The sequence below is a fragment of the Pinus tabuliformis genome, chromosome 4_2 (genome assembly GCF_031772625.1).
Source record: "Pinus tabuliformis cultivar Carrire ecotype Pingquan chromosome 4_2, CPIR1, whole genome shotgun sequence".
In the NCBI taxonomy this organism is placed as follows: Eukaryota; Viridiplantae; Streptophyta; class Pinopsida; order Pinales; family Pinaceae; genus Pinus; species Pinus tabuliformis.
The window spans coordinates 552,077,947-552,222,125 of record NC_142304.1 but is presented as its reverse complement, the minus strand read 5'-3'; the positions used below and the strand labels follow the sequence as shown (position 1 = coordinate 552,222,125).

General features: G+C 38.5%; 1 protein-coding gene across 1 annotated transcript; it reads left to right on the top strand.

Moving 5' to 3' along the window:
- The first annotated feature begins 49,125 nt into the window (after positions 1–49,125).
- LOC149170464 (RNA recognition motif (RRM)-containing protein) lies at positions 49,126–134,715 on the top strand. Its single transcript, XM_089429022.1, has 5 exons — positions 49,126–49,558; positions 51,245–51,565; positions 101,169–102,469; positions 104,243–105,668; positions 134,381–134,715. The coding sequence occupies exons 1-4, from the start codon at positions 49,511–49,513 to the stop codon at positions 105,630–105,632; spliced, it is 3,060 nt and encodes a 1,019-aa protein (XP_089285148.1). The 5' UTR covers positions 49,126–49,510; the 3' UTR covers positions 105,633–105,668; positions 134,381–134,715.
- Positions 134,716–144,179: the final 9,464 nt, after the last annotated feature.

Below are 144,179 nucleotides of genomic sequence, written 5' to 3'. Positions count from 1 at the left end.
CTGAAGTCTTTAATGAATCTCCTATAATACCCCGCTAATCCTAAGAAACTTCGAACATCTGTTACCTTTTGAGGAGGTGGAACCTTCTTGATGAGAGCAATTTTGTTAGGATCCACTCGTAACCCCTGGCAAGAAATGCACGGTCCCTTCAGTCATCAAGAATTCACACTTTTCAGGACTAAGGGACAGATTCATCTCAATGCACTTGGCTAGGACTTTTCCCAGATTGGACAATGCTTCCTGGAAGTTGGACCCATAAGGAGTGAAATCATCCATATAGATTTCCACCGCATCATGGACCAGCTCAGAAAAGATGCTCAAGACGGCTCTCTAGAAAGTGGCAGGAGCATTGCATAGTCCAAAGGGAAGAACTCGGTAAGCAAAGGTACCCCAAGGACAAGTGAAGGTGGTCTTATCTTGGTCTTCCAGGCTGATTTGGATCTGGTTATACCCGCTAAACCCATCCAGGAAAGAGAAAAACTTCTTTCCTGCCAGTCCATCCAACACTTGATCTATGAAAGGTAGAGGAAAATGGTCTTTCTTGGTAGCTTTGTTCAGTTCTCGGTAGTCCACACAGATTCTCCACTTCCCGTTTTTCTTGGGAACCAACACCAAAGGGGACACCCATTCGCTATCCGAGATGGGGTAAATGAATCCGGCATCTAACAGTTTTTGTAATTCCTCCTTAACGATGTCCTTAAGGGCTGGATTCATTCTCCTTTGGGGTTGCCTAACCGGTTTACAGCCTTCTTTGATGTAGATGTGATGGGTACAGACCGAAGGATGGACTCCTTTCATCTCCTTATAGCTCCAAGCAAAAGCATCTAGATGACTGGCCAACAGACTACACAGCTCCTTTTCCTGGGAAGGAGATAGGGAGGAGCTGATCTTTAACGTTCTCTCAGGGCCGAACTCCACATTTTTTACTCTGGGAGTGACAGGGTCGGTCACACAAAGGTCCACTAAGGTGCTGGCTTGGGCATCCTCGACCAATTCTTCTAAGGACAATGCACTGGGAGGTGGAGTCTGGATCAAGGTCTCAATCAAATCATCCTCGGTTGGGAGGCCTCCCCTAGTGGTGTCTAAGGTGCACAAAGGTGCTACGTACACCTCATCCTCTTCTCCTTCCTCCAACCAAAGTGGTAAGTCATGCTCTAATGAGGGTTGGGCAGGAGGGTACAGGACTAGCTACTTGGACATAGGACCATTTTTGATGGTCATGTTTCCTGCACGGTAGCTTATGTAAGCATCTGCAGTGGCTAACCAAGGCCTTCCCAAAATAAGAGGGTATCCAGTAAGCTTTGCCTTTGGTTGCAGAACCAAAAAGTCAGCAGGGTACTTCCAAGAGTCAACGGAGACCAAGACATCCTCTACGATCCCTTCGGGAGTCACGGTGGAGCGATCTGTTAGTTGCAGGACTGTCGAGGTCTTTCTCAAGGAACCCTGAAGGTTGAGTTTGAGCATGGTATCCCTGGTCATCACATTAATGGCAGCCCCCAGATCAATCAATGTGTGAGGTATGATGGTGCCATTGATGTGGACATCCACTACAGGACTCCCAGGATCCAAATACTTTGGGCAGATGACTTGTCCCAACATAAGATCAGACAGTTGTCCTATGACATTGATGGTTGAAGCATCTCTTTTTCGCCTGCCTGGATGTCTGAAACACTTTTCCTTAACCAGTTTGTTGTATATCGGTACATCTTTGATGGCTTGGAGAAGTGGTATTCTCACACACAACTGTTTGAGCTCTCCCAGAAGCTCATCCTCCTCTAGGTTGGGTTGTGTGGTGGCTGTTAGTCTCTCAGGAAATGGTGGAATGGCCTTTGGTTCACTTTCCTGTTTATCTTCCTCGTCCTCTGGGGGAGGAGGTTGGCGATCCGGAAGAGTCTTTCCAGATCGCAGATTGATCTCCTGGATCTCCACAGCATAGGTAGGGCATGATGTTTCCCCAGTATATACCTGCTGGGCCTGTCTGTTGTTGGGGTTCGGGTTCGGTTGAGCAGGCATTTGGGGTTGCCTTGGAGGAGCAGGAGGTAATGGTTGTGGTTGAGCCGGTGGTGGAGGCAAAATGGCGGGAGGAGTGTTGTACTGGGGCCTCCACCCCGGTTGAGGTGCATTCCACTGAGGCTGTGGCTGGGCATGTGAGTGAAACAGAGGAGTAGTGGGCTGAGTATGGTACTGAGGTGGGTAAGACCATGGAGGAGGTATAGACCAGGAAGGATGAACAGGAGGTCCCCAGGAAGGCATAGGAGCAGATTGGTTGGGGCTGTAATAGGTTTGGGGTGTCCCTTGCATCCCCTGTTGGTAAGGTCTAGGTCCATGTGGCCTTCTTTGGTTGAGGAAATAGAGAGGTTCAGTGGGCGCTTCTGTCCCTTGATACATGGCTTTAAGCCCAGGTAAGGTTGGACATTGGTTTGTGGGGTGGTCCTCCTCACAGACAAAACATACCTCAATCGAATGTAATGGGCACTCGTTTTTAGGGTGTTTCCTTGTACACCTAGGGCAGAAGATAGCCAAAGCCCTCTCAACTTCCTCTTTCTTCTGCTGGATTCGGAATGTATTCGGTTGCATGGCGATGGTTTGTCTCACCTCACTCTTGAGATCCTCTAATTGATTTGCAAACTCATGTTTGGAGAAAGGAATACTAGCTGAGAGGGGGTTTCCTCTACCTCTTTTTCGGGCTGTCCTAGAGTGGTTTCTAAACACAGTCTTTATGTCCTCATAAGGCAGTTGGTAAATATCTCCTCCAGCTAGCATGTGAAGGGTATCTAAGAGGTCTTCAGGGACTCCTCGGAGCAGGACCAACTTAAGAGATTCAGGGTCAAGTGTGCACCTGGCCCGTTTATAGCTAAGCTGGAACCTTTCCTCGTAATCTTCTAAGGACTCATCATTCCCCATGGTCATCCGAAATATTTCTCCCTTGGTTTCCTTGGACCTACAGTAGTCCCGGTATTTGGTATTGAAAGCTTGCTGCATCTGGGCCCAAGTGGTGATACTGTTCCCAGGTAAGCCCATGAACAAGCGTAGTGCTGCATCCTTAAGGGTTGAGGGGAAGAGTTTCAGTTTCTGCTCATCTTCAGTATAGTCATAGGTTCGACAAAGGATAGCAAACTCAAATAGGAAGGTATCAGGGTCTTCAGTATTCAGTCCATGGAAGTGAGGTAAAGCGGAGGCACTGATGTTCTTCATTTTCATGTCTCCATTGGTCTCTCGGATGGGGAAGGCACCTTCAATTCTCTCATCTTCTCCCCTATTGTCAGCCATAGCTTCAGTTGGAGTGGTCTCTAACTCTTCTTCTGCTATAGGATCTTCGTATGTCTCAGGAGGTTCACCTATAGGTTCTTCTGGATCACTGTCACCAAAGAAGAGAGAAGGGTGACTCAATGATGTGGTGGGGGTGTTGGGTAAGAATTTGCCTGTTTTATCTCGGTTTCTACGAGGCATGAAATGAAAAGACTTATGATTGCTTTTGTTTTTTTCTGGTACCTGCAAAACTAAAACAGATTGAACTGCAACTAACTATCTTGCTGAAATGGAAATGCGGAATTGAAATGAAAGCATGAAAGAACTACTCTATTTTGCTCAAATGAAATTGCAGAAATGAAATGCTAAGCTACGCTTGCAGAATTGAAATGCTAGTCTACGCTTGCAGAATTGAAATGCTAACCTACGCTTGCAGGAATTGAAATTGAGGAATTGAAATGTTAATCTATGAAAGCAGGAAATGTCTATGCTACTTTTGCAGAATGGAAATGAAATAAACTACTTAGCAGAAGGCGTGAGTAGGAAAATAGAAGAAAAGCAACAATCACTAATACTCTGACGCTTCCCCGGCAACGCGCCAAAAAGGATGGTGGGCTCCAGTATTGTAGCAATAATGCTACAACTCCTGGAGCTTCCTTCTCTAATTTTATCAACCCGGTAGTTCGTAACAAACTTGGAAGCGACGGTGCTGTATGCACAAGTACTAGCTCTTGCCGCAGCTGTCACTTGGTCAGCTGGCACAAGTCCGCTAGGGCTCAAGTCAACTTCTATGAGCTCTTAGAAGAAGCTTTTTAACCGATGAACGAAAGCTAACTCAAAAGAAATTAACCTACTGCAGAAAGGAACTGAAAGCCAACAAGAAGCACAAACCCTAGCAAACCCTAATTCTACCAGCTAGTCCTACTGATGCAAAGATGGGAATGCGAACTACTGGAAGAGATGCCATTACTTCTGGGAAGGTGAGATGCATGTGTCTAGACTACTTTGATCTGACAGAACATATTTTTGTATTTTTGTTCAAGTTGTTGGAATTATTATGCATGTGCTTCTAACTGGATCTTTACTGTGCATGGGTAGATCAAGGAGGGAAATGCTTGGAAGAGGTCAGGAAGGCTCAGAGAGGGTCTAAGGAGTCCCTAACATCCTTTCAGAGAAGTTCACAAAGTTTAGATGCCAAGCAACCGTGTTTATGAGCTTCTACAGGAAGTCTGCAGGGGTTCTACAGGATGTTCAGAATTTCTACAAGAAGTTCAGTAATTCCTACAGGATGTTCTACAATCGGATTTTTGGGTGATGGGTGAGTGGAAGAGGCTGCATGGATGGATAGGGAGGTAGGAGGGGAGTTTGTAATGACTCAGTGACAGAGAGATGAGATGAAGAGGGGGTGTGCAAAGCTAGGTTGTCTTAAAGAGGGCAAAGGGAATGGAAGGCCGAAAAAGGTAGAATAACGAGGGTAATCGAATAGTTGAGAGACAATGTGTCTAATTGGGGAACGAGTAGTTGGCCTGGGCATGACTTAGAAAGACAAGAGAGTGAGAGAGTAGCGCTGCACAGTGTAAACGAAACAAATCATCCACGTCCTGCACACAACCGAAATATTATTAACCTATTCTAACTGTTTAACAAAACCAATGAACAGCAACATTATTCCTAAGGAGAATCATGCATGGTACTGAAACAAAGAAACATTCCAAGAGATCTGAACGCATGGACACTTCTACAAACAAGATATTGCATCAAAGATTGCATGAACATGTAAACCGATGTTTTTGGTGGGTGGCACTGTCTACAATTCCAGCCCCTAGAAAGAGGTGAAAATGAGTGTGCAAGCAACCCTTTTCTAGAACTTTTATCAACTCCAATCTTCTTCAATTTATTCTAAACAGCTAAAGCAACTCTGTCTTCTACCAATGTCCTACTTAACCACACCAAGAAATCTAACTCAACAAACTGTGTTTGAATGCATGTAAAGGAAAGAAAACATAATGCTGAAAGAAAGATAACAATACAAAGGAAGGAGGCCTTAGGCTCTCAGGTTGGGCCCAACCCCGAGAGCTATGGCTCCTTTAAGAACTCAGAACTGAACTCAAATCTGCCTGCTTTCCATTAAAATATAATAATCATAAGTCAAATAACATGCCAATAATGGCTACAAAAGAGCAAAACAGAGCTAGCAGCTCGTAATCCAGAATGTGCAACAAGGTTTCAAAAGTCCTTTTCGAAGGCTAAATCCCTATCATTTATACATCTCGAGGCCCCAAGCTGGCCTCCTAAATCAGTGGGGCTTGGCTGACCAAACTAAGAGTGAACTGTTGCTTCCTCAAAATCCGTTTGGCTGCCTGCTAGATCCGGCTGTGGTGGCTATCAGAGCTCGGAGTTGGGGGTGAAAATCCCGAGGAAGGTCATTTAATGATGTGGACAACCCTCCTACGAATCCTCAACCCCATCTTGGTTGTCTCCTAGCCCTCATCTGCGTGGTTTTGCTCCATTAAATGTCAAAAAACCTGAAATAAGCACGTGTTAGCCACCTAGGAATAGTGACTGCCCTCATTCGTACAAATGACATAAATACACTAAAAAATGATGCATAAGTTATGAAAAATGAAGGGTTGAGCAAGGGTAGTTAGGCCAAATGAGCCCAAAATGTTACCAAATTTGGGGCTCATCAGCTGTTCGCAGGCTGGATGGCCAGATATCCAAGTATTCAACCAAAAAACAAAAAGATCAGATCAACATGGAGAGCATTGCCAAAATTTACTAGTTGGCAGGTTTGGTTAGAAAGGAACAAGAGGATATTTCATAACAAAGCCCAGGATCATAGAATAGTAGCCAACTCAGTGAAATGCCAATTAAACGAGTGGTTGGAAGGCACAGGCGACGATTCAAATCTTAGCCAGCAAGACAGAGAACTGGGTACTTCCCTTAAGCTTAGCTTCCATAAATCAAGAAGCTCACCCCCAGCTCTTGAAGATTGGCAAATCAGGGAAAACGAGATTGACTTTTAGGACTGGCTGTCCAAGCAATCAATTCCATCTCTATTTTTTGATGGAGCAGCTAAAGGGAATCCAGGGAAGGTCGGGGCTGGAGGACACATTATTATGCCAGACAACACTTCTTCTCATAATTTGCCTGGGGTCTAGGCCACACATCTAGCATGCAAGCCGAGGCGCTGGCCCTCTTGCAAGGTGTAATCTTCCTCAAGGAGCTGGGAATACGGGAAGCAAATATCTTTGGAGACTCCTAAGTAATCATAAGAGCAGTGGCGACCAACTCCAACCCAGCAGATCTGTACCTAGCAAGGTTATTTACTAGAACCAAAAGCATTTCAAAGTCTCTACACTTGACATTTTTCATGTACTGAGAACAAATAATAAAGCAGCAGACACCCAAGCAAACACTGCAGTCCACTTAGATGTTGGAACTATTCTCAAAAATAAGGAATTTCTGTGGGCACCTATACTGTGAAAAGCCATTTTTACTGTTATCTTTTAAATCAGTTTGTCTGTATCTTTCACCTAGGACAATCAGCAACAAAAGAGCATTTTGAAAATTGTAAAAAGAGGAAGTGGATAAGAGCAAAAGCCAATTCCCTCCTGGTAGAAAGGCATGCTGGAAATTTCTCCTCATTTTGTAACCGATTGTGTGGCCATTTGCCAAGCAGATAATGAAATCCTATAATTGTTCTTGTAAAAAAAAAAACAAATTTACAACTTACCACACTACACATGGCATTTAGATGCAACATACTATTCCATATACGGCAAGGAAAAATGGTGTTGTTGAGATATTAAAGAATCACATATTAAAGGAAACAACAAATTGTATGATCAAATCTAAGGGATTAAGTCTTCTTTATTGGGTTGAAACTATTCATTATGCCAGTTACATAGCAAATGCACTCCCACAAAGGCTTTAAAAATAAAACATCAGACGAAGCATGAGTAAAATTAAACCAGATGCAAGCCACTTCTATATGTTTATTAGTAATGTGTGGGCTCACATTCCTAATGATAAAAGGAAAGCAATATAGCTTAAAAGTGAAGAGCGCATTTTTGTTGGATATTTTGAAGATGTTAAAGGTTATAGAATTCTATAGCTTCATTTTGTGAAATCATTATTAGGAGAGATGTTAAGTTTGATGAAAAATTCTTGGCCCACAAGCTTAATTCGACATTGTGTCATCTTCTCTTCCCAACATTTTTGTTTGTGATTCTATTATGGTTTCTTCTTTAGAGGATGACATTGCGGATGAAAATATACCTCTGCTGACTCACCTTCCTCTAATTAGGTTTGTTTGACAAATAATTCTCTTCTGCGGACAGAAGTGAACTCCCTAGGTCTAGTGGCTTGATCAGAAACAACAGGAACAAAAAGACTTATGCTTTCCTTGAAGAAATTAGAACATGGATAAGGGGCATACCTTGAATCCAATGCAAGTTCTCCTATTCTTCTTGCTTGTAGACTTCATCTCCAGCTCCAAATACTATAAATGGAACTTACAAAACAACTCAAACAAGCAAGAGAACTACAACATACAAATAACATATAATAATATCTCTAAACAATGAGTCAAGAAGGCATTGTAATACATATGCATCAATGAGACACAACTATAGGAAAATAAAGCACTTTTTGTATTAATGAATTTAGGGGAGATTACAACACTTTAGAGATACTTAACTTTGTAGATGTCTCCCAACTATCATGTCTTTCCCTTGTCATAAAGCAAGACTTCAATCATAACTCAAGTGCATGGATGGATAATGCATCCTTAAGAACAAAACAACAGTATGAGGGCATAACTAAGAGTCTCCAAAAGCCAACCCAGATTCCATGGGAGGTAGTAAATCTATAGGGTAAATGGGTTGGTTTGGGATTTACCAATCTATGACTTGGATCCACATATGAGGGAGCATAAGCCCTATGGATAAGAGATAAGATCTCAAGAGTGGGAGTTTAAGATATTAATCAATAGTAAATGGTCAAACCACCTTGAAAGCTTTTGGAAAGAGAAGATTTGAAATTAAATTTTATTTTTACTGAATTCTAGAGGTCATCACACTTGCAGCAAAGGAAACATGCATTGGTCATTGTAGTTGCTCGGTGTACAACCTGCAACCAGTGTAGGTTGCTCAAAGGGAGAGCACGACGGGGCTAAAAATTAAGACTTTGAGTTATTTTACCCAAAACTCTTAGACTTCAAGGATAAAGAATGTTTTAGGATTTGCAGGGGATGAATGCAAAGTGTTAATGGATGTTGATTGATCTGATTTCCAAGCCATTTGATTGGATGTGACAAAATGACCCGTAACAGATTTCCACCATAGTACGAAGTCAGAAGCAGTGTCTGAGGACTGAAGTGCTTTACCATGTGACAAGTCTAGATTAATAATAGATTGGTTAAGATCATCATCTGTTACACTACATAATCATCGTGATATCGTTGTTGAGGTAGGCGTACCCATACTCAACAAATAAGCCAATTTACATGTCCAATAATCAAAGTCACATCCACTAATGATAGATGGTGGACCCATGCTTGGATGAATTTCTAAATTATCATATCCATCATACTTTGTAATCTTGTATGAATCTTAACATCGTAGCCTAGATGAATGAAACTAGATTTGGGGTCTTCTACCTTGTCACTTGATAGTACGAGTCTAACCATGTGAATAAATGAGTTGAAGTTGAACATGATAGACACAACCTTATTACGGCCAATGATGTAAGTAGTTAACAAATGCAAGAGGAACCATTGATATGGACAATGGCCCTCAAGGTACTACAATAAAATCTATGTGATGTGGATGAATGAGCCAAATCCGAACACCACAAAATTTTATGGTCGAAGGACAATGATGAGAGCTTGTTGCTGAAGGCGAGGAAACTCACCATTAAGGAATGAAAGCTCCTAGGCACTGAACAAAGTTTCTAAGTCAACTTCCTGGATAACAAGTTGATATCGACAGGAAGTGACCCGTCGCAAGAGGGTCTAGATGTACCTCCCATCAATGACACAAAACAGGTATCAAGATTTGAGACAGAATGTTGATGATGCAGAGCTGGTTTAGGAGCAGAAAACATGAAGGAAGGCTTAAGGGTATTATAATAGATGTCAACTGAGGGTGGAATTTTCCTTGAACATATCGATGACATTTATATGGAGTTAGCAGCATTGACCCAAAGACCCATCATGAAGGCTTTCAATGAGATGTGATCGACAGAGAGGCAAGGAGATGTGATCGACAGAGAGGCAAGCAAATTCCCCAACCTAAAGCAGTCACAAAGATGAAGTGAAAGAGTGTCATGTTCAAGAGCGACTTGCTACCATTAATAGGTATGATGCCTTGTTTTCCCAATTTCCCAACAATTTTTGGCCAGTACCTCTTTATTTTTGACAAGCTTGAGGAGGATAACATATGCTTGATCTATAAGTTCATCCTTCGAATGAATCCTTCTGAGTATTTTTAACGAAACCTGAGAAGGAGTGGTTTGGTATGATCATGCTTGACAAGTCACACATTGTCTAATAGTTTTACGAGTCTAGAAAAGGCGTAACTTGACTTATTTTTCATGTTTAGTGAGTTTGAAAAAGAGGTGAAAATGAAAACTCCAACACGTTCCTTTCATAAATTTGTCCCTTAGGCCTAAAAAGGCATAAAACAATACCCAAGAGAACCTTTTATCCATGTTCGACTAAAGTATTCCTTTTTCATAAATAGTCTATCCTATCCAAATAAGGGTTAAACTTATACTAGGTAGACATCTTTTCATTCACTTTAACGAGTTCGAATAGACAAGTGCTTCACAATATTTTCATGTTTTGGGAGTCTGAAAAGGGCTTACACGTGACTCCAGGGGGTTCCTTTTTCGTAGGTTTTACGAGCCTGAAAAAAACAATAAAAGTATACTCTATCATGGTATAATTTTCTTTAGAGGGTGCCATTGCTACAACCCCAGCGGATAGCCCGTGAACTTTTTGGACCTATAGAATCTTGCATGAGGTAATGGATAAATTTGATGACACAACACAGAGGAGCACCTATGATGACATTCACTTGTGTTTTCTTTGATTGGTTGCAGGGGAAACTAATTATGATTGAGTACTACCCATATGTCGAGCTGATTTCTGTGGATACCTAAAGCTCGTTCTACCTTAAGGTGAGAAATGGAATGATACAGGTAAAAGCGAAGTCATTTTGGATTTTTATTTATTTTTAATGAGTATCAGAGACTAAAAATTGATTTTACATGCAGATATTGGACCTATGTGACCAATAGGAATGTCACCTATTCATCGACGGGCACAATCACATCATGTATAGGTGGACCTGCAAGAGTAGACTCTAGAGGAAGAGATGGTCGATCATAACACAACAAAGATACTTGCCTGAGTTTGAGCATCATGTCGAGGATTTGACCGGTAGTCTGCTAGAGACAAGGGTTGACGAGGTTCCTATGCATCTACAATGGTAAACTATAGGAGTGTCAACTCATATCAGTCAATTATTGCGCAAAGTTTCCCACGCAATGGTATGTTATCATGAGCGTCATTGGGACTAGTTGCCTAGGAGGTTTTTCAACCATATTTTGTCTACATGTATTTTTGATATTATAGCTCGTGGGCCATATGTGTCTCATACAATGTTTTTGTAAAACCAAACACTATATACAATTTTCTATCTATGGATGTTTTCTACTTATTCTACTCTCTTGCACAAAGTATGATGATGGTTGTATTTTTACATATGTCACAAATGTTTTTCTAATACATGATTAGCCAATGCATTTGTTAATGTATTTATATTCCTACAAACATGTTGATATTGAATGTAATCAAAATGTCACTCTAAGAGGTGAACCCTTAAAAACATTTGTAACATAGTTGGACTTCTTACTGAATAAACGTTACTTAGATGTAGCATCACGAGTTGTGAATCAAGTCTAACGACCAAATGACGAATACCACGAGAAATGGCATCAAACAAAAGTTCGATCACAACATTATACTTAGCGATGTTATTAATTGAGCGATTAATGCAAATTCCTTACAACCTCACTAACTCGTCATTCGGGGCATAGATTTCCCATGTTGCAGAAGAAATGTTTTGGGTACTACGACTAGCACCATCAACATAACCAACATATAATTGAGGGAATGTCGACATATGTAAATCAAATGTAATCCAAGATAAGCAAAGGCGGTATAAAACTCTCAAGAAAACACACTGCAAACACACTAATAAACCTATATAGTATGTACACAGTGACTATGTAGAAAAAATTCTAAGCATAATATCTTTTGAGGTACAACCCATTGTGAGTTTGTGCTACGAGAATTTTGTCAAAATCTACAAGTTCATAGACCCCTTTCATAAGAACATGTTTAACAATATATGGACCTAACCACATTGGTTCGAGTTTCTCAGCTCATAATTTATCAGCTTCCTAGTCATACAAGAGGACCAAATCACCCTCCAAAAAGGCATGAGGTTTAACATTTTCGTCATATTTCACTTTAATATGCTATTTGTGAGCCTCATTAGTCATTGCAGCATTGCGTCAAGTCTCATCTAGCCGAGCTAAGTGAAAAAAGTGTTCTTCTTTGACGGAGGTTGCAGGACGAAGCTCAACAGCAAGTTTCAATGACAAAATTTCACATTGACTTGGAAGAACAGCTTCCAAACCATACATCAACTGAAAAGGTGTGAATCTAGACACGGTTTAGACAAATATGCGGTATGTCCACAAGGCTAAAAAAAGAATAGTACGCTAATTCATTTTATGAATACCTACCATGCGTTGGAGCATTATTTTCATAACCATATAAATGCCTTCTACTTGACCGTTAGCTTGAGGGTAGTAGGGAGTTGAGTTATCATGTTGTAAGCCCAACTTGACAGTTATTTTAAACATAATGTAATTACAGAAATGTTTGCCATGGTCTGCAACTATGGCTTGTGGCATAGCAAATCTGGCAATAATGTGATTGAAAAGAAACAATGTAGTAGTTTTGTCGTTGATGTATGTAGGCATTGATTCGGCCCATTTAGTAAAATAATCTACAGCAACAATTATGTAATCATGCCCCCTCATCGAGCGAGGGTTATAGGTCATGAAGTTGATACCCCATTTGGAAAAGGGTCCAACAACGACAACTGGATGCATAGGAGTAGGTAGAGCACGAGCTTTTGGTTATGGATTTGACATGCATGACACTTTTGGACCATTAAAATGCAATTTCGGAATAAATTCGGCCAAAAGTAACTGACACGTAAGATTTTTTGGGTGGTAGCATAACTAGACATATGTTCGCCACGTGCTCTAGCATGACAATAATTCAAAGGTTTCTCAGCCTCTTCATGTGTAAGGCACCATCGAAAAATTGTATCAACACCACAATGGTAAAGAGTGTCACCAATTATGATGTATTGGCAAGCCTAATATTGAATTTGATGTTGACCATAATGAGTAGCATCAGGTTATAAAGTTTGAGTCTAGAGATAAATGATGATATCTCCATACCAGGTGTTAGGGTCCTATATTAATAGGATTCATAATTTTGAATTGACTGTGGTTGATCTTGTAATATTGTACATACCTTTGCTTTTCTGCAAAAGTTTTCCATATTAAAAAATGAAAAATGTAAAGAGGGTATGTCCTAAAAGAAATATCAAAGGACAAAAAGAATAAGAAAAGATAAAAAAGTGAAAAAATATGAACCCCAAACAAAAACAGATCATGAAATTGTGCAAGTCTAAGTGCCACTACTTTTTACTTTACTATACAAAATAATGGTTGTGTGCAGCTTGCCATAAATGCGTTGGGTCCCTATAATACTAGTGATTACCCCATTACTATTGTAGTTATACCCCTTATTTATATTGTTGTGCCCCTATTACCCCCATGTTGTTATTTCTGTGCCCCATAGAATCCCTTTATTGTTATTTTTGTGGCTTTATATTATTATTGTTAGGTCAGCTGGATTATGTTGTGACTCCTTAGACTCCTATATATAGAAAGGAGGTTTTGTCATTTGTGTCATCAAAGAATTGTTCATTTATGTAATGTAAAGGAGGTTGCCCCCTCGAAGAGGCTGAATTCTAAGGCGTTGATCTATCTTTTCTATCTTTTCTTGAGCTGGTTTCATAACATTTGGTATCAGAGCTTTGGATTCTAGGGTTTCGCTGCTCCAAACAGGTCATCGTGGCATTTTCGCTATAACTTTTTTCTGTGACGTTTCAGAAGTTGCAAAAAAACCCATTTGAGAAGAAATTGCGCTAAATCTTGGGTCCGAATTTCAGAGTTTTTCGCGCGATATTTGCGGAGATATCATCTGAGGAAGTTGGCCTTTTCGCAGACTCCTGAATTACATTCAAAACAGGTGACATGGGGAAAATCGTCATAAATTTCTCTCTGGGGATCGGATTGAAATTTCGTAAGAAGGTACAGAAAGAGGACGAACTGTAGTTTCTTGTATGCGTGTTTCAGATTCAAAGGTTGAAACAGTGACTCGTGGCACGTTGTACAAGTTCGCTCTACTGAACTAGTCTAAAAGCAAGTCACTGTGGGAGATTTCACATAACTCTTCCTTGGAGAATCCAATTTGGGTCAGACTTGTGGCATTGGAAAGAGGACACAAAAGGCTACTACAGGTCACAATTTCAGAACTGGATGATCCGAAATTACAGAGATACATCAGATTCAATATCAGGCTTCTATAAAGTGAAAAAAGGTGTGTAGTTTTTTTTTTTATTTTTGTGTAAGCTTGGTTTAACGGAATTCAAAGGGCATAGTAAAGCATTATTATCGGTAACTGATGCCCCGAGGAAAGAAAATGCAAACACCTAGTAAGGAACCTGAAAGCTCTAGCATGACTCATGAAGAAGAGGAAGAAATGCTACATGATATATCAAAATTACAAGAACAAGTGCAACAAATGTCACGCTCACAAAAGCTAACAGAAGCTAAGATAAGTGGCGTGGAATCTAAGATAAATGGCGTGGAATCTAAGATAAAGGGCATGGAAGCTAATATGGATGATTCGAAGACAGATTTGAAGAGACACATGGCAAATTTGAAGACAGATTTGAAGACAGACATGGCAGATTTGAAGACAGATTTGACAAATTTTCTACAAGAAATACTTACTAATGGTGAAAAGGTTGTAAAGGAAACTCATGATGTGAACAAAAGTAATGTTAATCATGATTCCATAGACGCTAATGTTGGATCGAAGACCACCATATTCCAAAAATCGATATGAGGAAGTTTGATGGCAAGGATCCCGCCACATGGATATTACAGATGGAGCAGTTCTTCGATCTCAATAATGTGCAAAACACACAAAAGGTACGTATGGCAACTGTATATTTGGAACCAAATCAGTTTGTATGGTATCAATGGCTTTGCTCTCGTAAAAAATTTATCACTTGGGCAATTTTTACGGAAGAATTGATAGCACATTATGAAGATACAAAAAGCAACACTTTTTTTAGCCAATTGATAAGTCTCAAACAAAAGGGTTCAGTAATGGAGCACATTGAGGAGTTCCAAAAATTGAACATAAGGGTAAAAGATATTCCAGAGGAGCATAGGATTGATGTGTTCATAGGGTCTTTAAAGGATAATATCCAACATGATGTTCGCCTTTGGGAACCTGATTCATTAGAGAAGGCATTCAGGTTAGCAAGAAAAATGGAAAGCAAAATTATGGCAACCAGGAAGCATACCACTCACAACTATAAAGACGGAAGTGTTGTTGCCCCTAGTCTTCCACAACCTATAAGGTTGACACCACAAAAATTGGAAGAAAAAGAGCAAAAGGGCTTTGTTACAGTTGTGATAGCAAATACACTAAAGGTCATAAGTGTGCTGAGAAGAAATTATTCTACATAGATTGTGAAGAGGAAGAAGAAAAGGAGCAAGAAAGGTCAAAAGAAGAAGATATACTCCAGGAACAAAGCCTAGATGAAGAACAAATAAATCCGACCATATCTTGTAATGCATTGGCGGGAATTACCACTCCTCAAACCATCAAGATAGAAGGACAAATCAAGAAGAAAAAGGTAATAGTGTTGATTGATTCAGGAAGCACCCACAATTTTATTCATTGTAGGGTAGCAAAAGAATTGAATTGCTTCCTATATCCAGCACCAGAGTGTCAAGTGATGATTGCAAATGGAGGAACAATAAATTGCTCTGGAAAGTGCCATAATATCAAGCTATCCATGGGAGAATATGTATTGACTAGCCCAATGCTTTCCATTCCAATGGGAGGTGTTGATGTTGTACTAGGAGTCCAATGGCTACAATCCTTGGGTACAATAGCTTTTAATTTTCAAGAACTTTTCATCAAATTTTCTACGGAAGGAAAGGAAGTTGAATTAAGGGTATTGCAGGGAAACCAGGAAAGATAATCAGCTCTAATGGTATGACAAAGCTTCTAAAAAAGGAGCAAAGAGGTGTAATTGCACAATTATGTTCGCTAGATGTTTCCACATCGGAATCATCTATTTCTCCAGATCTCCAAAAAGTCCTGGACAATCATTCCAAGGTATTTGAGACTCCCAAAGGTCTCCCACCTATGCGTGATCATGATCATGCTATTCATCTGATTCCAGGAAGTGTTCCTCCAAACATCAGGCCGTACAGATATCCCTATGTCCAAAAAAGTGAAATTGAACGTATGGTTGCAGAAATGCTAGAGGCTGGTATAATTCAACCAAGTCAAAGTTCTTTCTCTGCTCCAGTAGTATTGGTGCACAAGAAGGATGGATCATGGCGCATGTGTCCGGATTATAGGGAGCTCAACAAGCTCACTATTAAAGATAAGTTCCCCATTCCTGTCATTGATGAATTACTGGATGAATTGCATGGATCAATTTACTTCACCAAGTTGGATCTTCGTTCGGGATATCATCAAATCAGAATGAAGATTGAAGACATTCCGAAAACGGCATTTAGAACTCATGAGGGTCATTATGAATTTTTGGTCATGCCTTTTGGCCTTACCAATGCACCTTCAACATTTCAAGGTTTGATGAATTCAATTTTCAAACCATTCCTTAGAAAATTTGTGTTAGTATTTTTTGATGATATACTAATCTACAGCAAGTCTTGGAAGGATCATGTTGAACATGTTGACAGGGTGCTACAACTATTGGAGGAGAAACAATTATATGCAAAAAGATCCAAATGTTTCTTTGGAGTCCAGGAGGTGGAATATTTGGGTCATATTGTATCTCATGAAGGAGTTAAGGTAGACCCTAGCAAAATTAAAGCCATTAAGGAATGGAAAATCCCCACATCCATAAAGCATCTGCGAGGATTTCTTGGGTTGACAGGGTATTATCGCAAGTTTGTTAAGAATTATGGGAGAATAGCAGCACCTCTAACAACATTATTGAAGAAAGATGCATTTTCATGGACTCCGGAAGCAACAAAGGCCTTTGAACATCTTAAAGAGGCAATGTGCCAAGCACCGGTCTTAGCTACACCGGACTTCACAAAAACCTTTATTGTGGAATGTGATGCTTCAGGAAATGGAATTGGTGCTGTTCTAATGCAAGATGAAAGACCCATTGCTTTTGAAAGTCGTCCAATCAAGGGAAAGTTTTTAAGCAAAGCTATTTATGAGAAGGAAATGTTGGCAATACTCCATGCACTTAAGAAATGGCGACCCTACCTAATGGGAAGACACTTCAAGGTAAAAACGGATCATGATAGCCTTAAATACTTTTTAGAACAAAGATTATCCTCTGAAGAGCAACAAAAGTGGGTCACAAAGATGTTGGGTTATGACTTTGAAATCATCTACAAAAAAGGGAAGCAAAATGTGGTGGCAGATGCACTCTCAAGAAAGGATGAGGATGTGGAAGCATTGTTGTGCGCCATTTCTATTATCCAACCAGATTGGATAAACGAAGCAAGGGAGGAATGGAAGAATGACGAAGAAGTGTGGGCACTTATTCGAAAGCTACAACAAGATTCCAGTACGTTTGATACATTTAGCTGGAAAAATGATTCGTTATGGTACAAAGATCGCTTATACCTCTGTAAGAATTCCCAGCTAAAACAAAAGATTCTTATGGAATTGCACACTTCTCCCTTAGGAGGGCACTCAGGATTTTAAAAAACTTACCACAGGGTTAAGAAGGAATTTTTTTGGGATGGCCTTAAATCAGATATTCAAAAGTTTGTGGCGGAATGTTTGGTTTGCCAACAAAATAAAGTTGAAACAATTAAGACATCAGGTCTATTACAACCTTTATCCATTCCAAGCCAACGTTGGGAGGAGGTTTCAATGGATTTTATCACAGGTTTACCCAAGTCTGAGGGAAAGAGTGTCATCATGGTGGTAGTTGACAGACTTACCAAGTATGCACACTTTTGTGCATTATCACATCCATTTAAAGCCAGTACAGTTTCTACTGCATTTATGGAAACAATTCAAAAGCTACATGGAAACCCAAAGATTATTGTAAGTGACAGAGATCCCATTTTCACTGGAAATTTTTGGACAGAATTATTTTCTTGTCTTGGTACTCAGTTAGCTCATAGCTCATCTTATCATCCTCAATCTGATGGGCAAACTGAGATAGTAAACAAATGTTTGGAAGGATATCTTCGTTGCTTTGTATCTGATAAACAGACACAATGGGTCAAATGGTTGCCTCTGGCTGAATGGTGGTATAACACTTCCTTCCATACAGCAACAAAAATGACCCCATTTATGGCACTTTATGGGTATCAACCACCATCCATCACATCATATTTAAGAGAAAATTCTAAGGTTCAGGCAGTGGAACATCACATCGAACATCAACAACAAGTCCTCCAACTCTTAAAGGATAACCTCGTGTTGGCACAAAATAGAATGAAACAACAGGCAGATCAACATCGCAGTGAAAGAAGTTTTGATGTAGGTGATTGGGTATTCCTATGGCTACAACCATATAAGCAAATTCCCTAAAGCAAGCTAAGAAGGATAATAAATTATCACCAAAGTATTATGGTCCGTACAAGGTGTTGCAAAAGATTGGTACTATGGCATACAAATTGGAGCTTCCTGCAGCTTCTCGATTGCACCCAGTTTTCCATGTTTCATGTTTAAAGAAGGTTATAGGTGACAAGCTCCCAGTGCAAACAATATTGCCAGAACTTGATGAGGAAGGAAAAATTATATTGGAACCGGAAGCAGTCACAGAAACAAGAACTCGACAGCTACGAAATCGATCAATTTCAGAGTATCTTATCAAGTGGAAGAACTTATCCGCTGAAGATTCCACATGGGAGGATGAGAATTTTATGCAGAAGTATCCAAAACTACTCAAGCGTTGAGGACAACACTTTTTTGAAGGAGAGGGGCATGTTGGGTCCCTATAATACTAGTGATTACCCCATTACTATTGTAGTTATACCCCTTATTTATATTGTTGTGCCCCTATTACCCCCATGTTGTTATTTCTGTGCCCCATAGAATCCCTCTATTGTTATTTTTGTGGCTTTATATTATTATTGTTAGGTCGGCTGGATTATGTTGTGACTCCTTAGACTCCTATATATAGAAAGGAGGTTTTGTCATTTGTATCATCAAAGAATTGTTCATTTATGTAATGTAAAGGAGGTTGCCCCCTCGAAGAGGCTGAATTCTAAGGCGTTGATCTATCTTTTCTATCTTTTCTTGAGCTGGTTTCATAACAAATTGACTGTGGTTGATCTTGTAATATTGTACATACTTTTGCTTTTCTGCAAAAGTTTTCCATATTAAAAAATGAAAAATGTAAAGAGGGTATGTCCTAAAAGAAATATCAAAGGACAAAAAGAATAAGAAAAGATAAAAAAGTGAAAAAATATGAACCCCAAACAAAAACAGATCATGAAAGTGTGCAAGTCTAAGTGCCACTACTTTTTACTTTACTATACAAAATAATGGTTGTGTGCAGCTTGTCATAAATGCCACAAGCAATGATAGTCAAACTGATTAATCTTGACTAGTTCATGATTTAAATTTCATGTTTATAGATAGAGAATAAAGATCTAGCCAAATTGTTTAATATTGACAGATCAGTAGTTAGGTAGAGAAATAAAATGTGCTCATAAGCTTAACTTGAGCCATTGGAAGATATAAGGTTAGAATTAGATAGTTTACATTCCAAAAGAAAAAGGAAAGAAAGGGTCTGCTAGCTTAAATGCACCTAATAAAGTGAAGAAAAAAATGTTGGGGTAAGTAAAGGGTAAGTAGAAGAAAGGTTGTGAAAGTACAAAGTTGATTGAAGCCAAAGCACATTTATTATGCTTAATCATATATTTCAGTGTGCAGGAGCAGTTATGAAATTGAAAGGATGGTCACAAGTTGATTTGGCTAATTTCCCCTCATTCCATTTCACCCCCCACTACATACTTACTAATTCCCCATTATCCCATTATTTCCTAAGAAAATACCCGTTTCCATTCATTTTTGCCCTTGCCCCTTGGTTTCACACATTTCCCTAGCAATTTACCCTCCAAACTCATTCCCCTACCCAAAAACCCCTTTTCCCTAGTATGAAACCCACTCCCCTTTGAAGAAACCACTTTCCCCTTATTAATTTCCCTATTTTCCTTAAAAACCCTTATCCTAACTTTCAATTCCCCCCCCCCCATATTACTTTATTAACTCTCCCACTCCTATATTTCCCGACATAATTCCTTTTACCCCTTAAAACCCCTTTACTCTAAGTTTATTCGCCCCCCCACCCCCACATTATTTAACTAACTCCACAATTCACATTTCCCCCTGACTATAAACCTTTTAACCCACCACCCTCGTGCGGTTAACAAGTCCCCTGTTGTATTTTAACCCCGGTCCCACTACATTTAACCCATTCATTACATATTTGACCATGCTGATTCATTAATTAATTACAGTTTAGTGTAATTAATTCCCCTGGGCCCCGCAAATCTCCACCCCTGCTCCCGCCACGCAACTTCACCGCGCGACAGCCATTAGATCTGTCACCCCCAGATCTAACGGCGCGCATCCATATCACATTCATTCACCTCCCGACCTTTACCCGCCCGAGAGCACGCGAGATTTGTGGTTTTGCTCAGGCCCCTTTTGGCTACGTGGCATCTCCTCGTTAACTCGCGTGCTCTCAGGAAAATACCACCCCACTCCCAAAAGCGGTGCGATGAGCAATGAAACCGCCTCCCCACGTAAGCCCAAAACCATCACTATTCATTATGAAATTCCCCGCCAATTTCTAACCGTTGCTGGTTAAAAGGCGAAAGACGCCCATTTTCACCCTTTTTCGCTCATTTGCTCTGTGAAAGCCTCCTAAGATTTCCTGCGCCACCTTGAGCCTCTGCAACCATATTTGACCGCCAACTACCTCTCGAACATGCTCTGGAAGCCCAATTCAGCCCTCCAGTGCACAACTAAAGCCACAGTACCCTCTGCAGCCACCATTCACACTAGTTTGCAGCCTATACCACCATTTCCAGGTATTTTAACAAAAACCAGAACGACCCTCTCAGTTTAAAAACGTACAGTGAATTCAAGAAATAATTAATTGAATTTAATTGATTTCCCCTAAATTGAGAATATTTCCCCCCTGAAATACCCAAACCCCTATCCTGCAAACTGCCAATACCCTATCTTTGTATAGACCTATTCAAAGCTTCACTTATACAATCTGTACAAGCCTAATTCCCACATTTTATCCTCAAGATGGCTGCCCAAACCTCTCTAGATGTCAGACCAGTCTCAACCCCTCACCTGGACATTGACCATTTGGCCCTAGCAGATAGGGATTTCCAAATAAAAGACACTGCTACTCCAGGCCACCTTCTGAAGCTCCACTGTTGGAGTAAAGATAGGTTCCTAAACCATGCTAATGACATAAACCTTTGGGAATCCAATTTACCCAAATACACATTCCCAGAAGTTCACCATTTCCCAGATATTGTACATTTTTGTCATGCCTGCTATGTCCCTAGCCAAAGGGCTATTGTTGCCCTAGATCAGCAATTGTTATTCACCATTACACCTGAGTCAATCAACCAAATGCTACAAATCCAATCTACCCCTAACTAGACTCCTCTGTCCATTGGAAACCTGTTAGACTTATACATCACATTAGACCATGTGAAAATCAAGCAAATCTTCAAGAATTTTATAATTGAAGAACGCCATACTCCTACAAATACCCCACCCTATGCTGCCACCATTTTCTCAGAAATTGGTAGACACATAATCACCATGCTCTCATGCATCCTAGGATACACATCAGATGAGCATGTGGATGAAGTCATCATGGCCTTCCTGTCCATTTTCACTCCAGGCAAGCCTCCTCCTGTCATGTTTGGTTATGCTCAGTTCATTGCAGACGGAATGCATGAACAATTCACTAGACTGCCCACTAAAAGAGTTTTCAAATACTCTTCAGTGTTGTTTCATATGTTCTTGTATTACCAGACAGATAAGTTCCCTTTGAGCATCCAGAAGCTGGATACCAAGGGAAAGGAGAGATCAATCATCTACTGGACACCCTTGGTCCACAAGTTTTCCACAGCATTCACCTACAAAGACTTCATAGACTCCTTTGTATACCCTGTCATGAACATGTTGACTTCTAAGACTCAGCCTAGAATCAGCCCAGAGATCAAGAGAGTGCTACAATTGGCAAAGAACAACAAGGTGGGAGACTGGTACCTCTACCAGAACCACATTGAGATCAAAATCTATGGTTGCCAATTAGCCCCCTATAAGTTGCCCAAATACCTCCCTATGAGGATATTTGCTCTTGAATACTTTAGACAAATCATCAACTCTGATGAGGTCCACTTCCTAGCTTATAGGAAGAAAACCCAATTCAAAGTGAAAAACCAATTAGGCCCATTCATTTGCAACAATAGAGAGGCTGGACCAGAGGCTGACAGTTTACTACAAAAGATGAAGTTCAGAAACAACTTCATATAGCAGTATGACCCTTAGGGGGTTATAAATAAACTTAGACTCAGGCTCAAGTTGGGAGTATACATCCACCACCCAAGACCTGACATTGAACAGTTTGCTAACCAGGATGAGTGGGTGCAGAACACCTTGATTGACATGGAAAACACTGTTGTGGATGTAGAGAACATACTCAATGATCTTGAAAGACAATTTGATCACAACTCTTTCTTGCAAGTTCCAGAATAAGGGGAGCCAATGAATATTCCTTCTGTCCTTCAGACCCCAACCAATGAAGAGAAGAATCCTAAGAGGAACAGGGAGGAGGCATCTAGCTCTGCCATGGAGACTACTGATGAGTTGTTTGAGCCAAGAAAGAGGCCCAAGTTGAATCCTGTCTTTGAATAGCAGGAGAGCATTGAATCAGTGGAAATGACTGACACTGAGACAATGAGGCAGAGAAGTAAAAAAGCAGCTGCATCAAAGGAAACATAGCAGGCATCAACATCCAACACACAGATGATAGAAAGACAACAGAGTATGGAGGTTTCTTCCTTTTTCAGGCCAACTAACAAGGAAAAGGATATCAAAGACAGATTCAAAGAAATAAAGATGAGGAATGAAAAGTTGAAAGTAGAGACATATGCCCAATACCTCAAGCTTACACCACCAAACCAGACCAGACTAATGTCAGCCTTTGACATCAAAGCAAGGAAAATGAAGGTATCATTTTTGCAGCCCACTGTACAGCAACCAAAGACCTCAGCAGATTACAAGAAGACAAATTTTGAGGTGTTGGCTAGGGATGTTCATCCCATTGATCAGATAGAGTTCCACAAACAGGCTGGAGAAATGATTTACTCCACCCTCACAAGAAAGGCCATGGAAGCCTACAAGCTGTAGGAGTCATTGGGCAATGTGACAGCCCAGTACAAATTGGAGAAGGCCTCCTCACAGGCCAAAGACACCAGGATAAAATCCTTGGAGGACTTGATCATTGAACTAGGCCATGACCCAAGTGATATTAAGGCCATAGAGAAACTAATCAAAAAGAAGAATGATGACATAGCAGCCATCAAGAAACATATGAAGTTGCCTCATTCACAGCACCCACAGACAAAGGAGGTCCTAGAAAGTTAGAGCAATCATGAAGAGATGATGGACCTAGTGTTGCAACTGAATGATCAGTTGAAGGAGATGGAGAAAGAATTGGATAGCTTGATGTAGCTCAAACAAGCTAGTCTGGATGATGCTCTTGCAACTGCCATTCCAACAGTTACTACTGTTGTACCTTCTACATTGGTAGCATCCTTAGCTCCCACTGCTCCAATGGCCACTGCACTACCGGCATCTACACCAACTACATCAGCAACATAATCAACAGCAACAGGTTCCACAGGTGATGAAGCAAACAGGTTAGTCAAATCAATGGAAGAAATTTCCATTCAGACCAATGAGATGAACAGACTTAAGGAGAAAGTCACCAGCCTGGAAACAAATTACAAATTGGCCCAAATCATGCACATAGAAGAACAAGAGAAGGCCACAAGGATGACTGAAAGAATCAAAAGCCTAGAGAAAGAGCTGACACTGAATGAGGCTTCAGGTCAGTGTAAGGAACAATTGTGGGCCAATATCATTGACTCTATCAATGATATTTGGCCATCCAATCAGGTTATTTTTAAACAAATTGATTTGATAAAGCAGTCTACAAAATCCATTAAGAGAGTCAAAGAAGAACTTGGAGATATGCCAGAGGAGGCAGCAAGTATCATCCACTTCCTCAACTCCAAGAACAAGTATGAGCTGCAAGAACTAGAGATACCTGACATGACATGTACAATTTTGGAAGTTAGAAGAGTCCTCACTAAGAGGAATTTGATGTTGAACTTGGAGGATAAGTGTAAAACCATGCAACTGGCCATTGATAGGTTCATGGTTAAGTTCAAACTTTTGAGACAAAAGGGATTACCTAATCCCTTAGTTATAAATGATAAGCTAATGACACATGAGGATTACAATAAGAAGATCAGGGAAGTGGCCAAAGATCACGTAAACACTTCATCCATGAAGGGCATACCAACAGGCAAAGTATTGTATCAAACATTCGAAAACTCGTTTTACCTCCAGCATGAGGTAAAACACATTTTTATTAATAAGCCAACTTTTGTCAAGTATACAGAGGCAGATGAGATATATTGAAAAATGCTCAATAGCCAATTACCAGATGCTGATACATGGGAAAAACTCAATGATTTGTTGTAGTAAATACACAGTAAAAATATAAATGTACAGTAAAAAAGTAAAAGAGCATAGTAAAAGGATATTCACAAATCAAAAAGGTCAAAGAGTATCAGACGAAAGTGTATCAGATGAAAGGTCATAAGTAAATATGACATCCAGCATGAAGACCAAACAGCCAAGCAGCTTAAAGGGCAAAAGATCAAAGACCAAAAGACAATAGAACCTAAATAACGGGGACAACAAACAACAGTTCAATAGTTGTCTCTATCTTCTTGCATGAAGATATTTCCTTTTCCTAGATTAGTTCTCAATGTAGTTTGAGATATTTTGTAAATTCTTTTTGTATAAATACTTCATAGTTCAAAGTATTGATGTGGATTGCTATACATTTGTAGAGTTATTTTGATCTTAAACCTAAGGGTGATTGTACCACTTTTCAAGTCAACAGACTGGAGCAAGTAATAAAAAGATTGCACTAGAGGATTCATGAGATGAGCTATTGCAGTGAAGTATCTTCTTTGTCTGATTTTGTTACCTTCTTATGTGTTTCATAAACTTAATTGTGTTTCCAAATTTGAATGAATTAACTGGAAATATCACTTAGAATTCGTTAAGTACACTCTGTTTTGCACAGTTAGTCATTTATATGTTTTCCTCTGATACCCGGATTTGAGAACCCTTAATTGCTCTCCCATCCCAGTTGACCTCTTTCACTTCTCTTCATGATCTAGCCTAGGGAACCCTTAATTGCTCCCTGGATCTGATTGGAAACCATTTCACCTTCAAGCCTTTGAGATATGTTGTAACTCCTCTATCTTGCCCTCTAGACACTGTTTTTAGAACTTAATCTAGTCTTGTTTGTCTGACATTTGACCCCATAGCCCAATGGTAAAAGACAACCCTTTTCATCTAAGTAAGTGATCCCACCACCCAAATTCAAATAAAAAACCCAAGCGCAACCATAACTAGCCTAAAATTAATTAACTAAAACAAAGTTAAATCATAAAGAGAGAGCCCTCTCTGAGATTAGGAAGGCTAGGTCCTGATCTCCAAAAGTGGTTAGTGGTTACCTCTATCATTTATTTTTCTGACAACTTTGAAGAAATTTTGGAGTGATAACACCAGGGATCAGAAGAGTCGATCATAAACAACGTTTCATCGGGAATGAAATCATCAGTTGTTGATTTTGACATAGTAGAGGGAAGGTCACATATAAAATCAACAAAGTCTAAATATTTCTTAGACTTGGGTTTCACGAATTTCAAATCAAACTCTTGGAGGATAACGATCCAATTTGAATATTTCCCCCCAACAATTGACGTGATATGATATAGGTCATTGGGTTGCAATAAAAAACCACAAGAGTCTTGCGAAGCATAATATAGTGGCGAAATCTCTGAACAACTTGGGCAACTTCCAAAGCTAACTTTTCAACATGGGAATAGTTGGCTTCAGTATCGGTCATATTATGAATCAAGTAATAAATAGGGTGTTCATCTCCTAAATCATCTTCTTGCACCAATACCATAGCGATAATGGTAACAGTTGCAGAAATATACAAGAAATAGTCTCGATGATAATCAGGGGGATACAATAACGATGCTTGGCATAATACTCTTGAAGACATCAAAATCCTTTTGAGTGGTATCGTCCCAATGAAAGAGAACCCCCTTCTTCAATAAACGAGTAAAACCTTTGATAAGTTCTGCATAATTAGGGACGAAACATCGTAGAAAGTTAGCCTTCCCTTGAAGGCGTTGTAACTAAACAAGAGAAGACAGGGCTATCAAATTGAAGATTGCCTGGACTTTCAGGGGATCAATGCAGATTCCTTGTTCGGACATACCGAATCCTAAAAGTAGATAAAATTAAACGCAAAAGACACATTTATGCAGGTTTAATCATATATTATAGTGTCGACATTGTAGGAAGATGGCTTTGAGATACATTGGATGGTCTTGAAAACTTTTAGAGTGGGCATGCAAATCATCGAGGTATGGTTGCATGATATGCTTTATATCATGAAAAGCATAATTTATTGCCCAACGAAAAGTTTCTCCTACATTCTTAAGACCAAAAGAAAGTTTGCAATAAGCAAATGTACCATATGGACAAATGAATGCAATATTATGTTGGTCAAATGGAAGTATGTTGATATGATTGTAGCCGGAGAAGCCATCCATAAATGAAAAAAATTCACTCCCAGCGTAAGCATTAACAATTTGATCGATCAAAAGGGGTTGGGTAGTTGTCCTTAGGACAAGCTTTATTAGTATCTCGATAATTGACACATACACAGATCATACCATGTTTCTTCATTACAAGAACAATGTTCGAAACCCAATCAGTTAAAGGAACAAGATAAATAAAACCAGCACACAGAAGCTTTTCAACTTCTGCCTTAATTGCAACAGTTTTTTTAGAGTGAACCGAACACAAACGTTGTCTAACTGACTTGGCATCTGGATATGTTTTAATTTCGTGCACCACAATATTTGGATCAATGCCTAACATCTCTTCGTATGTCTAAGCAAATACATCATAGAATTCTTGAAAAATGTCCTTATCGATCTTAATCTCATGAGGAGAACAAGATACGCCAATATGGACATTATCAACAATCCCCAGCTTAACTAAAATGTCGAGGGGAATAATTTCCCCAATATTTGTCAGGTTTTGTGAGAATTCACCTCATAAATGGAGATGGGGTTCTAAGGTTCCTTAGTAAACTTGGGAGAGAAAAAATCTTCAAAATTATGCTCAAGATTTTCTGGTGGAGGTATGAAAGACGAACAATGTTGACTATTGTCCCAAGGTTTCTCATCTGACGTCATGATTTCCATGATGCTTTCGTTGGTGGGATAGGTGTTGTCGAAAGGATCATATTGCAAAACTAAACCTGAATCTTGACAATAATAATCAACTAGGTTTACTAAGTCATTGTTTTCAAGATTCGCTGAAAAGTCCAAGTGAATATCCTCATAAGCTAACTCAAGTGGGTTGAGCATCATACAATTGCCAAAAAAGTCAATGTTGGAACTGTTAGGCACTATCCAAGGATCATATGGAACAATTCTAGACAAAATCATGTTGATCAAAGCAAGTGTAGAGGGAAAGTCAGGAGGAGGAAGTGCAAAAGTTCCCATCAAGGATGAGTCTTTTAATAATCCTACTCCGACATTTTCAAAAGGTAGTGAGGTCTTGCCCACAAGAGGTATGTTTCCAATAGTCTGGGAATCAACAGTGAAAAAGGCAAGCTAATCAATGGCTATAATTTCCCCTTGGCGAGGGAAAGCAACCATCTGAAAATAGGATGAGACTACAACTTCCATAACATAAACCAAAGTGTGTCCCAGTAAGAGGTTGTAATCTAAGGGTCCATCAATAACTTCGACCTCTACTGAGATAGCTTTACCGCCTAATTCCACTGGTAAGGAATTAATAATTTTGTAAGGCTTAAATCCTCTTCCATCAAAGGCTTTGAGTGTCGTCGGTGACTAATTAAGGGAAGGAGAACCTAAAGCTTTCCAACATGACATCAACATGATGCAGGTAGAGGTGCCTTCGTGCACAATGGTGTGGAATACATTTTTGCCTCTAACTACAACGTGAATCATAAGTACAAGTTAGGGTGGAAGTTTAGGTGTATAATTATCGTGATTGAACATAACAATACCTGAATCTGAGGGATCTACTCAACTAATAGCTACTAATAACAACTTCTTCTGAGTGGGACAGTTCTACAAACCTCGAGAGTAGACATAACTAAAGGAGTTTGAGCTAAATCTTCAACTACATTATAATTTTGTGCAACTCCCACATGGGGGTTAAATGATAATTTATGAATCACCCCTTTGGGAGGTTTAATTGTCAGTTTAGAAGCAAGTTTCTCGATTTGGAGAGGACTAGAGGTGGGTGGAGTGGAACTGGAAGGTTGATCTGTAGCCTTTCTAGTTGAGGGATTCATATTACTAGAATCTTTATACCTAAGGGCCATCGAGACATCTTTTTGACACATGAAAATAGTGCTTTGAGAAGAGGGGTATGGATCTTGTGCAACCGTTTTTGCCTCTTGATTAGGGAAAGGATCAGTCAACATGATAGGCATAGTGGATGCAACTTTCAAAAATCAATTGATTTATGCCCGGTGTGCACAATCCTTAGCAAAATGCTCGTCATTACAGATAAGATAAGGGTAACGAGGCTTACGCTTCTCGTTAGGAGACTGACTCTTTAGCTTATCATGTGGAGGGTTTTATTGCTTATTCTTACCTTTACCATTTTTCTTACTTCCATATTGTTGAGGTTTGCCTTTTGTAGTATGAGCAATGTTAACCTCATAAGTACTCACGGGAGTAGGGTTGGAGGGGCTTTAATTGGTCATAGTTGGAGCAGATTTCAAATTAGTTTAAATAGAATATTTGCTCACTAATTGTTCACCAACAAAACCGATCACACCATCAGCGACTTCTGATTCCTTCGAGGGAGCAGGTGGAATAATATGTTGAGGTCAGGGAGCATTAGGTATTTTGTCATAGAGCGTGCCAGATTAGGTATAAATCAAATCCAGATATTGAGCACAAACAATGACATGCTCTTCAGTAACAACTCTGCCTTTGGAAACGTCTTCAATTATAGTGGACAGTAGGGATTTGACAAACCATTTTGCTAACAACTAATCAGGAATATAAGTTTTGAACAGATGACATTAACGCCTCCACTCATGTATATGATCGGATATATGAGTAGAGTCAAACTTCTTCAAGGAGGTCAAAAGCTCAGTTCCAGTTTCATAACAGATGGGTAATTGGAAATGGGTTAGAAATGTGGTTTCCAATGCACCAAAGTTGTTAAATGAAGCTCTGGGTAATTCAACATACCACTTAGTTGTCGAACCAGTAAGAGTTCTTTGGAAAAGTCATAAACGAATGGAGTCATCATTTAAGGAGTTCGATGAACACCATAAATGATAAGTCATGACATGATTTGATGGATCTTCTCCAGGGTTTCCGTTAAATTTCAGAATGTCACTCGACAATTTTGTAGGAATAGTTGACCACCAAGGAGAATGTTGAATTGGATCATTCATTAGTCGAGATAAATATGGTAACTCAAGTGTTGTAATGATTGCCTATTAAAGTCTTTTTGAGGAGGTTGACCTTGTGGATAAAGGTTAACCGGCGATGGAGGATATCCTAGATATGATGGAATGTGTTGGGTGACACGCATTTGCATCCCACCGGGATAAGGAGGATTTTGATAACCAAGATAACCGAAACTAGGTTGCACAATTCCATGAAAACCTTCGTAAGGATGGAAAGGCCAACTTTGAATATGTTGGCCTTGATAAGGCATTTGTGGTATGGTTGTTTTGCCAACATGCATATGTGAAATGCCTTGGAATGGTTGCCCATATGGAATTTGCATCATTCCAATACTAGGTTGATTGATTGGCACTTGTGGGATGCTTTAAACAGGTTGGTTAACTTGTATTTGTGGAATAGTCTAGCAAGCGGGTTATATGGAGTTTGTGATGTACCTTAAATAGGTTGGGCAGACGGAATTTGAGAAATTCCAGGTACAGTTTGAGTAATTCATATTTGAGATACAACCTGAACAGGTTGACTCACTTGAGGTGTAACTTGGGTAGGTTGAGGTATGGCTTGAGCAGATTGACAAGTAGGAACCTGAGGTGTAGCCGAAACAGGTTGAGAGTTTGAGATTTGAGTTAAGACCAAACTAGGTTGAGAAGGCAATGTAGGATTCCAAGAAGTAGTAATTGTTCCTAGAAATAAAGGACTCGTAGGAAGAAGACTTGAATAGGGTGGAGCATCGACTTGTGGAATTTGATCAACAAATGGGAACATTCCAGCAACAGGTTGCCCCCCTTCTAAAGGATAAGGAGTATACAGAGGCAACTTCCGCCCAAAAGGAGGGTACCCAGTATAGGACGGAGTAGGTTGTTGGGGATGTCCTAATCCACTGAGAAAAGCACCATATTGTTTCTCCAAAGGAGACTGGGGAGAAATAGGTTGAATTGGTTGTGAGGTGCTCCTTAGGGGGGGGGACTGGATGGTATTCCAGAGGAATATGATAAGGGAGAAGTCCAAGTCTAAGGACTCATCGACGCACTAGAAAAAGTTCCAGACAATGCTGATAACTAGGTGGCACTGACGGACCACCATACAAGTGGGATTCTGGTAAAGTGACAAACATAAAAGTTGGTGCAACTTCGGTCGATTTGCTCATGATAACAGACACAAGTTGAGAAACCCTTGCTGACTCAGTCATGGTTAAACTTCTCAAAGGAGTTTGTTAAGGAAAGTTTAAAGGTGAATTAAAATGAGGATTTTGAGATAAAGGAGCTTGTGTTTGAGTACTAGAGGTTAAGATAGCAAAATTGTGGTATAGAGGAGGAAAATCTTGTTGTAATAGTATGTGAACAAGCATTTGAGGGCTAATAGAATCCTCTTCAGTAATCTCCTTTATGATCAAAATACTAGGTGGAAGTTGTTCTTCGTCAAGACCCAAATATATAGGCTGTGGTTGAGATAAGGGCAAAGAAAGAGAAGAAGAAGTTCCTGAAGCAATTGATTCGATTATTTGTGGTTCCTCAGGTTGTATAACCTCGGGTTGTAAAGTATCTGAATCTACAAATTCAGGTTCAATGACTTTAGGTTCTAATGTTTCAAGGGCTTTAGTTTCAATTGCCTCGAACTCATCAGTTGGTAAAGATGTGATTTTGGGTTTGGTACTTATGGGAAGTAATGATTTTGGTTGATTAACTTCATATGTGGTTCCAGAAAAGGTAGCTTCGGAAGTACCAGGTTCGATAGTTTGTGTTTTTCTTGTTTTTACAATGACCAGGTGTTGCCTTTGGAGGAAGAGGAGGCAATCTTTGCATTCTATGTGAATGATGGGGGGTGTTCAGGGTGTTCTTCCATGATGGATTAATTAATTTTATAAATTAAAAACACAAATAAAATAAAAAGGGGTAACTAGGAAAAAGGGTTTACCAAGTCATTGTGAACTGCAATATATTGTTTCCAGTACATGCAAGCAATCTCCTTGAATGTTGTGTTCGGTATATCACAGTTAAAAGGTGGTTGAATCAGTTACCTATGGCATGATAGCAACCTAATGAGGACTTCCAAAATATACCCAGAGGTACATGGAAGCACAGTGTGTAGTAATGTTGTCTAATGCGTCCTATATGATAGGAAGTATTTCGATATACTTTCCATACGTGGAGCGCCATCTAATATACTCGATGGTACATGGAGAACGATCCTATATACTTACGTGGAATACTGACTACCCAAAGAATGTAATGCAGACAAGTAACGACAACTCCTACATTTAACGATGTCATAACACGTCTTCTAGCCTAGACCACTATGTGTGTCACTAATGTTCCAAATGCTCCTTAGGTTAATTGAATATATTTTAAAATTGATTTTCAATTAAGTTTTAATTTCAAGGCTCACGAAACAAATTCACCTTAACTTCCTATGATGCAACTAGCATGATAAAAAGAACTATTGTTTGTTTCAATGAAGATTTATCTATGGGAAAGAAGAAGTAAACAAGATGCAACGAGCAAGAACTTCCTAACTAGATCTTTCAATTTCACTTTTCCAATTCAATTCAAAGCATTAAATGCAATGCAAAAAATGAAATTTTTTCTTTTCTTTTCCTTTCAAATTTCTAATGCAATGAAAAATAAAGTCCAGCTAGATCATTGATCAAAAGAACTCACACAGACTAGAACTGTGATATGAAAATTATTTTTATCAAATCAGTAATCAAGCTAAGTGTTCATAAACCTAGTTGATAAGAAGAAAGAAAAACAAACAAACTCTCATTAAAAGGTAATCACATTCAATACAAACACACTGATGGTTTTACAGAGACACAAACCAGTTTAGAGGTTCAGGAAAAAACACTAGATCAAAATAGAATTCAGAGCAAGGCATAAAAAATGTAAATGTTGCATCCTACAGGAACCATCGCTAGCTATACATAACAGCCAGTGCAAGGCATCACACTTACAAAGAGAGACAAGTGCGTTGGCTCGCTCTATCTCATACCAGAAGGTGCACTATGGTTGATTTTGTTCAAAAGATGAAACTCAAACCCTACCAAGCTCATAAACAAACTTTCTTAAGGTTGATTATTATATGAATAAGTCAAATTGAGTTACTTTCAAAGGTTTAAAAAGATTAGACAAAGGAAACCACTGAAGGAACATCTTGTTCCCCATTGGAGTCGTTGAGTTCTTTGACGGATAATTATCTTTTGTGAACAAAAGTGAACTCCCTATATCTGATGGATTGATCTAGAAACAACAGGAACAAAAATAATTATGCTTTCCTTGGAGAAATTATAACATGGAGAAGAGACCTACCTTGAATCCAACATAAGTTCTCCTCGTCTTCTTGGTTGCATATTTTAACTCCATCTCCAAATGCTATAAATGGAACCTGCAAAATAACTAAAACAAGCAAAAGAACTACAACATACAAATAACATATACTAATATCTCTAAACAATGAGTCAAGAAGGCATTGTAATACATATGCATCAATGGGACATAAGTATAGGAAATGTAACAGGCCTAGTGAAAATTCCATGTAAAATTATATAAATACCATGGATGATGGGACACGTATTCCAAGCTGAATGGTGGGAAAGACATCCTAGTGTGGGTGTTCATCGGTTTAATAGCTAAGGAAACTGGAAAAGGCAATGGCCAAGGCTTTGGAAAGGAAAAATGACATTTTTGGCACATTTATTTATGAAATTAATGGAAATTAGGAGGAAAGGAAGGTGAAACGTCGCTTGTTTCATGTGAGGAGGAAATTGAAGGAAAATGAAGAAAATAGAGGCCTCCTTGATAAAAAGGCTTATGAGGATCAATTGGCAAGTTTTCTTTTTTTTAGTGTTAAGCTCTTAGGTAGTGTAAGCTCTTGGCTCAAGATTTTGCTATGGTTATGCATGGGATCAGGAAAGGCAAAGAAGGCAAGAGGAAGCAAATATCAAGCAGGGAAAGGCAGGATCAAGCAACTACAACATGATTCTTTGCAGGTATCGATTTGCATGTGTATTTTCCTTGCTATAATTGGCATGCATGGTATTGCATGTGGTTCTTTTGCTGGTATGGCATGGGTTTTGCCAGGCTTAAGGTGTAACAATGTTCTTCAGCCTAGCCTTGCCATTTTCAGATAGCCATGGTGTGATGGGGTTCTCATGTTTGTTTGAGTTGGATTTCCGAATGGATTCGAAGATGAGTGAGGTGGATCTACAAAATGATAGAACACATGGCCTAGTAACCCCTGAACTGGACTGTGGGTTGCGTAAAGCTAGATTTTGTGTTGCCTTGGATGGCCTAGGAATCCTTGCTGGTGAATGGTAGGATATACGGTAAAGCCTAGAGGTGGTTTTCTCTCTGTTGGGCCTAGTAATCTCGGGTTTGGGATATACGGTAAAGCCTGGAGAGTGGGTCTCAGTTTATGGCCTAGTGATCCGGGTTTGGATTGTAGTAAAACCTGAGAGACTAGGAGACAAGAAAATTCCTCACAGTGTAGGTGGAGAAATCTGGTGGCATCTATGCTCGTTTGGCCTAGTGATCAGGTGGAGATCGCGACAAAGCTTGTTATGATGTGTTCATTGTGTTGGCCCAGTGATTCGGGATGGATTACGGTAAATCCTGGTTTCTATTGACAAGGGTGAGGTGGTTTAGCCTCGGTATGCCCTGGTTGAGTTCTTTTGGGTTTGAGTCCCACATTCATGCTTGGAATATGGCACAGGGATGAATGATCGAAGAGAGATTTGGATCATTCATTGTATGGTGTATAAATTCCCACTGTAGATCAATAGATTATGCAATATACTAAAGCAAAATACAAGATCTACTTCTACAACAAACTTTGCGGAAGCTTAATTGAATATGAGCAAGATCAATGAGAACACATATAACTGAGAATGAGAAATCAATCACACATAACATAGAAGAAATAACCCGGGGAAAGCCTCAACCTAAAACCCCAATCTCTCTATTATCATAAAAGTGGAAATATGTTCAGTATTACAAAAAGAATCAGCTCAAAAGCTATCCTGCTCTCTCTGCAATCGAACAATACAACTCACAGACTAAGTAGACACTAGATATGCCTTCCCTTAGCCCTTCAAGCCTCCTATTTCCTTGCGCAATTTTTCTTGGGGTCTAATGATGTCACATGTATGAATTGACCTCATCACACTCACTAAAACTGAAGAAGTAGCTGCGCAATCCTTAAGGAAAGAATTCCTTCTACATGCAAGAGATATTCACAATGGAATATTCCTGCAACTGATAGTACACTACCCCTCCATCTGATCTCAACTGGGTCTTTGTTTGAACTGACATGCATGAGTTATTTATCAGAGAATATTCAGTTATCTGGAGAGCAGCAATTACATGCATGCAAGCATTAACTAATTGAACTCACAATTAATTCAATAAACTGTTTGAATTAATCTAACTGGACTTGACTCAGTTAACTGAGCCAACTAATTACAACTCAGTATTACAACTCATCCTTATCTCTTTAACTGATGGATAAATTCCTCAATTAATGGAGAAACTCTTGCATGTCCCCACATAGACTTCATGTTTGATTTTCTACAACTAATTAACTCATGGTGAATTACTTAATTATTTTTCAAACAGCTGCTAAGATCAAATTCGAATTTTCTTCTCTATTTTAGTTCATGGACTAACAAAAATAGGAAGGTATCCTGAAATGCTATGTTATAGCAGTTCTAAATTTAGCACTTCTATATTTAGCATTTCTTGTTGCTATTTTCAACATATGGTCGGGTGGAACGTGGTAGTCCCATCTCCAGTTGGTTCATTGCATTGATTAATGAGAATTTCATTCCCTTGATTTTCATGTGTAAATGTACTGGTGTATATATGGATTTTGATGGCTGATATGTTTAGTGTATTTCTGTTCCTATTATGCTGGTTATATGTACATTTTATGACAATAGTTGTGTATGGCTCTCAGCATGTTTTTACTTGTACATGGATGGATAATGTGTCTATGACCTAATAGATGAATATGCAGCAAATGACATGAGGGAACAATCATTTATAACGATTCTCAAATAAGTATGAGATCCTTACCCTTAATTATGTTGTTTACACCTGTAGGTTACATGTTCGCGATATGTTTGATGAAATGTTTGTCATGGCTAGTAAGGGTCTAGTTAAGGTCTTGTTGAGCTTATTGCCTTTTCTGTATTGTTTCCCTGTACTTTACGTGATTTCAAGTTTTCATTCCATTCTAGGCAATGGCCTGGACTCTGGGCCTGAAAAAATGGCTTAAATCCCGGGGTCGCTAGCATAGAACTGGCAAGTTTGGTCCATGGTCGTTGGCATGCAGGCCTATGAGAGTGACTTTAGGTCTCTGATCGCTCCCTTGCCCATAGCATGAGAGTGACTATGGCCTCAGAGGTCCAAAACAACAATGGGACCCCGAGACAGGCTTTCTGAGTGGTTGACTTGTCTCCTGAGGGTTTTGTTGATGATATTGGATGACTGTGTGTGATGTTCTGTTGATTCCACTTCCTTAAGGTCACCTAGGAGGTCTAATATGATCATAGTATCCTCTCGTCTCATGTTTACCCCGGTTGGCATGGTTACTTGGGTGGATGTGGGAGGAGGGTATTATAGGAAAACAAAACATTTTTTGTGTTAATGAATGTAGGAAAGATTACAACCCTTTAGAGATATTTGACTTTGTAGATGTCTCCCAACTATCATATCCTTCCCTTGTCACAAAGCAAGCCATCAATCACAACTCAAGTGCATGGATGGATAATGGATTCTTAGGCACAAAACAACAACATGAGGGTATAACTAAGAGTCTCCAAAAGCCAACCCATACTCCATGGGAGGCAATAAATTTATAGGGTAAATAGGGTGGTTTGGAATTTACCAATCTAAGACTTATATCCACATACAAGGGAGGATAAGCTCTAGGGATAAGAGATAAGACCTTGAGAGTAGGAGTTTGAGATCTTAATCAATAGTAAATGATTAAAACCACCTTGGAAGCTTTTGAAATGAGAAGATTCAAAATTATTTTTTATTTTTACCAAATTCTATAGGCCATCGCACTTGCTACAAAGGAAACATACACTGGTCAGTGCAGTTGCTCGGTGTACAATCTACAACTAGTGCAGGTTGCTCAAAGGGAAAGTGTGATGGGTTTAGAAATTAGGATTTTGAGCTATTTAACCCATAATTCATGGACTTCGAGAGAGAGAATGTTCTAGGCTTTGCAGGGGATGAATGCGAAGTGTTATTGGATGTTGATTGATCTAGTTTCCAGGCCATTTGATTGGATGTAAAAAAATGACCAGTAATAAGGTCCATTGAGTGTGAACTTGCACGAATACCACCACTTCTTAAATGGGTCTACACAACATGATAAGTAGCTCATGATCTTGTTGTTGATCCTATGGATTGACATTATACATTTTCATACTACTAGTGAGCTTCATATCTTTATACTCCATATTAGAGACTCATGATCCAAAAACATTTGTAGAAGCTTTTGGCCATCTAGATTTGGACACAATAATGAACGAAGAATACCATTATTTAACTATAAACAATACTTGGGATCTTATACCTCTTATGAAAGGAAGAAAACTTCTTGAATGTAAATGGGTGTATAGAACTAAATATGCATTTGTTGGAAGCGTTGAAATACATAAGGCTTGATTAGTTACCAAAGGATTTTCTCAAGTTGAAGGAGTTGACTGCAATGAAACCTTTGCTCCGACAACCAAAATGAATTCCATATGCCTTGTTCTAACCTTTGTCGCCTCACATAAATGAGAGGTCCATTAAATGTATATAATTAATCTTCCTTATTGCATGGGGATCACAAAAAGAAATTTACATGGAACAACCTCCTAAACAGGTTTAGAATGACTCCAACCTTGTTTGTCACTATAATAAATCTCTTTATGGTCTTAAGAAAACTCTTTGAGCTTGGTATGCATTCTTCTTGGCATTGGTTTTTCTAGATGTCATTTTGGCCTCAACATCTATACCAAGAAAGTAGGAAACCATTTCAAAATACTAATTCTTTATGTTGATAACCACATCCCCACTATCAGTAACCCCAAACAATTAAACCATGTGAAATCCAACCTTAATAAGGAATTTAAAATGATAGACTTAGGTTATTTGCATTATTTCCCTAGCCTCCAAGTATCGAAAACCAAGGAAGCAATTTCTCTTTCCAAATTTAAGTATGCATGAGGCCTTCTTAATTGCCTTCACATGGAAGACTACGAACCAACAAGCACCATCTGCCTTCTAATCTAGAGTCAAACTTTCTACCACCTATACTACATCCGAAGTAGACAACACTTTGTACCATCAATTAGTTGGTAGGCTCTTATACTTAATTCATACCCATCTTGATATTTCCTTTAATGTTGGCCTTGTTGCTTGGTATATTTAAACAGTCCATGAAAGCATTTGAAAAACACCAAAATGGATATTTCCATATATATGGGGTACAATTTAGTTTAAGATATATTACAATTCAAGGACACTCCTTTATTGGTTGGTTTCACTGATTCTAACTAGCATGACAACCTTGATGATTGGAAGTATTCTGCAAGATATGTTTCCATCTTGGTTTTGAACCTATCGCAAGGGCTTGTAAGAAACAACAAATATCTTGCTTTTTGTTTAGTTGAAGAGGAGAATTGAGCAATGGTTAATGCAAGTTAAGAATCCTAATGGTTTCAATGGATCATTTTAGAGTTTGGATTCTAGCGGTGACATCTAACCACCCTTCGGTGTGACAATTAGAGTGCCATAAAGCTCACCAAATATCCAATCCAACATTAGTGTAACAAACGCATTGAGCTACATATGCACTTAATAAAAAAGTTTATTCAAAATCATGTTCTTGAAATGTTATTTTTCCTTGCAGATAATCAAGTTGCAGGAATTTTCACAAAATCTCTTGTAAAAGTGAAGTTTTCCAAACTTTGATCCATGTTAGGAGATCAAGAAGTTATCATTGAAGGGAGATACACTCTAATACCTCTTTGTAAATCCTTTAATCCCATCCCAAGTTGTTTTTTAGGGGGGATGTTGGGATATTCAAACACTTGGGAGTTAGTTAAGATCGTCTTGGCCTTATGTGTCATCAGGCAAATTGTTGTTTCTTTAATATGCACTAGTATGCATTTGTGGTCATGTAATCCAATGGTCACAATATCCAATGGTCATGATATGTTATAGACATAAAAATGATATGACAATTCATATTCTCCTTGATATTAATGGCTATCTTAATCCATGGCTCAACTCTTAATTGGTCCATGATCTCTATTTAAAGAGAATGGAGGGTCATTTGTTGAAGATTGATGGTAATATTATCTCATGCAAACTATTTTTCTTTTGCATTTATATATTGCCTTAAGTGGCCATGGACTATTTTCCTTCTCAAGGGTTTTGATCATATAAAACACTGGTATATTGATCTTTGATATATTTGTGTGAGTAATTGCTTAAGGTGTTTGTCTTGTGTGGAAATACCCTGTTTTGTCGAACACCTAACCCCTATGATTTGGGTTTCCTTAAGGGTATCAACAAGTCCTAGAGATACAAAAAACCCCAAGCACCTATAATGTTCGTGCTTGTGCTAAAAGATGAATATCTATTTGCATATGCTAGCAAATGCATAGAAAGTTTAAATGCCCTTGTAACGCATATAATAATTATCATATAACAATAATTTCAAAACTACCCTCTGAAAAAATTGTATGGGAAAGTGACAATTTCTTCACTTGTTACATTGAAGTTAAAATCAAAGATGAAACAATAAGTAAAAAAGATGATTGACCATGTGTTAGTGCCATTGTTCACAATGGTCTTTTACGAATAATTGCTTATGGTTAGAAGGGGAGTAGATTAGTGCTAATTCTACATAACTTTCTAACCCCAATATAAATCCATTCAAGTAAGAAGAACATCAACAATGAGGATGCTAAATTTGTAGCTGTGGGTGAAGTAAACACATGGAAGTCCCACAACAAATAGAAAATATCCTGGAGTGGTATATTAAATTGTCAATGTGTAAGAAAATTCATACTTTTGTGATTATGAACAACTTGTTCAAATATCTCAAACAATAAGAGAGAGACCCTCCACTATCAACTTTTTAAAATTCATAACATGAACTAGTAGCAGGCCTTTAAGAGGGCCATAACCTTACGATTATTGTTTATGGATGTGCCAATGTTCTATGGACAAGAATCTATTGGTTTTCTCAATTCATTCTCAAGAGACCTCCAATCCCCATGCACCCTAAATAACCTCTTAAAGTCACATCAAAAGCATGATGAAGGATGGTGACAGGGTTAGGCAAACATTTAGGTGAACATGGGTGACATAGTTAGTCCATGTGATTGAATCAAATAGAAGGTTCACTTCTCCATAGGGCTAAGTTGATTTTGTTCTCTTGGACACCCTCAAGATCACCTTGTTTTACATCCTTTAAATTCATTTAGTCGATGGTTTGATCTATCAATTAAAAATAGGTTGGTTATGCTACAACAAAATATTCCATGTTACAAAGTCCTTTAGTAACTTCTACATATGATCTAACTTCAACATTAGATAGAAAATGAGCCTTGGTTCATTGGAGGAGGAAAATTGATGCATCTTACTATTAATGAATATTCATTCTCATTGTCATTTAGATATTATCTTCTATCACCGACATAAGGACAATCTAGGAAGAGATGATCAATAATTTATGACCTGGCAAGACATTTGAAATGTTAAGAGGGCCCCATAAAGGTTCACTTACCTAGATTATTCCACGCGAGGTTCCTCTTTTAGGGAAATTGCCAAAGAGAATTAAAGGCCATTCGTTTATAGTTTCTTTGCCAATCTTTAACCAAACCAGGTCATTTGTGTCCAAGTGCAATGCAGCCATTAAGTGGTTATATGCCCACTTATTATAAAATCCTCAGCCTCATCTCTTCCCACATGAATATATATTAATGCATTCTTCCAACAGAAAGACCTTTTCTACAACTCTATTATAACCAATTTCTCAATTATTTTGTTTTATATACTCTTTGCTGAACAATTGCTTACTCCATGTGGGGCCTTCGATTTAGTCATTTATAATGGCTTGACTAGATGGGTAAAGTCTAATAATTTCACTTGCAATGCTTACAATGGAGCAAGTGTAGTAGATTATTTAATTTGCTCGCATGGTTTGTGTGAGAAAATGGATGAAGTTTTGATTGGAGATTAACTTTGGGACTTAAAATCAAATCACAAGCCAATTTATTTAAGTTTTTCTTGGACTGGAAAGAAGCAATTAGAGTAAAAAACTAAGTGTGTTCAACAAAATCTCCTATTGACAGTGCTGGACCCGCCAACATTAAGGGGATCTCCTTGGTATGAAGTTCCAACTAGACCTCACACCATTTAGTGGAGGAGTTCCATCCGGTACGATTGTCTGGTTGCCATTATCTTAAAGATATGCCTTAGCTCTTGCTTGTCAGCACGTGAGAGTGGTCTGCTTTGTCTTTGAACAATGAGGTTCACGTGCCTGGTGAGTGCTTGTGTTACTTGTGTCAAGGTTCTTTCACCGCATAGGGAGAGGGTGGAAGTGAGTCTCTAGTCTAAAGGGAAGAGTCCCAACTCTGTCAGGGACACACAACACAGCAAGAGATGCACAACTTCTAGTGGAGTAGTCCACACGGATGCGACAGTCACAAACACACAATGAACGAATAACATGTACAACACCCAACAGAATAGTCCACGCGAGTGTGATAGTCATTATAACAAGTTTATGGGAATGGTTATGTCTAGCGTCCAACAAGGTAGCCCACACGTGCAAGACAATGTTAACAACTTATACAACACATTTTCATAAGCATATGTATTAGAACAACCGGAATAGTTCAACTTCTTTAACACAGGTTAAAGCAACATGCATTACAAGTGTTCAAAGATTGGTCTTATAAATAATTACAATACATGTGTGAAAATGTGCTGGCTTGTTAACAGGATTTTGAATTAAGCGAAAGTTCCAAGACACATCAGTACGCCATACATCACTAACCCCGTAAGCGGGGCGTTGGAGCCACTGCTCACTCCTCAAAGAAAAGATTACAGACTCTCAAGGCTATGTGGGAGGAGACAAGGTGAAAAGTATTTTACATGTATAAATGAGGGGTATTTATAACCAAGGGTGAAACTGACCCTTGTGGTTGTTCAACTTCAATCATGACTGTTTGACTTACATGAATCTTCAACTTTACATGACTCTTCAACTTTACATGTGGGTCTCTTGGACTTCCACGTTACATTACATTGATTACAACAGTGTGGCCCACAATAATGATGTGGCTGAGATGACTCATGACATGACTCGACACGACAGAGTTGGTGTGTTCATGTAATATTCCTAATTAGCCATGGCTAATTGGAATATTCGATTTTGTTCAATTTTTGCCTTCTATAGTTATTTGTAAATAAAAAGTGAGGAAGGGGGACATAACTCCCTTTAGAATAAAAAAGTCACTTCCTAGGTAGCACAACGTTGTGACTTAAAGGGAAGCCAAGGGGGCCAAAGGGGGACACATAAATGGAGCCCACGCAGACACATGGAGAGACTGCGTAGGATGGAAGAACATGTGGCAAGAGGAGAAGCACGCAGGAGGAGGTGAGCCTAGGGATTGTGAGAGGCAGAGGCTATAAAATAGAGAGGAGCCCCCTCATTTTGGATCATTCAGTTATGTGCATTTGGAGCTAATCGTTTCGACTTCTAAACACGCTGGCTGTTTAGCGGGTCTGCAGCACTGTTTAGTGCATTGAGTGTCTCCGTTCGGAGATCTCACCCTTAGCCCCGGGGAACTTCGAGTGCCTTCTCAGGCAAGGTATTCCCATCAGTATTTCAACAGTAGTTTTGTTAGCATTTCAGCAGCAGTTTCATCAGCATTTTTGGAGGACTGCATAGTACTTGGAGAGGGACGCAGTTCTTTTTGGTTGTAGTGCTGGATTGGGGTTTTGCAGGTGGATTTATGCTGGGAGATTGAGCAGGGGTCTAGCTCTTGTCTCATTGGAGGATTTTTGGTAGGGTTTCAGGCAGAGTTTAGAGGGGTTTTCTTCAGTGGCAGCGCAGGGCATTGAGGAATTGCCCAAAACCCCAAGAGGGTGTTTTTCGGGGGTCGGCCATTCCAGGAAAGATTTCTGGGTTTTTCCTGGGTTTCTTGAGTAGAGCCCGAATCCAAAGTTTCAGTTTTTTCCGAGGAGGGGAGTAGCCCCAAATCATCATTTGTTTCCTAGCAGCAACAATAACACAACAGCAGCATCCACGCAGAGAGAGCCATTCTTGTCATTCTAAGAGTATTTCTTCACTTGCCTTCTGCAAGTCGAGGTGCCATCTGTCTAATCACCTCTTGTACTCATTATATTGCTCAGTATAATAAAATGGCTTAACATTTCTCGTTGCATTTCTTGTGTATCTACTTATATTTTTGGTTTACATTATTATATGTTGTTCCACTATTATTTTATCACTTATGGGTTATTATATCATTTGCATATATTTGGTTGGAGTTTTTGCTGGGGTTTGAGGAATATTCTGGGTTAGGAATATTACAGTTCATGCTGGTGGTGGTGTCCATGTCGAGCTGCAGTGTTGCTGAGTGATGGATGTAATCTTGGTGTATCATAACTTCATCTCTGCATGGCAAGGTGTGCGAAGTCTTCGATGGCCTTGGTGTTCGCTTGATGTTTGCACGTGCATGTTCCTCCTTCGCTTGTACTTTGACATGATTCATGTGTTCGTTCGTTTGCGAACAAATATCCTTGCATGCATTCCTCGTTCGTTCGTTCACGAAACAATCTCCTCGCATGCATTCCTTATTCGTCCATTTGCGAACAAATCTCCTCGCATGCATTCCTCATTTGTCCGTTCGTGAACCAATCTCCTCGCATGCTCTCCTTTTTCATCCCGTTCATCGTCGCGTCATGTCTCGTCCATGTACCTGTATCTGCAATCACTATGACGACACAACATCAAATCCATAAAGTATCCTAGTCTACCATGATGCATTATCGTTCGCTTTTGGATGCAGGTGACCGGGAGAGAGGACAAGGCTCTAAAACTGCTCAAGGCAAATTTCACGCCGGGATGCGGACTCTGGGCATTGCTGGTAAAAAATGTGCAGAGGTCACTGGGAGACTGAGATGGACAATTAGGATCAGTAGTGACTGTTCGCAGGATTTGGCTCGGCTAAAGGGCAGATCTGTGTAATTTTTTGAGGGAGGTAGTGCAGGCAGTAGAGGGGGATTGACAACAAAAATTGTGTAATTTCTTTGGGGAGTTGGCAGTGGGCTGCAAGAGGCTTGCTTGGAAAAACTACACAATTTCTCCAAGGAGTTGGCAATGGGCTGCAGGAGACTTGTTTGGAAAAATTACACAATTTTTCTGGGGCGCTAACAGCGGCTGCGAGAGTCTGCTGGCAAAAACTGTGCAATTGCTAGGAGGCTGGCTTGCTAACCATCCTTGCACAATTTATGAGCTAAGCGGGATGCTGGGCAGCTGGGTGACTACTTATGAAAACTGCGTAGTTTTCCGGGTGGGCAGGAGGCCAACTAACTGGGTGACTGGCTAGAAAAATTGCACAATTTTTTGAGCGATACAGTGACAGACATAGGGTTTCTGTCTGACATGTCTACGCAGTTTCTTCAGTCAGCAGAGCGGGCAAGATTTGCATCTTTTGCGCAATTTTTTGGGGGAGTGAGTCTCAGGGTCATTACCTGGTCAAACTCTCTGGTTGACTAGTTGGAGGCTTGGTTGATGTGCTTGCGGGCAACGCAGACTGAAATGTCTTGCTGAGCAACTTCTACGCTATTCTAGGTGACATTTAGTCTAGTCGATTCCAAGATTGTGCAGTGCAGGCTGCTTGGGAAACAACCTCAAGCTCTGTGCAATTCTTAGCAACAATACATGATCACTAAGGGCCGAAACTGTGCAATGCATCTTAACGAAGGTTAGACAGTTGGAGGGTGATTCAGTCGTCAAAATTACAGCAAAATGACTAAGTGTGTGGGCAAGTGAACTTGTGTATACAAGACCTTGTGAACACACACTCAACATGACTCGATGACAAGACACCTCAAACCATCAAGACAACATATACTCAGTGTGACTGGTCGACTGTGCGAGCGACAAGCGTGACACTTGTGATAGATCGTTGAATGACCGTGACAACGCTTGCGCGACAATGCATACAACATTGTGTGTGAGTGCAATAGATGTGTACATGGCGAACACAACTCAAACACAACCTTCAACATCACCAGAACGAGGTCGCAAGCATGACATAGCAATCAACATGCGGAAGACGATAGTTGGTCGAACAAGTGAAAAAGAAGCAAGACATGTAGAAGAAACACATAAGATGACTTTTCACATTTGCGCACATGCATGTTACTGAGGATAGGGTGATATGACAATGACAAGCAGTCCTGCAAACTCAACTAAGAGGTGTACTTCAAAAGATGTTCCTTACTTACCATACTTACCCTCAAGATGATCATGCATCGACAGAGTTTGCATGCAGTCCTGATCTTTTCCATTACTTGGTTCCTTGGTCCTTCTCCTCAACTCCTTGGAAGTGATTTCAGCATGTCACCTTTTCCTGTAGTCACTGAGAGGTAGATCTGCGCAATTTCAGCAGACAATGACTGCCGGAATGAGGCCCTGGGAGGCCCGTCTGCGTAGTTTTTGCATGCAAGACCAACAAGACAACTTGGACAACACTGCGCAGTTTTGAGGCTCAAAGCACTACTGCGGGATAGGGGTCCTGGGAGGACAGCTCTGCGCAATTTTCTGAGTGCAGTGCAATTGGACTTCTCTGCGTATTTCTGGAGAGCAGTGTTGGCTGGGGTCTCGACGGGCTGCGAGGTTTCAGCAGGCAAGGGAGGTTGGTGTCTCTACACACTGCAGGGTTTTAGAAGGCAAGGGAGGAAGCTTGATGGTTGCAGAAGCAAAGCGCACAATCAGGGAAGTTGAATGAGGCTAGGTTGTGCGAGAAAATGACTAAGTGTGATATCATTGAAACATATGTAAACATGATAGGACTTGACTATGATCACACACAAACACTTAGTGACACAATGTAGACCATCCATATAAGACATACTTTAGTTGATGCAAGAACCTTCGTGACAAGAGTGCTTGAGGTGGGTGTGAAGCATGTCTATGTGATGACGACCACTCATACGCATGCAATTCCCTTGAAGCAAGACAACGTTCCCTTTACATGACAAACAACAACCCCTATGCTCGAAAATGACACATGGTGCATAAAGAGAGAACGCAGACAACTCTTAGGATCAAGGAGGGGAGCTTAAAATCATCAACTTACCAACAAACGACCAAAGGATGATCGATCGCAGGATCCAAAGTAGGCTTCGAAACTTGCATGTGAGCCAAAATTTTGGAGGGTGGTTGTAGCCGCTACAACATCTCCCAAAGGGCAGAATTCTTTTAATTCTAGAAAACTGTAATACCTTCAAAATGACACTAGAGAGGCTCTTTGAGAAGGAGAAAATCCCAATTCAAGGCCTTCATAGTCACAGATTAACACATTTAATTCAAAGTGCACTTGTAGAGTGCAAACGAGCAAAAATTAAGAAGTCTGAAACAAATTGCTTTCCGGTTAATGCTTGGTTTGATGAGGAATGCAAAAAGGCCAGGAGAACGTGGAAAGAATCAAACAAGGATAACATAAAGTTCAAAGCTTAAAAGCAAATATTAAGAAAGAAAAAGGTCGATTTCATGGTTTCAAGGAAGGAAGAACTAATCTTCCTTGGGAAAAATAATCCCAAATTATTTTGGAAGGAGCTCAACCGAGAAATATGCAAACTAAATATAACATTACAACTTCTAAATGGATTGACTATGCAAGACAACTCTATGAGCAAGATCTGAAGGTTGACTCTCCCCCCTTGGTCAACACTGATACTTAACTCTTCATGATGCAAGAGGTAGAGATGGGTATCAAGAAGAGCTGAACTCCAAGAAGAATATCTAAAGTGGGTCTCAAAGATTCTTGCACCTCACATTATAGAAAATTTCAAACAACATCATACAACAGGGGTTCCCCACAGATTGGACAACTAGTCAGGCAATACCTCTTTTCAAGAGTGGTGACGTCAATAATCCCTCCAATTATAGGACCATAATGATAAACCCTTTGTTTGCAAGGTTATTAGAAGCATGCTAGAAAATAAAATTAGCAAGTGGGTAGAAGAAAGAGATAAGCGTGCTAAAGGGCAAGCAGGTTTTAGACCTAAACATTCCATAACTGATCATTGTATAACTTTAAGGCACATCATTGAAAAAGTTTGGGAGAAAAAGGAAGAAGTTTTTTGTTGCTTTGTTGATTTCAGAAAAGTGTTTGACACGGTTCCTAGGGATAAGCTTTGGCATAGAATGGAGGAACTTGTGGTTCCTAAACATTTTGAGAGTAGTTGTGCATAGGCTATAAGAAGAGGTGAAAGTCAAAATTAGAACTTCAACGGGCATTTCTAAAAGTTTTCGTAGAGATATCGGGGTCAAGCAAGGTTGCCCACTGTCTCCTACCCTTTCTGGTTTATATATCAATAAGCTTGAGTGGTTAAATTCGCAAGGGGGTGATGGTATCTATTTGGGCAAGTTTGTTATAAGACTTCTTTTGTATGCATATGACCTTATTCTGATTGCTAAATCTGCTCTTGGTTTGCAAGAGCACTTACTATCCCTTGAACATTTTTGTAGAAGGGTGGGGATGCAAGTCAATATTAGCAAAACGAAAGTAGTGGTTTTCTCTAAAAAAGAAAACATAACCAACATAAGTTCTACTTTGAAGGCAACATTCTGGAAGAAGTTGCATATTACAAATACCTTAGAATTGAGTTCAACAAAAAATTAAGCTGGGATGGCTGTAGAAAGAAAAGAACTTCGGGGGGTTGGAAAACATTTTATGCTTTTCAAAATAGGTGTAGAGAGGTAGAGTTATGGGACTGGAAAACCAATCAAACTCTTTTTGGGCTTCTAGTGATTTTGATGATTCTCTATGGTTGTGAACTGCGGGCCAACAATACATTCGACATGCAGTGGAAACAAATTGAGAAAATTCAAAAGCGTTTGATTACAAACAAATTCAAAATTAAAAGTGCAGTTCCTTATGCTATCTTGTTAAGTGAAACAAGGACTGTTCCTATTGAAGCAATTGCCAAGGTGCGAGTCATAAGGTATTTAAAAAAAATGAGCAAATGGAAGACGACAGATGTTCTAAGGTTGTCTTTAATGACATATTGTGTAAAAGAAAAAAGACTTGGATGCAAAAAGATAACAAATGGTTTATTAGATGGGGTATTTGCTTGAACACATGTCCCATAAACAATAAGACATAAAATATTTTGTTATGGATAAGTTCCACAAGCGTACATGGGATAAGGAGCTAGGGAGAAAGAAGAAGTACTATATTGAAGTGTTTAATCCCACTCATAATCATCAACAAAAAACCTACATAGAGGCCAAAATTTCTTGGAGAGCCAAAATTCTTATTGCTCAGTTAAGGACTAATTCTCATAAACTCCATTGTGAAATAGGGTGCTGGAAAAGGCCAAAAGAAATGTGGGAGGAAAGAATATGTATTTTTTGTTCTTTTGGAAAAATGGAAACAAAAAAACATTTCATTTTAGAATGTGAGGGCCTCAAAGACAACAAGGAAAGTTATGCAGATATTCTGGCAGCTAGCTCTCTAGATAATCTATTTAGCGAGACATTTGTCGAGAAACTGGGAGGGTTTATTGTGAGGCTTCACAGGAAAAGGGCCGAATATATCAACCAAATGAAAAAGCAATGTGTGCATAGGCTATATTTAACCTCGTAGACATTATTATTATTATTATTTTTTTCTTTCTTTCTTTCTTTCTCAAAACAACAATACATTATAAACATCCTTACACTCTATTCACATTAAAATATGAAAATATAATCTTAAACTCATAAACACAAAAAAGTACTTAAGTCTCTTTTAACCTAAATGCTCAAAATAATGTTTGCTAATTTCCATTCTAAAAACTTGAATTCTCTTACACAAATATACAAATCCTTTTTCTCTTACACAAATATACAAATCCTTAACTAAAAATCTAAATTTAAGTGCTTGGGAAAACATGCACAATCATTAGCTAACTACTTATTCATTCACAATAACGCTATTATTATATTTAGGGGAGTAATGATAATGGAAGAGGATAAAAGATGAGTAGGAGATAAATATAGTCAATATTTTGCCAATTTAAATGGTATTTTATTTTGTTAGCGTGTTGTACATTGTCTGATTCCAATTTGTTTCCTATCACTACATGCAAAACAAAAATATATATGATAACACCATGTTCAACGCTAGCTATCCTCGCACATAAAAAATTACAATATTGCATATTCCGCCATGCCTATAATTACTATCCTCACATATAATGAACTGCAATGCTACATGGGTAAATTTAGCTAACAATAGGCGAAGTATAGAAACTCCGGAAAATTCCGGCCATAAAATCTCCCAGACCTCGCAGAAACTCACAAAATAGCGACCCACCCCAACCTAAATTACCCCTGGAAATTGCATGCCCTTATTCACACGACCGACTCGTGTCGGTTACCTTGCCGGTATATCCATAGCGTCGATCTATCCTCCCTTATTATCTGCAGCGTCGCATTGTCTTCCATTTTGATTTGCTTTTTTTCCTTCAAATCTTCGCTAGGCGGGTCGATAGATCGATCAAACCTTTCAGTCGATATTCTCACTTATCTCGCGCTGATCAGACTGATGTTTCTCCTTTCGTTTTTCCGATTTTTCAGTGCCATTTGTGCAAATTTTTAACGTCAAAGATTTCTCTTGTCGCCAGAGACGCCGCGGGTTGGAATCGCTGCAGGATTCAGCATGTTTGCGAACTCGAGGGATCAAAAGAGCGGCGTCGGAGTAAAATGGGTCAGTCCTTAATGCAAACCCTAGATCCAGTAATTGAAAAAATATTTTTAAAGCTTAGATTTTGTAAATATTAGGTTCATTATTTTTGTAGCAGGTCTGCAAAATGGTCTTCGAGAATATGTTGAGCTTGGCGTAGCTTCGTTACTGAAGCTGCTTGCTGAGAGGCCTCGTTATTTCCACCTGTCTAATAAGCTTAGGTTAAGTTGTTTAGCTCCACCGTTCCGCAAGTGTAGGTTAAATTGTTACTGCTTAGAAATATATGGCATGTTGAGAAAATTAGGGTTTTACTGCGTTTTTGGTCTTACATAAAGTAATGCTCCTTAACTCTAGTTCGTAGACTGTCAGTTCGCTGTTATTTTTGTTTTTTCGCAATGTTCGCTGTTATTTTTGTTTTTTCGCAATAATAATAATGTCCACAAGGTCGCAATGCCGTGCGCGACTGAAATTGAATTAAAATTATATCCGAAATATAGCTCGAGCTAAGATAATTAGTGTATTCTTGGATTTAAAGTCCTAGTTGAGGTCTAGTTCGCAGGTCGCCGGAAATTCTTTCAAAAATATTTTTTCATAAGCATAATAATGTTTCACAGAAATGAAAATAACCTAAATTTTTGTTCCAAAATGGCTGGAATGTATATTTTCGTATTTATTTTTCCAAAGAAAACCTCGAGAGGAATCCAAGCAATGCATCCCTCATTCGTGAATTAAACTGGTCAGTGAATTTTAGTGTGCCTCGCCCAGTGAAGACTAGCGTGTCTCACCCAGGGGATTCAAACTGGGCACCTGATGGCATGCAACTAGCGAAATGCCCTGCAACATCGATGACAATCGGTTGGGCTAGCTCGTGCACTTCTAAAATTGAAGGGCATGTCAAGGACATTGATCCGCTTATACGTGGATGGGTCACGAGATCGATATAATATCTCTGGGACAGCCACACGCTGTACCACCACTACCTCAAGGTGACCCATTGCTCCAGGAAAAACTCTCGCAGGAATTGCACTTTGCCTATTGGAAGGATTTTCTCACTTTTTCCCAATTATGGATCCAACTGTTTTGGGCGTCAATTGGTTTATAGACAATCTGATCATGTAATATATATGTTCTTTTTAATGTGGCAACGTGGCCTGTTATGGTCTTTTACACTGCTGGCATTACCGACCATGACGTAAAATTCCTTTTTGGGCCAGCTTAGTGCTGCTTGTAAGCGGCTGGGTGTCTGTATGTGAGTAGCGCCTGTTTTCTGATGGTATGTCTACTCTGCTGTGTGCTAAACTGAAAATACCGAATGGAAACTGTGTGATTTTTTCAGTGTTGTGTGTACTTTAGGATTCATCCTCAAGTTTTTGCGCGCCTTATGCTTGTTGTTGATGCTGGGGCCCATGTAATTAGATTCAAACTAGTGAACCAAAAAAATGCTGGGCATGCTGCGTTTTTAGATTGCTTCATTCCTTACATCTGTATTTCATGTTGGGATTGAAGTTTGAACAATATGTGTACTGCGAATGGGCTGGAATTTTTGAGGTTCATTGATTCTTATCTCCAAGCATTGCACCAGCACTATTTAAAGAAGATATTCTTGGCACAGAAATAGTTTATTTCTCAAATAAAAAACAAAGACAGTTGCTGTGGTTGGTTTTATGTATTATTTAAACAATGGGATAACGTTTAATTTCCTGTTTCCAGGGGACACCGTTTGCAAAGGACAGAGTACATGGTCCTCGTTTTGATGAAAAAAGTCATCTTTTTGGAGCTCAGAAAACAGAAAGTGACACAATTCAGGCCTCTCGAAACCTTTGGGTTGGCAATGTATCTCAACATGTCTCAGAAACTGCATTGGCGGAGCAATTCTCCAGATTTGGGGAAATAGAAAATATCACTGTGTATTCTGCCCGTAGCTATGCTTTCATAAACTTCAGGAAAGAGGAGGATGCAGTGATTGCAAAGAGAAGCCTTCAAGGGTTGGTACTCAGTGGTCAGGCTCTGAGAATAGAGTTTGCAAAGGGGGTTAGTGTTGAACTTCTCGCCTTTACTTCAATGTATTTTCATTATTCTTTTCCCCGAGGGCTAAAAATATTGCCATATTTGACTAATCTATGTTCTAATCTCTCTTATGGATATGTTTTGCCCTATTGCAGGGCACATTACATAGGTAATATAAAAAAAGATACATTTTAACCATGATTAAACCTTAGGCAATCTCTTTAAAATCTAAATGCTTTATCATCTAAATGCTTTATCACAACAATAAGATCATGGGATCGAAAATATAAGACCACTTCATTTTGATAATGTGCGAGAGAACCCTACAAAAGCAATATATACATACATTGGAAGCATTGAAAATTTCAGGTTTAGGCAATCCCTAAACATGTTTATAAGCTCTTGGCATTGAGATTAACACACCATATAGCAGAACATTTTATAAGCTATGAGAAATTGTTCCATAAGCTGTTAAAATTTATAATGCATCTTAAAATGTTAAAATAATTGAGATCAGCAATGAATACGACTTTCACCAATCTCATTAATCACTGTTAAACCTGTTATATAAGTTCGACCTAATCTTTGCATTGCTGGTATACATGCGATAACAGTTTAAGGGCTGTACTTATCCCCCACTATCTTGATACATCGGACGAACTAAAACATAAATGATAAAGTACACATTCCAAGTGGGTTTTGTTATTGTGGTATTCATGAACTGTAGCATCAGTACCTTTAGGTTGTTCATCGAAACTAGGTACAACTGAGATCAGTGGTTAGAGTAAATTTTGAATGTCAGCAACTCAGGTCATGTAACCATAGAAGGAAACTAAATGGCTAGGAGGGCTTATGTTGAGCCTTTGATATGTTTGAGGCATTCTCGATACATTTGTCAGAAATTTTATTGATTCTAAGTAAATTCCAGAAAAATCCTGTATTCCACAGTCTAACTATTCCTAAAAAGAGTGAAATATGTTGGTATTTTTGCTACTGTTTCTAATGCATTTAATTGAGTTATAGTGTTTTACCTATACGAAGATATGGAATAAACTATTGTCATGTTAGATTTTAGGCTTCTGTGGGAGTTTTTTGATTCATGATCCGGATTAACCACAGTCTTCAGTTCATTCTGCCAACGTTTCAAACCCCAAAAGGGGTCCATCATCAGGACAAATTAGAAAGAATTATGTCATGTGGAATTTTTTCAAAATACATGATCGATAAAATTGTACCAGTGCAAATGAAGTACAGGTAAATAAACAATGCTTGAACTTGAGCATTGATATCCTTGCAATAGTTATGAATAGTAAGTGTTCAATGTAACTCTTACATCAAAATTCTGTACCTTTCACTCTCACTTTCTAACTCCAAGGGATTGTTTCTCTCTCACCTATTTTCAGGTTTCCCCCTAAGTTTGTGGACTTGTTTACATATTATCTTGTTAGTCTGAACAGTCAATGTGCAGAGTTAGGATATAAATTGCCACATTGTAGTGCACATGAAGTACAGTTAAATAAACAATGCTTGAACTTCAGGCATTGAGATCCTTGCAGGAGTTATGAATGGTTCTCAAGTGGTCAATGTAAATCTTACATCAAAATTCAGTACTTTTTGTTTCTCTCTCACTTTCTAATTTCAAGAGATTGTTTTTCTCTCACCTTCTATTTTCAAGTGTCTCCTTAAGTGTGTGGATTTAAATAATCAATGCTTGAACTTGAGGAATTGAGATCCTTGCAGGAATTATGAATGGTTCTCAAGTGGTCAATGTAAATCTTACATCAAAATTCAGTACTTTTTGTTTCTCTCTTGCTTTCTAATTTCAAGGGATTGTTTCTCTCTCACCTTCTGTTTTCAAGTGTCTCCTTAAGTTTGTGGATTTAAATAATCAATGCTTGAACTTGAGGCATTGAGATCCTTGCAGGAGTTATGAATGGTTCTTAAGTGGTCAATGTAACTCTTACATCAAAATTCTGTACTTCTTGTTTCTCTCTCCCTTTCTAATTTCAAGAGATTGTTTCTCTCTCACCTTCTATTTTCAAGTGTCTCCTTAAGTTTGTGGACTTGTTTACATATTATCTGGTTATCTGAACAATCAATGTGCAAAGTTAAGATAAAAATTACCACATTGTCTCTCATCCATGATACATATGGATTCCAAAGGACCAATTAGCATCATTCAAACGACAAGAATATGATCTTTATATACAAAAAAATTAGCAGAGGCAAGAAAGAAATGCAGAGTAATGCAAGAAACTGGAACTTCACGGGATTAATGCTTAAAAAGATATATATTTCAGTTTGCACATAATAGAGCACCAGAACCCACAGTTACATTATCATCATTCAACAAAGACCATTATCATCATTCAACAAAGACTGCAATTATTTACAAGGAATAACTTTCAGACCTTCTGCCTGTGGCCGAGTGGTTGGAATGATACATTGCCATGTTAATGACCCAGGTTCAAACTCTGGTACACATAGAGCTCTGGAGTATAAGATAGCCCAGTTTGATATGATTCATTTGAAAAATTAAATTAAAAAGAAAAAAATTTCAAGTTTTGGCATTTCATGAGAGCAAAGTTTAATGGAAAACTTGAATTTCATCTATTTCACTGTTCAACTTTATCAGCTAAATGACATTTTACCTTATACATAGCAAGTGTTAGAAATAGCAGTGGGCTGTTTCATTGCAGCAAAGATAACAATTGACTAAAAAATAAAACTTTGAACTTCCCAATTCGTTAATACCCTATAACTATGATGACTTGATAAATGTCTGAACCCTTGGATATTGTAAATGGCCATCATAATGTTCATGTAACATCTACATTGTTTAACAAAGAAATAAACACGTCAAAGCAAGATACTGGAACACGTTGATCTTATTAAGTGGATTTATTGTAAGACAATTGTGTTGATTGTAAATCAGAAGATAATTTGTTTATGATTTCTCAGAATATGTATTTTCCAGCTGTGGCTATCCATTCAGGATTTGTAATTCCCATTTGGAACTATCCATTTAATTAGCAACAGTTTGGAATTGAAATTGGCAATATGACTGATTAAAAGTAAGTTGTAAATTAACAGACATTGCTGATTAGAAGACATAAATCGGGCCTGAAGTTAACAGGCACAACTGATCAGAAATAACTTGAATTTGAAAAACAACTAACAATATGAAGTGCTATCACATCATGTTTACACAGACTTATCATATGAGCCTACAAAGAGTGGCTTTAAACATTCTTGTAGAATTTTTGTGAAATCCAGGATAACATGTCTAAATTCATTTAAGTAAAAGCTCGCATATCAACGAAGCACTGTGGTAATGACATCACAATAGAGCAAAATTCTATCACCCCTTCTGGACTTCCACCACTGAGTCAAGTTGACTTGCCTATTCTGGATTCTACACTACATATTAACAATGTAAAGGCCATTGCACAGTTTGTATAATAAATTTGCAAATATGTAAAAATACCTGGGTAATTGCAGGGATCTTATAGATAATCTATAAACCTTGAGTAATGTGAAGTAACATTAAAGTCATTTGCAATATAACAATAGTGTTTCCAATGGCCAAGAACAAATGAGAGGTGCAAGCCATTTAAGCATTCAATTATTACTGTTTTTACAAGCCTTGCAGGGGCTGGGGGTCAATGTTTTATTGCTTGCTTCACTGTTCGACTATATGCAACTGTTTTCCTGTTAGTCTTATCTTTAATATCAGGGCTTGCTCTCAGGAATGCAGGTTCTCATCTACATTTACACCAAAATTGTTTTCTGGTCCAGGCACAATTTGAGGAATGACAAAATCTTGTGAAAACTATACCTATTGGAATTTGGCATACACTGTCATCGTGCCCAGGGTTTTTAATATTTATTTTCGAGATTTTTATTTGAGAATTGAATTTGATTAGGTAGTCCTAGACTCCCTGAAAATGTGTATGTCTGCATCCTTGAAAAGAAAAGGAAGAGAGTGGGCAATTTGGTTTCAACGGTTACAATTTTGTGTTTGAAGCAATATTTAAAAAATATGTTCCAATGAGCCAATACCTGTATGGGATAGGGTTTCTCCTATCGTCAGGGCATTCACAGTAGAGCTAAATAGGGTTTAACTCTTAAGGGCTGGTTATTAGGAGGGTGGCCCAGGCTATTTGGACTGCAATGTGGAGTTTTTAGAAATCATAAGCAAAAGCATCCTGAGCCTCAATGAAAATGTTAGTTACGGTGGATCTTTGAGTTTCACCAGTCCAAAATCAAAATCAGTGTTATATATTTTTCTTCAAAACATCCATCTAGCAGTATAAAAGTTGTCACTTGTCTTGGCCCACATAAATGTCTGCTAAGGTCAAAAAACAGAAAATATAGGTTAGCGAATCATTGCAATCAATTTAATTAAGCCATTTGACCAGTGCGTATGTCACAACCCTCTGGAATTAATGGTAGTTGTGAATTTGATTTGCAAGTTAGATTTATATTTTTTGATGAAAACAATTTAGAATTAGAATTCTGTAACCATTGGCAGATAATTCATCTGTCAACTGTTGCATTCCCTTTAATCAAGCCACTTGACCACTGACTATGTCCAAACTGTAAGAAAATTAAAGGTGCCTTCAAATGTTCCTAGGCTCTAGCTAGATTTAATGACTTCCTAAAAAGTCTACTTCGTGGAAAATTCAAAAACATTTAGAACTGGATCTATACTCAAGTTAGCGGAATAACATTACGTTGAATTGTATTTTCAACATGTCACACTTATGGAGGACATCTAGATATTTTATGAGTCACCATCAGCTTCTATACAAAGCAGACTTTCTTGCTCTGGATTACATGAAGACATGTTACAAGAAAATATCGTGATTGTGATAGCTTAAAACCTCTTAAGAACTCTATAAAATATAACCAAGATTAAAACATAGAACTCAATATAAAATTTATGGCTGTAGTTCGTGATGAAGCCATGCTATTTGAAGTTCTGAAGCTGAGGAAGCGTGTATATCTCCAGGATGGCATTTGGATAAGTTGAAAGCCAGATGCGAGGAAGGAGTTGGTTTCCTTATATTTTCGGGGACAAACAGTTTCTCTTACAACGCAAACTACTTCCCTGTAGATAAAGCACTGTAATGTGTATCTCCTGACCTGGTTACATATGATGTCGAAAATGCAGTTAGGAAGATGGGCTCACGAGAAAGCAAATGCCTTCAACTGACATAGGACCTAGATTTTATGTAAGTTGGATTGGCTAGATGATAGTTTTTTGACAACAACATGCTGGGATGTTTGAATATGTGCAAGGCAGAAGCTCATAAAATTTATACAGTTTCATGTGTGGTGTATATTGACTCTTGAGGCACATCATGAACATGATGACCAGCCGGGAGCATGTATCTGCTAAACTTTCCAGAATTTGGAAATGTTGAAATATAAAGAGCCAATTCTATAATAGGTCCATGAGAAGACAAATGCCTTGAACCATCAAAAAAACATGACGACCAACATGGAGCATGTATCTGTTGGGCTTTACAGAACATGGAATTGCTGAAACATAAACAGCCAAAAATTGTCACTTTCTGAGGCTGAAAATATTCCCGGGAATCTTTGGGCAGTCGACTTTCTGAAGATGATAGTTCAAGATATTAGTATGTTGAAGGATCAAGATTAGCTGCCCGTCTTTCATGGAGAAATATTACAGGTTAATGAGTAAGCAAATGTTTATTATATGCATCATTTGAACTGAATTTGTCTCGTATCAGGTAAAGATATTTGTTTTTTCCAAGGGATAGTGAGACAAAATTTGGGGATGCTGATGATGATATATTTAACATTTTATTTTATTTTATTTTTTTATTTTCTTCTTTTTAATAATTTTTTCATTAAATATTATAAACGAATCGTTTGGGTGAATCGGTATCTAGGCAGAACTGCACCCACCTGACAAGGGTTGAATCCTCTGGGCTGCCGCTATGAACCCCAATTTTTTCATGCAATGCGTGCCATTATGCACTGGTGGTTATCCAGGGTTCCAATTGAGGCCTGTGGTATTAACACCATGAGTCCCATTCACTTGGTCTATGACGAGCTTGCACCCATAGAGTTGATGCGCTAGGCTGCTAGCTAATGAATTAATAAATGAATGTTCAAGATAAGGTAATTTAATTGATGCCTAATGAATGACCACAATAGTAGTTCAATTGGCTTAAAGATACAATTGGCTTAAAGATACAAGTACTTAGTGGGAGTGCAAAAGAAACTCCGATCACTAATACAAGAAATAAAATAGCTGACTAGGTAGAGAAAATTTTTAAAAAATATCAATACATACACAAAATTTATGTTGAACATAATACACTCAAAACAAAGTAAATGGGACAACCTATTTGAGCTATAAAAAAGGGGAATCAGTGAACACGTCAAAGTGTGTCAGAGATAGAAGTAGAATACAGGGAGGACGAACAAGGTGACCATGAGACTTTCAATCCCTAAGTAACTAACGTCCTTATGATTTCAATCAAACAAGTATACCTTATGATTTCAATCAAACAAGTATATTGTTAAATATAATTAATGCTGAAATTAGATTTCAAGCCTAGCATCAATTGCGCAAGCTAAAAATTAAACAGTGGAAGCAGGAAAATTGGTTTCACATATACATACGCAATTAATTTATCAAATCAGCTTTTCATTTCTTCAATTTTTTTTTACAAAGAAACCTCAACATGCTGCCCTAAAAAAACACTGCACAAATACCAAAAACACCGCGTTGAGTTTGTGCAATCTGTTGGAAAAAAAAAAAAACAACAGAACCACTGGATGATCTGCAGGACAACCTATATGGCCTATCTGAACCACTGTAAAGATCTGTACAGTAATGTTTGTACAACTGTGTAGATCTCTATGACATTGTATTTATGGCTGTATAAACTTCCGTACCACTGTATGGAACTGTTGTATGGAAACGTTTCTTTCCTCACTGCCTGCTCTCTATCTCTCTTTATTCCTCAATTTTCTCAACTGCTTATGTGTGTTGAAAGACTCTACCTTGCCCTGTATTTATAGTTCTAGCGGAGAAATTAATTTTAAGATTCTGTTGTGTTGCAAGGGAATTTTTGCCCTTAGGGTTCTAGGGTTTGCGAGACAAATTCCAGATAGAGGTAATATTGATAATACAACAATACAATTGAGCAGTAAATTATATAACACATCAATGCATCATAACAGTTCAGATAACAACCAATCCAGTAGTTCTGATCGTGTAGTAATAACAGTCCTTCCACATAAATCGTAGCAATTACAATGATCCTTGAATACAATTGAATTCATCCTAGGGCTGTTTGCAACAATGAGGGCAGCCCTAATTAATTCAATAGCAGACTCTACCAATTATTCTACTATAACCAGCTGTACTCGTCTACTAATACTACTTCAATGATTTCCTATTTATCCTTACAAAATCCCTGTCGCCACTTTGCTGCTCCCAACTTCACTGTGTGGCCTAGCTGCTGTGTAGCGGCTGCCTTGGAGATCAGTTTGTGGTGTCCAATCCAAACCTAAACAAGTGGCGTGGATCCTTCATGCTCTGCATGAACCCAGGTAGGCATTGCTGGTCCGCTGTCTTGATCAGCCTCAGGACAGAATTTGGTGCCACTGTCCTTAAATAGCTACAGAGAAGGAAAATCTGCCTCCTCAAACCCTGCGGCCAGTCTTTGGCCCTGCAGCCTTGCAGCTGTGGCCCTGTGGTCCTGTGGCCCTGCAGTCCGGTGGCCCTCGGTTTTCAGCCTTGTGAAAAAAACCCTCAAACGCCCCGCTGCCCCCTGTATGGCTTTGGTACTACAGAGAAGATCTCCTGCAGCCATGCCCTTCCAATAATACTGAGGTCGTGATGCACCTTAAGGCTTAGACAGATCACAGAGAGAAGATCTTGCTGCCCAGAAAAGCTAGAGAATGGATTCCTTGCCAGAAAAGACTTGAGTTGTTCCAAGAGAATACACCGCCACAAAAACAGAGAGAAGTGACTAGCTAGGGTGGGATCACCTCCACAGAAACTAGACAATCAAAATGGGGATTATCTAGGGTAGGATCACCTCCACTAAAACTAATCAAGAAGAAGGGGTCTAAAAACCCTCAGAGACTCGGGCTTAAAGAAAAAACAGAGATAATCCAGTCCAGTTCGATGATGATAAAATAATTACAACTCTCCTTTATTTACATATTTCCTTGTGGGGGTTCCTATCCTTAAAATTACTGTGAGGGGTTACAAGTGAAGCCCCCAATTTGGGCTTTTCACCCCCGCTACCCCAAACTTTACCCAATGTTGCTGGATAACATTGTATAATGGGTTTCCCCCTTTATCAATGACTATAGCCTACGTGGTTGGATAGGCTATTTTGTCTTCCCTTGGGCAATCAATCCATAGGGGACATTATAGTCCCCCCTTCCCTACATTGCTTGTCCTCGAGCAATTGCATATCATGGTGCTGCAAAAGATGTTCCCATGCTTTCAAGACTGAAGACTGCTCACTTACCTTGCATCTTACTTTCTAGTCATTCAATTTCTACACCAACATAGTGTCTTCTGTGCCCTAACTTGGGAGATTTTGGTGGTTAAGAGGTACCTTATTTGGCTCAACCTTTGGTGGAGCTGCTTCATGAATGAGGGTATTGGGGATGCTTTGAATGCCAAATTTTTCCTGAGCATGTTTATCTCAAACTTCTTGTAGCTCCTTTGTTTTGACTTGCAACTGGTTTTTCTTTGCCCCCTTTGCCTTCAATTTTGCCTCTAATTTTGAAAAAAACTCTTTACGCTTCTCAACTCTCCCATTGCATCTAGAGTTGAAAACAACCCCAGAAAGGGCATTGGCAGACTTGCCCCTAGAATCTCTGCTTGATTTTGCACTTGCAGTTGAGGAAAAAATGGAAGGGCATCTTCCTCTAGCTTTGTATGGTTGGGTGCATCCAACTTTTGGTCATGTAATGTAGATTTTCAGAGTGCAAAGGATTGGAAGCATCTTGTGTGTCCATTTTCACTGACATCTGGTTCATGTCACTAGCTACTACATTTATAGGCCACACCCTTGTAGAAGCCCTTTTTTCAGTGGTGAGAGCAAATGGTTGGGGAACAATATACTTCAACCTTGTAGTTCCACTTTTTGTTGGCTGATGAACTGAACTCTCTGTAGCGGCCACTGACTACCATATGTTCCAGTTGTGAGACCTTCCTCCCATATTTCTAGTTGGACTCAAGTCAATGCAACCTCTTGGTGCAACCCTTTTAATCCATTTGATAGAAGTACTTGTATAAAATGGCCTTGGCTTATGCTTTTGAAAGCATTCATTTTTACCAAGCACACTTGAACCGGGCCCGTGATTTCAACTGTCCTGCTTCCACTACCCCTAGAGAGACTGCCTTTTTTCTCGTGTGCCACATTAGATTGGCCTATAGTTGGATCATATAATTTAGACAGACGTTTGTGGTCATCAATGTTGGAGGTTGGTCCAACAGGTACATTAGCAAGACCATTAGACATCGATTTATTGATTTGTTGCCTCCTAAAGATCCTGATGTCCAAATGACCTACTCTTATATTTGGTAAAAGTTGACGAGGAACTTGATTGAGATGTGTAAAGCATAGGTGTTGTCGATGCGAGTGCTGGAGGTGGACACTGAATATCTACTAGTGCAAATGTCAAATTGACAGATTATGCATGAATAGATTGGATTTCCATTTAATGCACTAGTGCTCTGAACAAAATCTGTCATTGAGTTGTATGAATTTCCATTTAGGGTAGAGATATCATTTGAGGTGCTATTGCTTTTTGGAACTTTGGCAAATGAACCCCAATCTTTTGAATCCCATGAATTGCTAGATTTCCCTACTGTGGTTGAAACCATACCCGTTGTCTTCTCAAACTCCCCAAGGCAGGAAGAGAACTGAGGGTCCATATTTATTGGACAGGGAACAAACTTCATCGTTATTATACATAACTAGTGAGCTCAATCTCTTCTCCAGGACTTTGATTTCTCCTCTTTCATGGTCTTCATAACTCTGTTGGCTGTCATTTTCCTCTTTGAGGACCATTCAATTCATCAAGGCCAAAACACTCTCTGATGCTATCAGAAAAATTGAACCATGAGCTTTATCCTTCATAGCCTCTTGAGCTTTATCATTGTAGTTTTTAGGTGATACAATTTCTTGGACACCCTGACTTTCACCTTTGGTAAACTGTTGAATTTGCTGAGATTTTGCTCTCCTCTTTTTGTCTAAGAAACAAATTCAGATTGCAATGTATGTCAGGGCTGCTGCTTTCTTTATCCCAATTGTCCTGTACCTCAGATATGAGAGAAGGGTGTCTCTCTATGTTTACTTTTGAGTACATAATTTGTGTTAAATATTTGTCACATTGACCTCTGTCAAATTCTTTACAAGGTCTCAAATTTGTGGGATTGGCAAAACTATCTTTTTCAATTTTTGTGTTGCTCTCTTTGTTGAAATCAGCTGCTACATCATCACAACTTGTGGGGCTGGACTTGGAGCCATATTTATCGTTAATACACCTTTTTCATCTGCTTAAATGGTTCTGTTTCACTAGCACTTCCTATTTTGATGACAGTGTTGGCCTCAGATTCTATACCAGGAACTTCCTCTTGAATAGCTGATACCTCACCATTAGGGGTGGCTTTAAAATCCTTGGATGGTTGTTTCATGTCAACGTTGTCTTTACTTCTAGCAAAGGCATCTTGTTCTAAGGTCGCTTCAGATTTGTCTATGCCTTTAAAATGGATTGAAGCTGTGTCTACTTCCAAACTGGTGATCACATTATTTACTTCCTAAACTGATGAATCAGGCTGAGGAACTGAGTTGAGGGTAGGTGTGATGGAATTCTAATGGTGTGGCACTGAACACCTTCCAATTCTAGAATGGTCAGTAGGTTAATTGATTATAATAGAGGAATTTGTTGAGAATCCATCAATGGTCTGCTCGGAGATACTTGATGGCTTCCTATTGTAATGTCGCCCCCATTGTTTTCATATCTGGATGAGTTACTGCCTCCACTCTTTTCAGGCTGGCTATTGTTTTCAGCCTATTCCTTTTCCTTCATTGAGATGCCATGGGATTCAAACTCACTGTTCTTATGAACTAAACACGGAAACACCATTACTGGCTAGATTCTGTTCATTAGATAAATCTTGCTCAGAATTATCATCATTCTGAAAGTTATTTTGAATCTCGCTGCTTGTAGAGCCATGATTACTTTTACTGCCCCAGATATTTGAAAGGCGTGTACCCTTCACTTAATACTAATGAAGGTCACGGTTAGGGTCAGTCCAAAAATCATTCCAACTTCTTATGACTGCTTTCTGCTGTGTGCCCTTATCCTCCAATTCAGGTGCTTGTTCAATCTTGGGAGTCATGGGTGTTTGATCCTTGCAATCTAACTCAAGTGCTAGTTTGTTTGGGGGTACTAAACTAGGAGCAAGGTGGTTGCTGCTTTTATTATTCATAAATGGGGTAAAAAGATAAGTCATCAATTGTTGGCGATGTTGCCACTGAGCATCCATAGTTTGCCTGGCTTTTTCCCAAAATTGCTTGTCCTCCATTGAAACTTTCCCCGAAGACCCCGAGTCAGTGAGATCAACTTAATTGCTCATAGGTTGGGAAGATAAGCTAGCTCTGATACCTTTGTAGTGTCCCAAGGGAATTTTTTTCCCTTAGGGTTCTAGGGTTTGTGAGGCAAATTCTAGACAAAGGTAATATTCATCATACAACAATACAATTCAGCAGTGAATTGTTAGATTTCCTTAAAATCCAGTAATTGATTCACAATTTTCAAAGTGTAAAACCATAAATACAAATAATTGCTGTTTCAAAGACTTAAGTTACAAATACATTGAGTTTTCTAACTTAGCATGCAAAAGGGAAAAAAATAGATCAGAAGACATACACATTCAATGCATAAAACACAAGATATACCTAGGAAACCCTAACTCTGAGGAAAACTTGCAACTTTGTGTGTCTTTATTATCTTCAGAAAAGGGCAATCTTCAAAAATTTATAGCAAGGGAGAATTTCCCTTTCATAGCAAGAAAACCACTGATTAGCTTCCAAGATAAATCTATCTCTCTACCGTGCACTCGATTTGCCGTACGCCTATGCAAATTTGCCCATTTGCACACATGTGCGAGCTGTAGATCCCTCTTCTTGCACACACATGCGAGCTGCAAATCTCTCTTCCTATGCACACATGCGAGTGGATAATTGCGCCAAGGTTGTAAGAGCAGCTCGACCCTCACCTGATCTCCTTAGTTGTTGAAGCTCTTTTAACCTACTAAAACCCTAGTCTCTCCCTTCGTTGATCTGGCACATTGCTTGTGCTCAACTGATTGGCACTTGCTTTATCTCCTCTTATAATTTTGACCTAAGCCCCTCCTTGACTTTGGACGATTAAGATTAGATCTTGACGAAGGGTCGAGATTAATTGTTACAACCTTGGTGAAAATTCCATGTAAAAATATACAAGGCCACAGTGATGGGACACGTATTCCAAGATGAATGGTGACAACCTAGTGGGTGTTGATTTGGTTTATTATGGCTAAGGAAATTGACAAAGGCAATGGCAAAGGCCTTGGAAAGGCATGAGACATTTATTGGCATTTTATTTATGAAATTAATGGAAATTAGGAGAAAATGAAGGTGAAAGGTCACAGGGTGCATGTGAGGAGGAAAATGAAGAAAATAGAGGCCTCATTAATAAAAAAAGCTTCTGAGGATTAGTGGGCAAGACTTGATCAATTCGGTTTTGGAGCTCTCATTATTCTCTCTCTCTCTCTCTCTCACTCATACTCTTGGATAGTTTTTTTGGAGCACTCTTAGAGGGTGTGGCATACATGGATTTTTGGAGCAAGAAGGCAAAGGAAGAGTATCAAAGCAGAAGAGGGCATCAGGATCAACAACTACATCAGATTTGCTTGTAGGTACCGAGTTGCATGTATGATTTCTTCATTAATTCTGGCATTCATTTGGTTTCTTGGTCATGATCTGTTTTTGGCATGGAGGATTGCCTGGATTTACAGTGGATTTGCCTAGCCTTGCCATTTTTCTGGATAGCCATGGTGTTATGGGTTTATTTGCTTTGTTTTTGGTTGGTTCTCATGTTTCCTTAGCTTGGGTTGGGCTATTAGTTCCTAGAAGCCTTGGTTGGACAAACGCTCTGGAGCCCTGTAACGGCTTGGGTTGAGTTACTAGTCCCTGTAGCATGGGTTGGACAAATGCTTTGGAGCCCTGTAACGACTTAGGTTGAGTTACTAGTCTCGTAGCCTTGGTTGGACAAACGCTTTGGAGCCCGTAAAAGCTGTGGGTTGAGTTACAAGTCCTGTAGCCTTGGTTGGACAAACACTCCGAAGCTCGGTAAAAGCTGTGGGTTGAGTTACTAGTCTGAGGAGTCGGGTTGGGACAAATACTCTGGAGCCTTGGAAGGTTGGGATAAAGACCGATCTGATGTTGGTTTTGTGATGTCCGATTGTGAGGTGGAATCACTGTTTGATGGGTTGAGGTGGATGGCCTCTGGAAGCCTTGGATTAGTTTTGATTGATGTGTTTTATGAGATCCCACATTCATGCTTGGAATATGGCACGGGGGTGAATGGCTAAAGAGAGGTTTGGCTCTGCCTTTCTACGGTCGAGTGGAACGTGGAAGTCCCATCCTGGGTTTGGATTTTGCATCATTAATGAAAGGTTATTTCTCCTGTTATTTCTATGAGTATTATGGTGGATTATATGTGGTTTATATGGCTGTGATTGCATTGGTATTTCTATCCCTATTATGCTGGTTATGTATGTATTTTATGACAACAGATATGTATGGATCTCATCATGTTTTTACTTGTTATTGAATGATCAATGTATCTATGACCTAATGGATGAAATGGTAGCTAATGTGATAAGGAGACAATGCTTCATAGCGAATCTCAGATAAGTATGAGACCCCTATGCTCAGAATTGTTATTTACAACTGTAGGTTGCATATTTACTAAGTATTTGAGAAAATGCCTCTCATGGCTAGTAGGGGTCCAGTCAAGGTATTGAACAAGTATTTGCTTTAGTACTGTCGTTTCCAGTTATTTTACTGATTTGAAGAGATGGTTCAATTTTGGGTAGTGACATGGGCTCTGGGCGTGAAAAGGTGGCTCAAATCCCGGAGTCGCTGGCATAGCACTAAGAATTTGGGTCTCTGGTCACTGATAAGCAAGCTTTTGAGAGCGACTTTGGTTGTGCTGGTCGCATGCTTGCCTTGTCATGTGAGCTACATTGGGTTTAATTCATCTAAATGATAGGTTAGCTCAGGGGTTGGGCACCTGGAGTGATGGATTAGCCCTTGGGGGTCCTAAAGCACCTGAGGGAGGTCTGTGTGTTGTATTTTTATCGATTCCATTTCCTTAAGGTTAACTAGGAGGTCGAATCATATCATGGTAGCCTCTCGTCACACGTTTACCCCGGCTGGCCGGTTGCTTGAGTAGATGTGGGAGCAGGGTGCTACATTAAATCATAAGTTAACTTAGGATTTTAATTTTTTTTTCGTAAGTCTAACTTTAGGAAATAGTCTAATAAATCAATATTTTGTTAAAGTGGTTGCCTTGTGGGTCCCTTTGCTAGCCTTAGCACCTAGGCAAGCGAAACTCACTCTTCTCTACTCTAATCAACAATCTCTCTTAGAGGGAAAGGTGTTTTGCACTATGTTCAACTTCTCTTTGAGGTAAACAAATTTGTTCTAGGCAGTGCCTTGGTCAAAATGTTTGTTGTCTACTGCTGTATTGGTATGTACCGAAGTGTAACTATACCTCTTTGAACAATATCCCTGTTGTGATGATAACCTATGTCGATGTGTTTTGAGCGATCGTGAAACACTGAATTTTCAGAGAGCTTGATGCAACTCTAATTGTCACAGTGGATTAAGGTGGGCTTCAACTCTTTCCCAAACAAGCCCACGAGAAGCTTCCTTAACCAAATAGCTTCACACCTTGTCAAATTGACAGTCATGTACTTGGCTTGGGTTGAGCTCAATGCAACCAATCTCTGCTTCTAGTTGAACCAAGAAGCAACTGCTAATACAACATTGAATGTGCATCCCAATGTGCTCTTCTTGTCTGTGGAGCTCTCTGCCCAATTTGCATTAGTGAAGCCCTCAAGCCTCACCCCATCAACCTGTCTATACCATAATCCGTATTCTACTGGCCCCCCGGAGATATCTAAATACGTGCTTGGCAGCAACCTAATGCGCTCTGGTAGGCTCGACCATAAATTGGTGCAAAGAGTTAATTGCAAAACATATGTTTGGTCGCGCGTTTATCAAATACATCAATGATCTTGTTAACTGTCGATAAAGTGGAGGATCTACTCGCTCTGATCTGGATGTATCCACCTTCCTCCATTTTGTGACTAGAGGGGTGATCACGGGCTTGCAATCCTGAATGTGAAATATCCTCAGAATCTTTAGGGAGTACTCGCCTTGCCCCAAGAAGATCTCTCCATTACTCTGCCAAACCTCCAGCCCAAGGAAATAATGCGTCAACCCCATATCCTTCATCTCAAACTTGCTTGCAAGATCTCTCTTGCGCTCTTGGATGAGCTTATTTGATCATGTCAAAATCAAATTGTCCACATATAACACCAGAATAAGCGACTCACTTCCAACAACAATGTAGTAGAGGTTGCGGTCCGCTTCATTCTTGGTGAAGCCCAATCCCTGAAGGTAATTGTCTATACGAGCATACCGTGCGTTTGGAGCCTGTTTGAGCTCATACTAGGCTCTCTTCAATCTGCAAACGCGAGTATCTCTGTTGCATGTCTCGAATCCCTTCAATTGCTCAATATAAATCTCCTTTTCAACAACCCCATTGAGGAACATTGTTTTAACGTCCATCTAGTGGATCTTCCACCCCATATGAGCTACAATGGTTGCAATAGCTTTGATAAATGAATATTTGGCCATTTGGGCAAAGGTTTCGTCATAATCGATCCCCTCTACTTGCGAGAACCCCTTTGCCACGAATCTTGCCTTATGTTTCTCGATGCTCCCTTTAGCCCCATGCTTGATCTTTTAGACCTAGCGAGATCCCACTACAAATTTTCCCTTTGGCCTCAACACCACCTCCCACATCATTCTTCATGATGGAGGCATATTCTTCCACCATGGTATCTCTCCACACTTGCTGAGTGGTTGCCTACTGATAAATGGAAGGCTCAACATCCAACAATTCCGTCATAAGTGGCATGTATCCTATGTACCTCTGTGGTTGTTTGCTTTGTTGAATCGATGCACTAGGAGCACCAACTTGCTCCTATGCCTCTTGGATTAGTTGATATGCCCATCTCACTCTTCTTCTCCTTGTGTTGGGAGTCACTGCTTGAGTGGGCTCCTCCTCCAATTTCGTGCCCCCTTCGTCCTTATGCTGCTCAACTTGCCCATCAACATGTACAACTGTAGTCTAAGAATGCTGCTTTGGAGCTTGTTGCTCCTCCTCCTGTACTGTAGTCAACTCATGCTCAAGGATTTTTTCAAAGCCTTATCTTGCTCAAACTTCACATCTCTCTTGATCACTGTTTTTCTGAGTTAATATATGCACCCTATATGCTTTGGATGTGTCGCTGTAGCCCACGAAGATGTCCTTCTCTATTATGGGCTCCAATTTCTTCCTTTTCTCGTTTGGTACATGGCAATACACCAAACTACCAAATATTTAGAAATGTGATACATCGAGTTTCTTTCCAGTGAGAGCCTCCTCTGGTGTAACTCGCCCCAACACTCTATGTCGGCTTCGGTTTTGCCAGAAAACTGTTCTTGCACTTTGCCACCCTGTTCTCCTTGGCACACAATTCCTTGAATGCATTTAAGGTGTACTCACCACCATTATCAGACCTCAACACCTTGTTTTTATTGCTAGTCTGGGTCTCAACCAAGGCCCTGTACTGTAGAAACTTCGAGAAGACCTCACCCTTCCTTTTCATGAAAAATATCCTTGTCTTTCTCTAGTGATAATCTAGGAAAGTGACATAATACTTTTAACCACTAAGGGATACTGTAGAAAAGGATCACAAACATTTGAATGAATAAGGTCCAAGATACCTTGGCCCTGTTATCTTTGCTAGGAAAGGAGGTTTCAACGTACTTGCCAAGTGTGCACCCCTTGAACACCTCATGCTGATCCACACTGCACTGTGGTAGCCCTATTTGCTATCTCCTTGAGAATCTTTAGTGCAATATGGTGCAGAAGCCCCATGCGTCTATGCCACAACTCACCAAGCTCCCTGGTTGAGTCGTGACCCCTTTTGTTGGCTAATGTTGCGGCTGTCTCAAACTGCGATCCATACAAGCTCTTGTGCCTAACCCTAATTTTCTTAGCCACCTTGGAGTCTGAGGGTTTTATAAAATCCTACCCTGGCTGAACGTCACCTTGTACCCCTTACTCTAGTGATGAAATTTAAATGAGGTTTTTCTGGAGCCCAGGTACGTAAAGGACATCTCTGTGATACAAAGGGTTTCCAGACTCCCTCTCAAATCGAACTGTACTAGTATCCTCAACTGGGTACTTCCCATCATCTCCCATCTCAATGTTGAACTGCATGCTCCTTTCTGATAGTTTGTACTCATCTACTAATACTACTTCAATGATTTCGTATTTATCCTTACAAAATCTTGTTGCCACTTTGTTGCTCCCAACTTCACTGTGCGATCTAGCTGCTGTGTAACGATTGTCTTGGAGAGTTGTTTGTGGTGTCCTATCCAAACCTAAACAAGTTGCATGCATCCTTCATGCTTTGCGTGAACCAGTGGTAGGTATTGTTGGTTCGTTGTCTTGATCAACATCATGACATAATTAGTGTCGTTGTCCTTAAATAGCTAGAAAGAGGGAAAATCTACCTCCTCAAACCCTGCGACTAGTCTCTGGACCCGCGACTATGGCCCTGTGACCCTCGGTCTACAGCGTCGTGAAAAAAACCATCAAACACCCCATTGCCCCTTGTATGGCTTTGTTACCATAGAGAAGATCTTCCCCAACCCTGCCTTTCCAATAACACTGAGCTCATGATGCACCTTAGATAGATCACATAGAGTATCTTGTTGCCTAGAAAAGCTAAAAAGAATGGATTCCTTGCTGTCTAGAAAAGACTCGAGCTGTTCCAAGAGAATACACTGCCACAAAAACAGAGAAAAGAAGTGACTAGCTTGAGTGGCATCACCTCCCACTGAAACTAGACCACTGAAAAGGGGATTAGCTAGGGTGGGATCACCTTCACTGAGACTAATCAAGAAGGGGTCTTAAAACCCTCAGAGCCTCAGGCTCAAAGAAAAACAATGATAATTCAATCCAATTCGATGATGATAAATTATTGTAACTCTCCTTTATTTATAGATTTCCTTATGGGGTTCTTATCCATAAATTAATGTGAGGGGTTACAAGTGAAGCCCCCAATTTGGGGTTTTTGCCCTAGCTACCCCAAACTTTACCCAATGTTGCACCAAAACAATGGATAATGGGTTTCCTCTTTTATCAATGACTATAGCCTACGGGGTTGGATAGGCTATATGCTATTTCATCCTCCTTTGGGCAATCAATCCATAGAGGACATTACAGATTACTCCTAGGCTAAGTCATGCATGAGATAAAATGTAGACTCAACTGTTAAGTATAAGACTCTTGGACATTCTGTCTGATTCCTTATCATGTTCTTTCCTAACATTAGATAAAGGAATATATTAGAATTATTCTTTCAAATCTATCATTCTCTAAACAACACTTTGGAGGTTCAAATTCTAAGAAGAGTGAGCAAACAGCTAATCCATGGGTATTCGAACCAGATCATCCTGGGCCCCTCCTTGAGCCTTGAGCCTTGATCCTTGATGGGGCCCCCAAGCCTTGAGCCTTGATGGGCCCCCCTTTCAAAAGAGTCTATTTTGAGTGGGACTGGTATGAATCGAAATAAGTAATAAATCCGGAAAAAGATGGCTACGAAAATCGATCGAAGCTGTATAAAGAATTATCAATGGAGGATCGGGGGTTTTTTGACAACCCATTTTGAATATCTGAATGTTTGAATGTATTTAACACCCTGCTCCATTACCAAAAAGCATCAAGATTGTTGCAATCCTTAATTGTGCTTCGTTGTTCATGTTAACACCATGACAACATTAAAAAATGATGGTCATGAATTCGAGATGTGTACAATTCCTCCCACACCTCTAACACCTGGATTGTCTTGGGAAGCACCATAAAAAAAACCAAAAGGGTTGTCCTTGCCCACCACCAAATCTGAAATTGCCCTTTCTTTCCTGGGCTTCTCTACTAGACCAATTCTGATAGATTGCTCACCATTATCGAAGGAAATTACTTTCCTTGAAAACATGTGGCATTTCTTGCCAACGAAATTGCCCAACAAACAAACATTGGTGAGGAGTGATGTGATTTCCTAATTTCTTTAATATACGGATAGTCTTTCCCATCAACCTTTTCCTTTGGTTAATTTCCTGTGCAACTCCAGATCCCTTTTACAAAGGGACAGGGTAGAAGGTGTGTAATAATTTCATCATCTTGTCTGCAGAGAGAGCAAAAGCCACTAATCTGCCATGATCTCTTCTGTAGTATCCTAAGTCAACAATTTGTTGTTCAAAAACAACAAAGTGGTATTCCAGCCTTGTGAGGAGCATTTATCTTCCAGATCAGACTCCATTTCCAAGGCTCACTTTGTGTGAGAAGCATCATCTACCAAAGAAGCAAGGTGAGATACATCTTTGGCGCTTGTATTGTGTGAAAATGGATAAGCAAGGGGTCATTAGAGTCTCTAAATAAGCAATGTTGTAAATAGTTGATTTCATAATAGATAGGGAATTTAAAGATGAAATGGTCTTTAGATTCAAGCTGTTGCATACATAGTTGGTAAGTGCAATGCTCTCTTTGAAGATGATGCTGCATATTTATGTAGCAGAGGGGAAAAATACAAATCTAGGCTAGAGGGACTCTCAAACTACTTGTGATTTGTTAAGATTTGGTATATCTTGGAGTGCAGACGAGGTTGTTCTTTAAGTGCATGTAGGCATGAAAGGTGTGATGAAGTTTTGATAGTCTAGGTTCTTTTGGAAGTAGGATTTGTTGGTTTTGATACCTCCCTTAATATCCTTTTTAGTTAACTGGGGGAATGTCAATGGAGAACTGTGGAGGCTTTACAATATCTAGGTGGGGGAGAGCAGAAGTGGATACTGACTATCTAGGACCCCTTGTCTAGTACGATGTGTGGAGGATTGTAAAGCAGGAGACTTGTATTTACTATATTCATTTCTTACTAGATAAAGACATGTAGGGATCCAGATGGGGCATGGCAAATCCGATGACAGACATACAAACACATAAATTGCATATAATTTTATTTTTCCTGATGTTTTCAATGATGCAAGATGAAACGTGTGTAAGATATATCTAATGCAAAATTTGTGTAGATTTTGTGCATATTTGTACAGGAGTTGTATTATGGCGTAAATTCTATGGTGATCTAGGCCCTATTTGTAATGAATGTTGATCTATATGGATATGGGGTTAGGGCATAATTGGTAATATATCTTCACAGGTTCACACAGATTGCCCATTTTAAAGAAAAAAATGATGGATTTTTCATAATTGACCTCTCTTTTACCAAGGAGGCTCCGTTATTAGTTAGACTGCATGAATTGAGGCCTTTTCATTGTGTAGCCAATGTTTTTGGCAGGATTATAAAGTCTCAATTCATGATTTTTTTGAAAGCTGGCAATAACTCTAGCAATAACACATTGAGGGATCAAAACTTTGCAAACATTCGAAAGAGTAGATGGACTTTGTTGTTTATTTCTTTAGATATCGTATTTGTACAAACATGAATCCACCATAAGGCATATCCAAGGACAAAGCCCTAGATTGCTTTTATTTTTGGCTTACCCCCTTTGAAATAGAAAAGGCGAGCTCTTGCCCAATGTCAAGTTGGTTACAAGTTTGAATGTTAGAGAGGGGAGTGCAATTGTGTCCCTGGTCCTTTCAACCTAGACTTCCAACTCTATTTGAAATACAATGTATCAGAATATGATCAATTGTTTGCACTGTTTTTAAACACACACACTGGGATGGTTCTTCATGCGAAGGTATAGTTAAGAATCAAACAGTAAGTGCATCTTTTTGGTGGTTAAATATGAATTTTGTGGCTAAGAGCCAGATATAGAAGGTATTGCCCATTTTAATGAAATGGATGATGGCTTTTTCAGAACTGACCTCTCTTTTACCAAGAAGGCTCCTTTATTAGTTAGACTGCATGACTTGAGACCTTTTGATTGTCTAACCAATGCTTTTGGCAGTATTATAATGTCTCAAGAGTCAATTCATGATTTTTTTGAACTCTGGCAATAACTCTAGCAATAATACATTGAGTGGTCGAAACTTTGCAATCGTTTTAAAGAGTAGACAGACAAATCCCTAGATTAGTTTTATTTTTGGCTGCCCACTTTGAAGTAGAAAAGGCAGGCTCTTGCCCAGCTTCTAGTTAGTTACAAGTTTGAATGTTAGAGAGGGGAGTGCCATTGTGTCCCTGGTCCTTTCAACCTAGATTTCCAACTTGATTAAAAAAATGATGGATGAAAAGATGATCAATTGTTTCCACTGCTTTCAAACACAGACTGGGATAGTTCTTCATGTGAAGGTATGGTTGAGAATCAAACAGTAAGTGCATCTTTTTGGTGGTTAAATACGAAACTTGTGGGTGAACTGTGAGAGTCAGATATAGAAGGTATGTCTGGGAAATCCAATGAGTTTTTGCTGATAGTTTGAGAGGCTCCCCAAATTCCATGAAAAATCTAACCCCTCAATACCTAAAAAGAATCAATGTACAAAATGTAGTTTAGGAGAATATGCCACCGAGAATCTAGAAAGGAATATATAAAAGATGTTGGAAATTATTCAGGACCTGTAAAACTTGAAAAAAACTTGGACATGTCAACAACCTGGAAAACTTGGAAAAATATGGAGTAATTAGAGTTATTTGCAACAGTGAAAAAATATAAACAATATGAAGCATGAATTTTGTGGGTAAGAGCCAGATATAGAATGTATGCCCCTCCATGGTTTGAGGATTGTATGGGAAATCCAATGAATTTTTGGTGATGGTTTGAGAGACTCCCTAAATTCCTTGAGAAATCCAACCCCAAAGGCCTAGAACGATCAATGTTAGAAATGTTGTTTTTGGGGATATACCATCGAGGGTCTGGAAAGGTAGATAAATATTGGGAAGTATAAATTGGACCTGTAAAACTCTATTTTTTTTGGAAATATCAGCAACCTGGAAAACTTGGAAAAAGCTGGAAAAATGTGGACTAAGTAGAGTTATTTGCAACACTGAAAAAATATAATCATTATTAAAATTTTTATATTATAAATAATTAATCAAGGGTAGACACAGTGTAACATCTACATTGTTTAACAAAGAAATAAACACGTCAGAGCAAGACATTAAGCTAATTTTCGTGGAACAATTGGATCTTCTTCAGTGGCTTTATTAATAGCAATTTTGTTGATTGTAAATCAGATAATAATTTGTTCATGATCTCTCCGGATTTGTATTTTCCAGTTGCGGCTGTCCATTCAGGATTTGTAATTCCCATTTGGAACTATCCAATTAAAATTAGCAACAGTTTGAATTTGAGATTGTCTTGATGACTGAATAAAAGTAATACACAAGATATCAGACATGGCTGATCAGAGTTGGATTATCGAATTATGAAGTTATTATACCTATGACTTTATGCATCATATAATGTCAATAAACATTATCTCTTTAACTCTCTCATATTATGTTTTCAACACAGTAATCAAGACTTTAGCAGCTGAGATTGCTATCTAGCAGGTTTTAATTCTGCTGGGATTATACAATGTCGTTTCCCAAGATTTATGCATATTCACCATTCTCAGAAATTGAATCCAATGAGTTCTTGAAATTGATGGTTGGCTTTATGGTGTTGACTTTGGAGTTCCCTGACTTGGATATATATTTGCCAGGGCTTTGTCCTTGAACATGTTTGGCTGATGTTATAGGCCATCTTTTCAGGAAATACTGAAAATGATTCAAGGGATGTCAATACACAATTGTTTTTATGAAGTTTAAGAATCCTGGTATTTTGATAGAATGAAGTTTCCTCTGCAGAGGTATAACAAACTTAATTTAGATGATAGACATAAAAAGGGGACTTTATTAATCTATCTAACTATCAATCTTTTAGCGATTTGTGTAAGCTTTACAGGTAAATTGTAGCAGCCCTGCAACATATCGTAAAACCATACCGGAATTACCACCATAAACAGAATGTCTATTCCCGTTGAGGTTAATGGTGTTACATAAATAACAATTTACACAGGTTATTTTTAAGTTACCGTTTTACGATCCAATTCCATCCATGCTTCTTTAGCACTTACATGTAATGGGTGACAGCATCAGCATGCTAAATAACTTCAGCATAAGACTCGTACATTCTTCTCCAAGAGTATGGACTTCTCACCTTCTAGGTAGGTGTGCACAGCATGTACTTGAGACATTCAAATATGCCCATGTATTCAAGACCTCTTGGAGAGAAAACAACTCAGCGACGAGTACACTGTAAATAAAGAGAATTTTGAGGTGCAAATGATAAATTGAATGAGATCTTAATGTCTAATTTTACAAAAGATTTAGATGGCTAGGTGGTCTTGGAAGCCAACCTGTCCATTTCAAAACTATCTCCAACAAGGCAATTTGAAGTAGGCTATGCTGTGTATAGTTTGGCTGGTTTCCACATACTAACATTGGTTTTCGGTCTTGTTTTAAGTGGTTGGAGTGACCATGGGGGTGTGACAGGTAGTCATGGGGTTGAATTACATTCCCTGTTCCCTATTCACTAGGACCTTTTTGATTGTCTTTTGAGTGGTTAGTGACCATAGGTGCTATAGGTAGCCTTGGGGTCGAATTACATGCCCTGTCTCAATTCACTAGGATGTTTTCCTTGGCCTTTAAAATTGCTGTTCTTAACTTGCAGCTACATCATTTTTAGCTTAATTGGAAAGTCTCTATGATACTCTCTCCAACTATTCTTGTGAACCCAAGGTCCCAAATATAACTGTCTCTGTGCTTGTTGGGAAACGGTAGGGAAAAGCTTTATGTCTAGTCCCTATATCTTAGTGGAAACCCTAATCGAAAAGTCAGCCCCATCTCATTATCATCGCTTGATAAAACAGTTGAGTTCTCTTACATAAATCTATGCCTCCATCATGTAGCTACGGGTTCAAGGCACCCAACTTTGTGCCTTGGGGTTGATTATTAAGGAAGCAAAACAAGGAATTGAGTAATAATATTTTAATTGCTCTCCTTGTGGCCATATATGATAATGGTTATATCATATGACGAAGCCATACGAAAATTCTTGTTAATCATAGTGGGAAATCATATACATGGCAACAAGCATCCCCAAATTGTCACATGTTCATGTGACCAACATAGACCCCGCTCCAATTGTCCACCTGCCCAATTCTCCATACTCTTCAAACTATAATATCATGATATGGGTCTAGAAGCTCATTCAAATCACACTTAGGTTTCTTTCATTGGGATTGAGCAACTAAGGACATCAAAAGCGAATTGCTTAGGGCTTGGGGAAAATGGGTAAATTAATCAAGTTTGGTTGGGATTGTTGGTTCCTTTGGGCCTCTTTGAGGTCTAGGGACTGATGCAAATTGCAAATGGGACAATGAGAATGAGCCCTTCTATTTTAACCACAAGGATTGATGCCTTGGGTTAATTGGATGGCCTATCTAAATGCGTTTGAGCTTGGGGGGTTGAGCAACTTGAGTGTTTTGGATTGTAGTGGCTTTGTTGGCCTATTAGTTATTATGAATCATTTTGACTTAAGTATATTAAAAAAATGTTCTTGAGGTTTGATAGATAGATGAATTTGAGGTGCTTGGTTAACTTGGGATTGGACCATTTTAGGGTCAACCAACAAAAGACAATCTCTCAACTTGTGGATTAGTTTTTGACTTCTAAAACAAGTGTTAGGAAAGTAGATACATCTTATTGTTGGTTCAACATCTTGTTTCCCACCTTTATGAGTACATGCTATTTGATATCTTAAAATGTTCCAATTTTGAGACACACCCACAATGCTTTAGTTCCACACGAGTGGATAAATGGTAACACGCAAGATTACACTTGTAATTTTTAGGACTACCCTATGACACCCCCATGGCATGTTCTCTTACACAACCTCTTACACAACTTGTGGCACAATCCATTCATTTGTGATACACATGATTTTGCCTTGGGATGTCTAGGACAATCACCTCATTCTTTCATTTGGATTCATTAGACCAAGGCCACAAGTGACAAGTAGAGGTTCAAAATGCTCCAGACAATAGAAGGGTGAGATCTTGGGTCTCTTCTTAGCTTTCTCCTCAGGGAGATTAACGGATACCATTGAAACTAGTTCGACGATGTCGAACCATACGTTAGTTCGCAGGTTCTCCAAGCATCAGTGGGACCGACTCTAGATAGCTCTAGAGCCGGGCGCCCTAGACATGTACGAATATCTTCTAATCCCATAAGAGCGGTCACAAACCTATTCAGAGTTTCTTCTTTTTGACCTTGGATGCTAGGAGTATCCCTCACTCATGTTGAAAATTGGGTAGTTCAGAAGGTCTTTTCAAATGGAGAAAACCCACCAAAAGTTAGTTTGTTGGGAAAAGTACCCAAGTGGTCTGGGTTTTGGCCCAAAGCTATGGGTTTGAGACCCAAGTTAATGATATTTTAATCCAATTTGTTGTTGAGTGGTAAAATATGGGTTGCTTGATGGACAAGGAAAACCTCGTAGATCACTCGCACAAGTGTATAAATTGGAGACTTATGAGAGGTCATTTCACACCCTAGCAATCACACTTATGAGAACAAGCAAGCCTAAAACTGAGCCGCAATAAGAGAGGACGAGTGGATTGTCTGGTTGTGTGATTTTTGTTTGTAGAAGAAGGACAAGAAGAGGCCGAGTTTGTTGGATAAGGAAAGAGGCTACCAATATTGAATTTTGTTCGCTATGATAAAGGTCAATTGGTTGGCCGAGTTTGTTATGCTTTGAGGAAGAGCGTTGAAGCCCTAGATCAAGGCCGAGAAGCCTCTGTGTGGTGGGCAGAGGGGACTGAGGTGCCTCAGGACTATGGAAAGGCCAACGAGGCAGTGAACTAAGCTACTGTTTGGTGTAGGAGGTTGCTGAGCTAATGTATATGAAGTCTGTTCATTAAAGTAGCTCTGAACAACAAGGTTGCATGTTGATAAATACAAAGGATTGAAGGACAAACCCTACAGTGAGCAATTGTTTGTACTATGCATTGAAAGGAGACATTCCTTGTGAGTTAAGGAGGCAAAGAACACTAGGATAGAGGACTAATGGAATTGATCTTTGGTGGACAATAACACTGAAAGGGTTGATATCAAAGGAGTGATAACCAACAAGTAAGTTGAGTGATTTGTCTTTGTATTTTTGGGTAGATTGAAGGTCTAAAGGAGTTGATCTCAACCCCTATTGTACCATAGTTTGTATTAGGGGTTGTAAAGGGCCATGATCCTTGTTATGAGAGCCCTATGATTGTTTTATTGATGGAATAATAAGAACAAGTTTTGGGACTATATTTATTGTGTATGAAGTATAGGAGGTTTGAACAACAAGGTTGTAGGTTGATAAATACAGAGGACTGAATGACAAACCCTAACCCTACTGTGAGAAACAGTTTGTACAGGGCACTGAAAGGAGACATTCCTTGTGAGTTAAGGAGGTAAAAGACAACTAGGACAAAGGACTAAGGGAGTTGATCTTTTGTGGACAACAAGCCTGAAAGGATTTATATCAAGTGAGTGATAACCAATAAGTAAGTTGAGTGATTTGTCTTTGTATTGTTGGGCAGATTGAAGGTCCAAAGGAGTTGACCTCAAGCCCTTTTGTACCATAGTTTGTATCAAGGGTTGTAAAGGGCCATGATCCCCGGTATGGGAGCTCTATGATTGTTTTATTGATGGACTAATAAGAACAAGTTTTGGGCCTATATATCTTGTGTACTGTCATTGATTTCACTGCTGATGTATTCCATTGTGCAAAGTGCCTTTAGTGGTGTATCTTCAGTGTGTTTATGTTTTAGTCTAGACATAGACTAGACCTGGGGTACAAGGGAATTTCAACAACTCATACACCCCCCTGGGATCATACGGTTGGATGCACCACTGGCCCTAGGGGACTTTGACAGTGAACATGTACCCAGTTTGCCTCCCTCGCCATTGGTTATTAGACTCAAGAACCCCTTTCATCTCTACCTCCACTGCTAGACCTTACCATCTCACTCACTCATTCCTTTTTAGCGGGCCATTATTATTTTGTGTCGTGCAACAGAATATTGAGTATTTTGTATTATACTACTGTCTCTTATATACGTGGTGCGAGAACACTACCACTGGTTTCTTTCTCTCTATATTTTATTTTTAGCATTTTTAGGAGACATGCTTGCACTCCCACATTCTAGTCCTACTGGTTGTACTCTTCTTCAGTTCCATTGACCTACTTTTGTTGTTATCAATTGTACATTAATAAATTTATTTACTTAATTTACTCATATATTCACTCACATGACAAATTTAGGTCTCACCTTTAGATCAACATCTATCACTCAATACTCGTGTTGCTCAAACCCATATAGGACACACAACTAACTTTTAACAAGGTACAACATTTAAATGCGTTTGATCATGACCATATCAAAATCATCATTATTCCCAATGCCCCACATAAAGAATATTTTGAAAACTCCTTGCATTGGCTTTTGCAACAATTGTCTTGATTCCATTTGTTAATGTCTTCTACATTCCTTTGAGCACATGGTGCTTGGTTTTGGATCCAAGCAAGTTAATTGTTGCATTGATTTTCATAACAAATTCACTTTTTAGTTATTGGCTTTTGAATTTGCCCCTTGTGTTGTAGTGACTTAGCATAATGCTTCATAAATTATTTTATGTGAAAGAATTTGATCCAACATGGTTACAAGGGCCTTATGTGTGGAGGTTGGGGGTTTTTCTTGAGATTTGTCTAATTTGGAAGTTGACATGGAATTGCCCTTTGCTTGACTCTTGGTGCTTCTGTTTGTGAGACGTGGGAAGAAGGAGATGATTGTCTTGGTAGTATTCGGTGGTGGGGGTGGTCTAAGTGAAGATGATCGATCTAAAGCATGGAATCCCCCCACAGTTGTAAGGCCAAAGCATTGCTAATTTGGATATGTGAAGAAGATGAAGAGGGAGTTATGCCACTCCCTTAAAAGGCAATGATTTCGAGCTCATATTTTATAGTGGATGGGGTGTTAAAAAATGAAATGTGGTCCTTTGTAGGTGGCAGAGTGGACAAACCTTGTCCACTTGTGGAATATGGTTATCAACTTTCACCCGAGAATGAGAACCAACCTTGAACTAGTTGAGAGGGATCCTAAGGGCATGCATCTAGCGGTGATGAAGTGCCTGACCTAAAATGGCATCTTGAGTTTGAACTTGTGGTGTGGATCTACCCAAACTTCATTTTATTGTTTGTAAATGCCCTCCCTAAGGATCTTGTTCATTTCCTACTTGTTTGGCAAGAGATGCCCAAGGGCATTCAAGGAGTCCTTGAATTAGGGGATCCTCTCCATTGAGATGCCCATTGTTTGTAATAAGCATGTAGCCTTATCAAACTACTAATGTATATGTTGGGAGGAACTAGTCAAGGCATGACAACAGTCTTTAAGGAACATTATGCAAGCCAAAGGTGCCAATCTCTAGTGGCAATCGAATTAGTGGAGTTTTAGACTCAATGAAGTAGTGAAATTGGTGTGAAAATGGGACGTGGGGATGGGGTTCTGGGAATGTGGGGGTAGTGATAAGTGTATCTTCCTAAGTAGTGTTCGGGAGTAGGGTGTATTTAGAGGACATTGACTCAAGGTCAACATGGAGTGAAAAGTATAGAAGAGCGTGGTGTGCTAAGGGAATTTAGAGGATAGAAATTTAGCAGATTTAATGACCTAGTTTGCTGTGTGCCTACTAGACACCCATAGTACAATCTGCAGTGGTTGTTGTGGTTTTGGAGTGGATTTAGGGGAGCTTTCAGCAAGAAAGGGGAAAGGGGGAATGTACAACAGGGGGGGTAAGTGATAGTGGGGATGACATTGTGTTGAGGGGAGGAGAAGAAGATGGGAATGGGGTTGGGGAAGAGGGCGGATGGAGGGAGGCATGGGGTGAGGAACGGAGGGGACTGTGTGTGCGTTGGGAGATGAGGGATTTTTGGGGGAGAAGGAAGCTAGGTCAAGGGGAGGGGGCATGTTGGATAGGCACAGAGGAGCAAAGGACGAGGAGCAGTATGTGGGCAATTGAAGGGAGCCAACCTGTGCGTAGAAGAGCTGATTTGATTTGCTTGTAGACAAAAGACTGTGTCGACAAGGGAATGTCAATGATGACAAGCCATCAGATTATGGGACAGGCTGACGAAACAGTGCTGCAGTACTTCGATACTTTCCCACTTATTCCACATGAAAATATGTCAGTCGACATTTATAGATGGATTTCTAAAAAACACGGGATATTAAAGAATTGACGTAGACACCTTTTTGCTATAGCTCTTTACTAGCCATATGTCCATGGCCTTGCCTTCAGGGGGGTGGACTTCAGTATCATTACGATTTGATTAACAATTATGAAATCAAAGATGAAGATTATGATTACTATCCACGACACCATTTGTAACATTGCCTAATTCTCCTTGCTAGGACCCTGCAATATTACAGTTGGCTTCATCACAGAGAACACTAGCTGCAATAGTTTTGCATGCCTTCTCTCTTCCTTTTGACAAATCTGCTCGTGGATTCCTTCTTTCAACTCAGTCAAATCCAATAAATCTATGGGGACGTAAGTATGGGGAATGGACTGGGGGATATGTAGAGACATGCCTCAAATTTTAGGAATGTGACGGGAGATTTCAGTGTCCTCAACGTAGAGAACTTCATCAGAAGTCTCTCTCTCTCTCTCTCTCTCTATCTATCTATATATATATGAGTTAGAAATGTGTACAACGAAAGCATGGAGTAAATATTTACATTCAATTCAAGGTTTTGATTTTGCACTTTCTTCAAAATATGAAGACATCTTAGGGCAATCTGGGCAAAAATTGTTGAGGGACGCCTAAAGGTGTGCCACAAAAGAGAAACTTCCTCTATTTCTTGGGAAATGTTCCCCATGTGTCTTTTGATTTTTCCCCAAACGGGGACAGAGGGAAACTTTCTCCATCGAGTTTCCTATTCACTGTCTTTCTCTGTTTTCTGGTAGGGGACCCCTAATCACTGTCTTTCTCTGTTTTCTGGCAGGGGACCCCTACTTTGTCAACTTGTTAGCCATTGTTGAAAATTGTTGGGAGTCTTGCATCTTTGTTCAATGCCAACTTTTGGCATTGGGCAGGGTGTAAGTGGGTGAGTTTGTTGGAAGTCTTTCTTTGTTCACTGCAACCTTTGACAGTGGGCAGAGTGTAAGCGGGTGAGTTTGTCAAAGAACAAGTAGTCTTTTCTATCATGGATCCCACTGTTGACTTTCTTGCAGCTCGAACATAAATCCCTTCCTGTTATCTTTGCAATATTGGGCGTTGTGGGTGACGCTCTCATGACTAATGTTTTCCATGATCTTCTTCTACAGTTTCACTTCTGCCTGTTGCAATCAAGTGCACTAGGTAAAGCTCTGATTGGCAGTGGATGAGATTCAATGTTAAAACAATTGTAAAATGAGCACCTGTTTGCACTCCACTCCACCTGCCATGCTTCCTTTTCACATGTTCACATAGTCACCACCGATTTTGTGCACAAGGGACACTAGAAATGCTACCCTAGAATCTCCATTATGATGAAAATCTACAATAAATAACTACCTTGTAAGACTTGTTGCCATTGTACATGTTTTTAAAAAATAATGCCAGCACATTTTGGAATGGACAAGAATAGTTTCCAAGAGCTCATCAGCGCAAGGAAAATGGCAAAATGCCCATTTCTTTGAGCCCACACAATGCCATTGACTTGTCATAGGCATAACAATTACAAACTTACAAAATGAGCTACAGCTTACATGGCTTTGATAACTTAGCCACAATCATCAGACTTTAGAAAGCTCACAAAACGAGGCATTGAACAAAGCTCCTAAAGTTCACACGGGTTATGTTCTCTTTCTTTAAATCTCTTAGAAATATTAATGACAACCACGTAAGACGTGTTGTGCCCTTTGCATCTGGCAGAGAAATTTGCTCCTACAAAGTGGCAACACTGTCAATTTTCACATCTAAAATATTTTTCTACCATTGATCTAACACTACATGAAAGAATGGAAAGAGGAGTGATAATATTCAAACATTCGACAGGGAAACATGTAGAAAGGATCTCACACAAAATTGCCACAATGTTTCCTTCTCATAGAGATCTTTATTATGCAGATAGATGTAGCTACACAAGATGCCACTCCTAATTTTTATGATTTTCCTACACACTCTTTGACACAATCCCTTTCACATTCTCTCACGAACCTTGTGACACAATGCATTCAGACGAGACAGAGTGGATTCTCTTTTTTCTTTGTCTTATTCTTATATTCACTCACTTGACTTAGCTTCCTGCCTATTGATGAACTTCTATCCTTTCCCAGGGCACAAAATAGCCAAAGACACAACTAACCTCTCACACATGACAACGTTTTTTTTGACGGTGGCCAAATCAAAATGGCTAATATCCCCATCTGCCCAAAGGCTTGGAAATGGGTTCAAGGAATGACAAGTATTACAAGCGTAGATTGGGAAATCTTTACCCGCATATGACAAAGTAGTTGGGTGCTCTACTTAGTACAGAATTCCTCGAACAGGTGGGTAAAAGCAAGGAGTTCAACAAACCAATGTTGCACGTGTTTTGGGATGGGAAACGAGTGTTGAGGCCAACGACAACTAAACTCTAAAACATTACATTCTTTTAGTGTTTTTAACCACGACCATACCGAAATGGCTATTATCCCCGGCTGCCCAGAGGTTAACATTACAACATTTCAATGTGTTTAACCATGATCATATCAAACTGCCATTATCCCCAATGGCCCAAAGTTTTGGAAATGTTTTCAAAGAATGAGAAGAATTACATAGGTAGGTCGAGAAACTTTATCAATTCAGGACAACATAGTTGGGTGCTCTACTTAGTTTAGAAGTCCTTGAACGAGTGGATAAAAAAAAGAACGGTAATTCGACAAACCAATGTTGCATGCATTTTTGGGGTGGGGTGCGGGGAGAGTTTTCAGGCCAACGACAAGTTTCTCCCAAATTGCAGGATGACAAAAGCATTAAAGTAATTGGAAAATTTCAAATAATTCCAAGAAATATTCAAACTCCAAATGAAAAACTACTAATGACTTTAAAAATATTTAAGTATGATGGATCAGAAATCATACATGATACATGATACATACCATTCATGATTCTACATAATATAATATTAAACTTAAATGACTAGTTCTTTAATAAAATTGAGCATGTATGTTGTCCAAAATGTCGAAAACAGGATATTGTCCGTACTGGTTGTACTATCAAATCTCCCGTGCAGACCTTCGAGTCTTTAACACAATGACTCTGGCTGCTGTGAACACTCCAAAGGCCAAATAGAGAGTGCAGATTGCTTGTGTAATAAACATAAAAACATTATAATTAATACTAAATATTTTTAGAATTAATAAAACCTCAATGAATATTGATGAAGATAATATTATGTATAAATGTCTGTTTATCTAAAAGGCATTTCCCTTCACGGGAAACATGTTTTAAAGTGTATTTATACACGCGGCCCTCCCCAATTGTAAAGTCATTTCATCACATTCAATATGACCAAATCATTTTAATATCACATTCAATATAAAAAATCATGTTGTCCTTAAAACGGATTTCTTTACCTTATCTTATTTATTTTAGATATTTAGTGGATGAACCAGCTTGGTTCGTTACATTGGTATTTAAGTGGTGTCAATGCTGGTTGCCCAGGTGCTAAAATGTAATAAAATGCCTGCGATATATGGTCAAAATTTGTCACCTTTGGCAACTTACTACCATTGTAACTGAAAAATTGACAAAAGCAAAGTGCAAGGAAAAAAACGATTTTAAATAACTCTGAAAGAACCTCGAGCCAATCGATTATTGAAGCTTTTGTTTTATGCAACAACATAATAAAAGACGGGACTAAATAGATCATAAATAAGTGGAGTGAATAAGCAAAAGGGACACAAAAATAGCCATGTTTATTGCATCGATTCACTAAATAAATCATACGAAGATCTGACAGGATATAAAGCGAAAAAAGAAACATCTCATGTAAATGAAGGGAGAAGATCCTGTATTGCTTTCACAGAACACTACCCACGAAAGAATCATCACACATTCAGATAGATTAAAATAACAAAAATGAAACACACCAGATGGTTGTTGCCATTAAGCATTGACTACCCAAAGAGTGAGGAAGGGTGCATCAAGTTTGTCTCATAGCCACTCTGGAAACAGAGTCATCCATTGAATTCGCAACCAGAGCAATTTTGCAGAATAAAGTTGTAAGAACATTGATGTTGGGTTGCTGTCATATTAGGCTGATCGCATTGATATCCAAGCAAAACAAGCTTCACTTAATTTGGCATCACAATAACCTATCGCCGTTGTTTTGAGAATAAAATATCACGACGTTTGACCCGAAACCAAGCCAATACAAAAATCGACATATTAGATGGCTTTTTGCAAACTAGCCGTTGTTCTGAGAATATTATATCGTGAGGTTTGACTCAAGACCAAGCCAATACAAAATAATCGACATATTAGATGGTATTTTGCAAAGTTAAATCGAAACAATGGGTGTGAAGGATACCTTTGTTTTTTTTGGTTCCTAACCAGTGGAATCTGTAATTGGGTTGGTTTTGTGCTGGAGTGACATGGGATTGTTTTGGATGCTCCTTCTGCAGACACAAATTAATCAAGAGATTTTGAACCTTGATTTTGATAGTTTACATAACACTTTATAACACGATGGTTGCTAATTGGACTGCCACTAAAACGTGGTGTAAAGAATACTGTAAAGTGTAACTAGAAAAAGCTTGCCTAAATTCTTAAATCAATCACACTTCAAAATTCAACCATATCAAAGAAAGATATCTTTCAAGGGTCATAAGCCCAATTTGTACTAGACAAAGAAGTGTATTTCTTTGGGGGTACCATCACACTTTGTACGCTAGTCGAGTCTCAAATGATGAATAAAGTCCATTAAAAATGTGAACTGCAGCCAGGACACTATAAATAACAAATTTTGATGGCCAGAATAATAGGCGATGCACAATCTAGGTCAAGGAATTAGAAACGTTTTTAGAGATGTCATTCACTTAAAAAAGTGAATGGCAGCCATGACACAATAAATAACAAAATTCGATGGCCAGAATACTAGGCGAAGCACAATCTAGGTAAAGGAAAATTAAACATTTTTGGAGATGTATAAAGGACACCTTGCTGGCAGAAATTAAAAAATTAAACGGATGGAGACACTTGAAAATGGAAGTAAAGGTTGTTGACAAAGAGACATCATTCGACTCAATGGGATATTCTCACACACTGAAATACAAATTATGAATATAGAAGCCTCCATAAATTCACCATAAGATAAATGCTCAAGTGTCGTTAGTAATGATTATGACAAAAATATGAAGGTTAAAGTGAATCAAGGGAATATTAAACTCAATATCAAGAAGTAATTTAATATGAGTTATCAGAAAAGGATGAAAACATTTCTTGCTCAAGGAATTATAATCAAAGTTTGCTTGCATAAATAGAAAATTTAAAAAATGAGAAGAGGAAACATCAAACACAGCTAGAACAACTTATCAACAAAAAATAATAACAAATCCTGCTAAATTAGTGAAGTTGTTAGAGGTTATAATCCAATCCATGTTGAAGGAATCCAATATAAAACCGTTCGACACCAAAACTAAGAACAATATTTATATGGGATCTTAATCAACCAATAGATCACTGGAAGTAATATGTAATGTATGTATCAGAACTGAATTCAGGATGCATAATGGAGGGATGCATTATTGTCATCTCAATCCTAAAGTTTGTTTTATTGCGCATTAAACAATATGAATATAAACGTAATTCCTCGTACATTTAGAGAAGTCACAATTCCAAATTGAAGATGAAATCAACACCCTGCTTAAAAACACAAGATGAAAAGTTCTGTCCAGAATTCCTATCAACAAAATCTCTCAGTGAAAATTTCCCTGGGATTGTTTAATTCCGTATACAACAGAACGATATTGTTTATCATTTTAAATATCTTATTGTGATGTTTCTTCAACATTTTCGTAGATGATACATTTTGAAAAAGATGAAATATAATGAATTATAAACATAAAGACATAATAACTAATACGGCGTATAAAATAGAATTAATTTATGAAGTTAAATATTATGTAAGGATTTCTACTTAACAAGGCACGACTCTCCTGGGCGAATATTGGTTAAAGTTTTCTACTTGCAGTTCTTCCTAATATAATAAACGCTTAGCATCACATTCAAGATTAATAATTATTTTATCCTTACGGATTTCTTTGCCTGATCTTTCAGTTGACGAACCAGTTTGATTTATTGCAATTCGCTGGTTCGTTTGTGTTTAGCAAAGTCAACCAACACTTCAAATGGTAGGTAAAAAGTGGGGGGCGTGTTTTCTACTGTTGGGGTTACCTATTTTTGAGTTCTTAAATTTTAATTATTTATAAAAGTTGACAATTTTGTTGTTTTTCTATCGGTTTATTCATTTGCTAAGATGGCCTCATAAGATCCACCCTCCGCCTCCGCTGGGTAGGTGCCAAAACAAACTTTTTAGGGGTTTTCTTGACACTAGTTGAGGTCCCTCCGCTGAGTAGGTGCCAAAACAAACTTTTCAGGGGTTTTCTTGACACTAGTTGAGGTCTAACACGTTGGAGGATCCCAGATGCACCAAATCGGGCTGGGAATCATCGGTGACGTTGGAGATGTGTTAATGCCCCGGAAGCTTTCCCCAATCAAAAGGGCACGTCCTCTACTAGTTCCTTCTGTGTATTGGGACTCGGAAAACCTAGGGATGGGTTCCCCATTTACGGGATGGTTTTCATGATACAATGATACATAGCTGCAAACTAAAGATCCATTGGTGGCAGTTTCCTAGCATGTGAACTCATTTATAAACAGGAGCAAAGAAAGGCCTTTGGTAAGGCCTCCGGTGTTCTGGTAATGCCAGGTTGGGAGCCCCACACCTTGTCCATCTAGGCTCGAATCATGGCCTCTGGACCAATGTGGTCTGCATAGTACCACCGCAGTTTGTGCTGCTTGTATTCAGGGCAGATAATGTTATATTCACGAAAGGGAAAAATCAGCGGGGGTTTCATCAGAATCCGTTTCATTACCTCATGGTTTACCTCGGGGACTAGTATCTTTGGTATCTTCCAGAGAGCCATTATTCTGTTGGTGGCTGAACACTCAGGAAAAATGAGAATGAAATTATTATAAAATGATATGTTATTGGCTCTGAGAGAGTTCTTGGGGTCCCTGTTATGGGAAGCTAGGCCAACGATGGCAAAAAGCAAAAGCATCCTTGCATATCTGGGAGTGGCATGCACTGCGCACTTCAAACCCAAAAGGCAGACCTTCCTTTACATCCTTGCATATCTTGTTTCTAATTGTTTCCCTTTTTATATTTGGAGCTTGTTTGATAACAATGTAATATGCCTTTTAACCTTGCAAACTGTTCATTTGTTTTCAGTTATTGGTAGCAAGGTTGCAAGGTTAGTAAACTGATAAAAGTATTTGAATTCATGCCAGACTATAATTACAGAGCTACCCAGTTGCAAAACCACTACAAAATTTGATATATTTTCGGCTTTCTAAATTGAATAGGATATCAGCAAGTTATTTAAGTGTACTATATTAGAACAGATCTTAAGTTGAAATTTGAAGATAAGATGCCGATATTTTATGAAGGTGGATCTCCAATGGAAATTATAATTGCCCGCTCCCTCATTTTAAATGTTTGTAATTGAATTTCACAGTTCGCTGGACATATTCAATTAATGTTGGTACTTACACTATAACAATGTAGAGTAATGACTGGATAATTACAGTTAAATGAGGTTTGGATTCCATTCCTATACGGGGTTTTTTTGTATATGTTTTGATGCTCCAGCACTCGTACAATGTGCGCTGTAAGCTATTAGTGGTTAGTGTCAATTTTTGGTAGACAAATTATACATGACTGATGCCTCATTTTCAAGATCATGAACAGCTTTCTACAATATCTTGTTTCGGAAATGCTAGTATATTAGCGAAATTAATTTAGCTGTTTCTTTAATTGGCAACTGAGCTGACTGATTAAAGCATGGCTAATAGGAAGATGTAATGGGTAGGCTTAATGATAGCTTCAAAGGTTGATTGTGTTTTGTCGTGGTTATTTTCATGTCTGTTTCTGAGATGTAACTAGTTTCTATTTTCATCCTCTGCTATGGATGTTGTGAGGAGAGTTGAGATGCACTAGACAACTTAAAGGGCCTGAATACATGTTGTAACAGACCCTTCCACCCTATTCGGTCATTCTTGCCATGTGCCATGCCACGTTATTGACTTATCCACATCACCTGCCGCCTTAGCTTGGGCTGCGGGTCCCACCAAGTTCCAGTCCTTTGCCTTATGCAAGGAATTTGCGTTATAACGAATTTTGAGGTTGGCGTTTTTCTTTTCCATGGGACAAAGATATTGCTGTTCAACCACAATGCCAGTGCCATGCCACAATAAGGTTTGGCCAAACGAGTGTGACATGAAATGTAATTCGTTATGACAAGTGACGAGAGGAAACTCTGTCCCACAACTTCTGTCAATCGTGCCCTGATCCATAGTAAACATATGCCACGAGAAATTGGGTGCGACTCGACATAAAATTTCGCTTCAGTTGACGGACGTATGTCCGTTCCACGCCTCACATCTAGTGCCGAAGCTCTTCAATAAAGAGTTGAGTCATCCGACACGACGCATATCCAATTTTATGTTTTATGCTCAGTGACAGGTAAATCCCCGTCTAAGTTTGCCAACTCCAAACAAACTCTACAGTTCACTGCGAGAGTTTAAAACTTAGAATTTTAGGCCTTTGACCTTGATGTTGTGCTCTGCGATAATTGATGTTGCAGCCCTGGATCTATTATAATGTCAACAAAGGTAAGATCACAACTATTACAACCATCTATCACAGAGTTCTATGACTCTGTTTGGCCTTTAAAAATAGGGCATATCCATCTTGTACATGGAAAGAATGCCCATCAAACACTAACAATGAACCATGCAATCTATAAACATTTCAATCACAAAAAAGGGTTGCCATCAGTAATTTTCTGCATGCCATCAATAAATTTCATTAGCTTATCTATGCATTCTTAGAGTATTCATGACATTCAAAGGCTAGTATTCGCCATTAACTAGATGATCACCAAGGCCCGTTGCCCTTTAATGATATGCAGCAATATACTCAGTAACCATTCAAGAAAGCTTAGAACCATTCATGTATTCATTACATACCAATGCAGGTATTAAACCTAAGTCCACTATATACAACCATGGCACTTATCTAAATGCTTAATACATGTTGGAAACTGAAGGTGGGACTTGAACTCTCCACCCAACCATAGACCAGTTGCAACACAACCTTTCTTGCAGCTGTTCACCCCTTATCCAGATCCACAATTTGAGGGAATTTTGAATTAGAGTTAGTTGGAGTTCATTCTCATCTCCGGGAGTATGGGAATATTCTTGTAGGTGTTTTATTAGCTGTGAGAAGCATTGTAGGACTTCAAGAACTCACATTTTTGGGTGGTTTATCAACTTACTTGGCAAGTACTAGGTGGTTTATCAACCCTCTTTGCAAGCACTGGGTGGTTTATCACTCCTTTTAGCAGGCACCCTAGTGAATGCTACCCTGCCTAGTGGTTCATTATCCCTACAACAAGCACCTAAGAGTGGTTTATCAACCTATTTTGCAAGCTCTCATCACCCAAACCCTTAGAGTTTTCCATTGAACTTCTCCAAGCTTGGACACACACTGAGTCCCACAACTTCACAACATTATGACAGGGAAACCCATTCCCATAGCTTCACGACATTATGATAAGGAAACCCATTCCCTTTGCCTTAGTAGGCTATAGTAGTACTCAACATTTTTGCTCAAGTTTCGCTCCTTTCCTCTTGCGTATTCTCTCGCGCTATCACATCAACTTTTTGCTTGCCAAAAAAATCAAATTCTATTCTCCCTTGAACTTCTTCCATTGAACCATGCTTTTCTGCACGAGTTCCTATTTCTTCTTTTTGCGTGGTTTTTCATGTTCCTCATGGAATTTTCTTTTGTTTTAAAGAGCGTGGAGAACATGGGCACTTTCGTGAAGATATTTCTTGCTAGCTATGCATTTGTTTAAGCAGTGGTGCTAGCTAACACCACTTAGGTTCTTCCTTTCCCCCCTTAGATTGTGGATCCGTGTCCCACTCTTCAGGCCATCAAAATAAAATCACAATTTTATTTATGATCAAAGTACATTTATATTTCAAAATTTAATGAGTATATTAAGGTTGTTACAGACCCCACCTCGTTAGGGGGAACATTGTCCTCTGTGTTCATAGCAACAAAATACTAAAATAAATTTGAGCTTTATAAATAAGTCTTACATCCACTTATTCAACAAACGAAATGGGTACAACACCCTTATTTGCTCATCCATCTCCCAAGTGGCTTCATTGGGTCCAAAGTGCTCCCATTGCACCTCGACCTGCTATATCGCTTGATTTCAGAGCGTTGATTTGTCTTCAGTCTAGGATGCACATTGGTTCTGGTTGGAACTCTCCCTCGAGTTCCACCTATATCACAGACCAATCAATAATATGATTAACATCATGAACATACTTCTTAAGCAAGGAAACATGAAAACCATTGGGTGTATTTGTTGCGGATGGCAAGGCCAATCTGTAAGCCACTGACCCCACTCTTTCCAAGATCTGAAAGTGTTCGCAATATGTGGGTGCCAACTTGTCACATGAGCCCACTTTCAATGAGCTTTTCCTTAGGCCTAATGCAGAGATAGACTTGCTCTCCCACTTGGAACTCTTTATGCATTCTTTGTTGGTTTTCTTAACTCTCTTGTCTATCCTGGGCCGCCTTTAATTTTTGTTTGATCTTTGACCATCTGCTCCATTTCCTTTAGCATATTTGGCCCAAGGACTATTCTATTTATTGGATCATCCCAATTGATAGGAGTGTTGCATTTTCGGCCATATAGTGCCTCAAATGGACTCATTCTCAATAACTCCTTATAACAATTGTTGTATGCAAACTCCACTAGTGTTAGGTAGTCTTCCCACTTCCTTGGCTGATGCATGACATACATCCTCAACATGTCTTCCAAGACTCTGTTCACTCTCTCTATTTGATCATTTGTCAGAGGATGGTAGGCAATGCTAAAAGCTAGTTGGGTTCCAAAACCAACAAACAATGATTTCAAAAATTTGAAGTAAACTTAGCATCCCGGTTTGATATATCTTTTTAGGCACTCCATGTAACCTAAATATCTTTTTCATGAAGATCTGAGCTATATGGATTCCTTTATAGTAGATTTAACGACTATAAATTGTAAAGTGAGTTCCCATGCTCAATTTATCCACTACCACCATGATAGCATCATGTTTCCTAGTTGTCTTGGGCAATCCCGTGATGAAGTCCATGGATATGATTTCCCATTTCCACTTTGGGATTAGACTTGGTTGCAATAATCTAGCTGGATGCTTGCACTCTACCTTCACATGTTGGCATTCCAAACACTTGGCAATGTATTCTGCAATATCCTTCTTCATTCTTGGCTAATAATATGCTTTCTTCATAATTGTTATCATCTTCTCGTAACCAGGATGACCTGAGTAAGGTCTCTTATGGAACTCAACCTTGACAAGCTTCCTCAAATCAACTGCATCAGGCACAAATTTTCTTGTTCTTGAACAATAATATGGCATCATCTGTGAGCTTTTTGCCAATACTTCTTCACATATTGGTAATGCTCATCGTGAATCAATGACTCTTTAATTCTTTCTTTGATGTAAAATGAGCATGTGCTCAAAGTTGCAAAGATGAACCTCTTGCAAACTCCCTATTGAGTGCATTGACTACTTTATTTTCTTTTCTTTTGATGTACTTTATCTCGAAATCAAATTCTTTGATCAAAGCCAACCACTTGGCTTGTCTAGCATTCAACTTAGGCTGGTCAAACAAATATTTCACTCCTCCATGGTTTGTCATCAACATAAACCTTCTTCCTAATAAGCAATGCCTCCACGTTTTTAAAGCATGCACAATTGTTGCTGGCTCCAAATCGTGGGTGATATATTCTTCTCATAATCATTTAGTTTCCTAGATTCATAGCAGACTACATGCTCTTCTTGCATCAAAACTTCACATAGCCCTTCCTTACAAGCGTTAGTGCAAACTACAAAATCTTTCTCTGGATCAACTATTCTCAAGATAGGTGCACATGTGAGTAATTACTTGTGTTGTTCAAAAATGGTTGCACACTCAGGTGTCCACTGAAATTTTACTCTTCTTTGCAAAGTAGTGATTGCATGTCCAATCTTTGAGAAGTCACGGATGAACCTTCGATAATATCTAGCTAATCCCATAAAGGATCTGACCTTGGTGACATTTTGGAGAGTTGGACTCTCCATTATAGTCTTGATTTTCTCCGGATCTACAACCACTCCTTTCCAAAAACATGACCCAAGTAGTGAACTTGCGTTTCGAAAAACTCACACTTGCTAAGTTTTGCATATATGTTATGCTCCCTCGGTAGTTGCAAAACTGCTCTCAAATGGTCTTCATGTTCTTCATTAGTCTTTGAATACACAAGGATATCATCCACAAAGACCAACACAAATTTATCCAAGTAAGGTCCAAGAACATTGTTCATCAAGAACATGAATGTGGCTAGGGCGTTTGTAAGCCTAAAAGGTACCACCATAAATTCATAATGGCCATACTTCGTCCTAAAGGTAGTTTTGTGAATGTCCTTGTCTTTAATTCTTTCTTGATGGTATCCTGACCTTAAATTGATTTTAGAAAACACAATGGCTCTTCTCAGCTGGACGTATAGGTCGTCAATCTTGGGCAGTGGGTATTTGTTCTTCATAATTGCTGTATTCTGTTGCTGACAATCTATACATATCGGTGACGTGCTGTCTTTCTTTTTAACAAACAATGTTGGGGCTCCCCAAGGTGAAACGTTGGGCCGAATGTAATTGTTCCCCAACAATTCCTTCAACTGCAATTTCAATTCAATAAGTTCAGATGTGTTCAAGCGATAAGGAGTCTTTGCTGCTGGCACTGTTCCTAGGATCAACTCAATGGTGAAATTGATGTCTCATTTGGGCTATAGTCTTGGCAACTTGTCTTGGAACACGTCGCTATATTGTTTTACTATTGGGTGAATAGCAAATGAATCCATGTTGCCTTCTTTTTCCTCAAACACTTGAATGGTGTAGATTGCACACCCTTTTCTATTGTAATGCTTCACCTGAAGTATGGTTAATTGCCTGAGTGCAATTGACCTCTTGATTCCTTGCAACATTATCTCTTCACCATCATCGTTGAGACATTCTAGTGCCTTATTATAACAATCAACCTTGGTTCTATGCGTTGCCAACTAATCCACGCTGATCAAAATATCGTATGGCCTCAATGGTAACAAATTTACATTAGCTGAGGTGGCCATGCCACCTAGTGCCACAGGGCATGACTCAACCATGTATGTTACCCGCCTCTTTGTCCCTGTAGCCAATTGAACCAACCATGATTCTTTATGAATTTTCTTTGACCATTCACATTTCTCTACAATCTTAGGGTTGACATAGTAGAAATTAGAACTCGGGTCAATTAAGACTGAAACAGGTAAATTAACCGTACCTTTTATTTGTATAACTGCAACTTGTTGATCCACCTGTCTATTGTCAAATGCAGCGTAAATTATGGGTATGCTTTGTGGTACATCATTTACAATTGTTGCGTCTTGTACATTGTATATCTTCTTGCTAGTTTGCTGTTCTGGAGGGCAATTTCTTTACAAGTGATTTTCTCCACAAGTCCAACATTGCACATGCCCTTCTTGGATCCCTCAACTTCTTTATTTACTGACTTCGGGGGTTCGCTTCTATAAATAGTTGTGGAATCTTGATGATATGTGTTCCTGGTGGAGGAATTAAACTTTCCATTCTTTCCCCCTTGCTTATATCCTTAATTATTTTGCTCTTTTCCTTTTAAATTTCCCTTATCTTTCTTCTTCTAGTCAATCTGGGCCTCAGTCTTATGCTTGGACTATTCATAGCAGTGCTTGGTCCTCCAGATGGCATCCTCCGATGTCTTTGGTTCATCAAACTCTATTATGCTTTTGTATGCATATGATATCCATTGAGACACCACTGGATCTTAGTCTTCTCATCCTTGATATAAGGTACATACCTAAACAATTCCAAGAATATGCTTGTATACTCCTCAGGTGTCAGCGGTCCCAACTTGTGTTCATAGAATTCTTTGGCCTTACTGTCATAATATTTTTCAGATAGGTACTTCTCGGAAGTACTTTTTGAACTTTCTCCATGACAACTGCTCGTCTCTGAGGTCTTTGACATTCTTCAAGTCCTCCCACCATATATCGACCTTTTCTTTTAGAATGAAAATAGCTACCCTAGCTTTCATGTTCTCGGAATAATCATGCACCTTGAAGTACTTTTTCATCCCCAATAACTAGGCCCCAGCTTCTTCAACTTTCTTTACTTCCCCATCAAAGGTAGGGGGCTTTAATTTCTTGAATTCTTCTAGCATGAAACTCTTCTTATTCCTCCTTTGATGATGATGTGTCTTAGTTGCAGTGTCTGATGATTTTTTAGGGCTGCTTGGCTCTCTCTCTGAAGTACAGAGTAATACTGTTCCTTTGTCTACATGTTTATGCCTTTTCTTTGACTTGCTTCCCTCTACCCTTTTGGTATCCAACTTATGCTTTTGAATTTATGATGGGCTAGGCTTGGACTTTTGCCTAAGTGGCTGGCACCAACCTTCTGTTGTCTTTGCCTTTGCAGTTCGGATTGGCTCTGCATTATCACAACATTCACTTCTGCCCGTCTTTCTTTTGCTTTGACAATATTTTCACTGTTAGCTTTTCAACTTCTCAATTAAGCTCTTAAGCTTCTAATAGTGTCCATACATTCACGAGAGTCTCCCCCTTTCATCTTCCCAGTTGACCCTTCTTTTGGGCCCTACTGAGATCGATTTGTGCCATATTGCTCCATCTTGCTACTCATCCTTTTTCTTTCTTGCTGTTCACTGACGTCTGCCTATGTGCTGTTACACACACAATTGTTAGCCAACCCAAAAGAAAATGCAAATAACACAATTATCAATCACCTTGGCTTATGTTGAGGTGAAATCATCTGAAACATCAAATCTCGGTCAACACAGATAAATACTCAATCAACAATCCTAACAAGCTAAACATTACATCAACTTGTAACTTTAATATCAATAAACTTCTGTCAACAGAGAAGAAACTTAGTAGATCAACCAATTCATCTAGTGTGAGCATGTGAGCCTTTTTAGGTCCAACGCTGAACCATGCTCTGATACCACTTTGTAACACAACCTCCCACCTCCTTGGGCCATTCTTGGGTGGCGAAAGGTGTTATGTTAGAGGTAACTTGATCTCCAAGGTCTATTATGAAGATGAGGTCAAATAAAAAATCCGTAGATTTCAACTTCCTCGAAACCCAAAACTAATACCGCCATTGCGAATAGCTCATCAAGAGCTTTCTGGTGATATAAATCTGATCTCAATCCGATATGCAGATTAAAAGTTATGCCCATTTAAAGATCTCATCATTTAACCTTGCCACATCATTGTGTGCTCCACGTGGTGTTGCTAAGTGCTTGCGTGGCTGTATGATGTCGACTGCAACTCCACGTGGTCCGCCATGTCATCGCTCCATCGTGCTAGGACACAAGTTACAACCCCTTATTAAAACCTTTGCGGTGCGATCTCTGTGTCGCTTAACAAGAATGTTTCATGTCTCGTGGCTCCTGTCTATCGAGACTGCTATGAATTTGCACCAGCTCAATATTTTGACGGGAAAATTCCACGTTGGATGATGGGTATTTTCTTGTTCGTGCCTTCAGTATTTCATACCCCGACATAGTGAAAACTGCAAATAAACGTCAGGGGTCCACGATCCATGATGACGTGGCCCTCAGGCCATGTTAAATCCATGCTGGCGCCACGTCTCACCTCTGGCCATGTGGTACCACATGCCCCCTGCCACGTGACATGCCGGATTGACATATCCACGTCACTTACCACCTCAGCTTGGGCCAACGATCCCACCAAGTCTCGGTCCTTTGTGTTACACAACAAATTTACGTTATAATGAAATTTGAGGTTGACACGAGTTTCTCTATTCCTCGGAATGGAGATATTACCATTTCGCTATTGCGTCAGAGCCATTCCACAACGAGGCCTCTGGTCAAACGAGCGTGGCATGAAAAGTAAATCTTCATGATAAGTGATGAGGGGAAACTCCATCCCATGCCTCCTGTCAATCATCCCTCGGTCCATAGTGAACATATACCATAGTAAAAGGGGCATGTCTTGACGTAAAATTTCACTTCATGTGACGAACATATGTTCGTCTTGCGCCAAAGCTCTTCAATAAAGAGTTGAGTCATTCGGCATGACACATAGCCAATTTTCTGTTTTATGTTAAGCGACAGGTAAATCCCCATCTAAGCTCCAAACAAACTCCACAGTTCATTTCGTGAGAGTTTAAAACTTAAAATTTCAGGCCTTCGACCTTGATATTGGGCTCTGTGATAATCGATGCAATAACCCATAACTTCAATGTTGTCTAAGATAGGAACCTTAGATCCATTATTGGATCATACATACTAAATAAACATCCACACAGGTAAGACCACAACTATTACAACCATCTATCACAGAGTTCTATGACTCTTTTTGGTCCTTAAAAACAAGGCATATCCATCTTGTACATGGGAAAAATTCCCAGCAAACACTAACAATGAACCATGCAATCTATAAACATTTCAATCATAGAAGAGGTTTGCCATCAGTAATTTTCTGCATGCCATCAACTGATTTCATTAGCTTATCTATGCATTCTTAGAGTATTCATGACATTCACATATTTCTAATATTCTCCATTAGCCAGATGATCATTAGGCCTTGTTGCCCTTCAAAGACATGCAACAATGTACTCATTAACCATTGAAGAAAACTTAGAACCGTTCATTCATTCATTACATAACAATGCAGGTGTTAAACCTAAGTCCATTACTTACAACCAAGGCACTTATCTGAATTCTTAACCAGGTTGGAAACTGAAGGTGGGACTTCAACTCTCCACCCAAGCATAGACCAGCTGCAATGCAACCTTTCTTGTAGCTATTAACCCTCGAGCTAGATCCATGATCTAAGAGTGTTTCCAATAAGAGTCAGTTGGAGTTCATGCTCATCTCTAGGAGTATGGGAATTTTCTTGTAGGTGGTTTATTAGCTGTGGCAAGCATTATAGGACTTAAATAGCTCACATTTATGGGTGGTTTATCGGATTACTTGGCTAACATTGGGTGGTTTATCAACCCTCTTGGCAAGCAACCATAGTTTATCAGCCCTTCCAACAAGCATCCCAGTGAATGCTACCTTGCCTAGTGGTTTATCAGCCCTACGTCAGGCACCTGAGAGTGGTTTATCAGCTTATTTGGCAAGCACTCATCACCCAACTCCTTTGAGCTCTCCACTGAAACACACAGTCCACAACTTCACAACATTAAGATAGGGAAACCCATTCCCTCTGCCTCAACAGGCTATACTAGTGCTCAACATGCACTCAAGTTTGGGTCCTTTCCTCCAACATATTCTTCCACGCTATCACATCAGCTTTTTGCTTGCCATAAAAATCAAATTCTATTCTCCCTTGAACTTCTTCCATCGAACCGTGCTTTTGCTGTCCGAGTTCTTATTTCTTCTTTTTGTGTGGCTGTTCATGTTCCTCATGGAACATTCTTTTGTTTTTAGGAACATGGAGAATATAGGCACTTTATTGAAGATCTTTATTTCCATCTGCGCATTTGTTTAAGCAGTGGTGCCAACTAACATCACTCGAGTTCTTCTCCCCTTTCCCCCTCAGATTGTGGATCCATGCCCCACTCATCAGGCCATCAAAATAAAATCATAATTTTATTTATGATCAAAGTACATATATATTTCAAAATTAAAGGAGTATACCAGGGGTGTTACATGTGTGCATATAAGCATCCACACATACATGTCTATAGAGCTACAAGTTTGACACAGAACCATCCTCATGTCCATTGTAGATTTCGTGCATCTAGTGGGCATGGAGCAAAGTTATAGATTGACTTTGCTCGATGCCTATTGGATGCCTTAATCTGCAATCAACATAAGCTTAGGGGAATTTAACCAATTAACTTATAATGCAGGGATATAATTGTTATCCAAAAATACTAGCTAGGAACATTTGGTTAATGTTACTATGCACCTTGAAGTTGGTGCATTGATTTTTTAACTCCTTTGTCATGAGTCATGACCCTAGTAAAAAATTGACCCATCACTAAATTGAAATCTTGATTTGACATGTTAAGCTTTTTCTATTTTCTTTTAATGCTTGGAGGGTGATAGTGATGATGAGGATCCCAGTATAGGCAATGATTTTGATGATATGTAGGTATTTGTTGTAGCAGGATGTTTTTGAACTATAGAGGTCATCTAGAGGCTCTTTGGTTGATGCATTTTTAGTACAATGATGGATTGCACTCGGTGATATTTTGGTTACATGGATACACATGAATATTATGTATATATATATATATATATATATATATATTCTTAACACAGTCGGTTACTTTTTATATATTGCAAAAAAAGGGGAAAGGAAGCTAGTTCCTTGTACAATCAGAGGAGGGCTGGATCAAAGTAGAGCGCAACAGGGAGTGCAGTCCCCACAACTACTTTAACAACCCTGTTTCTTTTAAACTTCAAAAAAATACAAAATGTGACTTGAACACCTTAAGCCTCGTGAAGAGACCAAACGCGCACTTAACTTTGAAAAAGCGGACTTAACCAAAAACCCGCACTCAATTTTTGCTTTTCCACAACTTTGGCGCGATTATCAAAACTTGCCTTTATTAGGCTCATCCTCCAGTGTAGATTTCCTTCGTCAAATCTGACGGACACCACCGAATGCCGATCAATCAACCTGCACGACTCACCACAACCATCGATCCACACGCAAAGGATCCAACGGTGAGCATGGATATCGGGTGGACAAATCGTGTGGAGAATACCCGCTCAATAAAGCGGTATTTTCGCCCCACCTGCTTGGAATTATGTATTTTTTTAACATTTGAAATATATATATATATATATATATATATATATATATATATGTTTTTTTGTTCGTTGCCAATTTTTAGGTCCAGTTTTTTCCTGGTTCCCAGTTTTGGGATTGACCGGTTTGATGACTGGTCCGGTTCTGATAACATTGGTTCATTGTCCATTTTTAATTTTTAATTTTGAGTCTTGACTCTAGATACCGATGACCTAAGACTGAGTCTTTGATTCATCACTTTTTACTATTTTTGAGTTTGAGTAATTTCAATTTACTATTCCAATCTTTAGACCTTAGTGTCTACTATTTTGCAGGTGCTTATTCTAGAATAATGAATGGTGAATTTAAATAAATGTAGATTCTAGCGTGATGAATGATGAATGATGAATTTAAATCAATGTTTACAATATTTTACAATTTCTATTTCATTGAATCATTTATTATGTATGGATCTCTGTATTTGATTATTGGATTATATATAGATATGTGTGTGCGCGCGCGCCAACGTTTCCACATGTTGGGTCTCCCTGTTCCTGTGTACTTCTATCTTGGAAACTTGGTGCAATATTGGTCTAGATACTAAATCCGATCTACACGATATACTGGGGAGATAATTTTTTTTATTAATTCTTGTTGCTAATTTGTAACTCTAGCATTACCATAATTGAATATATAGTTGTCATTATTCCATTCAAAAGTAATACCCTTTAGGAATTTTGTGTTGAGCTTCCTGAAAGTGGGTTTTGAACTTTTATGTGAATGTGAGTCTGGACCCTGGAGTGTGTCTTCTGTGCTCAAGATATTGCTATATGTTTCAGATACTCTGGCTTTTCATTTGATATTTTAATTTATTATGTGCAGTTGTTTTGTTGTGCATTTATATGGTTAGCTTGTGAATTTTCGCTGGGATGCACATTCCCATACCTATTCAACAAGACTTGGATACTATACACATCTTTTCTTTACTTGACAAATCTTTTCTGTGAACAGGATAGCCATCTTTCATCAAGTCATCATGCAGAAGAACATCCGAGACTGCGAGATGATAGGCGTCTTGGTGAAGTTGTTGGCTTCTCAGGTCTCAGAGATTCAAGAGTCCCAGGACCCAATTCTGATCCATCTTCTGATAAACATAAAGGGGATAAGGACGGAGAGCCAAGTGAAGTTTTGTGGATACGCTTTCCAGGTTACATGAAGGTGGATGAAATGAGTTTGAGAAAGGAATTTTCTCCTTTTGGTGAGATTGATAATATAACAACATTTCCTGGTCGTACCTATGCCTTTGTCCAGTTCCGTAGTGTGGTGGCAGCTTGTAGGGCTAAAGAAGCTCTTCAAGGGAAATTATTCAGCAATCCTCGGGTGTATATTTGTTTCTCAAAGAGTGAATTTGGTCCTGTTGAGCATGGTAGGAATTCAGTAAATGGCACCTTGCCTTTCTCTCATAAAGTTGCTATCAACTCTGGAATTGGTTCAAAAGTTGTAGAGAATCTCAGACAGGAAAGGAATCATGGTATTAGCCATGGAGCGTTAGGCATGCCAAGTCCCAGTTTTAATTCAAATCCTGAGAGAATGCACTCTGGTTCAAGCATCAACCTTCTGGGGCGTGCTAATTCTATGAAGACAATTGGTGGCGGATATGATGACATAAGAGCAACAAGACTAGGTTCTGATTTGGGAGCTACTAAGGAAGTAAGTGAACTTTCTGTGAATAGCCCTGGTATGGAAAGGAGTCCATTTTGGCATACTAATACTCCAGATAAATCCCGTGGTGGTGGCTCTTATTTTGAGGATATCTGGGACTCATCGACTGATGATAATATGACAAGCCGGGAAGTTAAACGGCCAAGGTTTGGAACAGCTCCAGGAAGAGATGCATCTGAGGTGCCCTTTCTTGAGCAAGGCAGAGATCTGCAGCGTTTTTATCCCCCAAGATCTGGTGCCATGAATCCAGGGCCTGAAGGCTATAAGTTTTCTCAATTTCCTATAGGTAATGATGGTGATGTTGGGGCTAGTCATTGCAGTGCTAATATTATAGCTGATAATGCGCGACACTCAACCAGACCATCTCACCAGATAGATGCGCCTTGGAATGCACCAAATAATTTTGAGTCAGTGGTAGCAGCTGGTATTCCTCCTCCATTAGACTCTGCTAAGTGGGATGGACACATGTCGGATATACATCATGGGCCATTGAATGAGGAGTGGAAGTGGCAAGGTACAATTGCCAAAGGAGGAACCCCAGTTTGTCGTGCTCGTTGCTTTCCTGTGGGCAAAGTTCTTGACGTTACTCTGTAAGTTTCTGGACTAGATTTTATTGCACTTTATATTGTGTTGTATAGAAACCCTGGAAAATAGCATTTAAAGTGCATGGCTATATCCTGGATCGTTAAATAAACATCTGTGTTTTTTCTCTGTTTCTATAAGATATATATTGGAAGAGCCAAATACAGTTAAAGCAAAAATAATAGTCACTGAAGGAAGTATGTTACTGATATCTCATGTTATCTGTGTCAAATTTGTGTATTCCTGGATTGTTTGATCTAAAGGTTCATGTCTGTTAATCAAGAACCATTTTTATCATTTTTCAGTCCAATTCAAAAGAATTGTTGTGTGGTGTCAGCAACCATGTTGGTGTCTGCACATTCTGTAGTCAGTTCATGTTAATAAGTTAATGTACATAATTATTTCATGTATGATCTTGATAATGCTTACTACTACATAGTCTTCTTACTTCACCATGTAGTGTAGTAAGATGCCAGAGGCTAGCCTAAGAGGTGAATATGTTTTCATTGGACTGTCAATGGTTTAACTCTGAGGCCTGTAATGGAAAGGCCTTACAGGAGGTCATCATACAGTGATGCAAGCCATCTTAAAATGATGCTAACTAAAATTCATAGATTTGTTCCTTTTTTATTTTGCTAGTTTCCTTCTCATGAAGTAAAAGGAATGTCCATCACTTAATCTCACTCAAACTGTACTGCAGTATTAGAATTTTCCACACCAATGTTCATATATGTCGATATATTTCTGGCAAATCAGGTCATTCAGCCAGAAGGAACATGGCATGCCTGACTAAGGATCCTAACTTATTTCCGATGCAGCTCTGAGCATGTGGCTTGCTGGATGCAATTATTCAATCATTCTGAAAGTATTGCTGTGTTTTCCCAGCACACTGAATATTGCATTGCAAGTTCATATGTTTCAAAGATTGGCATTGCTTGGCAGCAAAAACTGACCTCACGTGTGGTTAGGAATATCAGCCAAATAACTTTTTATTCAGAGTTACTCCTTTGTGTATTGGTCGAGTTGGCCATAAGGTGCCATTGCATTTGAAAAGTCTTAAGACTGGGGCCCACCTGGACATATTATTTGTGTACAATATCTAGTTTGTTCTCTTCCTTGGGTGAGTTTTATGCTTGCAATGATACTGTAATAGTAGAACCAGTGAGCCTAGGGCTGATCAACACAAAAGTTTAGGACAATCATAGAAATGGGCAAGGACCCATGCTAACTCTTTAAAAGAAGCTTACTATGGATATGAGAGCTGCAAATCGAATGGCGAAATTTATGAACATGCTTCTACCACTTCATAAAATCTTTGTACTATCGATCATAACTCTTGCCAAAGATCCCAACTTGGAGTAGATTATTTCAAACCAGTCCAGTCTACTCAACCCTTATTGACTGTTTCTGCATTTTCCAAATTAGGTAGCATGACCATCTCTTCTGAACAAAGGCCAGGAGAAAACTTGATTCTTTGCCTGGTAAATGAAAATTCTAGAGATAAAATTGTGACAATGATTTTTGTTTGTTTGTTTGTTTAATTTGGTATAGTGTTTTTAAATTTAGATTATATGGTATTTCTGTTATATATATATTTTTGCGTTTTTAGGTTTTGACATATCCAACTATTATGCTCTTTTCATAGTACTTCATTTGGAATTTTGTTTGCTCTAGATATCTAGTCATTGCCTTCTATTTAATCATCCAATGTATAGTCTTTTATTGGCATTGTTCAAGTCTATCTAATATGTGTTTTTACAAAACGTTTTTCATTATTGCAGACCTGAATTCTTGAATTGCACAGCTAGAACTGGTTTGGACATGCTTGCTAAGCATTTTTATCAAGCAGGCAGTGTTGGGGTCGTTTTCTTTGTTCCAGAAAATGACCCAGACATTATTCCTTACAATGAGTTCATGCACTATCTTGGGGAGAAGCAACGTGCTGCAGTTGCAAAACTAGGTGAGGGCACAACATTGTTCTTGGTACCTCCATCACAGTTCTCTGAACAAGTTCTGAAGGTTCCTGGGAAAGTGAGCATATCTGGAGTCATCCTGAAATTCCAACAGCTGAATACAAGCTATGGATCACCTGCCCAGACATCATCTGAATTGATGAATGGTCAGCCTCAGTCATTTTCACACAGAGCCTCAATTACAAGTGGCCCCCCAATTCATGATGATAGCAGTTATCCAAATCCACCATCTCCATTTTCTCATCAACGATACTCTGGGCAAGGCAATATAAGTATGTACACGGAACATTTTCAGCCCCCCAATACATCGTTTTCTTCATGGCAGCCACTTCCATCATCATCAGCTGGTCCAGTTATTTATCAGGGACACGGATCTGGGGGTGCTCCCTCAACAGTCTCTTTTGGAGGGACTATGAATACAAATGTTGTGAATGAGAATAGGCCACATCACCCTTCACCCCAAAATCAAGTATTTGCCTCATCTTGGTCTTCTCTGAACCCAGAGCGAACACTAGCCTCAAATTTAAAAGTGGGAACTTTTGTTACTGAGCCGTCCAGTGTTCTTATTTCATCACAGTCTGAGTTTGCATCTACACAACAAAGTCTTACAGTGCAACAGCAACAAAGCTGCACCCCAGCAACAAATTCGGAACAACAGTTCATGGGAGTTCCAAATAATTCTAGTATTAGTCAGAGTGATCAAAATCAACAATTGCAGCGTCCGTTCCTTCCTACATCTGTTAGCATCCCACAATTGCAACATGACCATTTAGCACAGCTTGCTACCCTTCTAGGTCAACGGTCTCAATCTGCACAGTTGCCTGTCCTACAACCTGTTCAAGAAAGCCAGCAACAACCATCACCTCCAATTTCTCAATCACTGCAAAATTTTAGTGCTGTCCCTCAGGCCAACTTGCAAGTACAAGCTACTGCATCTATGCAGTCATCATCTGGTCAGTTCAGTTATGGACATCAATTACAGCAGCACACATCACAGCTGGCTGCATTACCTCGTGGGGGACATGTGAATGATGTAACTGCAGCTGAATCCCAGATGGTACCAGATAACCAAACACAAAATGATGGTAGAGAGGAGTCTGAACCGGATCCACAAAAACGTTTACAAGCAACACTACAATTGGCAGCTGCTCTTCTTCAACAGATCCAACAGCAGTCTAGGACGGGTGATCAACAATGATTCTTAGTTGTTGATTGATCAAGTTCAATATGCAATGTGAGTTACTAAAACTGAATTCTCCGTTTTCTTTTCTGACATATTTCTTCTATTTTTTACAATTGGTGTTTGGTTACATTGGGTAGCTTTAACTTGGTTTATGCTTTAAATTAACTTGGATGAGTCTGAAGGTAATTATGCATGCCATATGTTTTTGTTCCATGCTAAGGAAGATTTGAAAGGAAATATTACAATCTTTTATTACCAAGCCAGGGGCTTGTGGTTAGTTCCCTGTTCACATTGGCATATATGAGAATGTACTATACATATACATTATACATTTATATAGAATAGTTTACTCTTAGAAATTGGGCAAAACTACATGTTCCGTTGTTCGGCTTTCAAGGTGTGTTTTCACAGTTCTTCAGACTTATACAGCATTTTCTTTCGATAAACTTAGACACAACCTTGCCTTCCAATATCATAACTTTCAATTGTCACGTACCTTCGCAGTTTAGGTTTAACGTGTCTGTTACAATCACTTTATGAGGTAATTCACATGAATTAAAGTCAATTTATGATTAATTTATAAAGGCACTAAATTCAATGATACTTTATGGCACAGGTTGATTAATTTTGCTAGTTTAGTTGGCACCAAAAATTAATGGCCCTTTACAAATTTAGCATGTATCATATTTTGGACAATGTTTCTGTTATGACGTTTTCTTATTGTATTGTTTTTTCCTTTTACATATATGCTTATTAGATATTCATAGATGCACAAGTGACTTTTTTCCAATTCGTGTAGTAATATTACATGTAGTATGCTCAGTTATACATAGATGCACAAGTGACTTTTTTCCAATTCGTGGAGTAATATTATATATAGTATACTCTCAAGTTATAGAGTTTTGGGAGTATGGAATTTCTAGCCAACTAGTTGGGATGATTGAAGCATGTTTATATAAAAAGAAAAATGACGTGGAAATATAACAGGATGTGAGTTGCATACTTCTTTTTGAAGACACTTGATTTATTGAGATATTTTATTTATTTTATGAAGAACGAACATAAGTTGTTGGATTAGCAGGGCTTAGTTGTTTCTTTCTGCTTTCTGTTGTTGTGAAGCCGTATTAAATTATTACAGACAAATAATTAACTTCTGTAAATGACTAGAATTTTCTTTATTCATGAAGTCTATTCAGCCATGTCCTGAAAGGAATTGATTGAATGGAGAATCCCAAAGGGATTTTTGCGCTTAGGGTTAAGAAATCACGACATAAATTGTACTGACTCGACAGTGTTTCGTGCAATTCCAGACAACATAATCATCCAGTAATCTTTACCAAACTTCAATAACTCATGACAATCTCATTTAACAGCTGCTCCTGGTTTATTACACCAGCAGTCCGGATTCTATAACAGGAGTAATCCTTTTCTATAACAATAGCAATTTGTAGGTCCAATTAATGGTTGATCCATTAATCCAATGCTGCTCTACAGAACTCACTGAGTTACGGATACGGTTGCCTTCCACTATGATTTTGATCACTACGTTGTTCTAATTGACTAGGATCCCGTTATTTCACTAAACTGCGCTGCACATCTAGACACCATGACGTTCTTTGGCACCAGTTACGATGTTGAATGGTAAGATTCGGCCTCACTTGAGACCTTCGCAGCTAAGCATAGTCTCGTGTAGTCCTTGTGGCCCAATTCGGTCTTGAACCCGTGCGCTGTTTTAGAAAAAATACCACATTACAACAACCCGCATCTATGCTGCACAGGGAATATTTTGGATACGTCGCTGGTTATGATTTCAGCATTTGGAGAGATAACGAAGTCCTTGCAGCTGCGAATGGTCTCCCTTAATTCTTGTGGCCCAACAAATTGTCTTGCTGACCAAATCGCTGTCAAACCCTTGCTCTATAGAATTCACAGTCATCGATTGGTTTTGGCTATCGTCCCACACCGATCCGCTTGCAATTATCACCCATCATAGTGGATATCTTGCTGTACAAGTCGCCTCGGGAATTCTCATGCAAACAAACCGTTTTCACTGATGTTGTTCCTCATGGACCCGATTGCCGAATAACTCACTCGCTTAAACACTGTGTTAAACCCTGCTGTGCTTAGAACTGACTTTCGCTACAGACATTGGTGGCTAAGATGGACCTTGCTGCCAGAGTAGTGAATCAGGCGACTGTAATATTTTACAGGAAGATCTCTCCACCTGACTTTGCTTCAAGAGTCTGCTGTTTTCCCAAAATTTTCTCCACAGATTCGATTGACCTTAGGACGATCCACTTCTCTTGTTTCAGAAACTTGCCTCAAGAGAACTACGATGACCTTGACCTGAGCTTTCTTCAACAATCCTGTGCCAGAACAAGGTAGAAAAGATAAAAAGAGTTGATCAATCAGGGTGGAATCTTTCACCGCTGAAATTGATAGGAGAAAGGGGTCTTAAAACCCTCAGAGCCTCAGGCTCAAAGACAAACAAAGTTGAATTTTCCAATCCAATAATGATCTAAATGAACTCAACCCACTGGTATTTATAGGTTTCCTTGAGGGGATGCTCGCCTTAATTAATTGAGTAAAAGTTACTCCAAACCCCAATGTTGGGTTTCTTTACCCAGCTGCCCCAAAACTTGTCCACACATTAGGTATTTTGATGTTTTCCCCTTTATCAAGGACTATAGCCTACAAGGATTAATAGGCTATTTCGTCTTTGAGCGTTTAATTTCTCGGGAACATTACATTGAAGCTATTACAACAAAATCTAGCACCCTCATATGATGTAAACCCCCTAGAATCACTGGGCCAATTTGACTTAGGAAAGCTACCCAGTGCCACCACAATAGCTCTTCCTCTCAGTTCTGATTGGCTCTTAGCTCTTCCTCTCAGTTCTGATTGGCTCTTCTCCGAACCATGAGAGGGACTTCCCCAAGGATTAAATTGTTATGGCTATAGAGTGGAGGCACAAGGTGATATATTGAAGATTAAGCTTAAGAAGAATGAATGGCAGTAGTACAAGTTGAAGAATGAATGCTGTGAGAACGAAAGATGAAGGTAGAAATCCCAAGACCAAGTGCCTGGAAAATGGAATCAAGGAGCATGGATCAAAGAGGGTGAGTGCATTGGATATGTCAAGCAAGAAGGGCTGCTTTGCATGCTGCAAATCAAGCCTTAACTTGTTGAAAATTATAGCAGAAAATTACCTTGGAAGGCTAAGGATGCCATTCAAAATATAGATACAAAGGTGACGTTATATCATGCTAGCACTAGTGAGATTTATTAGGTGTAAGGTTAACATGACAACAACAACAACAAGAGGGATTATCTCTTCACATTACTTTGTACAAGTGATACATGATTCGTTACTAGGTCTTTATAACTAAATAACAATAATTTCTTACAAGAAAAATTAGCACTTGGAGAGTAAATTATACACATGATAGCCTCACAATAACAAGATATTGTACCTCCAATCTTTCGTCAAGCTGCAAACTTAAGATGTACAAATGTAGTCAAAGGGAAGAGATCATCAATCCCCAAACTCTCAACAACCAGTACAATAGAGATAAAGTTTCTCTTTATATGCCAATTCCCTTCTCTTACACAATAAAGAAGTACTATTTACTAACTAATTCCATGACAAGTCAAAGAAATAGTATACAATTGGAGTAGTTAGTTCCTTATCAATCCATTTTTGACCATATCAAAATATGTGGACAGAAGACTCTATAAGGGAATTTAACCTTATCCAAAAATATGAAGAGTAATGCAATGGAGATCTCTAATAGAGAGCATACTACCAAAAATAGGTATGGTGATCAAGTCAACACGCAAGAGGTCCACATCGTATTTTCTATCCAAGATGGATGCATGCAAGATACTATAAATTAATCTTCAAACTAATAGGACGTGCTCAAGGGTCCACCTAGAAAAGCTCATAAAGTGTGCCCTTGAAGGTGCATGAGAGATAAAATAATTAAATAATCCTCTTAGGAGAATGCTTCATAACAACAATCCAAAAATAACAGGTGGTCCACAAGATTTGTGCAACTAGTTCACGTGTGAATTCTAAGGTAACCAAACCCATGGATGAATGTGCAGAGTTCTAACTAGATGGTGCGCTCCACAAGAAAGGAAGTGGCCAACCCCAACAATAGTAGGTGGACCATCTCCACAAATGTGTCCTCTGAGATAATCTCTAGTGATGGAAGAACAAGCAAGAGCATGCAAAGTGCCACGTATGGCCCACAAAGTATAGCATATGCTTCTCAAGAAAATCCCTCCATAACCTCCTCTAAATAAAATAATATATGTGTTAGGTCAAAAAGGTGAGGTTGTGATCTAGTCAAAGATGACGGGTTTAGTTGAAGTAACCATGGAATAAAGATGAGGGAGCATGTAGGAGAGTGCGCTCTAGAAGATTGTGCCATATAACTACCTTAGCCACCCAACAAATAAGAAAATATCTACATGTGAAGTGCACCCTAGAAAGGACTGCCAAAAGTAGAGACGTCATTAATGCATGTGCCAAATTGTGTTGTTTCCTAGTATCATGTAAGCCTTGAAAATTGTAGCCAGGAGGGGAGTGCTACATCAAAACCCTAACCAAGTGTAAATAGTTTCCAAGTGAAGTACAATGCTCAAATCATTAACCTCCATGGCAATTGGGTTAAATTAATCATTAAATGGTTAAATCAATATCAACAAGTGTGTGCAAAAGATTAATGTTTAAATAAAACCTTAGTCCAACCTCCTAATATACTCCATCTAATTAAATTAGCATGAACATGTGTGCCAATGAGGGGAGGAGCACTCCTATAGGTTTTACATGGAAACAAGTTATATCTCCTAGCTGTTATTCCATGATGATAGTAGCACGATGACAAAATAGAAGTTCAAACTAGGTTTAAGCCTAGGGCACACCAACAAAGGACTTAAATATGATAAATCATAAAACCTCATAAAACCTTTAGAAAATGCTCGATCATTAAACATGTATGTAATACCTCCAAACTCTAACTTCATCTTAGGAAAAACAACATCAACAAGGGTAATAACATTGTCAAACACATTCCATCTAGGTGATGTCTAGCAAATGTTGCAATGTCAAGTCATATCACCTAGGGAAATCCCACCAAGGAAAAATGCACTAACACAACACAAATTTCCTAACCACATCAACATCATAAGAAAGGGGACAATTGAAAATGCTAACCCATCCAATCATCAAATATGTTCCCACCAAATATTCAACATAGTAGGACCATGTAGAAAAACCCTCCTAGTGCCACAATCAATACAAAATCATATCAACGCTGCTAGTCACTAGAAAACTCCAACAACATCAAGAAGCATTTACCTCCTAATACCATCATCTAACCAATGCTCCACCATGACTTTGGGATGGGGCAGGGAGGTGGGTTGCGAGTGTGAGGAGACACACAAGGGGGGACGAGGGGACTTCAGGGTATATAACTTTATATATATATATATATCAAATTCATATTCAATAATGAAATTATAAATATGTTGATCCATACATATATGAATTAAATATTGAAATGCACCAATCCATACTCCTCATTCGTATTGATGCATATATCATTCATCCATACACTACGAGATTCAATGATGAAATACATTGATCCATATTCATCATTCTAGAATCTACATTGATTTAAAAAGTAAATTCATCATTCTAGAATCTACACTGATTTAAAAAGTAATTCATCATTCATTATCCTAAATCCTAAATTGATATAAAATTTAAATTCATCATTCATCATTCTAGAATCTAATTAGTACTAAGTGTTGGAAAATGTAACTAGGTTTGATCTTCATAATTATCATTGTATATGTGTCATTATATATTTCTTGTAAAAGCAAAAGAAGAAAAATAACTATTCCTTTTCAATCATGGGTTTCATGCTCAAGTAAAATTATTATTCAGGTCAAGCATGTTCTTCTTGCTTCTAGGGTTCTTTGAGTCAAAAGAAATTTTGTCATAAGTCAAATTATTGTACTTGAGTCAAGTCCTGATTGGACTCTTCAAAGAAATTGGGAAAATAATTTTATTTGAGTCAAAGATGTCAATTTTGTCCCCACAAGACCAAGCCGGCCCTGCTTGGGCAAGTTGACACTGGAAGGGACCCATTCGACCTCCTGGATTTGTATAAATAGAGGACATTTTGACCTCATTTGGAAACAAGCAAGCGAGTTCGATTTATGTGCCAAGAACAAAGAGAATACTAGTGAAGAAGTCAAGAAGAAGAGCTAAACTCAGAGGAGAGAGAGCGAGGGTCAAAAGAGACAAATTTGCCACACGTGCGAAAGTTTTCTGCCCTAGTTTCTGTCACACATGTGAAGTTGCAGGGGCTGAAAATCTGAAGTTTGAGCAAGTTTGGAAGGCTTTGACTATTGTTGACTTGAGTTGACTTTGACTTGTTGGAAGAGCTTGGAAGGAGGGTTGACTTGGGTCTTGTGGGAGGTCTTGGTCTTGGTGTTTGGGTCTTGGATTTCTCACTTTGATCTGATTCTATAAGAAGAGAAGATTTGACTGGGTTTTCCCCCTTGTGGGGTTTTGCCTTGGCTTGGAGCCTATATCTTGTGTTCATTGTCTTTTTGTGATCTTCATGGTTTATGGTTTTGGTAATTGTTTGATGAAAAGAACATAATAAAAGTAATAAGAAGCCAACATATCTTCACAAGCAATTATCAAGTAAAAGAGAAATCACCCTAATTGTTGCCCTATTAATTTCTCAACACTAAGCAAAATAGACTATGGTAGATACTGAAGTTTGAAGAATATAATGGTTAATCGATATAACCTCTCACGCCCCTATCCTGGCGGTAGTTTTTTAACAACACATAGGCAGGTGCCACACCGCTACCCAATTTCTTTTCACCAATACTCTTGAGTACGGACTACGCCTAACATTCAACACTTACAATATTTTTCAACTTTTACTAAGCATTCATCTTTTTAACACAACGAAAATACATTCATCATCATCATTTATAAATATGCATAGCGGATACAATCTTCTTTAATGGGAGGGGCAACTCCTTGGTTAGAGTCTACCCAAATAATAATAATAATACACTTTTACAAGTAATTATACATGTACAGCCTTTGCTAGGCAACCCCAAGTTCACCTTTACAAGTCTGCCAATTTTCTAGTTCAGACTGTCGTTCAGGGTCGCCCACCCCAGGTCACCCTTCGTTCAGCCTCGCCTTGCTGTTCGTTCAGGGTGGCCCTCGTTCAACTGCGCCCTTCCGTCGTTCAGGGTCGCCCTCGTTCTGGCGCGCCCTAAATTAAAGATACGAAAGCCTTTGCAATGGTAAGGTCATTTTTGTATCATTTGTATGACTCATTGATAATTTCTTCTATAGAACGTGGTAATTGTTTTGGTTCTATGCTTAGATGTTATAAGTTCTTTAACTAGATGAAGTTAGTGTTTTGATTGTATTCTAAGGCGTTGAAATTGCTTTACTCTATAGGTTAATGTTTTGGTTCTATATTGTGGTTATAACTAGTAAGAAACATAAATATGTGTTTGTAGACATATACCTATACATGTATGAGCATTTCTGTGCATTATATATATTCATGTGTGTGTGTGTGTGTGCATGTATCTGTATACGTATGTCGCTATGTAAAATTATACCCATACACATCTTGAGCATTTGTGAGCATTTGTGTGGTGCATGCATATGTTTGTGTAAACACAATCTCCAAATTTAAACTAGTGCTAGCCATTTAGTATTTAAGATATTTTCTTATGCACAAGTTTAAGTACATTATATCATATATGTGTGTGTTTATATATATGTGATAATTGTGAGACAAATTTTGTATGAAAATAAATTATGCATATGGAGTGCCACATTACATCAAAATAGGGCAGGAACTAAGTGGCGGATTGAAACAAAAATGAAATATTCCTAGCTACTAGTACTCCAAAAAAGCCACACTACCATTAAAGGATACTTTTTATATATAAAGGTGTACACTTTCCAAAAAACACCTAGAATTTTACAAAATCTAACAAACATAATCATTTAATGGGTAGGGGAAGCAATAAGGGACATGGCATATTGATTCTTGCCCATTGATCCATAACATTCTTGTTTACAAACTAGCCCCTTAATTGGCCAATTTGTCTACTTCATGAATATTTTATTAGAGAACATGAAACATCTTACAAGGTTGGATTTTGGGAAGGGGGGCTTTGATATTTTTCAATTTACCATCTTTTGGAAGAGTGCCAACCAACAAATGACGAAGGTGGGCTTTGATACTTTTCAATTTAATATCTTTTGGAAGAGAGCCAAACAACAAATGAGGAAGGAGGGCTTTGATTTTTCAAAGTTATTTTCCAATTTATGATCTTTTGGAAGAGTGCCAACCAATAGATGGCGAAGGATTATCTTGTAGTTGTTGATAATTATTAGATTTTTTAGATTATAAGGATGAGCTAGAGATAAGCCTCGAAGAATTGCATATGCCTTTGCCTGATTGTGTGATCTAGGTCCCAACCCAAAGCATAAGATGTGTTGATAGGTCCCTCGAGTTGAAAAATAACCCCCTTATCCCTGCAACCTCAATATATTTATATATAGGCATACATGCTTAGAAATTCGTCCAAGGAAAAAATGTAGCATTCTATTTAAGAAGAAATGAAAATATACATTCCATACATGCCCGAAGCAGTCATCAAAATGACTTCCAATGGATGTTTGAAAGTCGTAATTAGACTTGAAATCAGTGGAATTTTGTAATTGGAGTCTTATTGAACTCGGATAGGAATTGTTTGATGACTTAGTTTATGGTTAATGTACTAAAAAATACATTAAAACATAAATTTTTCCAAATCATTATAAATTAAAACATAAACTATACTTTAAAGATCCCAAACCATTAGAGACAAAATATGCAAAGTTTGCTCATATATATACCATTTAAGGCTGAATATAACAAAATGGCATTGAGTGCAAAGCACATTCGAAACAAAATACATAAACACAAGGCTCTTAATCAACCTTTTGAGTTCAAAAAACTACATGCTACAAGCTACTAGCCTACTACATATCGCTCATGAACATGAGCCGTCATCGAACTAATCACTAATGTTGGAAATGGGTTCCTGAGCACGAACTTTATGACCATCCTCTTGCCTAGACTCGTTGGACTCATGGACATCTGCAATAGTAGTACTAATAGTACCATAATTAGTGATTGCCTTGCCTAGTGCTACCAATAGTGGATCACCATCCAAAGGCATCCTCCCCAAGTCATCAAGATCAAACTTCGTTGGGTGCATCTTGTCTACGCATTTTGAAGTTGGACCAATATTATCCAAGACAATGGGATTTTTATTAGGTCTTTTGTTTAGTCATTGGTTATGCCTTCATTGGAGGTTGTGTTGCATGAAGATGAGATCATTTAATTGTTGTTGTTCCAAACTATTTCTCTTCTTTGTTTGAATTTGGTTAAACATAGACTAATTGTGCTCACACTTGGAAGTACTGCAAGTTTGATAAGGCATCCATATTGCAAACTTTTGCAGTTAAGGACACTGGCTACAAAATGACTCCCCTCAATGTGTTATGATAAATGTTTAAAGCAATACGATCAAAGATATAATTAGTTGATGCAACAAATTAGATTGACTTTGGTTAAAAATTCAAGTATGTAAAGTTTAAACAATTGAACTTAAAATTTTTGGAATTGTTTAACTAGTTGGTCCACATTAGTTTGTAATGTTTGCTAGGTTTTTGCCAAAGGTCCCTATGGCTCTATTGGAAAAAATGATTTATAGGGGTATTTCTAGTTATTGGCAGTCATTGAGGACCATGCACTCTGGGTACTTGTACTATCCATTTTTGACCTTTCTAGTTTCTTCTTCTCCATAGTTGGCTGTGTAATCATACATTAGGTTTTGGAAATACCGAGCAACAGGTATGGGTTAATGGAGTTTATTGTTCCATTTGTTATCAATGATTCCCTAGATAGATCCATACTTGGCTAATCTATCCTTGTAGGCCACCTTCATCTTCTCATTTGCTTGATCTATTGCCTTATAAATTTAACCCATGGCCAATTTGAACTTTTCATCTTGGAAAACCAAGTTGGGAGGTGAGGACACTAGCTTGAAATGTAGTTAACCTAAAAACAAGAACAATAACAAGAATAGCAAGATACCCTTCAAGTGTACCTGGATAATATGGAATTAAGGTGTTACCCTTCAAGTGTACCTGTGTACTGTACCCAATTGTGAGGGTGTCTGAGTTGTAGTTATGCTTTGGATAGATGTAATCATTACGCCTCAATGCTCGAAGAGAACGTTGTTGCTATAAGTGAGAGTGCATGCTGGCTATAAAAGTTGGTTGTTGGTTGTACAAGCGAATCTAGTGAGATAATGATCCATGTGGTTGTGAAAAGGAAGACTGTTTGCACTAGGTGTGTTTTTGTGATGTTGGATTAAATTGTAGATGTGTTGGAGAGTTGCTTGGTGCCTATTGAGATTAGTGGGGTGAAAGGATGAAATGGTTGGATAAGTAGGCATAGAAGGGGTTGTCAAGAAGTCTCTTGGGATGTAGTATATATGGTGGCTGTAGGAACAAGGAGGGGTTGAAAGCTGAGTGAGAAGCCTTAGGGTATTGTAGGGAGTTGGGGAGTGGATAGGGGTAGTGAGTATGGCTTGGGATGAGGGCTAGGCAAAAGGAACTGTGGTACATGGCAACATGTTACAATGGGAGGGAGAATATGCAAGGAGGGACATTTATGGAGGTGGAGTTAGTGAATTTCACTTTGGTGAGGAGGACTAGTTGTAGTTGTTAATTTATAGGCTTTATTGTCATTGAAAAGATTATAGGTGTTACCTGAGCATGATAGAGAGCCTTTCCTTATTGTTGGTAGGGGAGACATAGGATCATATTAGAATATTCAAATGTTGGAACATTGGAATCAATAATGTCTTTGAAAGGTCTAATGATGAATGTTACCACACGACATTTAGTGATTAGCAATTAGGGACCATGTTGTTGAACCCAATTGAGATGATATGGAGAGGGAAGGGATAGGAAATTATAGGTTTGCACTAAGTTGTTGGATATATATCTCGCTAACAAAGAACAACCCTCCAAACCACCCAGAGAAGAAGCCATGGGGTTTCAAGAAACTTCAATGTTGGAACAATGGAGGAAACCACCTGTGAAGGGATTGCCCTCAACCATAGAAGTCGAACGACAAAACGTAATACAAATGGAAGAGACAGTGACGATGAACGACATAGCTCGAAGTATGCCTCAGATTGATGTTGCATTGGACAATTGACAAGCAAATCACCAAGCTTTAGTCATTGAAATGGAAAGTAAGATCATTAATCAATCTGTTTCAATTGATTCAGGATCTAGCCTTAGTTATATTAGCCCTTAAGTTGTAAAATATTTGCTCCATAGAGCATACCATGCTGTAGATGGTTTAGTTGGCTACGAGAGCTAAGAAAAGAGTAACACAATTAGTGGAGTCATGACACTTAGAACTGGATGACATGGCTACACAATGAATCTCAACATCCTTCCGTTTTGTTCGTGTGGTGTCTTAATTGGCATGGACTGTGGTAGACCATAGAATCAAGGTGGACTGTTATAATAAGTTATTGGAATGCCTTGATGATGAGGTCACAGAAAGAACACTGCAAGGTAGAAGGAAACCTATTTCTGTCAGACATATTTCAACATTACAGGGAAAGAAGTGTAGTAAAAAAGGGTGTACTCTATTCGTGATTTAGGGGAACAAAGTAGTAGACGATAGCAAAACTGAATCTAAGAACCACCCCATTTTACAACAGTACAACAATGTATTTCTAGATGAAATACGAGGGATACCACCTAAGAGAGACATCGATTTCTTTATCAAGCTAATTCTTGATTCGATGCTAGTGTCTAAGACACCTTATCGCATGAGCAACCCTGGATTGATGGAATTGAAACTACAACTAAAGGAGTTGTTAGATAAGGGGTACATCAAACCTAGTGTGTCAACTGAGGAGCATTGGTTCTACTTGTGAAGAAGAAGGATGGCATGCTGCGACTATGCATTGATTACGGATAGTTCAACAAAGTAACAATAAATAACAAATATCTATTTGCCAAGAATCGATGATTTGTTTGACCAACAAAGAGGAGCTATCACGTTTTCAAAAATTGAATTAAGATATGGTTATCACCAAGTCAAGATCAAGGATGAAGACATCCATAAGATGCCATTCAAAACAAGATATGGGCACTACGAGTTCATGGTGCCATTCAGGCATACAAATGCACCAAACATGTTCATTTGCTAAATGAACAATGTGCATAGCCAATACTTGGACAAGTTTGTTTTAGTTCTCGTGGATGATATTTTGGTCTACAAAAAAACTAGAGAGGAGCACGAGGAACATCTGAAGGAAGTACTACAGTGACTGATGCAACATAAGTTATATGCCAAGCTCAGTAAGTGTGAGTTCTTTAAGACTCAGGTTCAATATTTGGGGCACGTGATCTCAAAAGGTGTGGTTGTGGATCTTGAGAAAATCAAGGTCATCGTGGAATGGCCTACCCCTAGAAATGTCACGTAAGTATGATCATTTATGGGATTATTATTGGAGGTTCATCCGAAACGTTTAGAAAATTGGTCATCCAATCAGAGCTTTGCAGAGGAAAGGGGTAAAGTTTTAGTGGCCATTAGAGTGCGCAACTGAGCAACTCAAGTATACCCATCTTAAGAATTGTCGATCCGGGGAAAGACTTCTTAGTTTGCGTGAATGCTTGTAAAGAATGATTGGGCAGAGTATTTAATGTAGGAGGGGCATGTACTTTGCTATGAATCATGGAAGTTAAATGAGCACGAAAGAAATTGTCACCCACGACTTAGAACTTGCAGCAATCATTCATGCATTAAAACTGCAGAGACAATACTTGATCATTTAGAAGTTTGTGTTGACGTCAGACCATGTGGAACTGAAATATTTGTTTGACTAGCGTAAATTGAATGTAAGATGGGCTAGATAGTTAGCCCTCATCAATGAATTTGACTTCGAGATCAAGTATATCAAGGGTAATGAGAACCTTGTGGCTACTGCACTTAACAAAAGTTTGCAAGTGAACCGCTTGGTAGCTATAAGTTCTCTTGCGAATCTAGCATCAGGGAAAGGATTAGGGAGGCATTGGTGTAGGATGAACACTTCTAGTATGTGCAAGATTGTTTACAAAAAGAGCTAGAAGGACCTTTGAGTAAAGACTACAGACTCATAGATGATGGGATGTTAAAGTTGAAATACTGATGGTATATACCCTACCTAGATGACTTAAAAAAGCTCATTATGGATGAGTTTCATAAAATACCGTATTTGAGTCATCCTGGATATTGGAAAATTAGCACAACTGTCAAGAAGATATATTATTGGCCATGTATGAAAGAGGTGTCAAAATTTCAATTCTGAAATCCTATTGCAGCAAGTGGAAATTATTTTTCTAATTGTTAATTTATTATGATTAATGGAAAAAACCTGTGAGCAATTTATGAAACCGACGTTTCGGACTAGCTAGGTGAGTCCATCATCAGGGAAATGAGATCTGTATTTTGAGAAGAGACAGTCAAGAAGATGTGAACCTATTAATAGAAGGATAGAGAGATAACTTAGGGTTGGAGAGGTCGGCTTGGTTTTCATATATTTATTAATAAATTGATTAAGTTAATTTTAATTTATTTTTAATTTTTATTTTAATTAATAAATTTTAGTTAATAAATTTAAAACTTAATTAAAAATAAAATTAATTTAACCTAAATTAAAATAAAATTAATTTAAACTAAATTAAAAATAAAATTAATTTAATTAATTACTTAATTAAATTAACTTTAAATTTAGATTAGATTTTATTTTAATTGATTAATTAATTAATTTAAACTATATTTAAAATAAAATTAATTTAATTAAATAAATAAATAAATAAATAAATAAATAATTAATTGATTAATTTAATAAATTAAATAAATAAATAAATAAATAAATAAATTTAGTTAATTTAACCTAAATTAAAATAAAATTAATTTGAACTAGATTTAAAATAAAATAAATTTAATTAATTAATTAAAATTAATTTAATTTAACAATTTATTTGCTATGGCAAATACCAAATAATTCACACTGCAACCTTCACAAATAAGTTGCGGAAGAAAATAACGATGGAAACAGAGAAAATACTAGCACACAAAAAAAAAATTAACACAGTTATTTTTGGACAAATGTCCCTATAAAAACCCAACTTGGGAAAACCGATGCAACAACTGAAGGTTTTTATTATTATGCAACAATGAAATTTGAGTACAATCTATGGATGCCCAACTGGCAATCCAAACAACAAGAAAATCTGGCCAAAATTATCTAAGGGAATTTCCCTTCCTCCACAAGCAATCCCGACACAACTCTGCCTCAGAAAACTCATCCTTTTGGATCCTTTGCACAGACTTCTGCGCAGTGCTTGCACAGACCCTTTGATGTTTAGCTTGGAACAACCTCTGATCAAGTTGTTTTGCCTATCTCTACTGAGGAAAATGGTTCTCCGATCTCCTGGAAGATTTTCCAGGCCTTTGGAAGCTGAATCGATTTTTGCTCCAGCGAAATGAAATAACTCTTCTGAAGCAACTGCGTAGTCCTTTGCACTGCCTCACTGGGAATAACTCAGCCTCTAGCTGCTGCCTCTCTAGATCTAGAAAATTCATCCGGATCACTGTGCTTGCCCCTCACTGTCTCTGCTTCCTTCTTTGGCTTTTTGGCAACTGTTGCTGCTCTTTGGAAATCAAACTGCTAATGAAATAGAACTCCACAAGTGTCTTCTCCAAGTGACCATCGACTTCTTATAATCCTCTATTGGGGCTCCAACGACCAAGATTACAACTTAATCAAGGGCTAGGATCATATCAAAGGTGATTCGTGTGAGTTTCTAGATTATTATCACCTTGAATTAATTAATTATGATTAGTTAACCAGTTTTTCAAAGTTTAGACGTGGGAAACATTAAAAATAGGTTAATAATCTAATTAAGTCATCTCTAGGTGAAATTTCCAGAAACAAATTTTCAGTTATGGAGATCTCATGTATTCTAGCGTCTCCACCAAGTTTCGTGGCTAGAACACATCCAACGCTACAAAAACTAACGCTCCTTCTTAGTGAGGACTGTGTTGTAGTGCTGCACACCTTGCCACAATACCCTATCTCTGTACCATCTCCTGTCACGTTGCTAATGTCTAACTGCTCCTGTCCACTAACCACTGCGCAACTCTGATGCTGCATCTATGTTGTTGCTGACACTGCCATACTGCTGCCAACCTTGCATCGGCGCTGCAACTTGCTCCCATCTGTTGCTGCTGCAACTACAATTGCAACTGAGAAGCATCCAAAAAACTGAATCAACTGTGTTTAGTATGATACATTGGTCTCTTGAGCATGTGACTGCTACTAGCCACTGCGTTGTCCACCAAGGAATTTTTGCTGCTGTTGACTCTGCACTGTGCCACTCTGTACTTCTCCCAACTCTGCACTGCGTTCCCTAGCACCTGACTGCTACTAGTCTGCAACTGTCACTCTGAAATCTAACTACATCTCTGACACTGATCCATCCTACTACTGAATACTATGGGCCCTCGTAGCTAGGTGATGATCCATGAGGTGGACTCTTCAATGGACCCTGCTCAATCTCTACAGTCCTTGATTACAACTCCAAGTCGCCCCACCTCTCTCCTAGAGGTATGGTTGCAAACATGGCATAATATGATCTACTCATATTGCTGCTGCTACTGTTCTACTGTTTATTCCACACTGTTGGTGCGACTATTGCAATAACGAGTCTGATCTCCCTAGATCTTGAAGTACTAGCTTCCATAGGGTTGCTCTCTTTGAACCTAGACTCCCTTTGAGTCTCGATTTCACAATGGGAAATCTCTCTGCTCCCTCTTGTCAACTCGCACTATCCTCCTACACTGGAAACTAGACTGCGTGGTTCTGCACAGGAAATCTCCTGGTTGGAACTACACCTGCATACTACAATTGGGCAATTCACATTGCCTGTGTCATTGCATCTAGCTCCGTAACCGTCTCCCCGGGTATTGACTGCAACTAGATTTGCAACTGTCTAATTACAGATTGTGTCTGTTGACACTGAACTTGCTACTATGATACTATGGGTTCTCATAGCAAAGGTGATGGCCTCGCTACAACAATCTGAAATTGATATGACTAATCTCCTTGCAACTTCGTTGGAACCTGCCTAATATAGCTCACTAGAGTCTTATACTCCTCCTCTTGGGTCTGGTTCGCCACTATCTCCTTTTGAGCCTAGTCCTTGGCTCTGACCCTTTGCTTTGCACAACTCGCACTAGACAATTCGCACTTTCTCTAACACTTGTTCTCGGCAACTTGAAGTCGATTTGCTGTGCAGATCTGCATTCTCGCTAACTCGCACGACCTCTTTTGGCAATCTCGTGCGACCATCTCTGCAAAGCTGCAAAATATCTGAAACTCAAAAACTAGAATATAAACAAGAATCTCCCTCTTTCACCTGCTTGGATGTTAGCGATGCTACTTGCACTCCTTCCTAGAGTGAGAAGTTCTGCTAGCTGCTACTGCCACTTGCAACTGGGAAAATCAGGTTTCTTGGCTAGAAACCCTCTGAGAGAAACCTCCCTATGCGTGTGCAATTTCTCTTCCACCCGATACTGTTTCTATTGTTGCAAAACCCTCTATGTCCAACCAGAAATCTGCTCATCGAAAATCTGTGTTGCTGTTGCTCCCTCTTGCCCCAACAATTCGTACTGCCTGTTTGGGTACCGCGCAACCTTTGAGAATTTCGACCTGCTACTCCCTTTGAACAACGAAATTCTCTCCACTTCTGAGCTTCCCGGCTGATCACTCACGCTCTGGTACCATGTGAAAATTTCAAGTCTGAAATCCTATTGTAGCAACTGGAAATTATTTTTCTAATTGTTAATTTAATTTAACAATTTATCTGCTACGACAAATACCAAATAATTCACACTGCAACCTTCACAAATAAATTGCGGAAGAAAATAACACTAGAAACTGAGAAAATACTAGCACACTCATAAAGAAATTAACACAGCGATTTTTGGACAAATGTCTTCGAAAAACCCAACTTGGGAAAACTAGTGCAACAGTTGAGGGTTTTTATTATTATGTAGCAACAAAATCCTACTGGACCCTTTGCGCAGTGCTTACGCAGGCCCTTTGACGTCTAGTGTGGAACAACCTCTAATCAAGTTGTTCTGCGTGTCTCTGCTGAGGAAAATAATTCTCCAGCATTTTGGAATACTTTCCAGGCCTCTGGAAGCTGAATCGATTTTTCCTCTAGTTAAATCGAATTGCTCTTCTTAACCAACTGCACAGTCCTTTGTGTTGCCTCACTGGGAATAACTTGGCCTCTTGCTGTTGCCTCTCTGGATCTGGAAAACTTCTGTCGGATCTCTGTCCCTGCCCCTCACAGTCTCTGCTTCCTTCTTTGGATTTTCGACAACCGCTGCTGCTCTCTGGAAATTGAACTGCCAAGGAAATCGAACTCCACAGGTGTCTTCTTCAACTACCCATCAAATTCTTCTTATAATCCTCTGTTGGGGCTCTAATGGCCAAGATTGCAACTTAATCAAGGGCTAGGATCATATCGATGTCGATCCGTGTGAGTTTCTAGATTATTCTCACGTTGACTTAATTAATTATGATAATTAACCAGTTTCCCTAAGTTTAGACTTTTGAAACATTAACAAATGGGTTAATAATCTAATTAAGTCATCTCTAGGTGGAATTTCCAGAATCAGTTTATGAGTTATGGAGATCTCATGTATTCTAGCCTCTCCACCAAGTTTCGTGGCTAAAACACATATGATGCTACAAAAACAAACAAGAGGAAGTTGCAGAATACATTGCCAAGTGTTTGGATTGTCAGCAAGTGAAAGGTGGAATGTAGGTATCTGGTTGGATTGTACAACTGATCCCAGTCCCAGAATCGAAGTAGGAAGTCATAACCATGGACTTCATCACAAGATTGCAAGGACACCAATATGGCACGATGCCATCATGGTGGTGGTGGACAAGCTGAGTAATACGATTCACTTCATACTTGTTAAGCCCACCCATAAAGCCATTGATATTTCACAGATCTTCGTGAAGGAAATATTCAGATTGCATGTGATACCTAAGAAGATAATCTCAGACCAGGATGCCAAATTCACATTCGGCTTTTGGAAAGCACTATTTGTTGGATTTGGAACTTAGTTGGCATTCAATATAGCATACCATCCCAAGTTGGATGGGGACCTCGAGAGAGTAAACAAGGTGTTGGAGGACATGCTGAGAATGTACATGATGCACCATTCGAAGAGGTGGGAGGAATATCTTCCTTAGTTGAATTTTCATATAACAACGACTATCAAGAATCACTAAAGATGAGCCCCTTCAAGCCTCTGTATACACCTATTAGTTGGGATGACCTAGTAAATAACATAACTCTCGAGCTAGATATGTTAAAGGAGATGGAACAAGAAGTTATTAGTATCATACAGAAGCTAAAGATAACATAGGACAACTAGAAAAGGTATGCAGATCAATAGAGAACGCATAGGAGATTTCAAGTAGGGGATCACACGTGTATCTCCGAATTAAACCTAGAAGGAGCTCATTGAAAGTGGGGTCCTGTGCTAAGTTGGCACCTAAGTTTTGCGGACCTTTTTAGATTTTGGAACGAGTGGGGCTTGTGGCTTATAGATTAGCCTTGCCTCCCACCATAAAACCACATGATGTATTCCACATATTCTTATTGAAAAGTATGTTTGCAATTCCAATCATGTGATTGATTGGTCTGTGATACAGGTGGAGCTTGAGGGAGAGTTCCAACTCGAACCTTTGTGTATCACAGACGAGAGGCAGACCGTGCTCCATAATCGAGTAATAGATTTGGTCAAGGTGCAATGGAAGCACTTTGGACTCAATTAGGCAACCTGGGAGCATGCAAATCAAATGAAAGCATTGCATCCTTTTTTGTTTAATATGTATTGGATCTAAAAGAGCTGCTGCTATAAAGCTCAAATTTTGTTTTTATTGTCTTTTCTGTCTTTGTAAGAACACCGAGGATGATGATCCTTTAAGGGGGTGGGGTTTGTAACACTCCTACAATTACTATGATCTCTATAAACGTTTGTGTGTAATTGAGCATCTCAACGTAATGTCAAACTGCTTGCATGGAAACTCGGCATGATTAATAAAATAACATTATGACTAGTAAAAGTTCATTCCTATTCCAATAATGATATTAAAAGTTATGAACATGTGTTTAATGTTCATTATGCATTAATGGTTAATCAACACCAAAACCAGAGTAATCATGTATTAATGCTAAATTAAAGAATTTTGCTTTAAATTAATTAATGACAATTGATTATTCATAATGACAATTAATTAACTATGCATTAGTAAATTTAATTAAATATGATTAATTAACTTATAATGTTAATTGATTGATTAATTAAATTTTATGTCATACTTATGAACATACACATAATAAAACATTTAAGTAACAGTTAAAAGCCCGCGCAAGATGCACTCGAGTTGAGGGTCTGAGCAAGCAGACCATAAATGCATGGTGATGCTTTCTAATCGCATTCCCGAAGGGGTAATGTGTTGAGGAGGGGTAGGGGCAAGAATGCCCTCGCATGCAAACTCAGGGGCAACCTTAAACCACTTGAAAAACACTCGAGCTAAACAAAACATGGGGGAACTATGGTCGTGGAGAGAACTCCTGGAAGAATTACATGTGCAGGGATAGTACACATAAAGCCTTACTACCAATTTCCTTGCCTGGATATTGCTAAGGCTAAGCATGAACATGCAAATCAAATGAAAGCATTGCATCCTTTTTTGTTTAATATGTATTGGATCTAAAAGAGCTGCTGCTATAAAGCTCAAATTTTGTTTTTATTGTCTTTTCTGTCTTTGTAAGAACACCGAGGATGATGATCCTTTAAGGGGGTGGGGTTTGTAACACTCCTACAATTACTATGATCTCTATAAACATTTGTGTGTAATTGAGCATCTCAACGTAATGTCAAACTGCTTGCATGGAAACTCGGCATGATTAATAAAATAACATTATGACTAGTAAAAGTTCATTCCTATTCCAATAATGATATCAAAAGTTATGAACGTGTGAATGTTCATTATGCATTAATGGTTAATCAACACCAAAACCAGAGTAATCATGTATTAATGCTAAATTAAAGAATTTTGCTTTAAATTAATTAATGACAATTGATTATTCATAATGACAATTAATTAACTATGCATTAGTAAATTTAATTAAATATGATTAATTAACTTATAATGTTAATTGATTGATTAATTAAATTTTATGTCATACTTATGAACATACACATAATAAAACATTTAAGTAACAGTTAAAAGCCCGCGCAAGATGCACTCGAGTTGAGGGTCTGAGCAAGTAGACCATAAATGCATGGTGATGCTTTCTAATCGCATTCCCGAAGGGGTAATGTGTTGAGGAGGCGTAGGGGTAAGAATGCCCTCGCAGGCAAACTCAGGGGCAACCTTAAACCACTTGAAAAACACTCGAGCTAAACAAAACATGGGGGAACTATGGTCGTGGAGAGAACTCCTGGAAGAATTACATGTGCAGGGATAGTACACATAAAGCCTTACTACCAATTTCCTTGCCTGGATATTGCTAAGGCTAAGCATGAACAAAGAGTGATTAAATGTACAGGTGCTTGTTGGGGTTGTTAAACCACTGTGCTTGCCCTTGGCCGAGAAGCCTTCTGTACAATAGGTTGTTAGTGCTTGCTGGTATTGATAAACCACGGTGCTTGCTACCATGGGGGTGTTAAGTTACAAAGCAAATCTCGTGACCGCCTACGGTTGGGAGGTTAATATGATGCCACTTCTCTAATCACTAGCAAAAATTCAGTTTCATTAGATAAGTAGTCCAGTCCTTGTCTGTTAATTTTGAATGTTAAGCTATAGTAACAACTTGTAAATGGATCATGCTTGAACATAGATTTGTATTCCCCTGTTCATGGTTTCCAGATTAAAATTTATGTATTTTGAAATGGTGCAAGTAGGAGGTGTTTGTTGGCGGTCTTGTCGTAAGTAAATATATCTGTGAATTGAAATTTGAATGACTAGAATAGCAATTATAGTAAACTTGGCCTCGACCTTATCTCTTCTCAACTATGAAGTATGCATAAATTAACCGGTGTAGTAGTTGCCGTAACATCGGCCCAAACTTGATTTTTCTTTCAATTGAGAATTGTGAGTTAACAGGCGTGGTATGCGTAAGTGAAATTTGACTGTGTTATCCCAATTATGTTAAATATGAGTTGAACTGACGTGGGTGTTAGCACTATAATTACAGAATACATAACAAGACTAATGTGGTTACGTACAATAAATTGGACCCAGGGCATAGTTCATTTTCTTTTAAAGTGCATGGCATATATCAAAACGGGCTTGAGTTTTATCATTTGATTGTGTAATATGTATATCAAACTGGCGTGGGTGATGTGTGGTGAATTCAACACATGCCTATCCATTTTAATTGTGCTATACATATGTGTCAGATTAACTAGGTTATGTATGGTGAATTCAGCCGCGACACTTGATCAATTTTTATATCTCAGGATTGTGGGCTTGAATGTAGGTGTAATACGGCTCAAGCCTTACTCGACATGTTAAACATTTTGTATCTTATTTTAATGCTTAGAGGGTGATATTGATGATGGGGATCCCAATATACACGATGATTTTGATGATATGTAGGTATTTGTTGTAGAATGAATTTGTTTGGACTATAGAGGCCATCTAGAGCCTTTTTGTTGATGTATTTTTGATTCATTACACTTGGTGATATTTTGATTATATGCATGCTTGCTATATATATGAGAAACTTTGCATATTTGTGTGTAATGGTTTGGATTGATATGGATGCACATGAATATTTATGTTCTTTTCTTTTTTAATCAAAATTTGAATGCTTATATATTTCCTGGTGACCAATTTTTTTCTAGTTTCTAGTTTTGGGGTCAATTGGTTCAATCATCAATCTAGTTCTAATAACATTGGTTCATTGCCCATTGTGCATTTTTAGTTTTAAATTTTTAGTCTTGATTCTAGATGCTCATAACATTAGACCAAGTCTTTGACTCGTCACTTTTTACTATTTTTGTGTTCGAGTAATTTCAATTTACTATTCTAGTCCTCAGAATTTAGTATCTACTATTTTGTTTAGTGCTAATCATATTCTAGAGTAATGAATGATGAATTTAAATAAACGTATACAATATTTTATTATTTCTATTTCTTTGAATCCTTTATGATGTATGAATTAATGTATTTCATTATTGATTCTTTGCCATGGATTGGTGAAACAAAGTAAATGAAGCACCTCATTCGAATTTGTTTCAACCAAGGTAGTGAGCCAGAATGCACATGGAAAAGTAAACTAAGTGGTTCTCATTCAGGCATGGGGCCTAGCCAAGGAGAAGGAACTGGGTTGAGTAAAAGAACCAGGGAATCGAACAAGGGAAAGGTAAAGCCTAGGCAAGGGATGGGATAGAAATAGAAGGGATAAATAGATTCTTTAGCTAAGGCTTTCTTCTAAGGAAGGCTACTACTATATCTATCATCCATATGCAATGGTTAAATTGAACAACTCTGCCTAAGAAACAGAGATGTGGACCGATGGTCTGGCCAATGTGTGTGTGTGTGTGTATGTTACGTTTATTGTTATTGGCAATTTATTGCCTGGGGTCCAAAATTTAAATTATTGGCAATATCGGGGAAAAAGATCGGAAATTGTTGGGAAACATGAAAAAAATACAAAAATAATATATATATTTTTAAAATTTTTGTTCTTTTAAAGCAACATCAACATCAAACAAACACATTGTCACACAAATATGAAAATAAAACTACAATATAAAATGTATAAGATGTCAAGTGGTACATCGATCATTGATAGTAGATACTGAAATATGATATTTGTAATTTTGTCTTGACCTAGTGTGATAATTTTTGACAAGATCAATATTAATAAAAAATCACATTGAAACAAAAATAAATATATCTCATGAGATGATCATTGTGAGGCATCTAGATTCTAAATACTATAATGATAATCCGATAATAATACTACACTAAGAAGGTGTGGCCAAGGATTAGGTTTCCCTCGCCCTTGAGAACCTTGTGGTTCCCATGAAATTCGTTAGTTCCTCCCTCTAATCTCTCTTTCTACTAGCATCAAGAATTGAGTTTCAATTAGGACAATGCCTGGGGTAGCCATATGGCAAATAACCACTTCATGCCCTGGGATTTTGGCAAGGTGGTATGTTAAGCGGGTGATTCCGCCAAACATTTCCATTCCATAAAGCTTGCAACTCAACTTTGTTCTATTATCACCCTCAAATGGCTCAACATACTCCCACATTTGGTCCAATGGCTTTGCCATTTGTAGAGCTTTGATTAAATTTTCAAGTTTTGGACCTACCACAAAACTAATGTGGAAATTCAAAAGAGGGTGAGAAGAGACAGACTATAAATTTATAGTATATACTAATCTTGGAAAACAAAGAAAAGGAAGGCAATTTTTTTTCGACATACATGGAAATAGGGTTATGGTATACTGAAGTAACTCTCCACTCCAAAAATGCTCAACTAATGGCAAAGAAAACTATAGATTTTCCTTTGTTTGCTTGATGAAAATTGGCCACAAGACTCACACAACCCTCAAAGCTCAATCTTAGCAAAGGAGAAAATGAAAATGACCTTTGAAAAACCCAAACTACAACTTATATCGCGTTTTTTTAGAAACAAGGCGATAATTTCCCATCGACTTGCGATGATTTCGAAATTATTGCAATAAATTCAACTAGGCAAATTATCGCGATATTTTCTGGTGATAATATTGGTGAAGGCTGTTTCGGCAATAATATCGTGATAATTCCAATATTATCGTGATATGTGCAACATTGAAATGTATAAAAGTTATTAAAATAGGGAGGTTTTTGAAAAAATCGGCAAAAACTCAACAAAATTTAAAAAATACAAAAATATTCATTTTTAATTTTTTTTTTAGCATGTAAAGTATCCACAACATCAGATAAATGCATTGCCGTATAAATAGGAAAAGAAAGCTAATATATAAGATGCATAAGAAGTCTAGTGCTACATCACATGTCAAAATAGTGAATCAAGTCCTAAATCCTGAGTCCTGACTCAGTCTCAACTCTCAAGAGTCAAAATATCAACAAAAAATATGATAAATGTATATCATGATTCATCATCATGAGTCATCTAGTGCTACATCACATATCAAAATAGTGAATCAAGTTCGAAATCTTGAGTCCTGACTCAGTCTCAACTCTCAAGAGTCAAAATATCAACAAAAAATATATAATAAATGAATATCATGATTCATCATTACAAGTCATCTACATGTGATAAAGTAATCAATCATTGAGATACACTGCCCCTTTTACGGTAATATGGAATGGCTTTGCCGTTTTCTCTAGAGGAAGAAAGCCTTGCCCCTAGGCTACAAATGGACTTTGTCATCCTCTAGAAGCAAAAAAAGAAGGTGGCCTCCATCCTTTGTTGTTGCCCATCTTAGATGGTCTCACCTCCTCCTCCTCCTCTTGCTCCTGCTCCTGCTCCTGCTCTTCTACCTCTCCCTCCCCTGTAGCTGCTACCTCCTCTACCTGCAGTGCCTTTGGATCCACCTGTAACCAATCAGGGACCGAGTCCATGATAGGCCTCTCAATGTCAACCCTCCATGCAACAATGGTGTCAATATGGTCCAATGAAATGGCTTCCATGTCCGGGGTTTTCTGAAGTTGTTTCACCCACATTGGAAGATTGTAGTAGACGTAGACCATGTCATTGAGGCTTTGGGACTCCAACATGTATTAGGGTCATATATTGTAAATTAGTACTTAGAAAATTTAAATATGAAAAATACTTGTTGCGCTTTTCACTGTATACTTTGTCAAGTACACTCCAGTTGCACTCACACCTAGAGGCACTGCATGTTTGGATGAGTACTCAAATGGCAAGCTTTTGGAGATGGCTACTCTGCCACCATAGCTTGTCCACCAAGCATCTACAAGTTAAAAGAAAAAAGAGAAATATAAAAAAAAACTTAAACGTTGAAATTTCTAAACTTGAAGCAAATTATGAAGAGACATTGAATTATGAAATTTGAAAGTTGAAACAAACTAAAGCTTACCTGGCATTTTGGTCGTCCTATTCTTGATAGCCATTGTAAAACCAATTGTGCCACTTGCCATCCTATATATCTCCATTTCTTTAGAAATTTCTTCACGTTCTTGCTCAGATGCCATGATCTTCTCAACACAAGTGAGGAATTTATCCATTACATCGACATCAAATTTGAAACCACAGGAGTAAAATAATGCAGGGTTGAGGTAGATATGGGCAACATGAATGGGGTGATGGAGGGCATTGTTCCATTGCTCATCAATCACTCTCCATACCAACTATTGTTTCTTAAACCCCTCGCCCCCCTTATCTTCATAATAGGCGTGAATGGCTTCTTTGGCCCTATTCGTTGCCTCACACAAGTAGCCCATTGCGGGCTTGTCTCCATCAACCAACTGAAGAACCCTTACCAAAGGCTCTGAAATGGCACACACCTCCTCCACACTTGCCCAAAAGCTTTGATTATATGAAACTAGTTTGAATATGTCCTCTCCCTTCGGCTTGCGGCTAATAGATAAAGCACGCCACTCTTGTAAAAGAAACATGGTCTTCACATCCCACATAGAATTCAATAGACACTAAAGAGATATGAAACTAGTGGCAAATCGTGTAATGGCAGGACACACCAACTCTTTGTTGTTGGTGAATCTTCTCATCAAGCTAAGTACAAATGCACGATTATATATAAATTTTGTTATGCTCTTGGATGATCCAACAATATCCCTCGCAAAAGGAATCTTCCCTATATATATCCTCCAACGTCAAGTCAATACAATGTGCAGCACAAGGCGTTTAAAACAAGTTAGGATACCTCGCCATAAGCAAGCTGCCAGCATCAACATAATTTGCAGCGTTGTCTATTATGACTTGGACAACATTTTCTGGACTTACTTCTTGAATGAAGGTGTCCAACGACTCACATAATAAATGAGTGTTTTTAATTTGTGCAGATAAATCAACAAATTTCATAAGCATTGCCCGCTTGGGACAATTAACCAAGAAGTTAAGAAGGGTCCTACCCTTCTGGTCAGTCCAACCATCTAACATGACTGTGCATCCAGTGTGTTCCTCTGATGCCCTAAGCTCCTCCAATCTAGTAATGCAATCAACCTTTTCATTTTGAAGAAGAGGCTTTCTCAACTCTGCAAAGGTAGGGGCTTTGTACCGCGGCCAACAACAACAACAACATCAAACATAGGTTGGTATAATGGGTTGGTCTTGGCAATGTTGAAAGGAACATCACTCCATAGAAGACACTTACTGACCAACTTGTCAACTTCCTCTTCCTTTTTTTTGAAGTGCCGATTTGATCCTTGGTTGTGCAGGAGGTGTGGTTCTAGGAACGAAAAAAATGAGAACGCTGAGGGGTTGGCCCATGTGGGTGTGGAATGTGATGCTAAAGAACCACTCTCACTTCCGCCCACTCTGGATGCTTGTACAAGTTGACTTTTTACCGCCACCCTATTGTCTTTGATGCCATCTTTATCATGCAGTGATTTAATGGCCTTCCAGATGATTTCTGGAGTTGCATCTAGGCAAAGTTCTATCTTTTGCCCTGGCATTTGCCACAGATGGAATTTTAATCTGTTCTTTTTTTGGGGTATTATGGATGCACTTATCTGTTGGATTTTTTAATTTGAAGTGATGGCAGTAGTAGAAAATAGGTTAGGAATAGCTGTAAAGGTCTTTTCTTCAAATGAATTTGTTAATTTATGTTGTATACCTCAAGAAAATGGGGTTGTGGAGAGGCAGACTAGAACAATCATTGAAATGGCAAGATCCATGATACACAATGTAGGGGTGTACAGAAAATTGTTGAGGAGATGCAGTGCACATTGCTGCATATCTGCTCAATAGATGTTGTACAAAGGCAACCCAAAACATCACACTAGAGGTGGTGTTGCTTCTTTGAGAGCCAAAGGTTAGTCATCTGATTTTTTAATTCCTTTAGCTGTGTTGATATGAGTTTGATATGAATGAGAGGTTTGTTGATGGCCATACTCTATATTTTCACCACATGGTGATGGGTTGATCACTGCTATCCGTGTAGAGTGCAAGTAGGTGGATTGGATGCTATCTTCTCAATGATTATTCTTGAGGCTGTGTTCCAAGGATAGGGAGATTGAGAATAAATACACCATTAAGAATAAATGTTTTACTTGACCTAGATGAAATTTAGTCAGATTTTTGAAGCTTAGGGTGTTGTAGTCTTTGTTGAGTTTTATTTGGTTTTGTGCTTTTATGAATGGGTTGTTCCTTGAATGGGTTACTGCCATGACTGGTTAGAGGGATTTGCCTAGTGTAAATAGATTATAATCAAAGTAGAATGAACTATTAGTCTGGAAGAGAAGGGGAGTAATAATGAAGAATGTTATTTGTTCAACGTGATATAGTTTTGAAATTCTTAGAGATTGACGTTTTGAGGGTTCTTTGTTCTGGGGTGCAAAGTGGAAAAGTGTTTCAGTTGAGACAACCCTCCTTTAACAAATGGGTTCTTTTAGCGATGTTTCATGTGAAGATAAGTGATCCTTTTTAGACATCTTGCAGGTAGGCTTATTTTAGTGCCAATTGCAATCCTTTGAAAAGACTGATTAAAAATTTGAATTGCACATTGCTCATCATTGCTGATTTCTTTCCATATACAAAAGGAGAAGACCTGCAGAATTTTGATAGCATTTGCGTGCTTCCTGTTGTTCACGGTCTAGAAGAGCAGTGGATTGGTTCTTTCTTTGCAATCACGTCCATGTATCTGCATTTTATATCCAACAATAGTCAGAATATTATCCGAGACATCTACACCTAGTTACTTGATTTTCGGATACACTCCACTGAACCAAGGTGAAGATCGAGTGCAATCTTTTGATAGGAATGATTAAACAACTGCAGTGCACGTTGCCCGTCATTGCTGATTTATTTCTGTATGCCAAAAAGGAGGACCTACAAAATTTTGATAGTATATGTTTGTTTCCTCCTGTTGTTCACGATCTAGGAAGATCGGTGACGCTTTGTTGTTTTTGCAATCACATCCATGCCTGTGAATTTACATCCGACAATTGTCATAGAATATTATCTCAGCACACATCTACACCTAGTAGCTTGAATTTCAGATTCCCTCGAGTAAAGATTATGAAAGAGTATAACAATTCTGTGTTTGGAATCTGGTGTAACTTCAATATCCTCAGTGCACCTTTGAAATTCAAATTACCCCTTCCGTGTTACATATAAAATGTATTTCAAATTACCTCTTCTATTTTCACTTACGTTCTACTACGCTCACATTCATCTTCCTGGAATGGAGCACGGTTGGCTAAAAGTTTGTACAATATTACAGTATTAAGAGATTGTTTCTTGTATGAGCAATTTTTTATATTAATTTCCACCAGATGTTGTGAGTAATTGGATTGGAACTTGCGCAGCTGTTGGCAATGGCGGTGTGCTTTCGTACAATCCTGTCGAGGACATGCACAAGTTGGATTTGTTGGGCAACTTGAAACACAGGCTTACACTAGAGGATGCAAGACCACAATCATTCTTGTAATCATGTTCAAACTAATAAGAGCAAGCGATGTTGATGGTTAAAGACTTGTCTTTTTTTGCTATCTGTAAATGTAGTTATGCTAATGCTACTAATATAGTAGAGCACGTTGAGTCTTGGGAGTAGCTGTGGTGGATATCACATTTCGTTTTTGTTACTGGAACTTGGATGTAAAGCTCGAAAATATCAGTGCATAAGCATCAGCGAATCTCTGTATGTGGTGATTGTTTTATTTATGTTGCTTACTATTGGGAATGGAGTGAGCTCAAGAAAATGCACCTATTGCCAGCAGGTTGACAATGTTAACCCACGAAGCACACTTTATTTCGGGCTAGAAATGATAGATGGGCTTTTGCTAGTGGTTGGATCATATTGGCCAGTTCAAGTAGTCTGAAAATTTAGGTTACTTCGATTTTACACACCTATTTTTATGCTGGCTGGGAAGAAGCTTTCAAAAGTTCCTCAATTATCTATCATGAAGCACATAAACAAACGACAAAACTATTGGAACCTAGTACAGGATCTCAGAATTTGAAAATTTTTCCTGTTTTCCCTGAAGTTACAAATATCAATTTCTTAATTGCAGGTACAACAGAATTGATGCAAACCAATGGAACATCTTAAGTTTAGAAATGCAATACAAACAATAAGTGCAACGTTATATAATATTTGTCTCCATTCTGAGATTTTAGTATGACTGTTATGTTAGTCGGGACAAAAGTGTAAATGTAGTTGGAGTTGCCCATCTGTGATCAGCAAACACAAAACCCATTGCAACTTCCTCGGAAAACTGGCAACTTCCTGTTCTCCTTGAAATTACACATTACCACCCTTTACAAGAAGCAAATACAAAACAACTGTATATGTATCTTATTTGCTGCAATACCATTAAATTCACACCCTCAAAATGAGACATGTCAAGATAAATGACTCTGGAATTTTGATCTCACAACTTTATATCCCGACAAATGTTTTATACACAGCAAGCAAAGTTTATAGTGATAATAATGTGGAATAAAATCTTCAACAAGGGATATGCTTTGCTTATTTTAGAAAGCTTTGCATTAGTAAGGCATAAAAAGACTCAAATAATAAAGGGAACCTATAAACCACATAAGCACCTCTAGGTATGTAATTTCCAGAGTTGGAGGAGAATGTCATCTCATCAATCCATGAACTTGCAACCTAAAACCATCTTCCAAATTGGAGCATATTTTTAAGCTTGCAATATTTTATAAACCGCCATTTTTTCACAATTGGTGTTTGAGAAAAGGCCATTCCATGTATAATGTATTTCTAAGCATCATGGACATTGTTATAGGAGAGACTGATTTCTGTATTAAATCATTTCATTGAATATATGATTCAAATCATTTCAGCGTATCAAAATATGAATTCAAAATCTAATTACAAAGGCAATAATAACAAAGGAACTTATAAAGCACATAGACATTTCTAGATGATCTTAATACCCAAGTAGAGGAGAATGTTATTGCATTGGTCCATAGATGTCCAACCCAAAACTAACTTCTAAATTGGAAAAGATGTTACCACATTAGTCCGTGGATTTCCAAACCAAACCAACTTTTAAATTGAAAAAGATTTTGATGCTCACAAAATGTTATTAACCACCATTTTTCACAATGGCCATTTGAAAATAAAACCTCATTCTAAATAGAGTGTTTCACTAAGCATTGTGGACATTGTTATGGGAGATGCTGATTTGTCTACAACATTTCATTGTGTATAAAGATATTAGTTAAAACCATTCTAACACAGCATGGTATCAATTCAAAGCCTAATGGTAGAGATGTTCTTAATGTATGTTTTATCGCCATGTTATTTTTTAACTTGTAAAATACAAAGCAAAAAACCCCACCACACCAATTTATATGTTTCAAACTGAAGACCAAGTCATATTTGGTTGATTACATCATTACATGAAGTTATTTTAACTGGATAACAATTCTGTGATCTTTATTTATACTTTCGATGTAACCATTTGAATGGAGCAAGGTCGAACGCGTTTTGGTTTACTTGAATTTATATTAAGCTTTATGCGATTTATATAGGAGATACAGTGCCAGCAAAGTCCGACACACTGTATAGAAGTGCATGCCAATTTGTTACATTATAGTGTAAAAATAATTAGAGTTAAATTTGTTATATATGTTTTAATCAATATATTTTTTTTCTTAATGTTTTGTTCTCTTTTTAAAAATTATTGAACAATTTTATACTATATTTGAAAATGAAAATACAAACTTCTATTCTATTGTAACTATTAATCAACTTGTTGCAGATTAATACATAAAATTTATTATTATAATTAATAATATAAAAATTGTATATATATATATATATATATTTTTAAATAAAGTTGTAATCTTGTACCCTGATTGAAGCGTATTAAGCAATTAAATATTCAGTTTCAAAATAAAATGCAGTTTTGTCTTGACTGTAACTAAAAAAATGGTGACTTTCATCAAGACTTGTGTTGCAAGGTATATCCAATTTTTTTTAATAGAAAACCAACAAAATTTGTTATACAAAATTAATAGTTTATATGTTCATCTTAAGCCTCTTATATAAAGTTAGTTAGAAAACTTGTATTTATTTTGATGACATCATTAGGCAACCCATTAATGATTATATTGATTAAAAAATACCACTTTCTAGTCAGTATGCAAGGGTAAGATTTTCCATAGAACTTAAGGCAGTACAACAAACAAGGCTCAAAGTTACAAATTCGATTTCTGGAATTTCATGAGTTTAACGTGTCATTTGCTGGAATTGAATCTGGGCCAAAAAAGTAACAATCATTCCTCCCAACTACCTAAAATAAATATACTTGACATATTTACCAAATAACTTATTAAACAATCACACATTATATTTACCTCTTGTAATTAATAGTAATAGTAATGCATTGTAAACTCTCTGTAAAAAAAACATATAATATTTTACATTTATTTTATTTGCAAGATCTATTATATGATATTCTCAATCATAGATATTAGTGTTTTGGAATGCTTTTCTTTTATATTTATAGTAGATTAACTGTTATATGCCTTTGAAAACTAAATTGTTTTTTTCTTTCTTTCTTAACGCTTAGGTAATCAGTAACTAAGTGAACTGGCTGCCACCTACGAGACATGCTGCTCCTATAAACTCTAGCGTTTCACAGTAACTAAGTGAACTGGGCGCCACCTACGAGACATGGTTTTGAATTAGCTGAAGTGCTCCTATAAACTCTAGCGTTTCACACAAAGCTTTCACTAACACATCAAGTTTAGACAATATTTGAATCAAATTGGGTGGCATCAAGACCATTGGTCTGAATGGTTTGAGTTACCTAAATTAATATGTTATCAACATGCAAAGATATTATATTCAAAGTTATAAACAAGATTAATATGTTCACAAAAATGTGAACATTGGATGGTTGTTAGAAAGAGTGTAATAAAAATTATTGACAGTTTTTACTTGAATGGTGATTGGTTTGTATTATTTGAAATTAGTAAGAGAGGTTAGTATTGGATAATAAGGATTTTATTATATTAATAAAGGGGTACATGCAAAGTGTAATTATAAGAGAAATTATTATATATTAATTAGAAGTTAGTTGTATAAATATTATCTTTCTCATGTATATCATGTTAACTTTTTATATTATGCTTGAGCTTAATGTAAGATTTAATTTTGTCATTATAATTAAATGATGAGCATGATGTAAAATGCAAGTACCATGGGCACAAAAGGGTTATTTTGAGATGATATTTTTAGGCATGGCTTGGTTATGAGCTCCAGATAATAAATGGTGTTTTTAAGGATGTTGTGGATTCTCTACACTAAATAAATATTTAAAGTTCCAAAAATTTATTTATAGAAAATTACAACTTGGAGAATCTCTAGGGAAATTGAGAAAATGATTTAGCAATATCAATTTGTTGATACATAATTCAATGGTAATATGCAACACTTAATATTCAATGATGTTTTGATACCTAATCTTTGGATTGAAGCTTTAACTTTCACATTGGATGACAAACCTTATAATTTTGTCGTTATAATGACGTGCCATAGGTTGAATACAATAGTATGAAGTGTGTTGTTTGTTATTGTTATCACTTCGGAATTTCTCTTGGTTGTGTAAGAAAAAACCCCAAGGTAGCCTCGAATAACACTTTTAGATTGGAAATTTGCCTTTCCAATCTAGACGGAGCTCCCTTGACGAGTTTGCTATCTATTCGCTGTTCAACAACAACTCATGTGATGAAACACAATGTCTAGATCTTCAATTACAACAAGGATTTATAGATGTGGTAGTGCATAGAAGCAAATAACCATTGGGCATGGAGTTTAATGGATGAATCTTAATGAGGTCTCAAGAACTTGGTTGGATGAGCAAAAGCTTGTAGAGGTAGGGTAAACAATGTTGTATTCAACCATTTGATTATCGACGCTAAAAGTAGAAAGTAGAAAACAATCCATTATCACAGAGTATCTAACATGGATGAGTTTTGAAGCAACTTTAGAAGAAACATAAAAGTATTTGAATATGATAATTATATAGCATCAATGATGAATTTTGACTCATATAGCTTTTACTCAAATTTGAAGAATACTCGTTCAAGAAAGACACATGAAAATGATCACAACATAAGAAACACAAACTGTAGAACACTGGCACAGGAATCTCTTGGCAAATTGCTCAAGTACTTTTTTTATTGAAACCTTCTATTAGATTGAAAAATGGTATTACAATACACCTAAACTTTATCTTCAAATCCGAACCCTACTATGATTACAAATCACCTACATCCAATCAACTATTGCTCGCTGTTAATGTGTTGTCGAGACCTTGTGGAACTGGTATGATTAATTGACAACAATTATCCTTATTTCAAAATGACATCTAGATGTATAAGATCCCTAATCAATTTGCAAGGATCTCCCTCAATGGTGCTTGGCATGAGAAGCAACACTTTGATTTGTAAATAGACACACACATGGACACAAACATTCTTTGGCAATTTTAGGCACTTTTGTTTAGAAGTGGGGATATATCTTGCATTGAGTGGGTGGAGAGATACTTTGGTGTTTATATACACCATTTTAAACAACACCTATTTACGCATTGTGCAAACACTATGCTCCTCTCCTTGTTCATGGGCTCCTCTCGGTTGGCACAATGTGTGTAGACTTCAGTGCTTGGATTGAATGTTGGAATTCTCGACTTAGAGATTGGTGCTCATGTTGAGGCCAATATTTTATTTAATAAAAAGAACCTTGAACTTTGTATATCAACCTTAGTAGGAAAAGAGCACAAATGAGCCTATAAAAATCCAAACCTTTTTGAGCCAACCTAACAAATTTAATGCTCAAGAAATCAATGGAAAAACCACATTTAATTTGCAAGGAAACATAGTGAAAGTGTTGAGTTTAAGCATTTAATAAGCGAATCATGTGTGTTAGGTTGTGAGATGTAGGTGTAAAACATTTCTTATAAAGGCATATTATTTTAGTATGTTTTCAACTTAAATGAAGTGAATTATTTTGTGGAGATTGGTTTGGGCTGTAATCACATTTCGCCAGTGGGTGGTGTTGAGATTGATGGGTGTTCTATGCAACATGCACATTTGGGAAATAGTAATGTCACAAATGTTGTAACATATATCATACTTAAACTTGGAAAATAAACATGTTTTTACTCAACTTATTTTTATTTGAACTCCTTGAAAGAGCCATTTGTGATTTTGAGCTCAAAGACGTGGGTTTAATTGAACGTATAATATGAGACAATTATTTCTTGTACAAACTTATACATCATAGGGTTTTGTTGTTGGATGTACAATTTGAATTTAACTTTGCATGTGGATATTGCTATTTTTGGTGTGAAGTTGGCATCAAGTATCACTAGGGATAACATATTGAATTTTGGGTGGAACCTTTTTGTTTTCTTTCAAAATGTGTAATTGTATTAAATAATTTTGTTTATTTATTTATTATTTTTTGTGAAATACAGATATCGTGGAAAACCATTAGGTAGTGACCTCATTTTATGGATGATACCTAGGGTAAACCAGATTCTATGGAAGCTTGAGGCTTTGTCAACATAGGACTCAATACCCTTACAACAATATACTCATTAATACTTTAACATATCTCATTGATACTTCAACATATCATTTGAAAGAGTTGAACATGGTGGGAGCATTATAACCCATGGCAACCCCCTGATCTAGACCCAAGTGGTTGTATTAAATATGTGGGTGCCATGAGAGAGTTTGGAAGTTTGAGTTCTTGATTGGTCTCATCTCTTGAGCTGGTTAACAAGTTTTAAGCAAAATAAGAGAGGTAAGGGAAATGTGGAAATTGATATTCATCCTTGCATGTAAAACAAAATATTCACGACGATAAAATATTTTTATCACAATCTAATTTATGTTCATGCAAATTCATGAAGTTAATTTAAAAAATAAATAAAAGATAAATGGATATTTTCTAAGACAGTAAGTAAAATCAACGAGGAAGATGATGCATGTTAGGAAAATTCCATAAAAACTCTCTTACCTATAGGGTGAAAATGATGGAAACTTGTTTCCCAACCTATAAAATGTTTAATTCACGCAATTTGTTCCATGTCAACATTCACTATCTCTTCATACCATCTATAAAAACAATGATAATAGACAAAAATGCTCAAATTGGGCATAAAATTTTTGTCCCAGGTAAGGACAACAAAGAAGTAATTTTGTTTGGGAATATTGATAACAAAGAGATTGATATTGTTAAGAAAGAGATTGTGCCTAGAGATTTCATCATTGCTTAATGTGAGAGAATGTTCCAGGAGACCATCATAATATTAGAAGCTAAATATCATGATTGGAAGTGTTAGGTATGCTTTAGGAGGTCACCTCAATGTTGGGTTATACTAGAAGTTGCATGTCACAACTAGAAGTGTTAGGTACTCTATAGGATGCCACCTAAATGTTGGGTTAACTTCGTTGTTTATTGCAAGGCATTTTTTAGGTATGGGAAAAGGCACATAAGAAGTAAGTTTTGATTAAAATATTGCATTTTGGAGTTTAGGTTTAGAGAAGTAAAAATTTTCCCTCATTAGAGGAAATTTGAGCCTAAACTAGTCCGTATCAAAAGTGATTTCTAAAATTAGCTTACTGCCCACGCAGGGGAAACCAGCAAGGCGCACAATTTGTTATTAGTTTTCATAATGAAACAAAATCCAGCTGAAGAGCCTAAAACTAATAGTTTTTTTCCTCGGAACCCCATTGAAACAAAAACTAGAAAGCAAAGTTCCAAAAACATGAGAGAAAATACACGTGGCATGCTGAGTGGCAAACATGTGGCAGACTGTGTGGCGGACATGCGGCAATCAAAGTGGTTGACTAGGAGCAAGGTGGAGACGACAGGTGTTCCTCCATGATGAAACACCTGTACTCCTCCATGTCGCCACCTGCCTGTTGCGAGGTCTCCGTGTTGCCTGCCTGCTGCGCCGAATGTTCTTCCTCGATGAAACAACAATAAGGGTCCATAACCTCGTCTGCGTGCTGGTCCTTGTACACCTCCTTCCCTGCACGTCTCATCTCCTGCTCAGTGTTCCTCTTCCCTGCCTCGTGGGTGCTCGTCTGAGCCATGTCTGGTTCGGCTTTGGTGTGGCTGCATCCTTCTGTGGTGCGTCCACCACCCGCAATGTCTTGTCCCCCAATTACTCTGGTGCTACCACCACCCATAGTGTCCTGCTCTGCAATTGCTCTGGTGCGACCACCACCCTCTGTGGCCTATCCCTCAATGACCTGCTCCGCCTCGTGAAAGAAAATGGAGATAGTGGTCGTGATGATGGGCCTGTTCAGGGTAGAACGGAAAGTGAATTGGGCATTCTGGGGTTGCAGCTGTGGATGGGGTGGAGTGCCTCTGGGAGACGAAGCAGAAATGGAAGGAAAGCTACTGGGAGGCGAGGCAGGGGGCACCGAATGGAGGCGGCCTCTTCCACTACGGGTGTTTGGGTAACGCCTGGGAACCTGCTCGGTTAGGGAGGAAGGGGTGTCCGAGATTAGAGAATGCTGGGGGCGAATCAAGCTTCCTCTGGTTTCGCCCTCTGGCTGCGCATACGGTGTCGCACTCTTGGCATGTTGTCTTCAAGAGTATGAGAATTCCTTCTGGAATTGGGCTCAGTGTGATGCAGAGACACAATTGAACTTGCAGACTTCTCAGCGGAGGGATTAACAACAAAGGCCGAATGGAAGACAAAATGGCAATCCAAGCTCTGGGTGAAGTGAATTCCAGGGACGAAATCAATGCAACATAGGAGGTGGCAGCGTCTCCCGGTGGTTGTGCGGGATCTGGGTGCTGCAGCGGCTTGAGGGCAGAGGCATTGCAGTGGCATAGGTTGATGGACAGGTGTAGAGGTGAAATTATCTCGGGGATTCATGTTTGCACAAAGCTGAAGTGGGTGGCGGTTAATAGGTTGGAGACGTCGCCCTCTTAAAGTGCATTTATGGCTGTTGTGAATGCCAATTTTAGACCACTGTGCCAGTCTACGGAAGGCCATGTGGTCTAGCCACATGCCAACCCAATCGACTGCCACCTCATTGTCCTTGTTGATCACCCGCATTCGGGAGATATTTTGGACAATGTTTCTGTTATGAAGTTTTATTATTGTATTGTTTTTTCCATTTACATATATGCTTATTAGATATACATAGATGCATAAGTGACTTTTTTCCAATTCGTGTTGTAATATTATATGTAGTATACTCAATTATACAAAGATGCACAAGTGTATTTTTCCCAATTTGTGAAGTAATATTATATATAGTATATCGGCTATTGTCACACACCGATCCGAATGCAATTATCACCCGTCACAATTTATATATCGCTGTACAAGTCGCCTCGGGAATTCTCATGCAAACAAACTGTTTTCACTGATGTTGTTACTCATGGACCTGGTTGCTTAATAACTCACTCGCTTAAACACTATGTTAAACCCTACTACGCTTAGAAGTGACCTTCGCTATGGACATTGGTGGCTAAGATGACCCTTGCTGGCAAAGTAGTGAATCAGGCGATTGTAATATGTTACAGGAAGATCTCTCTGCCTGACTTTGCTTCAAGAGTCTGCTGTTTTCCCAAAATTTTCGCCATAAATTCAATTGACCTTAGGACAATCCACTTCTCTTGTTTCAAAAACTTGCCTCAAGAGAACTACAATGACCTTGAACAGAGATTTCTTCAACAATCTTGTGCCATAATAAGGTAAAAACGATAAAAAGAGTTTATCAACTAGGAAATTGATAAGAGAAAGGGGTCTTAAAACCCTCAAAGCCTCAGCTTCAAAGACAAACAGAGATAAATGATCCAATCCAATGATGATCTAAATGAACTCAACCCTTTGGTATTTATAGAATTCCTTAATGGGATGCTCTCCTTAATTAATTGAGTAAAATTCACTCCAAACCCCAACGTTGGGTTTCTTTGCCTAGCTGCCACAAAACTTCCCACACATTGGGTATTTTGATGTTTTCGGGTTTCTTTTCCTAGCTACCGCAAACCTTACCCACACATTGGGTATTTTGATGTTTTCCCCTTTATCAAGGACTATAGCCTATGGGGATCGATAGACTATTTCATCTCTTTGAGCGATTAATATCTCGGGA

Coding starts and splice junctions, on each gene's coding strand:
- LOC149170464 (XM_089429022.1), top strand. CDS start 49,511: ATGTTTGCGAACTCGAGGGATCAAAAGAGCGGCGTCGGAGTAAAATGG. Junction 49,559..51,244: donor GCGGCGTCGGAGTAAAATGG/GTCAGTCCTTAA, acceptor TCCTGTTTCCAG/GGGACACCGTTTGCAAAGGA. Junction 102,470..104,242: donor AAAGTTCTTGACGTTACTCT/GTAAGTTTCTGG, acceptor TCATTATTGCAG/ACCTGAATTCTTGAATTGCA.